Source organism: Pezoporus wallicus, unplaced genomic scaffold (assembly GCF_028554395.1).
Source record: "Pezoporus wallicus isolate ANWC-B61680 ecotype Strahan unplaced genomic scaffold, APGP_CSIRO_Pwel_v1 contig_5485, whole genome shotgun sequence".
NCBI classification, from domain to species: Eukaryota; Metazoa; Chordata; class Aves; order Psittaciformes; family Psittacidae; genus Pezoporus; species Pezoporus wallicus.
The window spans coordinates 1,114,006-1,258,184 of NW_026641550.1; the positions used below are offsets into that span (position 1 = coordinate 1,114,006).

At 39.4% G+C, this 144,179-nt stretch overlaps 1 protein-coding gene across 2 annotated transcripts; it reads right to left on the minus strand.

Moving 5' to 3' along the window:
* Window positions 1-13,553: 13,553 nt before the first annotated feature.
* Window positions 13,554-117,608, minus strand: CTDP1 (CTD phosphatase subunit 1). Of its 2 annotated transcripts, none has more exons than XM_057424224.1 (13): window positions 117,209-117,608; window positions 102,226-102,309; window positions 98,734-98,827; window positions 97,231-97,359; window positions 95,754-95,904; window positions 89,385-89,475; window positions 88,051-88,217; window positions 86,137-87,222; window positions 78,569-78,710; window positions 76,247-76,477; window positions 70,221-70,383; window positions 45,925-46,103; window positions 13,554-14,601 (listed from the first exon to the last, which is right to left on the minus strand). In XM_057424224.1, the coding sequence occupies exons 1-13, from the start codon at window positions 117,532-117,534 to the stop codon at window positions 14,460-14,462; spliced, it is 2,985 nt and encodes a 994-aa protein (XP_057280207.1). In that variant the 5' UTR covers window positions 117,535-117,608; the 3' UTR covers window positions 13,554-14,459. The 2 variants fall into 2 exon arrangements, with proteins under 2 accessions (XP_057280207.1, XP_057280208.1); XM_057424225.1 differs by lacking the exon at window positions 117,209-117,608 and adding an exon at window positions 104,397-104,523.
* Between the last annotated feature and the right edge of the window lie 26,571 nt (window positions 117,609-144,179).

The window sequence follows — 144,179 nt, forward strand, 5'->3', positions numbered from 1 at the left end:
TCCTGTCAGTTTGTACAGGAGGCATAACGAAAGAAACTTCACTTGGCCCATTCCAAACCTGAGAAAAAATGCATAAGAGAAGACATCCAGGAGTGGGCAGATTCAGTTGCACAGCTCAAAGTTACTGATGTTCCCCTGCTCTCCCTAAGCCTCTCAGTTCTTGCCAGAGGGGTGATGCCACAAGTCAGTACCAAGTCAGCTGGATGTGGAAACCCTGGTTGGTGCTGCCCCTATGCCCCTGCCCTGCCCACAGCTGGCTAACCTCTTCTTGATCTGTGAGACTCTTTAAGGCATGAATTAACCTCCATCCCACCACAAGTCAGTCTTTGCCTTCCTCGATTGAAGTGTTTCTTGGTCACACAACGAGCCTATGCTGGATGAATGGCACTGTTTATTATTTGGCAAATCCATCTGTGCCAAAACCAGACTGCCCAGCAGATGCTCACAGGATTTCTCAGCCTGGCAAGTACCACAGCATCAGTGGGAAAGGGTGTCAGTTGGGAATGAGAAGCCCTGACTGGGCAGCTGGGAGGCTGGCCTTCTCTTTGGGAAGAAGGGCAGCACTCTGTCCTGTTTCATAAAGCAGAGGAAAACAGTGGGGAAGATTTGAACGGCAAATTTAGGGACCAAAGAGTGACACTGTGGCTCAGCAACCTGGCAGTGCTGAAACTGGAAAAATGCTTGTTAAATTTCTTGGCATTAATGCCCTGCTGAGCAGTTAAGCTGCATAGCATAGAAAACGAGTTGCTGGGAGGTAATATCTGCTCAGTCCACCTCTGATCCAAGGGGATATTTCCCTCAAACTCAGTTTTCTCTCCAGGCCAGCATTTCAGCACCAGCCTTGTGATAAAGGAGTATTCGCTTATTAGCACAAATAACCCTATTTCATGTACAATGTGCCCCAACACACAGTTCCTGTTTCCCTGAACCAACTTTTCTGTAGCTGTTGGTAAGGATATCATGTTATTCATTAAACCTTTTATTAGCATGCTGCTGGCTTTCATTGTCTAACAGCACCCACTGTGTTAATGATCATAGAGTGCAATGCTGAACATGTACGGTGGGAAATAACGCACATAATACAGGCAGGAGGGCAATTGATTGGACAGTTTAATCTACTGGCATATTCCCCTGCCGCCATTAGAGAGTCAAAATCATTGAGTGAAAATAGCAAGACATCAATTTGCGAGAAAGTTTGCTTTCGGTGGGATTTAAAGAAGTGATGGAAAGTAAAGAGAACATTAAAAGTAAAACAATACTTACACAAAACTCTTTCAGACCCAAATTAGTCACACTGTTTGCAGGTAGATATTGGTTTTAGGCAGTATATTCATATAGTAGCACTGAACGGCTTTCAGCTTCATTTGCTGGATGAAGTAAAATACAGTGACCTTTCAATGTTTTCTGTAGAGAAGCCTGAATCAGAATCCCAAGCCCAAACACCCCCAAATGTTGGGGACATTTGGATCTGATAGACAGATTAGGTAGGTAGTTAGGGATAAGTTTAGATATTTGTGGAGGAGGGAAAAGAAATCTTCCAATGCGTTACATCCTGCATAATTGTAATATCTGCATGGAAAGGGCGTGCATGTGAGAAGGGGAGTATGACTAACTGGGAGAGTGGAGACTGGAGAGGAGTACACTGGAGAAGAATAAAGTTTTCCAGGCACTGGGAAAGGCACTGTGATGGCTACAAGCCACTTGACCTACTGTTAGGTGCCTGTGCCCAGCTGAGGTGATGCCACACACAGTTGAGATGTGGCCCAATGGAATGCAGGGCTTGGATGTCAGCAGGGCCACCTGGAGGGCAGTGCTGCAGCAGGTCTGCTACATAGGGAGATTCTAAAACACAAGAGCTGAGGTTAGGCTGGATGCTTGAAACAACAACTTATTCAGCAAGGGAAAGAGAAGCATCTTCTCAAGTGATTTACATCAACCCCTTTCCAGCTCTGCAGTGGCAAATGGCTGGCACAAATGTGGCTGAGCCACATTGAAGAGGAGTTATGGTAGGGGTGCTGTATGAGCCCAGCAGTATTACTTCTGGAGTCCCCCTTTCTCTTCTTGGCTTTATGTTACCAGGGAGAAGCTGTAAAGCTGGGAGCAAAACCCAAAAGGCAAGTGATTTAAGGCAGCCATAGAGGTGCATCTCCTACCAAAGCCTGAGAGATGAAGAGCCACAAAAGACTGAAGTATTTGTGGCTGTGACATTCTTGAGGAATACAAGCAGCAAGGTTAGCAAAAGCTGGCAAGGCTGACCCCTATAAGCTGTCATTCAGGTATCAGGAAGAAAAGTTTCCTGGACATCAGTTTGCTGGTGCCTACTCCGGCAAAACATTAAGGAAATGGCTAATGTTGTTATTTTGGATTCTTTCCACTAACTCAACAAACCATTAAGGAATTTATTACAAGAGAATACTGAGTAGGAGGAGTGGGTAAAACTATTATGTGCCTTGTAGCAAACATGCTTTTATGGACATGTCTGCAAGGATCCTAGTGTTCATGTGGACGTGAACTCCACCTGCAATTGCAGGTGGTATGGAAAATTGCAGTTTCATATGGAAAAGCAAAAGGGCAAGTGTTTTTCTGTCTTGTGGCATGTGCAGGCAGCAGGGCAGGCAGGGTGCATGCACCCTGAGGCTGGTGACTGCAGCAGGAGCTGACAGCTGAAGAGCAGCTGACTTTTCAAGGGAATGCACTGCATCGCTGGGTGATGGGGATGACTTGTCTCCATCCTTAGTGTCTGTGATGTCTTTAGAAATGGGGCTCCAGGTTGCTGGGAGGCCCAGATTTTATAGCATTATGTTGGGCAACATTATTCTCTTTTGTCAAATAAGTAGGAAGGACAAGGGTGTGAAGCCCTAAGTACCAACAGCTTTTCTAGTGCTGCTATTTCTTGGCACTAGGGTGGGAAGTGGTGACACAGCTGTATCCCATTCCTTTCCTTCTCTGCAATCACAGCAGCACACTGCCATGCGTGAATATGAAAGCCAAGCACATAGAAGGATGTCTGTGAGTGTGCGTAGGTTTGTGAGTACATGTCTGCTGGTGCAGGTAATCCCACAGCAGTGTTATGGCTTTGGTGCAGCTCATGCTTGCCACCACTGCACTTTGTTGTACAAGCAGCACCCAGAGCTGCAATGTGAATGCTGCCAGGACCAGGACCAAGGCTGGGACAGAATCTCTTGCAAGCTGTCAGCTTCTTGTGGTGGGTGCAAAGCTTGTCAGACTGCAAGTGCTGGTGTTTAACTATCCAAAGACATGGCAGGGACATCCTGGCTTTGCTGAAATTAGTGGGATGGCAGCGTTGGGCTTGGTGGGAATTCAAAAGGTCCATTGTGTGAAAGTCATGCCAGCTAATATTTATGAGCCTGAGTGTCTCATGCTAGGACCCTAACTAGCACTGAGCAGGTCTGTGTTTGAGGTAACTAGTGCCCGAATGTCCCAGACAACCCCTTCTCACAGCAGGAAGGGCACATGCTGAGCACCTTTGCAAACCTTTGCAGTCAGCTGAGAGGAGCTGAAATGGCACTAGGAGCTCAGAGCTATGTAGGAGGATGGGCTGCAGCCATGCTGCTCAGCTGGTATTTTCATTATTTTTCGAAAAATCCCAGACTGGTTTGGGTTGGAAGGGACCTTAAAGCTCATCCAGTTCCAGCCCCCTGCCATGGGCAGGAGCACCTTCCACTACATCAGGTTGTTCAAAGGCCTGTCCAACCTGGCCTTGAACACTGCCAGGGATGGGGCAGCCACAGCTTCTCTGGGCAACCTGTGCCAGGGCCTCACCACCCTCACAGGGAAGAACTTCTTCCTAAGATCTCATCTCATCTCAATCTCCCCTCTGTCAGTTTAAAGCCATTCCCCTTGTCCTGTCCCTACCCGCCCTTGTCAAAAGTCCTCTCCAGCTTTCTTGTAACCTCAGCCTGTATTCCACATTATAATTAAAATTCCAAAGCTTTTTGTTCTTTAACAACAGTGAATATGCTAACAAAACTCAAGAGCAGACTATAGTGATAGGGCAAGGGGTAACGGGTTAAAACTTAAACAGGGGAAGTTTAGATTGAGTATAAGCAGGAAATTCTTTACTGTAAGGGTGGTGAGGCACTGGAATGGGTTGCCCAGGGAAGTTGTGAATGCTCCATCCCTGGCAGTGTTCAAGGCCAGGTTGGACAGAGCCTTGGGTGACATGGTTTAGTGTGAGGTGTCCCTGCCCATGGCATGGGGGTTGGAACTAGATGATCTTAAGGTCCTTTCCAACCCTAACTATTCTATGATTCTATGTACGCAGAAAAAGACAGCTTTGGGAGTGAACTAGGAAGCTTGTTTCGGGGATTCCTGGTGAGCATGTGCTTCAGAAACCTAATGGGACGAGGCACCCGCAGGTCCTGCAGCAGTGTCTGAAAGGCATTCCCTGCTCCACACCTGTGTCTTGGAGACAACGGGAATCAAAACCCAGTTAAAAATCATGGCAAAATGCAACATTTCCTGTGCTGGGTACTGGAGTAACACAGCTAAATGTCTGGAAATGCCACTGTGATGTTAGGGCCGAGCCTTTGCAGAGCATCCCTGAAGCAGGCTCCTTGTGGGGACAGAGAGGCAGGCAGGCAGCCTCCTAGGTGTAGCAGTACCCATGCCCAATGTCACAGTGCCAGAGAACAAAACTCTTCAGGCAGCATGATGGATGTCAGAGCTGTGTGGGCTGCTGCCCTGGGTCAGTTGTCACCTTGGTCCCACAGCTTGCAAGTCACACAGACACATGGTGGTATTTATCAGCAGTTAAATACTAGCATGTTTATTTTCAGCTCTCTGGCCTTCCTCCCATCATGAACACTAACAGTTGTAATATCCAACCCCTGCAGTGATGGCTGAGAAGTGAGTCAGTTCATGATTTCTGCGCCACCAGAAGCCCTGCAAAGGGTGGCAAAAGGAAGGGGCATAAAGCTCAGTGGGGATCCCTCCCTGGAAGGATTACCTCCATGTGCATAGTGCATGGTTGAAGGTACACACACAGAAAGGGGAGGGCTCCCATCCACAAGGACTTTGCCTACAGAAGACTTGAGCCCATGCCTGTGCCCACAGATCTTGCCACGTTGTGATTTTTAGTGAGAGAAGTGGCTAGAGAAAACAGAATAAAATTCAAATCAATTATGCTGTTCAAAGTCAGTCTCTAAATTAACCCACTTATGCTGCGGCAATCTTTGCTTAATGCCTAGAAGTCAGGAAATGATTGTTAAAGCAGTGGTTGGGGAAATTAGTTTATAATGACAATAACCAACAATGGAAGATGCTATTCGGAAAGTAAAGTGGTGGTGGGGAGGTGTGGGGAGAGAAAACATTCTATTATTCATCCTTCAAGTGAAATATATTGCTTAGCTATTAGAGGATAATGCACCAGAGCTAACCAAACACAGTGCTGCCTCCAGGTCTCAGTGAGGAAGAAGTCGGAACTTGCTTATCATTCTTTACTAAGGAAACCTCCCAGTACTGTTATTATGGAAGTGCAGCTCTTAATAACCATTGCACAGCCATCTTCTGGAACAGTTTGCCCACACAACATCTCTGCCTCTGTCAGGCAGGCTGCTAAAAGCCTATTTTTATATTTTCAAAATTCAGGCTTCAAATCAACTTGGTGCCGCAGCTCGGCTTCAGGGCCTTGATAGATTTCGCAGAATCATAGAATAGAATTTAGCCCAACCCCCCTGCAATGAGCAAGGACATCTTCAACTAGACCATGTTGCTCAGAGCCCTGTCCGACCTGACCTTGGATGTTTCCCGGGATGGAACATCTGCCACCTCTCTGGCCAACCTGTGCCAGCATCTCACCATCCTCATTATAAAAAGTTTATTTGTTAAATCTAGTCTGACTCTCCCCTCTTTTAGTTTAAAACAATTACCCCTTGTCCTGTTGCAACAGGCCCTGCTAAAAAGTTTGGCCCCATCTTTCTTGTAGGCCCCTTTAGGTACTGGAAGGCTGCTATAAGGACTTCCCAGAGCCCTCCTCCAGGCTGAACAAGCCCAGCTCTTGAAAGCAGCGATGAAGAACTGCATATTGACAATTTCAAGATGGGATATTGAAAATATTTTAAAACATTTGTTCCAAAATACCTGAGTAGTGGATAGTGAACAGCAAGCAAAAATTCAGCTAATAGCCCTAGACAAATTTCACTCGATGCCTGCATGTCAGGTTGTCTTTATGGGGACAAAACCGGTCTGAAACATGAAGGATGCTTGTAAGTTTTGACTCATAGTCATGCTACTACAGTGAAGTCATTAGTATCTGGGGTGGTTTGCATGCGTCTTGTCCCAGATATCTCTGAATCAGTGTCTGGCTTTCTTGCTTTGTAGGATACTCCATAGTGAGGCTTTATTTTTGAGCTCAAACTCCTCTCTTCAAACCATATTGTTCGGATCATCTCTGCTGGAAAACAGATGCATCCTCCAGTGGCCCACCTCACATATCAGAACATAAAGAATATATTTATAAGATACCCTGCTCTGAAAATGCTTGGATATAATTTCTGAGGCAGGATGCTTGCTCGTTAACACTGGAAGAACCCGTTCCCAATATTGCAGCCCACGCGCTGCTCAGAAAACATTTCTTTGAGCTGTGTCAAAATTTTACAAAAGACTTGGAAGAAGTTTGATTTCAACCCAGTGGGAAGATCTCACATTGTTTACACCCGTTGCCTCAATCCCACTGTTATTATTCATAGCCCCTCACATTCAGAATTGTACGTAAACCCTCACAAAGCCCTGAGCTTAGCTTAAAACCCACCAGGAATGCTCACTGGTGCTGTGCTTTCCAATAGTGCAGCCAAGACACACTTTCAAACTTTGCTTCACGACCTGAAGAAGTATGAAAAAAAATCACATTTTCTTAAAGTGCAGATTTCCCCAGCAAACTGAAATCCGTGCAGTTAGCAAAGTCCAGAAACCACAGTTTTAAATGGAAAGAGGGTTGGTAACTGCCAGCTTTGTAGCAAAAGCATATTGTAGGAGTTGTGCAGCTATATTTACACATACAAATGTATTAAATTATACTGATTAGCTAAATATCTTCCAAGAACGCCAAGCAAACGTCGTAACACAAGAGCTACAAGCACTGAGCCTTCAATATCACATCAGGAAACTCTAAGCAATGAAGGCATTTTCTCCTTTGTGCTCTCCAGGTTTCCAAATACCACATGCTTCCACAATGACCCAGAGGAGGATCATGAATTGGTTCTTAATCATATTTGTCATTCAGAAAGTGGTCCTTGACAGCCTTTAGAGATGCCAGAGAGCACCTCTGTGATGCCAGAGAGCACCTCTGTGATGCCAGAGAGCACCACAAGCTCTTGGTGGGCTTCAGGGTTCACATCAAGGGAGTAATGGCAGTTTCCACCAGGCAGGAGCTGCCCCTTTGGGATCCCAGTGGTGTTCTGCAGCCCTTTGCAGCACTAGGGGCATGCACAAAGACAACAAGCAATGGGTGGGATCTAAAAACAGCAACGCATTTTGTGCTCCTAATACCAAGACCTGGATTCCAGATGAGGGTGCAGGGTGATGAAGCATGCAGTTCATACTGACAGCGACAACCTGCCTTCACTCAAACCCTGACAGAGCCCAGAGCACAGGGGCTGTTTGCACATCTCTGCTCCAGGGTTGCTCCAGGGTAGTTGCAGCCCAAGGTAGCTGAGGTATAGTTCAGCTGCAACCCAGCTCTCTCCTGCATAGGCAGCATTTTTGGTGTTTGCTCTTTGAAAGCAGTACTACTGCTTCTGTGTTGTCACTCGTGTCACGGCATGTGCTGCATCCCACCAAAGCACTGTGACCAGGGGTTGCTGCAGCTGCCGTATCCCAGTTACAGAGTGCTCAGGTTGTCTCCGCTCTAACCCACCAGCAGAGGACACGGGGAAGTTATTTTGTGTGCCTACGCAGAGTTAGTTTAGCTGAGAGAGGGACGTGGCACTGAGGCATAAATCTATTAACTCTAAGCAAACAAAGAGCAGCTGAAGGCTGCAGGCAGTACCAAAATGAGGTAAATGATATAAGCTGGGGATAAACCACAAATTACTCAGGGACTTATTCCTTAGCACTTCCACTGTGCCTGTTAGTGCCTTGGCCTCAGGGATGTCAAGTGCAGTCAATTAAAATAAAAGTTACTTAAGGCTGTAGCCAAAATTAACCCCTTTCATGCAACAGTTTGCACCCACTGGCCTGCGGAGGGCACGCAGATGAGCAGAGCTACCTTCCTTGTAATGAAGCAAATGAGGAGCCCCTGCTTCATGGCCTGTGCACTTCAGGACACTTCAGGTTCAAGCTACAAGGACAGTAATAGATGTTGGGTGGCTGTTACAGTCCCACTGAGCTGCAAGGTGCCCTAGGCACATGCTATAGAGGACAATTTAAACCTGATGAACTGCTGTTTTATCACCCTTCTTCCCCTTGTAGACCAATGACCCTCTCATGTAAGGACTCAGTGTCCAATCTTTAATCACCAGATTCAATCTGTTAGTGCCAGATTTCTTCTCCTCTCTTGACCCTAAAAGCACCGCGACAACATGAGTGGCATGACGTGTGTGGGTACCGACGGCATGTTGGAGTGGGTGTGTGTTCCATATTTCACCAATGAAACACCGTTTGCGCAGACAGGCTGTTTCAGGTCACAACCTTACAGGGTAACACCCGCATCATAAAACTGCAGTGCTAAATCCAATGCACATCTCAGGCCCATCAGGAATCGTAGATTGTACTGTGAGCTGGAGAAACGCCTGATCTGTATGTTCATCTTAAACACACACCAAGCAGAGACTCTGTCACGAGAGATGAGTTATTCTGGCAAATCACAACTTTTAGGCTGTTGAGTTTCTTTTCTTTTCTGTCCCACAGCCCACCTGGGGCCTGCTTTCAGCTCCTTAGCTGCTTTCTGCATTTTAAAAAGGAAGAGATTTAAAGCACAGTGCAAATCCAAAAAGTGCTGAAAAGTGGTTTGAATTACTCACAGGAGGAGCCACCTGCGGGGGAAGATGTGTTTCATGCAGGCAAGCTGAAATGCAATTTCCCCCTGTGAGGGAAAGGTGATGGTCAGTGAAGCAGATGGATACCGGAAGACACACGGCTATTGCTCTGAGATGCGCTCAGAGGTGGCACTGCTTCCTTGGGCAGGCCCTGGAGTTAGGACCAAGGAGGATGCCAGCTGATGGCTGGATCCTGTGGAGTTGGCACAAGGCTGCTGTGTGTGTTGGTCCTGCAGTGGGGCTGCCCTGTGGTCTCAGAGGCTGGCTGAAAACTTCGATACAAGGACAGAAAGTAAAAAATAAAGAAATTAAATGGAGCGTTCTTCATTTTGTATTCAGTGTCAACAAAAAGAAAGCTTTCCTGTGGGATGCAGCTATGAGATTAGGAGAAACCAAGTTGAATTATTAAAACATTTATTCACGCAAGTACATGTTGAGCTCTCCAAGGACCAAACACATCCACTTAATTAAAACAGAACTTCTCAAGGACCCTTTATATTGGCAGTAAGTGACACATTTAATACTTGTGTCCTGAAAGGGTCATACATATCCATAGTGGTGGGTCTGAAAAGACAAAAAGCTTTTCTGTCTTCCTGCTGTACTCCCTGCCAAAAAGCACCTCCTCATCACGCTTGGTCTGAAGGCAGCATGATGAGGAGGAGGCTGTTGCCTATGGGCTTTGCTGTTGACAGTTGGTCAATAGCAATGGTAGGTTGTGCTTTGGTGAGAACAGCTTGACTGTTGTAAAAGAGCAACAACAACAGCCAAAATCTGACAGGCAAGGCAGGCAAACATTCTTAGGGATTAAGAGGTGTTGGTCTCCTGTAGAGAAGTGGAAGGGAGGAGGATGCAGCCCTTTTGAGAGTGCTTGACCAGGGTTTCTCTCCCTTATGGTTCCCGTGATTTGCTTTTTCAAGACTTCTTGTGGCAGATGTGGAAGGGGCAGAGAAGAAAATTCTGCATTACTCATGTCCCACAGCAAATCTAGAGAAGGATGGACGTTTTATCATCACCTGTTGAACCTATATGGCTTTGCAATAGTTACTGTCTGCCAACTCTGGCGAGAGTTTGACTTAGGAAAAGAGCAGTGGTGATTCAGGAGGAAGGTCTGGCTCCACTCCCCTTCCCAGTGCCCTGGCAAGACACAGTGACTCACAGATTCACTGTGGTCAGGGGAAGAGAGCAGCACATAGCAAGCTGTTAACATAGCTTTTCATCCCACAGGTATGGCAAAAATATGCACTTCTCAGCTAGATCAGGTTGCTCAGAGACACATCCAACCTGGTCTTGAAGAGCCTTGGGTATGCAGCTGCAGCAAACCAGCTCATGGTAGGTGATGCTGCCTGGAGGGATCAGATCCTGCTGCCTCCTGTTCCTCAGAGAGGGAGGGAAGACGGGGTTGTGCCAGGTGCTGGGCTTCAAACACTTCTGAAGTGACAACAGAAGGCTGCATTAGTTGGATAGGAAAAAAAAAATTACAACCCACTTGTGTGCAGGTAGTGAGAACTGGGACCTACTGAATAAAGACAGTGATGGTGATGGAATTGGGCACGCGATGGCTAGGGTTCACTGAAGAACAGAAGGAGACAAGCCAAGATGAGGTGTGGAGTGACCCACAGAGTGTACATAAACTTGAATTCAACAAGGAAAAGGATACCAGGGAACATTTCTACTTAAAAAAAAAATGGTTTTAAGAACTTAGGATTTATGTGCACTTTCAGTTTTTAATTAAAAATTATTCACAAATGTTTTCCTTTTGGCAAAGCCTGATTTAATAATTTATGGGAAACTTCTCATGCTACATGAAGAAATCCACTTTGTTAAGAGGACCACTATATATCCATTCTCCAACTTGTCATCTACTGCAATCTTTACTGTAGTAAAATTAGTCAGAGCTGAGAAACATTAAGGTACAGCTCCAGGTTTGTGTGCGTGGATTTTCACGCTTGTAAGACAGTAACCTATTCTGCAAGCAGTAGTGCCAAGAAGGAAACTTGAGGCTTTCCATCCTCCGCAATGGATGTTACTATCTAACACTGAGAAGACGCGAGGGCCCACTCCACATATGCACATAACCCAACAGTGAAAGCATTTGCACGCTTGGAGTTTTTCACTCCATCTCAGCACTAAGTGACACAGTTCCCCTGTCTTCAGCCCTCCCCAGCACATACACAAAGAGAAAAGCTTAGTCACTACCTGATGATTTTTGCTTCTGTCATGGGTCCCGCTGCACCCCCTACAAAGAGCTGTGATGTATTCCCATTCTGTTAAGAACTGCTGAGGGCAAGTTGAGATAGAAGACGTAAAGCTGCTGGTCTTCAAATTGAAATGACTGCTCTTAAACCACAGTCAGACCTTAGGAGCTGTCTTTCCTGAACAGCAGTGATAGTACATGCTCAGAAAGCTTAATGAAACATGGTTCACTTTATGCCCCTTCTCTGCTCATTCCCATGCCTAGTACATCTTCAGAAACCGGCACTGCCCAAGTTCAACAGTCTCAGCGGGAATCCGGTCTTTGATTCTGCTTTAAGAGAGCCCTTCCTGGCAGCACACCCTTGCTAGCTATCTAACCTACGGAAGTAGGTCAAGAAGGTAGGATAAAACAACTAGTCAAGAGATGCGGGTTATTTAATAAGGAGTTAAAAGCCATTTCACAAAACACATTTTCTGCCTTTTCTAGGATGTTCCTGCATCTTAAAAAAAGTGGGAGTGAGTGATAACTTCATACATCAAAACACTTCTTGCTGGCAGGTTAGCCAAGGCATTTAACTTACCATCTATCAAATTTTCAGTTTCCATGTCTCCACCTTGCCGGTGCAGAGAGAGGCTGGGGACCAGTTTACTACATTCAGCCACCTGAATGAGTAGGAGCCTACTTCTAGACAGAAAGCAGATTTCTGGATCGCTCTGGCACTGAGCAATGGATTGATGCCTCTGAACCCCCACCCCATACTAGGTCCCCCCACTGTTAGGATTTAAGAGCAGGAGTTGTTAAGAGATATCTGAGTAATCAGTGTCAAAGTTAAGAATTTTCAGTGTCATTCTGGTTGTTAGAGAACTGTTTGGCTTTAACCCTGTCAGCATGCTGCCTGATCCTGGGGCTTCTGTCTGCAGTACCAATTGCAGGTTTTGCAGCTCCCATAGAGGCAGATGAGTCTTCACTGGCAATGGACCCCTAGATAGATGCAGCTTGCAGTCTGGTGGAGAGCTCTTGCTCTGTGTTTACACAGAGTTTAGATGATATTTGGTTTAGTGAAGTACTGATTGCTTTCAGGGCTCTTCCCAGACACACACACACCCCACCAGTTGAATCAAAAGCATCAGCCATAAAAGAAAACTGGGAAGAGGATACAGCCTTTCACACTAAAAAGCTTGTCCGATGTTATGTGTATGAAATCACTCCACGAGCACTGTGAGACAGCTGCCATGCCAGGGACATGGCATCCAACAAGCAGCTTGAACCAAGGCGCCACATTGCTGAGCTAACAGCAACCTCCTCAGGTTTGCTTGCTGGCTGTGTTTACATTCAGAGTTTGATTGCTGCCACAGAGCTGCATGACTGGAAGAGATCATCAATCGGAACAAGCCTCTGCTGAAACCTGTGAAGTCATTTGCAGCATCACAGCAATCCAAAAAGTTGATATTATTTCAAATTATTTCAACTGGGCTTAATTTAAGAAAACACAAAAGGTACCCATAACATATTTAATATTTAATCGCAAGAAGTCATCTCTGATAGCCGGGAAGGCTGCATTTAAGTTGCTGAAAAAAGTATTTTGACTTCCCCTTTTACAAGCATTAGTCTTTTTCTTCAGTTACACAATGCAACTCACTCAGAGACATCCTGATCGTTTTCATGGACAGCTACAGCAGGCAGGTCACTGTAGACTTCAGCTATAGGGTACCTGTGTAAAAGTCCAAGAAGTTTAACATTTTTCCACAGAAAAAACTATTTGTGTCTTGTGGATGCTGACGTTGCATTCTGAAGTGGAAAAGCCATATTAACCTGAAAAGATTCTCCTATTTTCTCAGCCTTCCTTTTATTGCCATTATGAAGCTTTGAAAACTAGGCTCTTTTTTGAAAACTGGCTGAGATTCTATTCAAATATTCTCTCCGTTTTATCACCAAGTGGCAAAATTAAGTACTTCTGCACCAGAAAGTACTTCCTTTTAACCACGATGTCTGAATTTATGAGTCTTCTTTTGCAAATGTGTTTTAAGTTTTAAAAGGATTTATCTCTCCAGTTGCTAGCAGTTGGGAATAAACCATGGCTCTAGACTCAGAAATTCAATATCAGGGCAGTACTTCTTACAATACCTTCAGAGGCCAGTCAAAGAGACCCGAGAATATGTCAGAATGTAAGAGTTCATGTACCAAAAAAAAGGGAATCTTCTGAGCCAGTGTTTCTATTCTCTGTCTCAGTTACTTGCCAGGATCTATGAATTTGCTCTTGCCTTCAATGTTTTTCATTATTTTCATCAGAGTAAAAAAAAGCTACTATGGAAAGATGAGTTGTATTTGATGGAAGAAAATGAACAGGAAAGGGAAACAAAGCATACAAAATGAATTTTTATTAAATGAAAGAAAATCTGTTTTGTGGGTCAAATATGAAATAGAATATACAAAAACTTTACATCAGATCTCTTGTCAAAGAAATTAAATCCTACCTAGACTGAAGTAGCACTCGTTCTTTCCAAGACAACACAAATGGGTGAATGTTTGTTATGGCAATACAGGATCACACAGTATGCTGTGCTAAATTTCTGGTTACAGAGAAGAAAAGTTAAAAATCTAAATGATGTCTCTAAAGAACCCAACTATTCCACAAAGTAACTTGAAAACATGAGTTTTGATCATTATGTATTCTCCTTGAAGCAAATGACAGATGGGGTCAAGTGCAGAGTTCACCAAGCTTGCATATCACATTACCTGTTTCTATACAAATATAAATTGTTCTTTTTTTTTTTTTTTATTTTAAAAATCCTTTACACTTGATAGCATTTATTTGTGGAAAAGGATGACCAGTTCATCAGGTTCCTGCTGAACTACCCAGACAATTTCAACTCCTTTATCTCCTCCTTCCTTTTTATTTTTGAAGACCATTACCCATAAACTGCAGACTGGAATACTCTTGAAAAGCTGTTGTATGTTTAATCATGAATCTTTGTACCACTGTCCTGTATATGAAGGTTTTGCAGAGCTCCTAACATGTCTTTGGCATAGCACACCAAGTCCCATTTAATACTTTTTTTGTTTAAAAAAGTATATTTTCCTTTAATAAAACACCTTAAAAACATCTATTTCTGATTTTGTAAAATAATATGTCACCTCTTGTGCTGCTTTGCAAAATATACATACACATTTTGGAAAAACACTGAGTACTGACGTAAGAGACTCATCTGAAGTCCGATCCATTTATGAGAAGTAAAATATAATTACAGATTCCATCTTCTGCATGAATATCACATGAAGTCATTCAATTCAGCTTCGAGTGCTGCTGCCATTTCATCTGCTTCAGAACTGCTTCCTTCCTCATCTTCATTGCTGGATTCTTTACTGGATTCACTGGCAGCATCATCTTCTTCCAGTTTGCGCTTGTGACCCCTGGAATGGTAGACAGAGATGACATCCATGAATTGAGCTATCTCGTTGTATGACATGAAAAAAAAAATGGTATTAAAGGACTCGACTTTTTTTCAGGTCAAGATAAAAAGTACAGCATTTGCTTTTAAATGAACAAACAGTAGCTAGTTCACACATGATTTTTTACATTGCTTTTATTTACTGTCAGCTGTAGGTGCAAAGAACATAGTACTGTTAATTTTGTTTCTTCCATTCTTCTGAACAAAGACTGAAAACAAAGTTTAAGGCTGAAAATAATGAATTGATTAATTTTCCTCTTGCATCCCAAAAGAACAAAGAAATCCATCGTGTGAACAAGAGATTATCAAAATACAATTCTGAAATAGTCAAGTTCCTGCTCTTTTATAAAAATAAAACCAAAATGATTAACCAAATCTCACTACACCAGATTTATACTTTCATGTTTCCAAACACAGGGGTCTCATTCTTCCCATTTTATGTCTCTTTGGATTACAACACATTTGGATTACAGCCACATGTGTGGTTGCACAACACATTTCTTAGCATCTCCAGAAGCTCATGTGCACCATACCCTGCTGAAAGAATCATGCTCCTGGTTGTGAAAGATCTCCAAGGAAAATCTAATGCTTCAACTGGGACATAGCCATAAGGAAAAGAATCTGGATTTGTGGAATGCTAAAATCTCTTTTCCTTGCCAAAAGGGAATTTTATATCAGACATGTACTTCCGAGACAAAAATAAAGTTGAGACTTTGCATTGCACAGAATTCATAATGAGTTGTAGAAACACCTTCAAAATCTTTCCCTGATCATTTGATCAAATTTCAAGCAGAAAAATACATGCAAAGGGGGTATCTCTTAAGTAACTGTCCTTTTCATTGGTACGTGGGGTTTCATTAAGAAGAGGATGCATCTATTTGCTACTATGAAAAATTAATGAACTGATCTTTTATCTTGTAGCAAAAAGTAGTAACTTAACAATGGTTCCATTTAACTTCTGAGAGTGAAGAGAAGTAGCATATAGTAAGAAAGACCTTTGCTATAAATACTGACTTGAACTAAGTATATCCGAAAGAAATAAGTAAAAAAAAATAGTCAAACTTGAGAGCCTGTAAGCAACATTGAAATACAAAGCTATTTTTATTTATACAGACATTCTTACTGCCATTTTCCCAGAAATATTAATTGACTGCTTGATTTGTTGGTTGCTTCAGTGACACCTGACCCTCTTCTATCTCAGCTTTTCAGGGAGATGGACAAGGTGGGGTGCAAAGTCAGGACTGGAGACCGAATCAAAATGGGAAGCAAGCAGTACTGTATTCCATTGTTTTCCTTTCTGCTGCACCAGTGGGACGAAAAGATATACTGCTGCTGCTGCTTAGTGCTGCCTCACAATACGTTAGGTGGGCTTTTGCGTTCCGTATAGGGTGGTAGATGTAACACTCCAGGAGGTAAGGCTGAAGCCCTGGGATTCAATCTGGGGTCTAAATCCCTAACAAGGAGTAATGGGATGAGATGAACGCATTTCCTGAGTATTTTGCTATTGGAACTCAAATGTGGCCTGCTGAGGGAGTTACATGGCACTAAATGCAGCCTAATAAACAATCAAAAGCAGTTTCTCAGGCATAACGCCGATTTCCTAGCAGCCTACATTAGCATGCAATTCGGGGAAGGAAACACTCAAGACTAAAAATGCCCAGTTGGAAGAAATCCTGGCACACTTCCACTAAAAGCTATACACATGCATGATGTTTCACTTCATGATGATTTCAGCCTTCAGAGATACAGCACTATTTTAGGCATTAATGAGGCTATTAGCTAGAGAAAAGCTAATTGGGAATTAAAGAAAGTTGAAAGACCCTTACTCAGCAAAAGAAAAGTTGTGCATATTTAACAAGTAGTAGCTAAGTAGTATACATGTACTGCTGAGAAATAAGGACAGACAAGGAGGGCATCTATAGCACAATGCTCACGGCTGAAAACATTTGTATTCATCAGTTTGTAACATTGCATCTATTGAAACTGACGTATCTACCAACTGAAAAAATAAAATTGACAGTCTGACAGTTATAATTTACACATACGAATCACATACAACTGCAGATAATGATTAAAGAACATGGCAGGACAAGCAGGTTTTTAGAACCAGCCCAGATACCATGACCTTGCCGGGACCTAAATCAACAGCAAAGATCCCACTGAAAAAAGGTCTGTGGAGAAACAGTACCTCACTGCTAGCTGATAATTTCTTAAAAGTAAGGAACAGTTTCATTTACAAGATAATGAAGGCAAAGACCAGAAAATTCCTAATTTATGCAACAAAGCCACTTTTAAAGTTTAAATCTACTCAATAGCAACTATATTTCAGTGGGAACAATCAACAAAAAAATACAAGGACCTGAAATAGTCAGAATAACTAGTTAATTAAAGAATGGAGCACCAGCCTACAAAAAAACCTTCCAGAAAACTTTAAGGGACAGTCCTGATGTATTTTCATCCCTCATTCAATTGTATTAAACAGTACCTTTGGAAATGCAAAAGACTGAATGTCATCTATTTTGTCAATTCTTGTTCTTTCATCAAGGCTAGAATGACAGCTCTATTCAATCTACCTATGAAAACTTCCTCACTCATGAGGAAGAAAAAACCCATCAAAACCGAAAAGGAAAACACAGCTAACTATTAGTCTTCTGCTAGAAGACACAAAAAGTCTCTTGGGAATGTGAATATTGTTCTTATTAAGATATAAACACCTTTCACTATTTGTGTACTGTAAGCTGCAACTTTGTAGCTATTCCAAAAACATTTCAACGAGTATTATGAAATCTGATGGAAAGCTAACCCTGACAGAAGTATGGAGAAAAACATTAACATAGTGCTGCACTTTTTCTTTGGAAATTCAGAAAAGAGAGATTAACATTTCACTAATAATTTCTGTCTTCAGAGAAAAGCAGTATATACCCATGACAGCATATCTATTAACAGACAACTTGAAATGTGTATTTTCCTCATTATTTTGTGCCCACTCTTTGTCATTTCCAGTTTGAGAGCCATAGTGCATAACACTTTCGAGTGTAAAAGGTAAGCACATACAGGATTCTACCTTAATATTTACAGAAAATGACTCAGCAATATGTTGCAGGCTTCCATTAGCCTGATTTGCGTTTTTTAAAAGGAATTTTGCTTGACTGCTATTAAAACCCAAACATATGGGTAACAACTGAATATCTTTAACCTCACAAATGAACAATTAAACTTGGCAAAAGACTGAGTTTAGAACTTCAAGTATCTGACGACTCTGAGAAAAAACTTTTACAATTCAGGTTTGCCACTGCATTAATATTCTTCCTTTGTAATACCCAATACTAGGAGGCCTACCAGTTCATGTGATGGAGAAATCTTTTAAAAATATAACTACATTTTTAAAAAACATGTATTTACATGAATTATTATGATATTTGACTAAACTACACGTTGAATTCAACGTGATAGTAAAAAAAACCCAATTGCAGTTCTACACGTATAAAAGTTATTTTTAGGAAAATTTAATCTACAGAGTGTTAATGTGAAATATACTTAGAGGTACTCCAAATAAAGAGACAGGAAGAGAAGACATTACAAACTTGCAATAGACCACAGTGTATACATGTGAAAAATAGCACAGGAAAAACTGAGAATAAAATCTGTTTAGCTCTTGATCTGCCACTAAAATATAATTGCAAATATAACTAAAGGTTGAATGAAAACTTCATTCTTATAATTTGAATTCAAATCTAGTTCACTGAAAGAGCCATAGGGAACAAATCAGTTTAAAAAGAAGTCCAGTATTAGTTGCTTCTATTATCTTAAGGCCTTGATTTATAGTTAGCTGAAAATAAATGATGTTGGAAACTCCATTTTTTTCCTATTAATTGAAAAGCAGATTGTCTCTGGTCTGTTTTGCATCCCAATGGCACCCTTCTAAGAAATACAGTGCTACATTAAAATAGAAACATCTAATAAACAAAGGGCAACATAACCCTTGTTTTAAATAAAGCAAACCTAAATCTTTTCCAAACTTTAACTTGAAAAACAAAACTATAGCAATTTTGTAAATAAATGTTCATGCATACTTTAAACTCCACATACCCACAATCGCCATCCCTATTCCGTTAAGGAGTAAACTCCAAAATTATTGCAAACTGACCTGATTTTTTTTCAATAGCTCCTAAAATTGGTACAGTAATGAAGTAGAGTCTGCAGACTAAATGTGTTTAGTCTTTTATAAGAAATCAGCTTACATCATAAATCAGGACTTAAATTTCGTACCAAATACAGTCAAGTTACTCTCTAATGAGAATACTCAAATAGCAGCCGCAAGCACTCTGGAAGGCAATGGTTTGAAAAGGGGATTTTGAAACAGCTTGCTGCCTTCCAACAGCATTACAACCCTATGAGAATCCCTACGCGGCCCCAGGCACACCTCTGAAGTCTGACATGGAAGGTCTGTCCCAATTTCCACACACACCTGGCCCACAGCTTTCTGTAAATTCCTTCCATAATGGAGAAAGGCTGATTCTGAGTTTGGTAATGCAACAAGAATTTGACTTCCTTGCACTGGAATCTGACTGAGAACAATTTATTTAGATGAACTACTTCTGTGGAAATACGCTTCAGTTATTATGAATTAGGGCCAGTAAAGCAGGAAAACTACTCCTCAACCAATTTTAAAGATGCCAGCCCAGTACTTGACTAACAAGGTTAAAGGATGCGAGACCTGCGAACACACAGACTTAAATAAGTGTTGCGAGCATTAATACATTACATAGGGCAGACAAAATGATTCAATTTTCAGGGAGATGTTCCAAGTTATGCAGTTTCTTAGCAAAGGATACATGACAATATCTTTCATGTACGTTTGATACAACAGTGAGCAATTGTCCATTGCAAGCTTGTAAATCTCAGGTGTCTACCCTCTGGCAATTTGTCTCAAACATCTGTGCAGTAACACTGAATTTTCTGTCCTCCCTGGCATAGCACACTGCCAAGCACACAGCCTTAAGAGCAATACACTGTAGCCCCATATTGGCAAGCTGCAGTCTGAGCTTTTACTTTACACTCGTGCTATGACAAACAGGACAATATTTAGTGTAGCAGGAACAAATGCCAGCCACCTCACATACTTCCTCAAGAACTCATCCAAGGTTGTCTGCGGGATTACAGGATGATCCAGAAATCTAACATGCAGAAAAATGCAAAGAGAATGTTTACTGCACAGCCATGGCGTGCAGAAAGAGACCCTGCAGTTGGATGAGCAGCATGCTTTTAATGCTCTTCACCATAACATCTCTGCAGAAATCTACCAACTCCAACTGACAGCTCCAAAATGTATTTTAACTAACACAATGCTAAAGTGAGATCTAATTAAATTCTGTACAGCTTCAGTGCCTTGCTTTAAGAGGTAGCAAACCTGCACACTATTCTGATGGTGAGAAACTATACTGGCAACTTGCAAAACTATTTTGACAACAGCTTTATAGTTCTCTGAAGCAAGCACTCAACATATACCTAAGTTGAAAGAAAGTTTTTAAAGTCAGGAAGGAATATAAATTTTAAAATAAATTCAGAAATCACTCTATTGTGTCAAAAGTGGTATTTTGTAGATTCTGCTAAAATCATCCATTTGGCAAGTCTGTGTTTTCCTGGCATTTAGACCAACAGGGAAGTTTAGCAACAAAAAAAAACAAACCACTCCAACTCATTGAAAATGGTTATGTCATAACAATTAAACATTTGCTTGGAATATTTAAAAAACAGTGTAGCAATAAAGCTTTAAAACAAAAGCCTGCACACTGAACTAATTTTCTCTGCATTGAACTAATTAGGTACAGAGAACAAATAAACCGGATAATGTAAAACTGAAAAGTTGAATCTACAATTTTGCTCATATACTTAAATCAGACAAACAAACTATGCGTCTAAACTATTACTTGTTATTTTATTAACTTTAAGTTGCTTAAAAATAATCCCAGTAGTTGTTATAATAAGACATTTACAACATGCAACATTGACTATTTCTTCAAAAGGCAAATGTGACAGTTGTAGTTTTAGATCATGTAATAAAGGACTTGTAGAAGACAGCAGAAAATTAAACATCCTTTTCACTATGTAGAATGCCAGACTGTTAACCTGGCACTCGCATAATGGAAAACGCACAGAGGCATATCATCTCTTAATCTTATTGTAAACAGAGACACCAGATCTATTTACCTTTCCTGAACAATCTCATCCCCTTTCTAAATGACTGCCTTTGAATAACCTCCCAACACGGGAACAAGCCAATATTCAGACAAAAAATACATGTCCATCAACATACCAGTATTTTTAAAGCTATACCAAGCTTCTTTTGTTTGAACTGAGTTCTCTCTCCAGCTTCTTCTAGTTTACAAATATTACCCATTCTGACAACAGATGTCAGATGGTATAGATTTATAGTTCTGTAGAGATTCTGGGTAGCTCTGCGAGGTCATAATAGGAGATATCAAGGATCAGCAGTGAGCTAAGGAAGCTTCAAGACTTCCTTCACCAGTGCCTAATGGCTACAGTAAAGCAATTCTACCTGGATTTGGTTTGAAAAAAGTCTTTTGAAAATGGTACCAGTCACATTAAATTCTGTTATAGGAAGCACTGCGTATTCTCAGCGATGAAGAATAATGTTCTCACTAGAGATCTAAATACAAGCTATTGCTTTAAAAATGGAGGAACGCAAGAATAAAATTAATGTCCAAAGCTGGCAAAAACGTAAGATAGGCAATTTAGAAAACTATAAATTACATCAAAATAAGGAGTTGGAAAAGAAACAGCATCTGATTTCTCTGAGGAAAGTCAAACTACCTTCATTTTTCTCCCAGGTGGCAGTACCCCAGTGCCACCATAGTAGAGTACAGCTATGGTTTAAAGACCCAGTGCTGCAAAGTAATATTTGAAATTCACCTACTCTGTCATCCTGGTCAGTTTCGCCACCATCACTCAAACGCTGAGAACGTTCAAGATGCGTCATTGGGCATCTTAATGACTAAAGATACAATTTAGCTCATAACATGCTGACTGTGCTAAGCAAGGAGGCTGGAAGTAGGAATTTGTATTCTCTTACTTATGCGGTGACTTTTAAATTAGATACAGATTATCTTAATATGTACGTTAATAAATATGTCACTGAATTACTTTGAAAGCTAAGATGATTTTGTCGAAGCTTTTAACTCTGATTTCACTAACTCTTCTATTAGTCATTGTTTTCAATGAATTTTTGAGATTAAAATTCAAATAGCTAAACCCAACATCCTGCTAGGATGTTCATTCACTGAATAATGGCTTTCCTCACAAGAATGTTAACTAAGAACATCTCTGTTTCATCATAAAATATCAGAAATAACACAAAATACATTACCAACTCTGTATGGATAACACTCCATCTCCACAGGAGCACAAGAAAAGACTTAAAATCCCTTTAAAATGTTGTTCTTCAAGCAGGTAAAATATGAATATTCTTTCCATGCAGGTATATTCTTTCATGAAATATACTATCTCCTGCCACAAAAAAACCATTCCCAAACAAGGCCAGGTTGGATGGGCCTTTGAGCAACCTGGTATACTGGAAAGTGTTCCTCACCACAGCAAGGGGCTGGAACTAGGTCATCTCTAAGGTCCTTTCCAACCCAAATCATTCTAGGATTCTACGATTTAACTTGGATTTAACCAAGTGAGTACTTGGTTTATTGGCTCTGCTGCCTGCCTAACCGTGTGGTAAACCACGTAAATCCTCTAGCAAAGGAAGCTGCCCACTGTCTTTCTAGTCCTCTTTTAATGAGTATTACCTTATTATGCAGGTGTTGGGGCATCATAGCTATTGTGAGGGCGTGGGTGATACTGTGCTACTGCTAGGAACATGTAGTGGTACCAGCCATGGGCTCATATAAAGTATGACTCTCAAGTTACGTAGATATTTGGATTCACACAAGAGATACATGTGAAAATGTGTTTCTCAGGGCCCCAAATGACTACTGAGAGTCCTAGTGCTTCAAACATTTAACAAAAATTAAGACTGCAACAAACTGTTCTCTTTCTAGTTGCTGAGAATGAGATAGCCACACTGGTGCAGGGACAGGAGCAAGGTCCGACATGCTAGGTAGGGGTCTGACTGGAAGAAACACCACACACTTCCTCCTGCATGACCTCTGGAATAAAATCACTTTGCAGGCTTTCTCCACAGCTGAACTGTCTGAAGCAGGGACTTAGATATATTCCCTGCTCTTTTCTAGCTTGCACAACCAGGTTACCCTCGTTGGAAGGGATAGTGCATGTGTGCAGCCATGGCAGAAGGAAGCCTGGCCCCTCCATACCAGGACTTTGCAGGCAGTCTAGTCCCCCAAGCTCAGGTGTGGTTTACCCACCCTCGTTAATACCTTAAATACTGAAAACCTTCTTGTCAGATTTTCAGGTATTACTATTCCAGACACAGCAGTCTGAAGTGAACAGCAACATCAGCTGAGAGATCCGTCTCTTATATTTGTTGATTGTGCCTACAAGCTCTTCAGGTCCTCTGCCAAGTAGGAATATATTTTGTATGAGCATTTAACATGATCTGGTTTGTCTGATGGATTATATCACTGTAACTGGCAAAATAAATACTGTAATATATTCAATTTAGTTTTCCAGTAAGTACTTCCAGGGATAGCTAAAGGCACACTCAAGCCACAGTGGTAGTCTGAGAAACAGCATAATGAGGCTCTGAATCAGAGGTGTTCCCTTTAGAGAACAGGGACCCCTTCTGCACACCAGGGTGACAATATGCTTGAGCCACACCACAAAGAACACTTTTGCTGCTGCAGCATCTACTGTGGAGTGAGGAAATGAAAACATCCATATTCTGGTTTTCCCATGCTTGGCTGATAACAATACAGGGACAATTCTCCACAATCAGGTTGATACAACAGACTTCTGAAGTAAGTTCAAGTTTTCCACAAAACCTCATCTTGTTTTTCCCTAGGGGGAAAGACCCAGTAGGAGCTCTAACGATTTACAAACTACTCACAAATGGGAAGATCTACCCATTTTAACTCCTGTTATACCTCCCCCCACCATTAAGAAGTAGCACTGCTCCTCTTCTACCAGCATCTTGGCATATGCTTCAAGCAGGCCATTTAGTTTTGAAATACGCTGCTGTTTAGCCGCCATTACAGACTTGCAAGGGGTCAAGATTAATGCACATTAGCTGTTATGTGAAATTTAAATACTTTCAGAATTCATTAGGGAAACTAGTTGTTGTAATATATCAGCTATTTTTCCTGATCAGAACAAAACTGCCTTATAGCATTCCTGTTAACATCCTAGGTCTCAGTAGTGGCACAGAATGAAGGATTAAAAACCTTCGCTAACAGTTGCTAATGTAGTTCTTGATTTTCTTACTCTCAAGAGATATTTAGATATCCATATATCTTATTAAGGAAAAGCATGAATTGTTTAGTAGTTATAAATTGCACTGATGCATTCAGCCTGACTAAAGGAAAAAAAGCTGCCTAAATTACCTGAGGGCCAACCCTAGGCTATTCATCAGTCTTTAAGGCAGCTTTCCCACTGGTATGTAAACTGAAGCACCATGTTACTAGTTTTCCTCACCCTGAACTTCTACTTTGTATCTTCCTTCCCTGTCTCTATTCCTTCAAAGACACAGATGGAACCAAACCAACATGGACTACTGAAATGGGGTAGTGGCGGTAATAAGTTCTTAAATATTCATCCAGTGCTGGGGGAACTGTACCACTTACGCGAGTGGGAGCAGGATACTGGAGCCTGATAACGTTAATCGCTCCTTTGGAGAAACAGGAACAACTCCAAAACAATCTGACACTTAAGAGTTTCCTATCTCTAGATCTCATCAGAGGAAGGAACTGTCCTCTGTGTGTGGCACAGGTGCTCTGAACTCAAAGACACAGTGAAATACTTTTCCTACTCCTCCTCTTGTGAGTGAACACTAAAACTTAGGTTTTCAAAATCCACTCAGGTTTCTAAGTCTGGCACTCTGGCAATCACAAAAGCCAAGCTGGAGCTGCTGATTCTACAAGGTGGCCCTTAAGGAGATCAAGTCAAGAACTTCCAACTCGTTTCCTATTACCCTAGTTTCCTTCAGTCTTAATTTCTCAAAACTTAAATTGTACTCTTGGCATTTTTTGGATCTAGGTAATACCTAAATATAATGTTTCATATCTAAATATAATGTTTCACACAAAAACCACCTCTCTCAGCTGGGCTACAGAGCAAGATAAGATAATGTACTCTTGGCATTTTTTGGATCTAGGTAATACCTAAATATAATGTTTCATATCTAAATATAATGTTTCACACAAAAAACACCTCTCTCAGCTGGGCTACAGAGCAAGATAACTGCCCTTTGTGAGCTGTTCTGAAAACACTGCACTCCTATCAGTTGCTTTGAACAGCCCCACAGCCAGCAATCTCAAGGCATTACATATCAAGAGTTCTCCTTGTTTGGCAGCTCCTCAGATGGGAGCAACAGCCAGCTCCCATCTCCCTGGGTTTGGGTTCGGCTGGGATCTTGTTAGCACTGGTTCTCCTCCTTTTTCATCTCGGGTACCTCTGCTTTAGACTCCTAGGACTTGCCCAGGGGTCTTCTGACCCTGTAGCTCATGTATACTCTCATCCAACTCTGACCTCAGCACTACTAATTTTACAGTTCACTTAACAGTGATATACTAATTAAAGCAAACAAAACACTTGTTCTTGATTCCAAGACGAACTCATCTTTATTGCAGAAGCACAAGAAATCAGAGCTAAACAAAAAGACAAACAGGTTCAGGTAATTTCTTCCTCTCACTAATCTAGATCACTCCTTAGGCTTAAAGATGGGGTCCTTGAAGGGTGCCAAGATCCTCCGTGCTGTACAAGGACTCTTTACCAAACTGAAGTGTTGTTTTTTAAGGCTTTGCATTTTCTTCTTCAGCTGGTCTCATAGTTAAACAAGCATTCTCTGCTAGAAAGCACATCTCTTTTCTCTCCCTCTGATTACGTGACTGCTACTCATTACTTTCCAGCCTTATTCTTTCACAAATTATAGTAACAAATACTTGGTTTCTATAGTCTGCTTCTATGAAATCCAGTTGTTGTAGACTGATGCTTCTGCAGATTTATTATAGCAAATTATTTTCCCTCAGGCTCTACTCACTCCATTGTCCTGGGATGGAAGCTATTAGTTAATGGCTCTGCAGTGATAAAAGACAATGACTGCAGACAGACTTCAAATATATTGACACATTACTGAGAAATCTGTTTCATTACTTCACCCAGAACTCTAACTTATACACAGATTCACTAAATCATTACAGAATTAGAAAAGAGGAATGTAAGAATAACAGCAATTCCTGTATATATCTTAGCATTTACACATTTCAGGAGATAAGGAAAACAAGGTAAAAAATGACTGTTGCCCTACATTAAAGTTCCAAACTTTTTCTCCTGTATAATCTAGAAAAAAAAGTAGCATTCAGTTAGTTCATTTTGCAGATACCAGCATGTCCTATGGAAAGTGCAAGTGAAGCCTATTTAGTGTTAAAGTACATAGAGAAAATAAAGATATATTTTACCAGAACTTTCCTAATTCTAGTAACACACAGACATTTAATTGCCTCTCTAACCTTCGCCCAAAGTATGAGAACTGTTAGAACTTAAGCATCATGTAGACTTACATGGTTAAGACACAAAGTACTGATGCAGAAAAACTCATTAAGAAAAAATGGTATTGACAGCTTAATTTTTAATTTTAATTTCAAATCTGTTACTGAAAACAGTGTAAGAGAAGTTCATGTTATTTTTCCCTTTTTCAAAGACATTTCTCTTCCTGATCTCAACTGCATAATTACTATGTTCATTGATAGGTATAATTTCAATATCATGTGCAATTCCAGTTACATCAACTGCACACACAGACACACCTGGGACTGGATAATATTGCGTCTAAATAGCTTCTAGGTATTTTCACATCAAGCAGTGAAAGAAGCTGAAGGCAGATGCTCACCCTAATCAGACTGTATTTCAAAGCATTTTCAAACTTCCCATCTGATGTGGTCTAACACAGACACAGGTATTGTAAACTACCACATTGTGAGAAAAGCAATCTTAGCAGTTTACATGCCTTATAACAATTTGTAATGATTTGAATCCTCCATATTGTGGAGGGATATGCAAAGATACCACAGAATCATGTTAAAATACCTCACACAAGTTCAAAGTACCACTGTTCAGCTATTTAGTGAACAATGAAAAAAAAAAAGTATTTCTAGAACTATAACAACTTGTTATTCTTAATGTAAAGTTTATTAGATTTAGTTGATAGTTAAAGTGCAGATTACCTCACTTATACTACAAAATGCTAAAGAAACTTGGGAAAAAAGCAACATCATTTCCGTATGGAGAGTGACTTTGGAAAGAAAAACCCAAAACAAAAAAAAACAAACCCTCCCCCCAAAAAACCCCCACCCTAATGTTTCGTAGATATGAATGTTGCTGAGAAACGATTTAGTCAAGTTGTTTAGGAACACGTACAAGAGAGCCACCACCCCAGAGGAAACCACCAAATCCCAGTAAGCTTCCTTGAACTTCAACTATGGCACCTGCCATGTAAGATTTACAAAAAAAACCCACCTCACATATTAGTGATAATACTTATAAGGACCTTTTAACAACAGTCAGCAGCACACTCACATGTGCTCCACTTTGCTACTCCAGCGAGCAGACCACAAGCAGCCTCTGGAGAGCAAGTAAGCATTAAGCCTGCATGCTACAGAAGAGCCAGCTCTCTTAGGAAAAGTGCCATTGATCATTTATGACTGTAGGAATGGCTCAGCTCCACTAAAGTGTAGCTTTCTTAAGAGAGAGCTGCCTTCAGGTTAACTTAGGCTCTGGGGCAGTCTGCAGTATAATGAAGCCAGCTGCTTTCTGCATTAATTCTGCACCAAGGTTTGCTTGGTTCGGCCACAGGACATTTAGACTGTACAGCTCATTTCCTAAAAGCCTCTATGAGGATAAGAATCTCTATTTTAGAAGGAAAAAAAAAAAGCACGGTTGGCAAAAAAAGGGCAAAACAAGCTGCAATGGAAACTTAGCATCTTGACACTTCCAGCAAACAGGCACAAGCTGTGCACTTACTCCTTGTAGGAAACAGAGAAACACAAGACCATTTCAGTCTCGTGATCTAAATGTGAACAGGCACCTTGCTTAATTTTAGCTCTAGGTAGTAGTCTAAAAGTGTGAAAGTTTACATTCTTGCTGTGCTCTCCTGTGACATTTTTTTCCTTACACAGTTAATGATCTGAGGCTTTCCAAAACACATGTTCCTCTAATAAACAGATATTGTATTAGGCCTTTGCAATAACTCATCAGTTAGCAGCTCAAAGTATTTCAGAATCTATAAGCAACACCTATGAAGTGAACAGTGTCCTTCTGTGATTTCTTCTGAAGCAGACTTTGCATCTATCGTTTGTGCTACATGTATCAACGACATACATGTGCCCAGATTCTTAGAATAAGGACCTTCCTTTTCAACAATTGAGTAAGCATATGCTTGCTTCCCTACAGGTTTATGCATCTCTGAACATCCAACAGACTTAAGTTAGACCTGTTTTTACTTTACTAATCTTCCAGTAATTTTGAGAGCTTTGATTTTGCTGTAAATGGGGATGAAACCAGTTGAATATTTCATTATCCCTCTGTGCAGTGAAATCTCATTCTCCTTTGCACATTAGTGATTTTGACACAGAAAAGCTATTTCATCAAGGAGAAAGAAAAATTCAGGATACATCTCTGACAAACAGACTGAAAAAAAAAGACACCCATAGAATTTCATGCAAAAATACAGCAAGAAGAGATATAGAGATACAGATACCTATAAAAATAAAAAATGTTTCTCCATTTTGACATGAATTGTAAGCCTACTGTAGTAACTGGAAAATTAGTATTTCAGAGAATTATGTTTGAAAAGTTTAGTAAAGATTTTTCCATGTTTTTCCGATACAAAAGTCCAATTTAAATACATCTTTGTTGAACTTGAGGTTTCAAAATCAGAAGTTTGAGTGTCAGGCGTTAAAGACCAGCTCTGGAGTAATCTATATTCCATGCAATAATTTTCACTATGGAGCAGTAACTTATGCCAGAAGACTATGATGAAGCTTGTTACTTGCCCTAAATTTCTACCTACAACAACCGATTTGTCAGAATCTTTAGTCTCCTCCAAAACTTTGTTACTGCAAAATGTTGATGGCAAAAGCAGCTGCTTTTCATCCTCGTTTATACTGAAGTACTTTCAGAGCTAGCCTAGTACTTTAAATACTGCATGTTTTCCATGCCTTTATTCTTAGGTTACTATTATGCATGTAACATAACAGCAAGGCTAAAAAGATTATTTATTTACTTTTAAAAACAAAAGAGGAGTTGAGAAAATAACTATGCCATTCTAAGGTTTGTATGACTCTAAGAACTAGTTAACTGTGTGCTTACATCCTTCTCCTGCATTGCAGCATAGTGACATGTTAGAGGCTAGTCATGCACATGCACCATTTCCACTATTCCTTGGGTAACATAATTTCTAGGTATACTTAAGACAGTTTCCTGCTTTCCATAGGATTAAAAGTACACTTATGTGAAGGAGAAAATAAATGTACGAATATGAGTAGCATCTAGCTCTGCATGAGTTAGACCTTTACACCTGTGATGTTGTCTTCCTATTTTCATTTATAAACATTGTATTTCTTCCCTGAAAACTGGGGTTGGAAAAACCTGAGATACTTTAAGGGGGAAAAAAAAAAAAAAGTATCTCTTGAATTGATGTGTAGCTCTCCATATAGCTTCCTCTCTAGTAACCAGTGTTCTTTTTGCTACTTTGCTTTTGAAGATGAATTCTACACATTTCTCCCATTTGTCAAACACATGCTAAGTACCTCCATCTGAAACATGATTTATAATACTTCATAGGCACAAATTTGCAATAGGAAAAGGTAATCTTCCCTAACTAGTTCATAAGTGTCCTGGGTTTAGCAGTAGCAGTCATAAATCCAGGACAATAAGGAAACCATGAAGAATTCCTTACAGTTTTTATTTCCCTCACAGAATCTTACTATAAATTTATAATACAAGCTGTAAAGAAACCTAAGGTTAATGGCTGTCAACACTGTTATTTAATTTCTTAATTTACCACATATAAGAAAAATATCACCACCAAGAATCATGCTAGAAGAAAACTAACGTAATGCATGCTTTCCAAATGAAACTGCAATCACAAATCTTGCTTAATCTTGCAACACACCTTTCTTAAATCTATTCATCAATTTCTTCTTAAGCATAGACAAGACACACATAGAATATAGATTACCTTCCAGAAAAGCATATGAAATATATTTTAATAAGAACACACAATTTCCTACAAAATTCACTGACGGGGCTTCAGAGCAAAACTTCAGAGCTGCCTCTGTTGAGCAGCACAGATTCTTCCATTAGACCCAGGTTTATCCCTCAGAACTCATACCTGGGTTTTGGGAAGAGTTTACCAATTTTCCACCCCTTTCAAAAATCTTAAAACTACTTCTCATGTAGTCGAAACAGGTGACAACTTTCTGAAGCCTAAGGAAATACAGAAGATGACAAATCATAGAATCACATAATAGTTTGGGTTGGAACGAACTTTAAAGGTCACCCAGTCCAACGCCCCTGCAATGAGCAGGGACATCTTCAACTAGGTCAGGTTGCCCAGAGCTCCAGCCAGACTGGCCTTAAATGTCTCCAGGGACAGAGGATCTACCACCTCCCTGGGCAACCTGTTCCAGTATTTTACCACCCTCACTGTAAAAAGTTTTTTCCTCACATCCAGCCTGAATCTCCCCTTGTCCTTTCATGGATGACACTGAAGGGATCAAGAATAACTGGGAGTATAAAAGCCTCAGCCAGCCCATGGGAATTAGTCATTCAATTTTTTTTTTTTTTTAGGAAGATGCTATAGCATTTTCATCTAGAACAGTGGCTTCAGATAACAGAAAGTCTGACCAATTACAAGGCTTTAAAATACTACTAACAAGACTGACAAAGAATATCTAAGATGGGCACTACTGCATTTGAACTCTCAAGACATTAAGAGAATCATTCAGAAACTTCTCTTCCTCCAGCTTGGGAGTCACTGAAAGGCATATCTAACAGAAGATGCAGTCATCCCATTATCACCAAAAGGGCCATATCACTCACAGAATGGGCGCACCACAGCAGGAAGAAACTCCAGTGATGACTTTGGCATGCAAGGTATGTGGTGCTTTATACCCAAAGTACACGATTTTGATTTACAAGGGCATATTTTCCTCTCTGTTGTCTGCAAGATTCGATTTTGCTGTGTTTTCCTTGATAAGCAGTATGGATGTCATAGGCATTACGCTCTACTATTCATCTTACAAATAATACTTGTGCCTTCAGCTTCTGGAAATAAAGCATCAGCTTAAAGCTCATATATATATATTCCTTTAAGAACAGTGAAGAAGGTTAAATCATATGAGGAGCTGGAAGGAGAACTTCATAAACACAGGAGTTGGTACAGATTTGAGGTCTTTTTTTTAGCATTAAAATTCTAGCAATGCAAAAAGTCTGCAGAAGGTGACATCAAATATCAAATAAATTTTAATTGGTAAAGGAAAATTTTCAAGGCTTGCAAGTGTTTGTGTCTCTGTTGTTGACCTCTTTTGGAACACAAGCCTTTTTACTGAGGAGAACATGCCATTTCCCCTCCTTTCTTCCATAATTTAATACAGTATGTCAATAGTATCTAGAGAAAAGTATTTTTATTTGGAACAGCTTTTAATAACTGGCTGCTATTGATCAAATATTTTTACAGAAAACTATCCCCCTAAAGAACATATTTGACTGCAATACTCCTTAGATTTACAGCTAAACAAAACAGGGACGGTCATACTCCATGTACTCAGGGCTACTTCCCTCCCCTTCCTTTCAACAATATATACAAAGATCAGAATCAGAGGATAAGCTGGGCTACCTTTGGCAATAGAAAAGTAAAACAGGTATTAAAAGGTGCAGTGGGGGCACAGTACAAGAGACATCAAGCAATATTTAGATCCAGTGACAGAAGCCAGGGCAGTGCAAGACCTAAGATTTCTGTAGTGCAGCTCCAGAGAATGTTCTCTGATGGGTGAAAACAACAGTGGAATAAAGGGAAAAAAATCCAACCTCAAAACCAAACCCTTCACACAGATAGCGCTCTGGAAACGCCTTACTTGTACTGCATGGAGCCACCTCAGTTCTGGGGGGTTTATTAGCTATCCAAAAAATGGCTGCCCAGCTGGAGGAGTTAGACCTGAATTCATAACGTACTACCTCAGCTTCAGCTGAGGTGTGGTATGGCTCTCAATATGTACAAATTCCTGAAGGGATAGAGTAGTGAAGATGGAGCTAGGCTCTTTTCAGTGGTGCCCAGTGACTGGACAAGAGGCAAAAGGCACAAGCTGAAACACAGGATGTGCCATCCTAACATCAGGAAACACTTTCTTGCTGTGATAGTGACTAAGCAGGTTATCCAGAGAGGTTGTTGAGGCTTCATCCTTAGAGATGCAGCACTACTACCTTGCCCCTCTATCCCTTTGGAGAACTCCTGTCTTACACATAAGTATTGGATGCTTCTCAGTCATGAAACATCAGAAACTTTATGATCAAGTGAAGGGCCTGATGCTGAATAAATGCTAGGTTAGACCTGCAGAGATAACAGAATCATTTCAACTCCCCTGTTATGGGAGATGCTTGCAGTGCTGAGGACCTTGACACCCAGCCAGCAGACTTCGAGGAGACAACACTCGCTTCTGGTATTCCCTTGCCCTTGCCTGTTCTCCCTGTCCTCCACCAAAAGGACAAATCTTTTGGAAATATCCCAAGTCTTTTGCAAAAAAGCATGCTGGTCCTGCCTGCACCACAACAGCACAGAGATGAGCAGATAGCTAGGTGACTTACTGTAACAATATCTACTTTCTCCATCATTTTCATCCTCTACTGACTCAAATCCTCTACCCCTCAAAACCATCCATTACATACTTCCCAGATGTGGATATGCCATTTGTAATCAATCATCCCACAGTCTCTAGCGTTTTACAGGCATGCATCAGTTCTCACAGAAAAAAAGGACCACAGCTAAACAGACCTGGGCTATACATTATAAAGACAAGACATTAACAGATCTTTGCAAACCTGCTTAAAATCTTATTCCCTTCTCACCTGACAACTCATGATACCAGAAGACCATGAAAAAAACCCTGGAAAACACAAATGGCTTCCAGTGGCTGGAAAAGGTTACAGAGACTTATCTGTCCTCATTCTGAATTTGGGAGGGGGGTTCCTCGCAAAGTTCTGCAAACAAAAAACTTTTCTCAGGAGCTACTCAAGATTTCCAAAACAAAATCCTGTAGAATCCAAGGAGCTTGCTTTCCAAGTGAAACATTCCCTTTGTTCATTTGGAGTTCTCCAGCAAATATCTAAGTTTTGTGCCTACGTTTCTGTGAATAAAACACAATTTCAAGCGAGAACACCCAACCACTGAAAACACTGAGATTATGGTAATTCATGACTATGACTCTACAAAGTGAATAAATGAATCGGTACACATCGAGCTTTCTGATTTTCTCAATGCAGCAGCAGCTCACATATCTAGAGCTGAAAATAGTACAAACTGCCTGTTAGCTTCTTCCCTGAGTGTGTATGAAAACATGTTTGCACACATTACAGACAACTGTTTTGTCCAAAATTAAACTTCAAAATAAAAGCATAACTATAGGAACATGCCATGTTATAGTAGTCTTTTTTTCTCATCTCAAGACAAAGCTTGGCTGGTTTCTGATACAAATGATGTCTGGTAACAAGTAGAGTGCAAGACATTTATTTGAATAAATGAGCAAAGTACTGATTCTCAATTTCTTTGCCATCTCAGAGTCATGTCCATTTTCATGCTTTACCCAAATTTTAGGATCTTCTGCCAGTTCAAAAGTACAAAAAAAATCACTATAAGTCTACTTTTTGTGACAGATACTCCTTATCTGGAGCAATGCTATCACCTGCTTAGAAGCCCATCTAACAGACAACAGGAATTTGATTTCTATTTTCTGCTGAGTACATCAAAATTCTGGCGCTTGCTTTCCTAGGAAAGCATCTTAAAGAAGAACCTGGTTTATGGGAAAGCTATCTTTTAATTATTGCAGCTTTTTACCTTTAAGTCTTCCTGACAATTGTAAATACAATTCATACACATAGCCAAGAGAAGGCACTCTAATATAAGTATTTTTTCAGCATAATTGGATGATAGTAGATTCTTCCAGAAAACATTATAGGAGTAAAGCCAACTGTAAAACTGCAGAGAAAACGTCTCAGGGGAATACCCCCCCCCCAGCATAAACTGCAACCACTTCTTTCCCCAACTTACTGATATTCAGGTTTATTTTCTCAAGTATTTTTCTCGACATCCACATGCACGCTGTGTACCAACAAGACTAATCAGCAGCTGGAAACACAATCGTAATTTAATCTCCAACTTAACTGAAGTCATAGTAGGTATATTTTTAGTAACAGCTTGAAAATCTAGACCATTAAATTCATTTACAAGCTTGAAGATATGAATGTCTCATCTACTTAATTGAGTGCTTTTATAAAAAACTAAGCCATGCATTCATTTGGTTATGTAGCTGATTTTGCCATGCATCGGTGCCACTCTTGTGGTTTAAGCAATTTACCACTTGAAAGTTTAAAATAAAACAGTGTAATGCAATGTCCCAACATTTAAACAATCGAGAAAAAATAATACAAAATTACAGTCACTGTCTAGATACAAGAGACCATCAATAGTGATAAAGAAAAGGAAAGCAACCCTGGAAGTATACAAAAAATTTAACAATTTTTCAGATGACTTATTTACAGTTGCCCTGTTGACACTGTATGTACCGTGAAAATACATTTGGCATTCATGCACATGATCCATACAGCGTGTTAAAGACAGAAATAGAGTTTTACTTCGGATGAGCTCTAAGCTCATCCTGTAAATTGAAGGTGTATTAGTGGCTGGAGCACAGGAGGCAAGCTTAGATTGACCTCTAGACCCCTCTGGGATGCACACCAAAGCATTACTTCAAAGGCACCCTCCTGAAGTTGGCTAAAACACTAACATAGACACAACCTCTAAGTACTCTCTGCTTGTCTGATGATATCTTGGTACCTACTACATACAGAGACTGCTTCTTATAGAATCACAAAATGACTTATGTTGGAAGGGACCTTAAAGCCCATCCAGTTCCAACTCCCTGCCATGGGCAGGGACACCTTTCACTAGACCAGGTTGCTTCAAGCCCCATCCAACCTGGCCTTGAACACTGCCAGGGATGGGGCAGCCACAGCTTCTCTGGGCAACCTGTGCCAGGGCCTCACCATCCTCACAGGGAAGAACTTCTTCCTCAGATCTCATCTCAATCTCCCCTCTGTCAGTTTAAAGCCGTTCCCCTTGTCCTGTCCCTACCTGCCCTTGTCAAAAGCCCCCCTCCAGCTTTCTTGTCAGCCCTTTTAGGCCCTGAAAGCTGCTTTAAGGTCCCCCCAGAGCCTTCTCCACACTGAACAAGCCCAACTCTCTCAGCCTTTCTTCACAGGAGAGGTGCTGCAGCCCTCAGACCATCTCTGTGGTCCTTCTCTGGACTCACTTAAGCAGGTTTTTCATTTCTCACAACTTCTTTCAAACATTTATGACCTCATGTGCTATAGTTTCTTCTATAACTTATTTTTTGAAGAAATTTGGGAGAAATAATATATGCGTTTATTTCATACCTTGTCTAATTTAATTTCCTGAACAGCTAGAGTAGTTCCAACTATATTTTATGAGTTTTCAGACTTGTCCACATGAATTTTTCTACCTGAAATCATAAAGCTTAATTCCTTCAAATTAGGAATAGAAGAAAATCTTTTTTACACCACAGCAGCAGCAGAAAACTGAACACAAAAGCTAAAAGTGAAGGGCACACAAACCAGCTCTGAAGGTTTAAGATATAATAGAAAGATAACTTCTCCTTAAAACCCAAGTAAATTGGTATGGCGTTATCTCAAATATCACCCTGGGGAGCAGCTCCCTCAATCAGATAGCAGATAATAGCAAATGAAGAGGAAAAATATTTTTCACTGAGATGATAATTTTGAGGTTTTTTTTAGTTGTATTAGATCAGTGCATTAAGTCTTCCTAAAAAGAAATGTTGAGTGCCAACTTTCCTTTCTAATGCTGTTACCCTCTTGTGGCAGATCTCCTAGACACCCTTTCATTAATTATGGAAATTAATTATTTTAAGGTCATTCGCTCCCTCCCTTCTTTTTTAAATAGAAATGTAATATTCCTTAAACAATCAATTGAGTCAGACAAGCCTGATTTTTTTTTTTATACTATCAAATATAGCATGTTGAAAATAGCACCACACAATATTTATGTTCCTTAGATCACATTTTACCTACTAATAACTTTCAGCATCTTTCTGTCCACCTTTGGGTTTACAACGGTGTACAAACCCACTCCTCTGCACCTTCACTTGCTACTGGCACACCAATGACACCAATAAAACTAACACATACCTTTTTCAACCCAAAAAGAAAAAACAAGTTAACAAGTTAGCTACAAGACGTAACTGAATCACAGTAAATGAGTAGAATATTTTTGCTATTTTGCAAATACTATTATTTCAAGTATTGTGTACAAAAAAGCTACATGAGTCAACATTAAAGTGAAAAAATTCTTCCCTGTGAGGGTGGTGAGGCACTGGCACAGGTTGCCCAGAGAAGCTGTGGCTACCCTATCCCTGGCAGTGTTCAAGGCCAGGTTGGACGGGGCTTGGAGCAACTTGGTCTAGTGGAAGGTGTCCCTGCCTATGGCAGGGAGTTGGAACTGGATGGTCTGTAAGGTCCCTTCCAATCCAACCCATCCTGTGACTTCTCTAAATCTTCAGACATTCAGCAAAGTAGCTTTGAAATAGCATGTAGCTTTAACACCTTAAACCTTTATCAAAAAGGTATTTTCAAAGTAATTTGTGTATGCATCTATTTTGGCCGAGTCAGAAAACTTCTGAATTTCTTAGCATGTATATTTTTCAAATAGAAAAATAATGTGAATGTAAAGCCATAAAGTCCTTCAACATTTTCATGGAAGGGGTGTGTGTGTGTCTATAAACCAGGCAGAGAAATACGTGTTTAGTTCCCTAAGTCACCTGAAATGTAGACATAAAGAGAGAATCCCTCGCTGACTTTTATCAGATCTGTATGTTCCTTGTACTCCTTCAAAAGAAAGCAGTACTTCTGCCCAGGTAAGAGAAAGGCTCCAGAACAAAAGCAGACTGTAAGCAGAAGTGAACAATACTCTAAAAATAGCCAGTGGCTGAATACTGTCTGACAAGGAGGGAGGGCACAGAGACCTAAGAAGTTAGTGGGATTTTTTTATACCATTAACCCTCTTCACTGAGTGAGACAAACCTCGTCAAAGCCCAAGAACGAAATTCAATGGAAGAATAACCTACCAGTATATACAGAAGCTTTACAATAGAGATTTCTACAGGGAAGGAATCACTTAAGAGCTTGGAAAGTATTTCACTTCAATCAAATTTACTTTTCATGAAACAAAAGCTACTCAAAAGGAAAAAAAACACAGGCTACAACTACATTTTGCAAGTATAGCTTTCCTTTGCACAGTTTGGTCTCAAACCCAAATTTCTGTGCCTTAAGACAGAGAAAAGTATGACAGGGTGAGATTTATCTTACTAGGCGCAGACACTCAAAATTGGTAAAACTAAATATCTCCCCAGATTATTTTTCTCCGCAGAGAGAGAAGGCATAGAATGACTGGAGTAAGTTTGGAGAGGTCAGATTTACCGGGAAATGTGAGACACACATAAAAGATAAAAAGCTGAGAATCAACTTTAGCAGTACATTTAAAACAAAACTATCAACTATCAAAAGAAATAAAGTTCTTGCTACTTAAAAAATGTGGTTAAATGTTGATTGGATGCATTTAAGTTGCCTAAAGCAACTGTAATAAACCTTTGAAAATGGTCACTAATCAGACCCTAACTGAATTAGACAAAGATTAGAGCTGAAGGACTCCTGTGTTTTAGGATATGTCTTTACCTTTAGAATCATAAGTATTCTCGATTACAGTACTTTAAGCTTTTCCAGCAGGAAATACTTGGTATAAAATACTTTATTAATCACGTAACATGTGAATAAGCATAGGCTAACGTGCCTAACAAACTGCTTGGAGAAACACCCATACCTGGAACTTTGCATATTCGGACAATTTTCAAGAGGGTCTGAAGTTGCATCCTTGAAAATAAAGACCCTGTCACCTGAGATCCAGCACTCCAAAAATCGAGGGCTGCCAAGCCACAGACAGGTTTTCTTTCCAATACTGGAAAGCTAGTGTGTTCTCCCTTATCCCCCCATCTTAAATGGCTGAATTTTTTTTTACTTAGTTTTTCCAAAAGCAATGCAGTGTGAAGCACAGAGCAAGTCTGAGAGTATTTTAGCTCTAGAAATTTGTCTGGCAAAGCTACAAGCCAGTAAAATGGAGTTATGCAAGAGGGAAGTGTCAGGCAAATTAATGCTACCAATCCCACCTATCAAAATGTTTACCTGAAGACCATATGTGCAAAGACAAACGCCTTCTATCATAAATTATCACCTGTCAAAGCCTCTGTTCCGCCAAGTTTCATTTTTAGCCCTTTTAAGCTAAGTAAGTCCAGAAGAACTTTGAATTTAAGAAGCTTGTAAGTGCTACAGCAGTGTGATTTCTAGTTGGTACAACAGCAGAAAGTTTGGGTTGGATAAATAGTTCAGATATTTGCCCCACCTGAAAAATAATCTTTACCAGGCTGCAGTTTAATAAGTATGTAGTAACTCTTTGCTGCTCACCTCTTCTAAAAATATATTCTAGTTGTGTGAAGACAACAGCACAAACATCAGCAGTTAGTTGTATATCCATAACTATTTCATTACAATCCTAAATAAAGGTAATTAGAAATATTCTGAGAATATACTCCGATTCCAACACATTTGTCAAACAGTGTAAGTGGGGAGAAGAGGGAAATAGAGACAGTATAGATACGTCAGTATCAAGCTTTCTTTACGAGAAAATGTATACATAAACTCAAAAGTATTTCTGTGCTACGAAAAAATCCCATCATATCAGTGATCAAACATTTCCTGTGTGTTTTTTTAAATTTTTTTTTATTTCATGTAATCTATAAATAGTTGAACAGTTTAGGTTGGAAAGCACCTTAAGATCATCAAGTTCCAACCCCCATGCCATGAGCAGGGACACCTCACACTAAACATTGTCATCCAAGTCTCTGTCCAACCTGGCCTTGAACACTGCCAGGGATGGAGCATTCACAACTTCCTTGGGCAACCTGTTTCAGGGGCTTCACCACCCTCACAGCAAACAACTTCTTCCTTATATGCAACCTCAATCTCTCCTACTTAAGTTTTAACCCATTAGTCCTTGTGCTATCACCACAGTCCCTGATGAAGAGAAATGTCTTCCGGCATTCTTTGTTTTGTTTCCATTGATTCAACCCTCTGGAACCAGGATTTAAATTTTCTAGCTGTCAAATAGCGAGTTGTTGCTTCAACTGAGGATAGAACACTTGCTACTAGAAACATCTGAAAAACACAACCAACCAAACTCAAGAAAAAGAAAAGTCATTTTTAGAGGGAAAAATTTATTTCATTAAAATGGCTTCAAAAAGCTGTTATTGGCTCGGTATCATCCCCCCCCCCCATGCAGAAATTTTGGATAACAAGAGCTTTCAAGTAAAAACATTCCTAAATGGAAACTTCTCTTTAATGTTTACAGAGGACACTCATTCAATAATTGTATTTAACTACAGAAGCAAACTATGCTTTGCACGCCCAGAGCCCTCTTCCTTCTTAGAGTCTTCATTGAAATCACTTCCAAACAGAAGTAACATTAAAATTCTGCAGAACAGCCGGCTCATATGAAAACAGCAAGATGTGCTGCCAACAGAAGTGTTTGTCTTTGGAAGCTGATCCTGGATTTCAGTCTGGAGTGTTTCACCATTGCTTCTGGAAAAAAACTAACTGAACCTGCAGTAATTTTTTTAATTGCTCATGTGTACTCTAAGAAAAGAGGCTGTTTACTTCCAAACCATTAGAAATGCAAGGGAAGTCAGTCATTTAAATACACTCCTTACCTTGTTGTAACTATGAGAACTATCATTATATCAGGAAAAAATTGTACCACCAGAAAACAGATTAAAAAATTTCCATTTTGAAAGTTGAATTCGGTTGACAGCATGGGGAAAAGGAAGTCGGTGGAAGTTTCAGTTCTTAATGTCTCAAAATACCACTCCTGAATAGCCACTTAAAACTTTCCACAAGAGTACTGTACAGACTTGAAACATGCTAGATAGTTCACATGTTGACCTACCCATATCAGCTAAGTTTTAAGCCCAAGAAACCTTGTGGTGACCTTGAGAAAATCTGAATCAGAATTTTCTCTTCTATAAAACAAGTATTAACCACATTCTCTTATTACCTGAAGCATGCTTTCTTCTCCCAGATGTTGAATTTAGAATGTTGGATTAGACTGAATTTGTAAGAAATCAGATTACCCATAGTAATAAAATTACAGAGCCAAATGTTGGCTGTTCTATGGAACAAACTTTTCCCAACCACTTGAAATTTCCAAAGTGTAACAATCTATAAAATTAGAGCCACTGCATTACCTATACTGAGTTTCCTTTGCTTGCTTCACCATAAGAACAGGAATTTCCAGGGGCTGCATCAAAAGAAGCGTGACCAGCAGGTCAAAGGAGGTGATCCTGCCCCTTTACATGCTGCTCTTGTGAGACCCCAGTTGGAGTACTGTGTACAGTTCTGGTGTCCTCAACATAAAAAGGACATGGAACTGTAGGAACAAGTCCAGAGGAGAGCCACGAGGATGATCAGGGGGCTGGAGCATGAACACAGGCTGAGAAAGTTGGGCTGTTTAGCCTGGCGAACAGAAGGCTGCATGGAGACCTCACAGCAGCTTTTCAGTATCTGAAGGAGGCCTACAAGGATGCTGGAGAGGGACTCTTCATCAGGGACTGTAGTAATAGGACAGGAGGTAATGGGTTTAAACTTAAACAGAGGAAGGTTAGATTAGATGTAAGGAAGAAGTTTTTTACTGTGAGGGTGGTGAGACACTGGAATGAGTCACCCAAAGAAGTGGTAAATGCTTCATCTCTGTCAGTGTCCAAGGCCAGGTTGGACAGAGCCTTGGGTGACAGGGTCTAGGGTGAGGTATCCCTGCCTATGGCAGTGAGGTTGGAACTATATGATCTTCAGATCCTTTCCAACCCAAGCCACATTCTATGCTAAGTAAGCTCTGTAGATGCAGCAAGTGATCCAGCAGGCACGAAAAGATGACTTTAAAACACCAATATTTCCAAGCGTAGATCTTCAGCTTTGTAAAGATCAAAGCAACAGTATACTTGCATCATTTAGAGGGGAATTCTGGAATACTATACAGTGTAATAACACTAAGACTTTACTTGTGAAACAATGCAAAGAGTTGCCTGGATAAGAAAACAGAGGAGCACCATTCTTGGACAAAATACTTGAATTTCTACAATTATTTTAGCAGCCATATTTGAGATGTGCTGTTGGCTGTTAAAGGTACCTTCAACAAGACTTTGAACATATACCAGTATCCTGGTTTCAGCTGGGATAGTTAATTCTTTTCCTAGTAGCTGGCTCAGTGCTGTGTCCTGGCTTTAGGCTGAGAACAATGCTAATAATGCTGATAACACACTGATGTTTTAGTGTTGCTCAGTAGCACCTATCCTGACTGTCTCTCATGCTCTCGCATGCTCTCCCGGTGAGGCCAGGAGGGACCAGAGATAGGACACCTGACCCAAACTAGCCAAAGGGGTATTCAATACCACAACACATCATGCCCAGTATATAAACTTGTGGGGAGTCACCTGGAAGGGACCCACTGCTTGGGTTGGGCTGGGTATTGGTCAGTGGGTGGTGAGCAATTGTACTGTGCATCACTGTTAGGTCCTCTCTCTCCTCACCTCCCCCTTATTTTCCTCTTCATCATTATTATTATTTTATTATTAATCTGTTCTTATCTCAACCCATGGGTTTTACCTTTATTCTCATTCTCCTCCCCATCACACTATGTGTGTTTGCAGGGAGTGGGGGGAAACACAACTACTGGGGGTGGTGAGAGTGAAGTAAGTGGCTGCATGGTACTTACTTGCCAGCTGCTGTTAAACCATGACAGCCAGTTAGTTCCTTAATATGTTTTGAATAGGTTGTCACTGAAATTGTTTTTGAAAAAATTCCAGATCAGTGTGAATAACAAATGCAAGGCTGACAGCATGGGAAGCACTGAGCTGTAAGAACTTAGGTCCCAAGATTCTCAAATCAGAGTGTCTCAATACTGGGAACTGGAAGAAAGCTATAGTGACAGTGAATATACTGTTTCAATTAGGATAAAAGGTGTCAGCAACAAAATTTTGCACACGAGTTTGCAGCAGTCTTTTCTGACAGTGAGAAAGAAAGCAAAACTATAATTTCTGTCTTCTAGCAGAGTGCCTGTTGAAGTGCTATTATATTTTAAAGAAGAGAAAACACTTAAAAGGATTGAAATATTAGTGCTCCTTTTAAAAGTCTATTAAAAATGGCTACAGAAAAGACAATGGAGAGATTTCTGAGATTCTGAGCTCAGTCTTCCTTGATATGAACTAGCAAGCCTTTTCTATATATTGCTGAAGTTTTACCGTATATCATGAATCCTGTAATACAGCTGTACTTTAAATTAAACCACTATTCTTATTTTTAAAACAATACAGAATAGTCAGAAAAAACCTGAAGAACTCAAAGGACAGCTTTACTATGCAGACTCTTTCTGATCAGACAGCCCAAAATAAGTAAATTAATGTGCTTTAGTTCAGAGTTCAAAGATCTATTAATGTAGAGTTTCAAAGACTGGAGGCTCTCTGAAAGACTTCAGATCAACAGTACTCTGTAGCAACGTAACTTGTAGTGCTTCTTTTCCTGAATTTAGTAAGATAGATATATATATATATATAACAGAAACTCACCATGGGAATGTACAAAAGTAGAAGGTATTTCAGATGTTCTGAAATTATGCTGAACTCCAAGCATAAAGATATCTTTTGCAATTTACCCATTTGTTCTTAAAACTGTGATTTCTCCATCAGTCAAAAATATGATCTGCTCAGGACTGATGCAGAAATTATCAGTAAGAAATTTTGCCACACAAAATATTTCACTGAGCTATACTTTTGAGAAGGAAACTTGAATCCTGCAAGCAAAAGCTTTTGCTAATAGGTATCACTTCTAGTTATTAGATTTCTTCTCACTAGTAATTCAGAGGAGAATACTTCCTTCTTACACTGAAAGACATGTTTTAACACAAGTACTGAAATTCCGTTCCAAAGGAAAGAAATTCTCAGCAGAGCAGCCATTAGCCCTTACATCAGATTTACACAAGTTGAAATTATCAAGACCAGAACTAAACACTAAAAGCGCTGGCCTTGGCACTGTGAATTAAGAGCATTCAGAAATAAGCTTATTTAAAAATAGCCCCACAAACAACAAAGTGCACTGGGAACCTGAACAAAACCTATGAAAATCAAATGAAAAACCCATACAGGTCCTCAGTGAATACATGATCACACCTGTCCGATGTATGTGAAGTCTAACCTTAATAATAAATACAGACAGAAGTGTCTGTTTATGAGCATATTTCAAGTAACCACCATTCTTTTTAGCTGTAACTTTTTGGGACTAAAAAGAATCCACTTGAAGACTTCATTAAACACTGCATCAACCTGTTTCATATTTGCCACTTTCCTTCCTAGCACTGCTTAACAGAAACCTAGTCTCTGCAGACCTCATCTCTGCTGAGCCGTAACAACAGAGTACTGGATCATATTTAGACTGCCTTTCTCTTGTTCATTTTTGTTTTCTGGAAAGTTTAATAACTAAAATACGGACATAAAGGTGATCATAACAAGTTACAAAATAACGATTTAAACAGCTAGTCCATGGTGGATTTACATACTGAATAACTGGGACTGACCTTTAGAAGACAAAGCCTCTGCTTTCTTAATGTGGCAAGAGGTGATGGTATTCGTGTTAATTTGTGAGTTCATGTTATACGACAGAGCAGAAATAACTGAAAACTATCAAATATAACTTCATCTGTGTTACACTCCTAGCACTTCAAGAATCCAATTTTCAGAACAGATACTTCAAGGTCTTGTTGGGATGTACATGCTTGTATAGCACTTAGCTTTCAGAAATGTGGCCCGCAGAGACTGTAGTTAGTATTTGTGTTGAAGTAGACCAAATTCCTGGAGATTTTAACCCCGCTATTTAGTGACTGTTTTTACACTGAACCTTTGGTACAATATCTGTTTAGCACATACGACACTGACTGACCAGGAAAACATAAATTTAAAACTTCAAACTTAAAATGGCATTAAGATGACAGGCAGAGGCTCCTTTCTATCAAGGAGAATTTCCTGCCTAGCAGACACTGGGTCAGCACCTTTACCAGCACTTTTTGAGTATTTTTCAGCACTCCATTCAGGTTCAAGCCTGGATGCAATTTAACAGACTGACAGGGAAACTTTTACGAAGCAGAAAGGCCAAAAATAGAAAAGTTAGTTCAGCTGCTGCTCAAAGCCTTTATTCTAGCAGTAACACTATTACTTCTACATAGCTTCTGAGTGTGTAAGTACTCCCAAACTTATTTATGAATTTTCCTATACAGAGCAAAATATTAATTACAAATGTACGTTCTCTTTGTAAACCATACACAGGAAATAGTATGGAGCAATAGCCCTAAGCAACATTCCTTACAATTATTCCTTTTGTCTTTTCTTTGTCAGAATTTGGTGCATTTTCTATACACACACAAAAATATCACAGTATTAGAATGAATTATCAGTGACATGCCACCACTATGCCTTGCTACTTCAAATGGTATTCTAAAAATATTCATTACTGGCTTGTCTTTCCTCTTCCAAACTTCATTTAGGAGGGAATTTCTCTTCTACTATTTGAGACAAAGTCTCATACCTTTTAGACTGGCATTTTTCTGAAGATAAATACCCATGATAAACTAAAAGGCCTGTGCAAGCTTTCCATGTAGTTCTTCCTCCAGTAAACTCCTGACACACAGCAACATTACTACCCCAATCAGAATCTCCTTGTGAATATTTATATATCATATTCTGTGGTGGTTTTTGCATTTTTTCTCATACATTCTTTGTGCACTAAACCAAAGCTCATAAAAATTAAAATAATGTAAATGTAAATAAGCCACTTAAGTCCTACTACTTATATTATTCTCCATTGAAAGAAAAATATTAGAGCTTAAATTCTTATGACTGAAAACAGAATCCTTTATGAGAGCAGAAAGAAACTACAATTCACATTTGAGTCATGTTTGCAATTTTTAGCACTTTGTGGTACAGGATGATGATATTACAACAGTTCTAAATTAAAAGTGCTATAATCTTCATCTTATGTTGTTCTCTAAACATTGTTGGACTTAAACATTAAGCGGCTGCAGACTGAGAACCATTCCTTAACATATTTAAAATAAGTACTTATTTTATCAAGTCCTAGTTTACTAGCAAATTACTTGATAGTCATCATTCAACAGTAAATGCTGGAATACTAAAATAATTTATGCAGAAGAGACCAGCAAATTTAAATTACTTTCTAAGCAGACAATGATCTCAACAACCTGATTTTGATGAATGGCACATATAAAAGTATCTCAAAAAAAAAAAAAACCCAAGATGAAAAAAAGCATAGCTTTCCAAAACATGCTTTGTTTTACTTAAAGTAACACTGCAGAGGACATTGTCCTCTATCTAACTCAGGATCAATGCTTCTTTAAAATAAACACAGATCAGTGATCTACAGTTCTTTCAAAACAGGCAATATCCTAGTTGTCAACACACCTTTACTGTGATCATTTCTTTAAATCAATCCCAAACCACTACAGGGGCAAGTAAGCATGACAATTTCAGAGTTACAAACCACCCCAAAATAAACCAGTTACCAACATGCAGAGGTTAAGAAGGACACAAATATTTCATTGTCAAACCCATGCTGAAGAGTGCACACACACACACTGAAACATCGTTAACGCTTCTTTTTCCGTTTGAAAAACTCATACCTGGGTACACTGCATGTTAAGCTTCTTTCACTTGATGACGATGACGATGATCCAGGTCTCTGATCCGTTTTCATTCCTAGAGTTTCTGTTGAACTAATCTGAGGCTTTTCACCTTTCTTTTCTGGCTTTTTTTTTTCACTATCACTTTCATCGCTGCCTTCTCCTAAGATGTCATCCACCTGCCAAAGAGCAGAGAGTCAGTGTACCCTCTAACAGATTATTCTGTATCAAAATGCTCTGAAATAATCACTAATAATATATTTTAATTTCCCTTAACCACCTCTTTGAAAATTCAAATTAAACCCTTTGTCTTCAATGTAGTTTCTGTAACATCTCTAAAACATTCCATTCAAATTAAATACATTTAGCCTATGTTTAGGTTAAGAAAGATATAAATGCTCTCACATACATGATACAGTCACATTTGAAGGTGTTTGCACTTTATTATACAAGCAGAAACAGCTGTAAGCAAGAAACTGTGTATGATAAAAGTGCTGTCTTATGAAATTAAAGGAATCGCAGAATCACAGAACCAACGAGGTAGGAAAAAACCTTTAAGATCATCAAGTCTAACCATTCCCCAGCATGGGAAATAGCAATAGATTGTTTATACTATTGTAATGCATAACATACACTATACATATTTTATACTACTATAACATACAGATTCAGTTGGACAAGGCATCTTAAAATATCTTGCTAGTAAGTATTCTTATATTTAAAGTGTTATGTATCAAGAAATACCTGTAAAGAAATGTATTCCTAAATAATACACTATGAAAAGGAATGGAACGTACAGAACCCTATTCTCACCAGATTTTCTGCTTATGCTAACTTTAATATAGGCAAATCTATCAAAATGTTTACACATTTAATTAAATAATTGTTTGACCTTTGTTCATGAAAGTTAGCATGGGATTTGATACTCCTCTAAGAACATCTTAATTTGCTCTGACAGGTCTGGAACCACCATTAAAAGCAAATCATACTCATGAGTTACCCTGCTGAGCTTCAAAAGGTTATATTCTCTTTGAGTCAGCATTCAACCTTCAGAAAAAGATGAGAACATGAGAACACACAGGTGAAGATCCCACAGTCTCTCCATTTTTGTGAATGGCAGAGGACATAAAAAGAAGCTGCATATGTATTCTCTCCCGATATTTAAGATTTTTTTTTCCTAAAGGAGCTTATTTCACCATAAGTTAAAACATGCTTTCCAAATACTCTGTTCTCACTAATGCCACACCTGCTTTATTAAGAAGTAAAGCTCTGTATACAAACATGGATCAAAAGATTTTATACTGCTTATCCACGGATTTAAATTGACAATCCCAAAAGCTAGAAGAAAGCTGTAAGAAAATCACTGATACCTGATCCTTCATAAATACACTTCTAATTTCTCTGTGTACCTTTATGTGCACTGAAGGAAAGTCAAAGATGCCATCTGTTTATCAACCAAATGCATCTATAGAAAAGATCTATATCCCGCTAGGACTCTACTGGAAATATGATAAACACAATAGCTTTTTCAGAGAAAGGGAACTCAAGAGAGAGTTTGCAAGCAAGGAGGGAGAAGAAATAGAAAATACAGAAGTTTGGTAACAGATAAAGACCTATTTAATTTCTTTTTCTAATGTCCTACACCCAGCAGGTAGGATAAAAGGTGAGAAAAGCAGAGAAAAGACGTATGACCCAAGATGATGAAGGTGCTCCATAGGGCGATGTCACCAAGCACACTGATGACTCCTACCACTCTCTGTTGACTTCAGAAGGATGAAGTATCTGGCATTTGTCTTCAGTCTTCTGCTAAACAGATGCATTTGGAGTATTTATTACCTTACTATAAGCCTCACTCAGCTATTCCTGTTTGAGGGTAGTAGCAAATAATTTTTCTTATCTTGTGCTGCTTTGCACTGAGGATTCTGCCAATCTGTATTATTGCAAAAGAGAAATGATGCAGAAGGAATAATAATGGGAAAAGAAAAAAAGGTAAGTAGTACTTCAAAACAACCTAAAATAATAGTTTTGAGGAGACTTTTCAGTGTAAGGGAAAGCAAGGACATTTTGTTACAAAGTAGACTTGTGGAAAGCAATTTCTTTAAATATGTAATTGTTTCAGAGTTCCACAACTCAAGCTTTAAAACTGAAAAAAATTTAAAAATCCAGTTTTATCCTTGAATGGAATGACTTCTGTACAAAGTGATAAATAACTTGCAGGCTTCTTAGATGTACAATTTAAGTTGTCTTTCCATTGGCCCTTGTCTTGGTACATTTTTACTACCTGAAATAGTGATAATATTTCAGCTCTTTCACTATGAAAGCTGTAAAGAAACCATAACAAAAAAGGAACCACATACCAGCTTGGTCCGTCTAAACACAGATGATAGTTTCAAGTAGAAACTGCAGGAACTGCTGTCAAGTCAAACTATATTAGTCCAAAAATACTTTTTCCATGATGAGAAGTTGTCATATGCATGGAAAATAAGAATCACGGCATACAATCCAGGGTTGGAAAAGACTGATAAGACTGATAGAAATAAGCCAATAGTGAACCTGGTGAAAGTGCAGAAAGTACACAGGGTAGGGATTTTTTTGGTGTGTATAGAATACATATAAAGTCTCAAGTGTTTGATAGTCTGGGATGGGATGGCAGGAAACCTTAAGCCTGTATAGCTTTATTAGAAGATACTTACTGTAGCCAACATAGCCACCAATTGACAGTCAAATGGAAGCACAAATCTACAACTCTAACAACACCTTTCCAGCAAGTCTTATATTTAAAATTACATTCCTTCACTCCAAAAGCAACACTTTTCCAGATAGTCATATGTTTAAAACTATGCTTTCATTACAAAATATGTTAGCATTTTTAAAGGACAAAGTTAGGTTGATAGACATTCAGTATTACAGACGCCTCAAAAACTGAACTTTTAGTGTTTTAAAATCTACTTTGTGTGAACAGTTTTGACAGACTAGCAGCCTAGTTATTGCCATGGCTTTTTCTTTCATTCTGCATAAAGATGACATTACTCTTTTGAGGTCTGGAATGCCATTTAACATCAGAATTACTCAATTAGCTGCACACATACATGCCCCAATTCTGTGGAAGGGTATTTAAAGTATACCTACAAGTCATACAAATATGCAGCAAATTTTAAAAACCATTACATATAAAGCAAATTAATGCGGGATGGTCCTTACAAATCACTTTAACTAGACAGGCACCAAAATACAGATTTTTACCTAACTTGACTAAAACTATTGCAAATTGTGCTGAAAAATATAAAGATTACCCACTTTCATCTGTCAGATTTCTCAAATGAAATGGAAAACCGAACAACATTTTTATTGAGGCATTGAGATTTAAGCCCTTCTCTTCAACAAATAAGTAAAAAAAAAAAGTGCATTAATATTTAAGCAGCAACTACCTATCTAGTCAAATCACTAACTTTAAAGAAATAAAAAAATTTAAAGAACAGAGGAAACTTTCAATCTGATTCAGACCAAGGCCACTGCTGTACCAACTACAGCTTCTGCTTGTAACATTAGATTTTATATGATTAATACAAATGGAACACATAACATTTCAGAAGAAAATGCCAAAATCTTAGTGATAAGATACAGTGAGGGGATGTTTACTCCTTGAACACTACCATAGCAGCTATCTTTAAAATACTTGAAAGAGTTTTATAACACATCAAGAATGATTAACATTGAAAAAGAATGATTCATCCTTTGCAGATGCCAAGTTGTTCCATTTAGCAAGAGAACGAAAAGTCTGACAATTCTTTTAAACACCTGATTATAAAAGCCAGAAAACATCCTCAGCTGACAATGCTATTTTATTTCTTATTTAGAAGGAACACAGCATACACTCATGCAGACAAAGACCAAAGAGCAATGAGATTTTCAGTCTAGTGTTCCCAGGTATTGGGAACTATTCATTAGGGTCTGTAGTAATAGGACAAGGGGTAACGGGTTAAGAAAAACGGGAAGTTTAGACTGGATATAAAGGAAGAAGTTCTCTACTGTTAGGGTGGTGAGGCACTGGAATGGGTTGCCAAGGGAAGTTGTGAATGCTCCATCCCTGGTCGTGTTCAAGGCCAGGTTGGACAGAGCTTTGTGTGACATGGTTTATTGTGAGGTGTCCCTGCCCATGTCAGGGGGGTTGGAACTAGATGATCTTAAGGTCCTTTCCAACCCTAACTATTCTATGATTCTAAGATGTCCAAGTACACCAGTAATTGGAGGTATCTCTCTCTGAAACATGATATTATCTCAGCATACTTTTTAGAAATACTTTAAAATGCTGCCATGTTTGGCACCATGATGCCCTCTAAGTAGTTATTAAACATAAAAGCTAGCACACCATCAACTCCATCTAGTTAGTGGGTAAACTAATTGCATGCTCTGAAAATAAATACCAGACTAAAAAAGGTCAATAAATATTTCACCTGTCAAATCAAATTTCCCTAGCTTTATCTGCACTGTATTTATTTTAGTGTTCTTCCAGTTAGGTAAGTCTGACTCCCTGTGCTTCTGGTCAGGATGATATTCCGAAACTGTAAACAATCAGTGCAGAAATCTTTCAACACTTATATCAAACTGTATGTGTACAACTACTTGAAACGTAATAGGCTGCTCATCTTGAAAAATTAATTGTGAAAAGCACCCCACACCTTTTTTGAATATACTTAAATACATCTCAAAATCCCAGTGTGCTCCCAACTGTTCCTAAGAACCAGAACAGTTCAGTGTTTGGGGCTGGTTTTGCTTGACATTTTCTCTTTTTACCAAAGCATATTTTGGGACTGATCTCCTACACACTTGCATGACTTACATGAAGATTCATTACTGGTATTGAAAAAGAAGTTTTTTAGCTTTTTGATAGTGTTTTGGTTACTTCAGGTTACTTCAAAACTATATAATGTAAACTGATGAAGGCTGTAAATATACTGCATGTATTTTAAATATTATCAAGTGTATAAACAAGCAGAAAACATACGACAGTCTTCAATGACTTAAGTATCTTAAGCCCTATCTGCATTAGAAAGCTGTCCCTGAAATGCAGGCACCTTCCAAATGCTGCTAACATCCTAATTGTTTTGCACTGCATTAGGAACACTGCCAAAAGTTGCTTTGCCATGTAAATCATGGTTTCTCCAGCAGAACCAGTGTCATGCTGTTTGTAGAATATGAGAAGTTTCCATAGAGGACAGAGAGCTTGCTTTTACAATCTCCCATAATTGTCCATTTGATCCTATAATCTTTATCCCTGCTTCCACTTCCAACATTCCCTTCTGCTTTTCAGTAGATCAGCAGAGCTTATTTTACATGAAATGTTAACAGAAATCAGCAGGCTATTTCAGGAACTTTAACACTTCAGAAAAAAGAGAAGCCAAAGAAAGAGTAGATGGGAAAAGCAACATTGAAAATTACAAATTAGAAAGCACTTCTGAGTCTGTGAAATTAGCAGTGAATGGTAATATTAGATTGAAAATCTAGTAAGTGAGAATGGTGCCTCCATCTTCCTGGGATTGTGCACTGAACTTTCCAAACTTCCAACACAGATGTATGAAAACAAAACTGTTCTGTCAGTAGCAAAGGAAATGGAAATATTACTGTAAAAAGTTTACTAACTCCACATTATTAAGTAGTTAGAAGCAATTAATGTAGTACTAATAACTGTAAAAGAAGGTGCAGTTAGTTATATTCCATTAACTCAGCTTATAAGAGGTCACACAATAGACCACAGTGATGCAGCCCTGGAAGATTCAATGCCAGCTGAAAGGTTAATGCAGTTTGGAAGCAATGCTTCTGAACACTCAAGCAAGATACACATTCACATGGCAATATGGATCACTGAGAATATTTCACTGGCAAAGTACCACACTCAAAGAAAATAAGAATGAGAACTCTTTTAAAATAGGGAGCTCTTCAAGAGGTTCAAGCAAGGCTGTCTAGTTGCTGACACTGACATGCCATACAATTGCCTGACAAATTGTTATTACAGCACATTCACAAATGCATGTCCCCTCTTTCCTAAAGCTCCTCAAATCATATCACAGTATCACAGTATCACAGTATGTTAGAGATTGGAAGGGACCTCGAAAGATCATCTAGTCCAATCCCCCTGCCGGAGCAGGAACACCTAGATAATGTTACACAGGAATGCATCCAGGCGGGTTTTGAATGTCTCCAGGGAAGGAGACTCCACAACCTCCCTGGGCAGCCTGTTCCAGTGTTCCGTCACCCTCACTGAGAAGAAGTTTCTTCTCAAGTTTAAGTGGAACCTCTTGTGTTCCAGTTTGTACCCATTACCCCTTGTCCTATCATTGTTTGCCACCGAGTAGAGCCTGGCTCCGTCCTCGTGACACTCCCCCTTTATATATTTATAGACACTGATAAGGTCACCCCTCAGTCTCCTCTTCTCCAAACTATAGAGACCCAGCTCCCTCAGTCTTTCCCCATAAGGGAGATGTTCCACTCCCCTAATCATCCTTGTTGCCCTGCGCTGGACTCTCTCCAGCAGCTCCCTATCCTTCTTGAACTGAGGGGCCCAGAACTGGACACAATACTCCAGATGCGGTCTCACCAGGGCAGAGTAGAGGGGAAGGAGGACCTCTCTCGACCTACTAACCACCGCCCTTCTAATACACCCCAGGATGCCATTGGCCTTCTTAGCCACAAGGGCACAGTGTTGGCTCATGGTCATCCTGTTGTCCACTAGGACCCCCAGGTCCCTCTCCCCTACACTGCTCTCTAACAGGTCGTTCCCCAACCTATACTGGAACCTGGGGTTGTTCCTGCCCAGATGCAGGACTCTACACTTTCCCTTGTTATATTTCATCAAGTTACTCCCTGCCCAACTCTCCAGCCTATCCAGGTCTCGCTGGATGGCAGCACAGCCTTCTGGCGTATCAGCCACTCCTCCCAGCTTAGTGTCATCAGCAAACTTGCTGATAGTACACTCAATTCCCTCATCTAAATCATTGATGAATATATTAAATAATACCGGTCCCAGTACTGACCCTTGAGGCACTCCACTAGTTACAGGCCTCCAACTAGACTCAGCCCCATAGACTACAACTCTCTGGCTTCTCTCCTTCAGCCAGTTCACAGTCCACCTCACTACCTGATCATCCAGTCCACACTTCCTCATTTTAGCTGTGAGGATGCTGTGGGAGACTGTGTCAAATGCTTTGCTGAAGTCAAGGTAGACCACATCCACCGCTCTGCCATCATCCATCCACCGTGTTATTTCCTCATAAACGGCTAAGAGATTGGTCAAACATGATTTCCCCCTGGTGAAGCCATGTTGACTGCCCCTCATAACCTTCTTATCCTTGATATGCCTTAAGATGGTACCAAGGATAAGGTGTTCCATCACTTTCCCAGGGATGGAGGTGAGGCTGACCGGTCTGTAGTTACCCGGGTCCTCCTTCTTGCCCTTTTTGAAGACTGGAGTGACATTTGCTTTCCTCCAGTCCTCAGGCACCTCTCCCGTTTCCCAAGACTTGGTAAAGATGATGGAGAGTGGTCTAGCAATGACTTCCGCCAGTTCCCTCAGCACCCGCGGGTGCATCCCATCTGGACCCATGGATTTATGGATGTCCAGATTGCTCAACTGGTCTCTAACCCATTCCTCATCGACTAAGGCAAACCGCTCCGTCGACCTGACTTCATCTAAGGTCTCAGGGGTACAGGGCTCTTCAGGACTGCCCGCAGCAGAGTAGACAGAGACAAAGAAGGCATTCAGTAACTCTGCCATCTCTGTATCTTCTGTCACCAGGGCACCCATCCCGTTCATCAGTGGGCCTACATTGCCTCTGGTGTTAGTTTTGTCTGCCATGTATTTAAAAAAGCTCTTTTTGCTGTCCTTGACCCTTCTTGCCAGGTTTAATTCTAAGGATGCCTTAGTCCTCCTAGCTGCCTTCCTACATCCTCTAGCAGCAGCCTTATATTCCTCCCAAGTGGCCAGCCCCTCCTTCCATGACCTGTAAACTCTCCTCTTCCACTTGAGCATACCCAGCAATTCCCTATTTAGCCACGCAGGTCTCTTGGCCCTCTTCCTTGACTTCCTACGTGTCGGGATGCTCCGATCTTGAGCACGGAAAAAGCAGTCCTTGAATGTCAACCAACTATCTTGGGCCCCTTTACCTTCAAGCAGCCCTGCCCATGGGATTTCCCCTAGCAATTGCTTGAAAAGGCCAAAGTTTGCCCTGCTAAAGTCCAGGGTTGCAATTCTACTTGGTATTCTACTAGTCCTGCCACACAAGATCCTGAACTCCACCATCTCGTGGTCGCTGCAACCAAGGCAGCCCTCAACCCTTACTGCTTCGACCAGATCCTCCTTGTTAGTGAGGATGAGATCCAGCAGCGCTCCTCTCCTGGTCGGCTCATCCACCATTTGCAGGAGGAAGCTATCATTCATACACTGGAGGAACCTCCTGGACTGCGGCTGGGTTGCCGAGTGGTCCTTCCAGCAAACATCAGGGAAGTTAAAATCCCCCACGACGACCACGGCCTGTGACTGTGAGGCCGCTCTCAGCTGCCTGTAGAAGGCCTCGTCAACTTCCTCACCCTGATCCGGTGGTCTGTAACAGACACCTACAACAGTATCCCCCCTGCCAGCCTGCCCCTTAATTCTCACCCACAGACTCTCAACTCGCTCATCATCTGTCCCTGGACAGAACTCGGCGCACTGTAGTTCCTCCCGCACATAAAGAGCAACCCCACCACCCCGCCTGGCTGGCCTGTCTTTCCTGAAAAGGACATAGCCTTCCATGACTATATTCCAGTCATGTGAGCTGTCCCACCACGTCTCTGTAATTGCCACCAGATCATAATCTCCTGACTTAACACATGTTTCCAACTCCTCCTGCTTATTTCCCATGCTATATCCAGTCATTAACAGCTAAATACCATTAAACAAATGCAGATGTGGCAAGACAGAGTTGAGTAAGGCGCTTTCCTCCTCTTCAAGCTTAGCTGGGTGACAGCAGAAGGCATGTTAGGAGTGATCAGTTGAAACCTCACTGACAATACTATTTGGATGTACTCTGCAGCACTTTAATAGCTCAACTGAAAGACCTTAAATAGAAGATAAGCCCCATATTGAGCCAGTTTCCACACTTCTTCTGTCTCTGAGTCCATTATTAAGTCTGGCTGAAATGAACTAACAATATCAATTTCTTTTAACTTTCATATTGATAAGCAGCTATGGGCTGCAGCATAAGGCCATTTTTTTTTACTGGACAGAAAAGAATCCACTTAGTTTGACCTCAGGAAAACTTTTTCTAATACGGAAAATCTAATAATTTTAACTTTTATTTTTTTCCTCTCTGCATGAAAATTTTCATTTAGTTTTTTTTGCCTCAATGACATGAATAGCTTTTTATGTATATTTTTACCACTTAAATGTTTAGGAACAATCATCTGAAGAGCAAGACCTTACCACTCATGACTTGCTTTAGGGGTGACATTATGATATAATGCTTGTGAACAACTGAACTTTCCCACAACACACAAAGTCTGTATTAAGAGATTTGGGCTAAATTTAAGTCATTTTGAAACAAAACATTTTCTCCTACAAAGATGCCACTGGAAGGTTAAACTGTCTGAAGTCAACCCTTAGTACATGAAATATAAGGGAGAACGTGTGATATAACTCAGTCCCAATTCTTTCGAGTAACCTCAGAAGAACTTGCCTTTCACATTCTGTTTAATCTATTTTCTTTCCTTGTCATTAGAGCATTTTCTCCTTTCAAATTCCTAACTTGATTTTTAGAGTCACATAATGCATTCAGGCACATGCTTCAACACCCCTTCATCGCAAAGCACTTCAAATGCAGATTTTCCTGTTCTCTTTCACAATTACCATTGGCTCTTTGGAACAGGTGGTGAATCTAAAATCAGAATTATAGAATCACAGAATGGTTAGGGTTGGAAAGGACCTTTAGATCATCTAGTTCCAACCCCCCTGACATGGGCAGGGACACCTCACACTAAACCATGTCACCCAAGGATCTGTCCAACCTGGCCTTGAACACTGCTAGGGATGGAGCATCCACAACTTCCTTGGACAACCCATTCCAGTGCCTCACCACCCTAACAGGAAAGAATTTCTTCCTTACATCCAATCTAAACTACCCCTGTTTAAGTTTTAACCCATTACCCCTTGTCCTATCACTACAGGCCCTAATGAAGAGTCCCTCCCCAGCGTACTTACAGGCCCCCTTCAGATACTGGAAGGCTGCTATGAGGTCTCCACGCAGCCTTCTCCAGGCTGAACAGCCCCAACTTCCTCAGCCTGTCTTCATACGGGAGGTGCTCCAGTCCCCTGATCATCCTCTTGGCCCTTCTCTGGACTTGTTCCAACAGTTCCATGTCCTTTTTATGCTGAGGACAACAGAACTGTACACAATACTCCAGGTGAGGTAAGTTTTGTCCACTATTAAAAAAATAAAATGTATTTTTTTCCTCTGTTTAAATCTCCATACACTGAAAGCTCTTTGTACCATCTTGTTTTGGATAAAGACATGCTTCACATTAGAATATCAAGTCTGGCAGTGCTATTATATCTACTTTGATAGATTAAAAAAAATATTGCTGTAAACTGTTGAAGGAATAGAACCAAACCTTAGAAGCTTTTATGAGATTTATTTCATGTATCATTCATTTGGAGATTGACTTTCATGTTTTGGATCACTACATTTAAATTAAAAGGAGTTCTGCTGAAACAGTTGGTGAAACCAAAGCTGGTCAGAAAAAAACGGTACACATTTATATAGTCAGTCTTGAACTGGCTATTCTTCAGTACTGGTTTCCCTCTGAAAAATCACAGGATTTGACTAGTAAACATGCTCAATACGTGCAAGCTTGCAGGAAACAGAAACCATCTGACTGTTCAGCATTTTCATTAAGCAGAATGTTACTCTTGCTTTTCCTACTTCACCTGGTTAAAAACAAAACAAAACACATTCCATGACCTGACTGAACATCCAAGAGTTTGTTAGTCTGTAAATACAGAATAATTTAAATTGGAAGGGACTTCTGAAGGTCTCCTGGTCCAGCTCCCTGGTTGTAGCCACTCCAGCTGTACCAAGTTACTCAGACCTTTGTCCAGAAGCTCTCAGTATCTCCAAATAGGGAAATCCATGACCACTCTGGGAAATCTGTTCTGAAATTTAATTAGCCAGAAGATGAAAAGGTTTTTCCCCACATGCAGCCAAAATAACCTATGTTGCAATTTGTGCCTTGCTTCCTGACCTGTCCCTGCCCACCTTTGGGAAGGGTCTGCCTCTCTTTAAAGGAAAAACACTAGTCTGGATCTTGGGGGGTTTCTAAGCAGGACCGTGTTTCAGTACTGCACAAATTTTTTTTGATTAGGACAGACAATCAACCATTAAACTTAACAAAACATTCATTTCTGATCTCCGAGAGCTGATACTTTAATGACAATGGAAATAAAAAGATCAAGACTATGAACTAAAAGGAATAAAAAAAAAAAAAATGGGTGAAAGCTGGAGTTTGTCTTTATTTTCACAAATTCAAAACTTCTAATTTACTGCTTCTCAGAAAACCACAATAAGAACACTGAAGTTACAGGACAAAAAACAAGCACCAAAAGGGAAAAGGAATTTAGTTAGATTTAGCCTAAGCTTTTTTCCCTTCACTGCATAACAGTACCAAGCATCAAGCAGAAATAGGAGCGACTATACCTTCAGCAAATAAGTGATAGGCTTAAATTTAACTACAAGGTTTGATCGATCTACATGCAACAAAGGTGTCACTGCTCGAAATGCAACATCTCTGTAACAGCAACAGACTAAATGCTTTTAACTAACTTTTTAACCTGGGTTCCCCATCCCACTTCATTTTATGCCTACACAAGCACCCATCCCACAACAGCATATGACAGCAGGAACAAACTGCTGGGAATACACTTAAGCATCTCTATGGTATGTGCAGCCACAATCTGAATAATGGATGCCTGCAACATGAAACAGACCAATGACTTAGGAAAGTTACGTTAAAAGTATTGCCAAAGGTATTATCATCTGCTCTTTCATGGCCAGTACAGAATTTCATAAACTAATGAACTAAACCTACTATTACTGCTTACTGGCACTAGCATCAGATTCTCTTACAGATAGTAAAATTTGTGTCACTGGGGTATCTTTCAGGTTTTTTCATGCTTGCAAGTCTTACAAAAGAAATCCCCAAATCCTGCAACAGAACAGAAACTCAAGATGTAAGTTTAAGTGCCACATTTTACTAAGTGTCCTGATTTCACCTTAGGCAAACCGCCATCTTAAATGAATAAGCTAACGCGCGAATCCACATATAATAAATAGTCTGCTGTACTCAAATTCTGTTACATTCTTTCTGTAGAAATAAGCATTATCTAAATATCTGGAGATTGGAAAACCTAGAGAATCTGTTGATGCTGTACAGATAGAATACTAATGTACACAAACTCATAAAGGGAAGGGAAAGGAGCAAGTTCTTATACAAACAGACCTTCTTTAATAAATTAATCCATAGAAAATCTTTCAGGTGTGCAAAATGAACAAAGACTACCATCAATCCCTAGCTAACAAAAAGGCACAGGAAAGACTAGAAATATCTATACTTGTTAAACAAAAAAAGTAACACAGCTGGTCACTTCAGTCAGGATTTCAGCCTGCTGCAAACATCTATCAGTACAGGTTCCACCTTGTAAGCCTTTATAGCAATAGGTTAAAAAGTTCTAAGAGTTACCATAGTGCTGATTACCCTTGTTTTAAAACAAAACTTCATCATGATACTTCTTGTTCTCAAAGCCGTGCTTTCCATTTTAAACAAAGTATATATTGCTGATACGCAGCAAGAAGTAGCTTTACTTTACAATTATGCAAGTGTCCTAAGAACTGTCAGTCTGGCTACTAATTTGCTAAAAAAAAAAACCAACCAAAACCAACAAACCAACAACACCCCCCCAAAAAAACCAAACAAACAACAAAAAAAAAACACCAAAAAAACCCACTTGCAAAAGGTGTTTAAATACTATCACAAAATACCACTGACATATTAAGTTAGAAATCCCAACATACTAGTAAAAATGACACATGGCAGTTTGAGAGGGCACAGTGCCTAGGCTCTGAGTGATCTTTTCTGACACATTTCACTGCTACGGGGAGACATCTGTAACAAGATGCTAATGAAGTGCTGAGGGTAGCAGAATATCAGTGCATTAGTATTATGGGATTATGTAATTTCTGAGTTCCTAATCTGGTTTTCTATCATGTTATAAAAACAGAATAGAAATTTGGGTACAAATAACTTTGCATAAAATAAAACACTTCATATACTTTTATTGCTTCCAATCATCCCCTCAGAGCGCGTTTTCTTTGGACGTCAGCTTCATTTTGCAACAACTTTTGATAATCAAAATATGTTTGAATGCCTTCTTGAAAGCATCTCCTCTTGCGAGACACAAACCAAAAATGAACAGGCATTGAACACATCAATTATGGTATTTACTTTCATGAGCCTTTTGTAGAGGGTAAGATACTGATTGCCCAGACCTAAAAAGCAATCAGATTTATAGATAACAAAGACTAGGATGAAGTATAATCTACTGCTAGAACTCACTCTGGCTCTTGCCCAGTTGATACAACGTTTCTTGACACACAGCTTTGAACAGGTAAAAGCAGGTTTCCCCCACCAATCCAACTTGCTGTCTGTCCAACTGGTTTTAAAATGAGGATGTTTCTCTCCATATGCTCACTATTTTATCGGTTAACACCTGCTGAACTGCTGGAAGAGATTTATAATAATCCTTTTCACATATGTATGTGTGTATATATATAGTTACAGGTTTTTACAGCAAGCATTTCTAAACAGAAAACCTCAGCTTTTATGAAAAATGTACCAAGCCATAACCTACATATTCTCTTTCAAGTCATCCTCAAAGGCAACTACAGGCTTTACTCCAATAGAGAAGAGAACCCAAATAATCCTTAGAAGATACATACAAGCATAGAAGTTCCTTGTACACACAATATGCACACAACAGACCATATTTTTTACCTCTCAATTGTTTCAAAGCTTTATCACAATGAATCCTTGTTGCCAGTTAACAACTCTATTTGCACAGCACTAACTTTTACCATCCCCAGGTTAACTGAAAGCATACCTTTCACTTAGAGAGACTAAACAAACATTCACCACTACAGACCTGTATTTCAGAGAAAGAAGTTTTTTCCCATTTCAACAGCTGGTTGCTGAACTTCTTGTTCAGCATCATATGAAGCTCTTCGTAAGTCACAGTCTACCAAATGAAACTGAAAATCCTAAGGTGAAAACAAGACAGGCAAAAACCTGCTTGCATTTATCTGCAAGTGCAGGTTTTCTGCAGGTATCACAGCTGCAAAGGAACAATTGCATACTGCGATACAGTACAACTTACTAGATCAAAACCACCGCTATGTAAAACACAAATACACTGCATCCAGTACAGACTTCTTCACACATCTGTGAACAAGCTAGTAAACCCACCCTGATCCAGACTAGCTATAAGCACAGCCAGCTTAGATCTGCCACAACTTACTAATTTTAACCTTAGTTTAGCATTAGCATTGCCAGACATCAACCGGCTTTGTGAAGCATTGCCTGGTGACCAATGAACTTCAGTAAGCCTGATTAGCTTGGTCTCATTATCACAAGGGCCAAGAGACATTTATCAGTGTGCTCAAGCTAACAAAGCCACCTCACATAATGAATATTTGGAAAAACTTTCTGAATTGGCTTTACTAGAAACTTAAAGATGACAGTGAAAACAGGTCAGTCTTGAACTGAGCAATGGGACTGCAAACAGACTCTGTACGATCAAACATGCAGCTTTTAAATGAAGTGGTAAAGAAATATGAGTACTGTGTATGTGGAAGTGTCCTGCACAGCTATCCCCACTCAATAGCCAAAATTAGGCACAGAGTAATCAAGGCAGAAAAGAAAAAACAAACAAAAAACCAAACAAAAAACCCAAAGAAAAACAAAAAAAAAAACCCCAAAACTACACCCCCCCCCCCCCCCCAAACAAAAAACCACCAAACAACCAAAAAAACAAAACCCCCAAACCACAATCCAAACCAGTGAAAAGTAACCCCTGCATCTAGAGTGGTCAAGCTCAACATTAAGGTTCTGATATGACCTCGGTGTCATGATATGCCAGCTATATCCAGTTCTCAATACCTCTTTGGTGAAGCAAGTTTGACGTTGGAGCACTAAAATATGTGAGATAGGCAGCTGTCTGTGTTCATCTCCAAGAAAGCAGCATCATCATGTTTGTTATACGCAAAGAGGAGGTGCAAACTCGTATACAAAACCTGTAACAGTACAGAGTAACACTGGCGTTCTTTTAAAATCCCAAATTAATAGCATTAGTGTAGACATGAAAAAGTGGTAGCAACATGACCATTTGGTTAATTATTAATTTTCTGACTGCACTGCAGCAGGGAATTTTTTACATCAGTAAGGGGCTCTTGTTCTGCAGCTTTTCATTATCTCTGTTGAAGTTGCCCATGGAATGGAAATATTCTGATAAGGCTGACAGGGGAGCTCAACACTTGCAGCTGCAAGACTATTGCAGAAAGGCAGAGCTGAGTGGCCATACGCAGTGCCACTATCTCCGAAGCTGGCACCTCACAACAATGAAGACTACCAAAGCAGAGATATTTTATCTCAAAGACGTCTTAGAAGTGACCCACTGAAATTACACAAAACTTAAATTTAAAAATAAGTCACCTTATGATAGCTGATCAAGGATAGCTAGAGAGTAATGGCACAAAACGTCATTCAGTGCTGATTTAGAAATAACCTGGCCTTTATGTCACTAAAATAGACTTGCATTTTTGTACCACCTGAATTCCAAACACAAGACTTCTAGCAGACTAGTGTTATGGGTTAGTAAAGATTCTCCATTGCACTTAACATATATTATGCTATATTGCATAGCTATATTTATTTTTGTGTTGAAATACAAGTATCAGGACACCTTGATAAGAACAACAGCAACAACAAAAGTTATGAAGAAACAGCTCAGACAGACCAGGACTTGAGCAGATACTTTTAAATACCACTCATGGAGAATATCAGCTTGAATTTAAATGTAAGAATATGTTAAGACTTGTGATGAAGCTCAAGCAGGCCCTATATGCAGCTGCTCAGAATTAGGTCAGGGATCAGCTTGCAAATTTGTTTAACATGGCTCAGACAACTCATTTTTAACAGTGGCTGACTGGTGTTGACAGCTTTTGATTTAGCATATGGAGGTAGACATGTATGTTAATATAAGGTTATTGAACTCTATTTAAAAAAGTTTTGCCCTGTTTTCAGTGAGCAAGCAAACAGGTGAAAAAGGCTTACAGCTTCTCTTTTCTAAGGCCAAGCAAAGAAGGCTGCAGATACATATTATCATTGTTACTACAAAAACTGAACAATGTATGGAAAAGCCTTCTTTCATACAGAGTAACTTTTCTTATATCTTGTACATACATTCTAGAAGGGGAAGCTTCATAGACCTACTTTACATTTCATATGGAATAACATTAGAATAACGCATTTTCTACATTACCAGGCATAAAATCCAAAGATTTCTTTATCTGCAACAACAAACACAGAGCTTAGATTTAATCTTATTTGCATAATTTTTTACTCATTCTGCTTAGCAGAATGATAGCAATGTGTAAAAAGAAGCTTCTTTTCTAAATACCAAGATTACTTACAATGAAACAATTTTGAGAACACCTTCAGAAGAACGGCAGAGAAACTGAATCAACTGTTGATCACAACAGGAAAGTACAAAGAACATGCAAGACAGCAAAAGCATCTTTGTTGACAAGTAAATCAAAACATTCTTTGAAGGATTATCAACAGAATAAACAGAGAAATTTGGACAAAAGTCAGTCAAGGCAATCTCATTACTGTAAGTTTTGTCAGATTCCTCAAAGAAGCCAGCTCTCAAGTAAGCAAGGCTACTTGTAGTTGATGACCGTTCAGTCAGCCCATTAATAATATCTATTGCAGCACAACCATTTGTACTTATCTCAGGATTAAATTATCTGTTAAAATGCCTGTGCATAATAAAAGTGAGTCAGTCTTTCTCATATGTTTCCTTTTCTTCTAATAGCCTGACCAGCCAAGAATCTGAAAGATCACATTAATTTTTGCACAAGATTCTATATAGTAATATCACCTTTTAATTAACAACCTGTCATGAGTGCCATCAAACTAATCCTTACATATATAGGTAGTTTCCATTTTTATCTGCAAGATGTACCATCTCTGAATGCCAAAAGGTTTCAATACATTTCCCATGTTTCCTCATGGCATTTAAATTGATAAAAATAGATCTAAAATAAAAGTAAGATGACCAGGTACACTGGAAATTGCACTTCAATAATGCTTTCTAAATAACCTGCATAGAAAACCAGAAGCGGTCCAAAAGCTGATTGTTTACTTGAGATAATATCAAACTAGATGAAAAACCTTTTCCTATTTTAGTAATCAGTTGTTTCCTTGCAAAACATGGTATTACATAAAAAAAATCCTCTTTCCAAACACTTAAAATAGCTGCATGGGCAAGCTTGGACCATGATGCCCTCTTAACAAAAAATAGCAGGAAAAAAAAAAGGGGGGGGGGGGGAGAGAAGGAAAATACACAGTTTAAACATAACCAATACTGATTTTTTTTTAATATATATTTTCTGTAATTAAAATAAATAGGAATGCATTGATACTTTTTAGAGCTGTTCCCATTTTTTAGTGGAAAATGAATTCTTGAAAGCAAAGCAAAGAAAGGCAGAAACAAACAACTGATACCCAGCTTCATTTAAGTGCTCATCTTTCCTCTCCCCATCCCACTGTACTGAGAGGCTAATTCTACACTGGACAACTTTATTCAGTTTTCTTCAATACTCTTATTAAATATGGGTGAAATATTTCCCTTAATATTAGAGTAGTTTAATGTTTAATTAATTCAACTTTAAGCTATGCTTATTACAAAACAAAGTAACATTTTGTTACTTTGCTGCACTGGCCAGGCACCACACCACAGCAAGTGCTCCATGAAGAAGCACCCTGATTCTTAGCACCACAGGCATTTCTTTCCAGAAAACTGTTCTCCAAGTGAAAGAAAGCAAGCAACACCTGGATTAAGCCATTTGGTAGTAAGTGCTCCATGGTGAAAATGTAAAGCTGACAGGGATAACAAATTGGAGTTTTTCCAGCTTTAATGCTACCTACTCTTTTGTGCAGGAGAGCACAGGGCCAGAGGGGATGTGGAAACCAGTACGCGTAGGAAGCTGACAAGAGGGCTGTAGGTAAGGAAATAGAGACAGCACAGTACGTATGCTTTCGCTAACAGGTACCTCAAAAAGTTTTCTTTTCAAAGTTCAGCTTGACTGCAAACAGTCTAATAACTGTAAAGCAAACCTCATAACTTCGAAGGGCAAAGGTGCCTGGATGACTATTGCTGACAACAGTAAGTGCACGCACAGGCCATTAACTTCAAAAAAGGCTACAATTTATAAGACTGTTGACCAAATTCAGCATTTGTACAATTTACGGCAGGCTACATGGTAAGTTGTCACACAAGAAATTCTGCACAAGAAACCCAGTTGTGGAAATTCAAAGAACTGTTAATGTGCCATGCAGTGCCCAAGTGTGCCCCAGGGAGCTATTATTTTGTGCTAGATACCACATCTTATGCATTAAATTAGTATTTTTAAACTAACCAAGAGCCTAACCACTTGCTGAGATAATAGCTTTCACTAAATCGAAGGAGAAAACCACTGCCTCTTAATTCACTGCATGGTATAGCCACTAACTTAAAATACAAAATAAAGTAAGGCATAAATCTGCTAGATGAAAGCAAAATGCAGAGTGACAAAATGGCCTTATGTAAGAGCAGAATATGTTGTCATTTCAGTCTTTATATAAAGCATATAAATTCCAAGTTGAAAGAAAAACAATGTACAGAATATGTACCAAACGAACAGAATCATTTTGATGCAAAAGTAGTTCATTAGGCCATTCCCACTCAAGAAAAAATCTGTATACTCAAAAGCACTGATGCACAGAACATACCTTTGCAATGTGGTCATTCTGCAGCTGCTAAGTACATATCCAACCAGATGGTAGGAATCTTTGCAGCTCCACTAACTGAAGTGAGAGATGAGAAAGCTGGAGGTCTGACTGCTATCAGATTCACTCCCTCCCTCTCTTCCCCCCTCTTAAGTCCCAAACTGAGAGGAATTTAAACCAGCAAAACATTTTACCTTAGATGGCACAGATGATGACAACACTTGACAAGATACAGATACTGCACTGACAAGAACATGGTAATAAACACAAAAGCATAACAAACATTTAACCAGTAGACTACATGTGCACAGCTGTTCCAGAACATTAGTAATCCCAGGCCATCTTGGATGAGAAGGCACTTCAAGATGCAATTAGAAGTCTTTCTGCTTTGCTGAACTTACTCAAGCCTTTCTGAAATCTTACTGCGTTACTGGAAGCTCCTTTTGGAACTTCCCATAAGTGAAGTCCATATCAGGTACCTGCTTAAGACCAGTCCTTCAAGTGCTGACAGCAACAGATATGAGTACCTATTGGCTGCCTTCTAATTCCAGTTTACCACAGATATGGCAGCAGTCTAGGTATGAGCAAGAGAGAACAGGATCTTCAGCTCAGCACAAGCTCACAGTTCACAGAAGGGTCACATGTTTTTCCTGTGTCACTTGCATTCAATAAGGGAGTATCTTGGAATCTTTCTACGGATTTCTGGAATTTACAGACTGGCAAGCTAGACAGCACCTAAAGAATAAAATAAAGGAACTGTACTGCCAGCCACAGCTCTTAAAGGGACAAGAGAATAATTTGTAGCCAAAAAGAATAGAAGATGAAAGTCTTGACCTTGCTTACTTATCTCAGGCACAAGTTATCATACACAAGGATGTCAACTTAATTATGAAAGGGCACTAATTACAAAGGGAAAAATCTTTAAGACTATATAAAGATGATTCAGTTAAACATTTTAAAAAGAAGTTAGCACAATGTATGGGGCTAAAAATTGCCTTCTAGGCCTATAAAAGATCTACAAAGAAAGAATAAGTTTGACAGAAAAGCAAAGTCAAGTCTATCAGGAAGCAATTAGTACATAAAAACAAACACAGCTTCCTAATAGCACATAGGACATGACAGTCTAAAGGTTAGATAAATCTGACTAGGTGCAGTACGTGATACTAGCCCAGTTACATAAGCTTCTCTCCAAATATTATTTAGGAATACACATTCAGAAGGAAGCCATCCTTAATAAAAAGGAATTAACAATAAGTTCAATAAAGCAGATACATTTCTAAATCAGCAAGGCTAACATAATTTATTAAATACTGGTCACAGGTCATTTTTGCTGGCCTTCTTTAAACATATAATTGTTTCAGTGAAAACAGGAATCAATATGCTACAAGTTTACAGGAACAGTTCTCAATGAATTCTGAAAAAAGATCCTTGCAAGATGATCCATGAGTAACCCCTGGGAAGGAGAACTACACATCATCCTGTGTTGAGATCATCAATTATGAATAGGAAGGCAGGTGTATGCCTACATGATTTGTATGACATTACCTTCCTTTGCACAACTTGTTTTAGCTAACAAATCTTTTTTCTGGAAATGAATAGTCACCTGAAGCCTGGATTTCACCTTCTGGTTTTCTGTCAGTAAACTACAGCAACCAGTTGCAAAGCATCTGTGTTTAGCTGGCACAAAAGAAAGGGGAAAATGTTCTCTCAGCTATTGCCCAGCCAGAGATCTGTTTCTTATGCACTTACCCAATTTGACAATTGCCCAATGAATGGCAATCTTATCACATTGAATACTCTGGTATTGAATACTCTTCTTCCTAAAGTTTAAGGGAGTCTCTCATGTCAGAGGGAAGAGTAACTACCATTGAACCTGGTCTCCCAAATCTTTGGCACTGAAAAAATACAAAAGGCTAAGTGACCTTAAACTTCAGTAAACTTGGATGCTATTCATTTCCTTTGACTTACTTGGTATCCATAGCACAACTGTGGCTAAAATAACGAAAGATAAACATACATGTAATACCAAATTTTAGCAACACACCTATCCATGGCAGTTCTGCCCCATGGAATACTGGAACAGGTTCTGCTTTTTTTACTAGAAAAAGCAGCAAAGAGAAGTTTAAATAGGTTAAGGATGGAAAGAGATTTATTTGGGAATAAATAATAAAGTCGCTTTACTAGCTTCCATCTTGATTCTTATAACACAACTCTCCCATGTATAAACTACATTAAAATTCAGTATTGCCTGGGGCTGTGTGGCCTCTTCACAGATTTTTGAAAAGAAAAAGCAAGATTTCCTTTAGATGCTAAGCACAAAGGAATTACTTACTGCTTATGTCCACAGAAACAGTATATACAAGTGCATGCATTTCCTATTTCATTAAATAAAAAAAAAGAGAAAAAGAAAACCCCACAAAAAATAACCCAAACACCCAGTGCCTAAAGCTATTAAGACTTCTTTTGATCTAGCAAAAATCCTTATCTGAATTTGCCAGGGAATTCAGAAAAAAATACTGATGTTGCAGTTTTAAAGCTAGAAGGCTGCATTTCTGCCTTCACTGCTCATTGCACCTCTCCCAGTCTTTTGCCTTTTCCCAACATTAGCACTCATGCAGCAGCAACGGCGAGTTATTCCAGAAAGCTGGTAATGATGAAGATTAACATGGAAAGTGATCTTTTCTGACCAAGCCAGCTCCCTGAAGTGGCTTGCTGTATGGTCGCATGATTATCAACAGTGGCTCAGTGGCAGGAATACAGCAGTTGGCTTACACTGCAGTGAAGTCACGCTGTAACTTGCTTTTACCCTCTAGGGTGAGGTGTCCCTACCCTAGGGGAGGGGTTGGAACTAGATGATCTTAAGGGCCTTTCCAACTCTAACTATTCTATGATTTTGTGATTCTTGGACTGTGTTCTCCTGACCCCAACAATCTTGGCACTAGCGTTCATAGGAGCAGGACATCACTACATGTTGCCCCCCCCCCCCCCTATTTTGTAAGTGTACTCTCTTACAACACCATCAAATCCCATTTTACTACTTACCTTTCTTGTACATGAGTACACTACCTTTACCTTTACCAAGGTTATGCTAGCAGTCCAAACTAGACAAAAACAGTCTTTCTTGGCTGTCTCTATAGTCAATTCCCAGAAGATAACCTACTGGCACTACCATGTTCAGTTCAGCCTCCACAATACATGCCCTTTGTGCTTCCTCTGTGTCTCAGTGCTAATGTTTGATGCTTGATCAAACCATGTTGGTGAGCTGAAGTACCAGAAACTTCCACCCCACCTCCCCACCAAACAAATCCAAAATATACCTCCCACACCCCCCAAAAAAAACCCAAGTGAAGAGTTCCTACTAGTTCAGCTGCCCAAGGACCAGAGAAATGTAAATTTAATAAAGAGAGGTGGGAATAGAGACTGGTGGAAGGGAAACCTCTTGGCAGCAAGTATAACCTCAAATCATACTCCTGGAACCAACGCTAAGTCAACTATGCAAAAAAATATCCACTGGAATTTGGGCTTCATTTGTTCTGAAGTTCACATAGTCTAGCTTCCAAAAATAATATGCACCTTAAGTAAAAGCATAATTTAAAAACAAACCATTGCAATTTAAGATGCTTATATTTGTAAGTTGGGTGGTTGTTTTTTTTTTGTCTAACTGTAGCAGCACAGAGATCACAAAATTAAGAGTGCCAGATTGTTAACAAGGTCCGTAAATACTATCTTTAAAAACAGAACAATGAATATTTTATGCAGTAATTCTGGAAGACATGCACATATTCTTTTCGCACAGTGCACACACTGCAACAGCAATTCATTAATGTTTTCGTAAAGCATGCCATTAGAAAAATGTTAGTACACAAAAACATAAAAACAACCCACAATGACAAAGTTGCTTTAAGTACCGCTGATAACAGGAGGAACAGACAGATGGATTTAGGGACTGACATCATGACAAGAACAAACAGTACTTCTCGTGAAAGTCTGAGATCAAGTGAGTAAACTACTTTTTACTTCTTTTGCTTTTTCTTCCAAATCTGTAGACTCTGACAGTTACCAGGTAAATTTAAAAGCTTGCAACTCATATGATATTCAGAGTAGCTCATCGTAGTTATTGAAAGTTACTGGATTTTTCCCTGGAATAACAGCTCAAAGTCTTTCCAGGATCTCTCCAGCAAGTGCACATCTCAAAATTACACTATGCTGTATACATAAACTCTTTCTTTGGTGAAATGTGCAGTTTCCTTCTCACACTTTCAATGTATTTTCTGAAGATAACAAGATAACTCTTGAGGCCTGTTATGACTAGAACCAGCTTACTGCCAGAAGCTGACAAGTTACACACCCCTGTCTCCAACCCAGTGAATGATCTAAGCTCAAAGATGAATTCAAACTCCAGAGTCACTAGATTTCATAATAAAGTCAAACACAATGAAATGAATTCATGAAACATGGTGTACAAAGACAGGTATTTTTCCCTGTGTATCATTTAATATTATGTAATATAGGTGCTCATTTGAAAAAAGAGCACACAAGGATAAGTGAATAAATAAGCAGCTGCTAGTGGTTCACAATGAATTTCAAATAATGTTTTGTGTGAAAAAGTAGAATTTGCTCTGTAACAGAAAGCTCCTTTCACCTGCAGAACTATGACAGCTGATTTAACAGCACTGCAATTAACATGTCCATGGATAATGAGGCCCATGCTCCCCTTCGGCTCTCTGATCTTCTCTACATCCTGTGCCTATTAAATCCACAGACCTCTCTTCTCCCATGCCAACACTGATTTTGTCCAGATTTGAAGCTTTACTTAAAGAAAAAAAAAAGTTTAAAGTGACATTTGACAAAGCAAAGCAGACAGCAAACGTGATAACATGCTTTGCATGACAAAGCTACGCCTCAATGAAGTTCTACTTTAAAGGCCTTCTTACATACAAGAGTACTCCCATTCCTGATTCAAGTTTGTTTGCAGGACGTAACTGCATTTTAGCCTGAACTGTACCTCTTATTCTCCTGTGGCTTTTATTTGAAGCTACTGTAGTAGCATGCAAGGTCAGTTCACATACATGCATAATTTAAATGTAAGTTCAACTGTAATGCATAACTAGCAACCATGTTATAACTAGCAATTATGTTAGAAACCTGTCAGAATTAGTTAAGCTCACCTCTTTATCCATACTCTCTAAATCCTCTTTACATAAGGTGTAGAGGGGCATTGTCTCAGACATACTTGGCTGGCGTTTTCGCTTAGATGGACCAGGCTGTTCTTCATTTTCACTTGTTGGTAGGTCTTCTTCAAACATCTGCTGCTGATGTGGCTGAACAACTCTGAAAAATTTCAGGGGTCCCACATGAGAAAGATTCACTTGATTGACAGCTTGTCTAGAAATAAAATCCTACAAACAACTTATGACTGCTGAATATCCATGTCTTTGCTTAATAGGGTTCCGTGTTCACCAACAGAAGATGAAGTCTCCCAATGATTGCTCTTAGTTTCAGTCTGATGGCTCAGGTTCTTATTCTAACCTTTGACAAGATACTATCCTGCCTTCCGACTGTTCTTGTAAGTAACCATCAAACCTTTCTTGAAGCAAGAGCTTCAGTAGCTGCAAATGCATTGCCCTTAAAGTATTTCAAGGTTTGTACTCAAGTGGAGTTCATCTGTCATTTGACACATATTCAGGAAACAATTCTTACATTCTAACGTATCTATGTTATGCTTGTGTTCTTGAGCAGCAAAGTATACCTTTCTGCTTCTCAACCTTACAGACAAAGTTTGCAATTGAAAAGCCCCTTTCTGCAGCCTCAATCTTCAGACATTTCCTAGATGCTAAGCCTGGATGAGATGCAAAGCAGACCATATTTCTTTTTGGCCAGAGTATCCAAATATGGTAGTATTTTCTTTTAGTCTGCCTTTTATTACCTTGTTAGTTATTGTATTGAAACACAACACAGATACAAAAAGGAATATCAGAATGTTCATAACAATTGATAAAATAATTATAATTTCATGGGTACTTCTTTACAATAGTAATAAAAAGGTAGACTACATCTAGAACAACATAAGAAGACTTCTATGGTTTTTTGGGGTAAATTTTTTTCTGTGAATATTGCTCGACTACAAAAGACTGGGAGAAACTAAAACTGCTACACAATACAAGTTTAACTATGAATATTGGGCTGTCACATTAACCTTCATGAACATATTACAGCAGCTCAACACCACCCAGGATTCAAATATCTCAGGTTATAAAGCTAACAGGTCACAAATTACTTACACTAGCCATATGATTATGTGTGTAACGGTTACCACAAGGAAGTATAAAAGTGATTGTGATTTAAATCACAAACTGTTTCAAGTTTTAACTACCAGGTGAGATGCCATCAAGCTATCTCAGTGGTGGCAACAGCACAGGACAGCTGCTTCTTGTCAAGCCTGAATTTTCAAGAAATAGGTTTAGATCAGCATCCCCACCCAAGAAAGCCATCAAGTTACATAAATACAGTAATAGCTAAGGTTTTACAAAATCGTTTCTCCTCTCATGAACTTGACAGCTTCTTAAAAAAGGTTATTTAAATATCAAGACTTTTTTCTACATCAGTACTTCAATCCCAGAATGGATAAAAACTGAAAGCCACAGAAAGCTGTCAAGTTAATTTTGAGGGTTCATATTTCCTAAATACACATCTCATCTCAGATCCCATGGATAGATGCAGGAGATGTGAATTCATTTTTCTGAATCGGGGGTGTAGGGGAAAGAGAACCAAGTCATTGCTGTGCTATCCAGCACTGCATTATCTGCTGCAGAAGACCCATATCAGCTCAGCGCCACAGCAGACATGTGCCCCTTTCACAGTCTCATTTATTTCTGAACAGTGAAATTTCCTGTGAAGCCAAAACAATGATTTGGTTGTTATGGAAATGAACTAACCAAACTGTAGTTTTACTTCACAGTAAAGGTTTCGTTGGTTGTTTTTCCCTCCCTCCCTTCTCCACCCCCCCCCCCCCCCCCCCCCCATGTCTTCTACTCTACAAGACCACAATGTTTTCTTTTGTTATTAAACTGCTCTCAGACAATAATTTTCATAGGTGAAAGAGGAAAAAAAACACCATATTTTTCAAAAGGCTCTTTTAAAATATGATTTCTATACCTTTTTAAAAGGTGCCCTTTAACCAAGAGAAAGGTGGTGATGCTATTCACATCCTTAGTAAAACACAGAACTACAAAATGGTCCCAGCACCTCACACAACTGCATTAAAAACACAACAAGCTTGACCATGCCAAGAATTATACATAAGTTACACATAGCAGGCAGCCAAGCAGATTTTCTTAGGCTAGAAATAAATCTAGCTATTTTTTTAAGAACACATCACCATAAGACACATCAAAGAACTCCTTTTGCAGAATAAAATCTGAGATCCATTATACACAAGTATTAACTGTAAAATAACTGCATGACTAGTTTCTAAAGGCTTGTGTCAGATATTTTCCAGTATTTTTCCAACTGCTGTAAGATATGACACATGGGGAACTTCTCACCAAATCATTCCAAAAAGCAATATAAAACAAGGACTTCTTGAAGTTTTGCAAGAAACACTTTTATTTTATCAGAGACATTTTTCTGGCTTTACATTTTCAGCTGCTTGTTAAGTTGATTAAACTTTAAAGACTTAAAGACATACAAATGCAGGAATTTACATTTATTTCTAATCAGGTGAGACTCGTAAGTACTTTTTCAAAAAACCCACCATATTCATCCCTGCACAGGTTAGTTGGCACTTACTGGTCTTACACGCACAAGGACATGCATGTACAGGGTGGGTTCAACATTTGTGCAAGCAAGAAGCATCTTAACACTTTCATTGAGACAACATCAGGGCAAAAGCTAAACCAGTATTATAATGAAAATGATAGTGAAAAATATTTAAATTCCATTCATTATTTCAATTTGGTATTTCGTAGTTTTGTTCTCACAAAGACTATGAACATTAAATAGGAAAAGTTGTAACAATGAGCATGTAAATTAAGAAACAAATTTTATATGTGAGATTAATTTATATGAATCTTAAAGAATTGCTTCAGCCACCAAACTCTGCTTTACACATCTTTTCAAACCAAACATTTAATGCATCTTAGCATTATTTAAAACCAGAGTACCACTCTTAACTTTTTTTTTTTTGGACAACACTACGTTACACATCTCACACCTTGTTACAACTTCAGCACTTACTGTAATGCCTGTAGAATACTGTTCTCATATGAAAATACAAACTGTTGAGATACATACAGTGTGTCAAAGCTCTGACACACGGGTTACATTTAAAGTGGAATCCTTCCTGTTCTCAGATAGGGAACAGCTCTTGCTGGTTGCTAGCAGCCACAGAGCAGCACGGCATTCCCTTCCCTTCCTGTACAACCCAAACTCTTTGGTACCTTTACATGCAAGCTGCAGCAGCCATGCATGGAACAAAGAACAAGTGTTCAAGCCTCACAGAGCTGAGGCACAATAGCAAGATCTATGCCTGTCACACAGAACGCCAACAAAATTAACTGAACCATCTGTAATTCGCTAGTGACAAATTGCATGTAGATATTTAAACTAATCATATCCTATTTTAAATTATGTTTCAAGTTGAACTCCAGAAAGGAGCTTAAAATGTTGAACCTGAAACAAAGTGAAAACTGAAGTAGTTCTTAGGAAATGGTACTCAGACATCTTGAAGCCTTTTTCGATAACCTGTCTTGAAAGAGGTTATCTTCTAAGCACAACAAGCTGTCTGTTCTTACTGTACAAGACCAAGTATCATTGCTATGCCACATGCAGCTACCATCTCCCCAAGGGTTTCCTCTTGCAGCAGTGCAATTTTTTTGCCTGCTGTCTGTAATTCAGCAGCAGATGAAGTTTTTAGAAACTATCAAAGGAGATTATTGGAGGCTTTGATTACATCCACCCACAACAGGAACAGCTGTGCGTGTTAACAGCTTTATCTAGCTTTGCTTAAATTCAATGCTTAGTTACAGATACTCTCATCTTTTGTAAGAGGGTGAACATATAAGCACATGAAGTCTCTCAGGACACAAAATATATTGTATCTATTCTCTATCAAGAAACTGCTGCACTAAGGTAATTTTCTCTAAAGTCAAGTATCACATCAGTTTTTAAATTGGATGTGAAGGTTCTTCTTTTCTAAAAGTTTGTTGTGTGTGGTTTTTTGAATTAATATAATTGATCTATGCATTAAGACAAAGCAAGGCAACATTACAGTACTTCTGCCTCAGTTCTTGCTCAAAGCACAGCAAAGCTGTTGCTATTCAGCTTTGTTACTTACTACAGCCCTCATGCTCTGCCTGCACTATACTTCCTATCCATTAAAACTACTGAAAGTGGGATTTGATCGCTGCTTCTTTCCTCCTAGACTTTGACAAGACACTCCTCACCAACTTAACTGGAGACAGAAGAACTACTTCGATGAATACAGACATGCTCCAATTAAGAGATCAGTGTTTACAGGTCACTAATGTTACCACTAGAACCGAATCAACACGAAATGATGATAAAAATACTATTTCCCAGCATATATCTTATATTAATATCTTATTACAGCTGCTCAGTTATGGGGTGAAGTTGCAGCACTAAGTAATTGGATTCACTTAGATTAAGGCATTTCAACCCTGAGCATTTACAGTAAAGAAAAGCAGCTTAAGTGATAAAAAAGAAAAAAAAGAAAAAGAAAGGCTTTAGTGTGGATAAAACTCTACATAAGTTGTTAACAAAGGCAGAACACATATCAAAACCTATTCTTTTTAAAGCGTTGAGTAACACATTAATATTAACATAAACCATTGTATTGAAGCATCATAGAAGTGTCATATATACACATACAACCTTCCCAGCTCTATTTCTAGACAAATGCCCTTCCACCATAACTAACAAAATCAAAAGCTGTTCAGCTCCTCTCTGGATACATGCTGCATCTTGATTATTTAAGGTCTTCCTGTCTATTTAACGTGTTGTAAAGCAAAATACAGACTTTAAGAGACACAGTTAAAAAGGAACTGAAAACAACATGTCTTCATAAACAAGAGAGACAAAAACCAAATCTGTGTTGACAGAAGCAAAGAAGCTGAAATGCAAAAAAAAAAAAAAAGCCTACAAAAAGATGTCAACTGAAAAAAAAATAGCTTGAAATAATTTAGCAACAGTAAGAGTGGAAACATAAGATACACTAATATACAAAGCCTTTACAAGTGATACACTACAAAAGTGGTGGGAGAGGGAGAAGAAAGGTAGAAAACAGTACATTTGTAATTGTGCTTTGTATTTTTGTAGTTGTTATATACTGCTTTGTAACAACTGCTACACTCTGATCACACTGTACAAAGGAATTTTGATCACATTTAGACATATAAAAGCTTTGCCTTCAACTAGATACTTCTTTACCATTGGAGTCAACAAGACTTGCTAAACTTGTTTGCATTCCAGAAAGTTAGATCTTTTATGTGGATACCTAGGGATGAATTTAAATTATTTTACGCAGCCTTAAGAGACAAGTGTTGTCACTGTTGCTTTACCAAACCCACAAATTTTGACAAAGTCCAGATGCTCTGTACTACTTCAGAAAGGAGGCCACCTCCTCCTGCTTTTGTGTCTTGATTTAGTGATCTTAGATCAAGTTTGATCTAGTGTAGAGTCTTTTGGCCTTACTTAGTAACACTCAGCTACATCGCTCTCTGATAATTCTCGAAACAAAACACAAAGCTGATGCCCCACCTGAAGGAATTAGGTGAAGAGGAAGATTTTATAAACAAAAGCCAAATGCTATCAGATATAGACACAAAAAAAGAATCCCAATCCAGTATTCTAAGACTCATTAAAAAACATTAGGCTGCCTTGCCTCAGAAATGAGTTATTCTAACATTCTTCAGAGTGCACAAATTACATGCTGCATTTATTTGTTTTGAGGTTTCTAGACGCTCTTCGGTGAGGCACAAAAGGCATCTGGAATTCTAGTATCCTGATTTCACTTCAGCTGACCCTTCACTTTCTCTCATTTCCTTGGCTTTTGAGGAAACAAATAAAGTAACTAAAGGAAAGTTGACAATTCAATTGAAGGCAAAGACAACACAAGTTATATTTACTACACATCTGAAAATATAGTTGAAGTGACTTTTAGCTATGCTTTAGGTACCTGAAGGATGAGCATTCGCCATGGACTGGTAAGGTGATGGGAGGAGCTGGAGACTGGATGTACATTGGCTGGCCACAGGTCTGAGCACCTTTCCTGATTAACTTTCCAGTGTTGGGATCATAAAGCCGCACTTCAGGACCAGGTTGAGACTTTGGATGGATGGGTGTTGGGTGAAACAAAGCAGTCTGAAATGTGCTGTGTGTATCAGGAAATGTAGCAGGGCTATTCTCTCTGTTGGAAGAAGTTCAGAAAAAAATTGTTTTAGAAATTTAAATGAGCTATCTAACAAGAATGTGAAAAAATAAGCATTTCTTTTTCCCTAAAGGAGAAAGCGAGGGGGGAGGGGGATGAAAGGAAAGGTTTGGGAGATTCCTGAAGAAACATTTCTTCTCCTCCACCCCATTAAAGTCTCACTGAATTTACAAAGAGAAAAATGCAAAGACAGACAATGTCATAATCACATGATTAAAAGATTATTAATTGTGTCTTAAAAGTTGTCTTAACATATAAAGTTACTGACAGTGCTTCCCGATAGTAACAACTGCACAACTAGAGTATCATGATAATCTGCACACAGAGAAAAACCTGCTATTGTATCAGACCTTTGTATTTGCTCTCCAAATTTGCTCCAAGAGAAAACAAACACACAGTATGAATTTGCAAGTCACCCAAACTCATTTATTAAAATACTAAGCCGCCTATGATCACCCTGCTGCATTTTAAAACATAATTTTAGAAGTGTCAGCAAGAACATTTAGAGATCAGTCTGCAGGAATCACAATTAGGGCATACTATCCAATTACAATGATGAAGTGCCGCAAACCAAAAATGATGTAAATTGAAAAATTAAAATAATAATAAAAATATCAAACAAACCAGCATATTATGCACCATGAAACTGATTCTATATTAAAAAATACAATTACATTTTGACAAATACTGGAAGTGCTACAGAACTGGAGATTTTACCATACGCTCTCTCAGACATTTCTGAAGTTGTCTTGTAGAGTCAATACTTACGGTCAACTAATTCCAAGTTTACTTGATTTTTTTTTAATATTCTTAAGCTCATTTTATATGCAAATATTTTCCTAGAGTTCATCCCTTCCCTAGTTCAGAAGTGCTTTGGACCCATAATTACTATTTTAAGCAGCCCCACTAGGGAGAAAAAAAATCTTTTCCAGATAAGTTGCACAGTGTTGGGTTAATAAAGTCACTACCTAGATTTGTATTAAGAACTTTAAGTGCCTGGCCTCTGAGACAAACATACCACACAAATATTTCAAAGTTTGATTTAAAAAAAAGATCTGATAACACTTTTAAAAAACAAAATAACCTCATCGAGCCACAAGTAGGCTACCTCGCACTCCTAAGTTTTTTGAATCCTGGCTCTCCATCTAGTGTCCTATTTCATAAGTGACCTCACTTTCAGATGTTTTTACTTTTGGTGTCTTCAGTATGTATGAGGACTTACATGCACATTCTGCCTCAAATGCCTAGTGTCTTCAAAGCAGAACACAAATCTCTAGCCTACTCAGTTAACCACACCAGTATTGATTTGATACAGAAAGTCCAATATGCTATTCCCCTTCCTGCCTGAACATAGAAGGGAAGGTCCTCTGTTAGGCTTGCGAGACACTATTAATATTAATGTCAGTCTATCTAACCAGGCAACAAGTCAAGAAGCAGAAGCTGGCTCTACAGTATCTTGTCATGAGTTACTGTAGCCATGGAACTTTCCTGAAGGGGACTGTTCTTACTAGCCTTCTGACTTTCTCTGCGTTAACAGACAAGTTCTTGGCTGTCCCTTCTATTTGCCATCATCCTAATGCACTGATTATTATTTTCTTTCTTCTAGTTTCTGCTTCTATCTTCATGTCTTCCAGCCCCTCTTGGGTTTTTCTGTTGTATTTTTCTGTTACTGCCTTCCACGTCACCGCTCAGAAAAAAAATTGCCATACTTTACAAAATTACCATGCTGTGAAAATGTGTACATTTCCCCTATGTTAGTTTGTGGATAAACTGACAAGGTCAACTGCTCCAGCCGAAAATAGCTAACAAGGACAACTGTTAAAAAAACTATTGGCATCACAGGTTTCTCCTGATTCTTCTAGCTGCTGAACTGCCTCCTGATCCTTTAATGGTCTTCCGTTTTAGCAGCACAGAAGTGGATAAAAATGGAGGGTTCTTTCATTAAATCTCTAGGCACGGCACACCACTGTGAATTTATCAGAAACCAATTTTAAAGCTACATTAACAAATGAGCATCACTGTATAAATAAACTATTTTCAGGGGCCCTACTCCCCAAAGTTCCCACTTACCTGTGTGTTTTCATGTAATCATCCTTCAAGGGAAAGAGCTGTTCCTCAACCTTGTCCCAGCGCTCCAAGCAGCTCCACAGCCAATCGGGGTTTACAACGTGTAGGTCCTTGCAGTCCTGAGCTTGCCGTACTTTTTCTGTGCCTATTACGAAACATAACATTACAGTGTTCCCAGAAACACAGAAGATAGTTTTAAGTACCCACTGGTTTAAGAATATTTTGTGATCAAACAACTGCTCCTCCTCAGTCCAACAAAACAATCACAAGTGATAAAAGTGAGACTCTAAATAAGATGCAAGAACCTCAGTCTCAAGCTGGATGAAGCTATTTGCAACTTCCCAAAGCACTGGCACCAAAGTACACTAGAATTAACAGCCAACCCCTTTTGCCAGTATTGGGCAGAAAGTAGAACAACAGAAGTGAAGTAAAACATGGCAGCTAGCACAAAATCCACATGAAACTATCAACAATGTAGTGTGCAAGTAACAAGTGTCCTCAAATTCCCTCTGGAGAAGCCAGAACAAGAGAGAAACTCTTCAGTTACTCTTTTTGATGCTTCGTGGCAAAGATTTATAGCAACTAGAAAGAAGCAAATAAAGGCAAAAATTAACCTTGAAGTGTAGTCAGTTCCCAGAAACAGCTGACTGTCCAAATGTTTCAAGAATGTATTTATTTGATTGGAAAAAGTAATTTCATCAATTGTGGTACTTGTTTCAGCATTTATCAAAGAGATCTATGGAGGGACTGGACACCTTTGAGACTACAAAGAATTGTATAATCTGCCAATAAATCACTAAATATATATGCAATAGAGAAAAACTCCAAGGATTCTGACCTGATATATCTAGGTTTGACACACACATCAGATTTTTACACACATACTGGCAAGGCTAGAAATGAAAGTCATTACTCTTCCCTTTTGTCACATCTCTATAGCATTTCATCTTATTTACAGTTTAAACCCAATTACTTGTTCATATCCTGTCTTGGTGCAAAGACATTTAAATACACTTTAAATGTACTACATTTTTTGTTTAAAAACGTGAAAAGGCAGAAGTTCAATTAAAACTTAGCCCTTTTCCCTAGATTAAGAGCAGAACTGAAGGTGAAGCAAGTATATGTAACTTCAAACACTATTCACTCCTACTGAAGCCCATAAATTCTGCACAAAGTGCTGAAAGCTTCTGTTTTCCTGCTCTTTTCTTTCCCCAAATCTAACAAAATAGAGAAAAGGTAGTCCTACTCCTGTAACTTTAGATACAAATATATGTTTCTTACATTTAGATTCATAAAAATAGTGTTCTGTGCACAAATATATTTCTTCTATTTTCAGCATCAAATGCAAGCAATTCCACAGTTCAGGATATAAGAGCTGTACAGTAAATGCAAAGCTTTTCTCCACACTAGTAAAAAAGGCATTTATTTTAGAATCCAGGATAAACACAGAGTGTTTAAAGATAAAGCCTTTTTCCAGACCACAAATTGTTTAGAAATGCCATATTTCAAAATCTGCCACAAAGAAAGAACAAAACCAAAAAAGAACAAAACTCAACAAAAACAATTTAACAGCCCCATCTGTGATCATCCTAGCACACCTTTGCAGTACAAGAGGTTTTAACGGGCTAAAAAGCAAAACACTAAGGGAAGTCAGTGCACCTAGATCATTCATCCTTTGACAAGAAATGTGTTTTACAATTAATCTGTTACAAACATAATCAGCAACCCAGAGTACTTTTACACAACAGCTGCTGGAAATGGGCCAGCTTACAGTGCCAGAGGGAGTTTCCATGGGAGGCATTATTAGTACTTATATTACCTCAGTAGGAAATGTGGAAATACCTGCAGTTAGAAACAGTATAAAACTGTTTAATTTATAAACAGGATATGTTGCAGAGGGAAGAAAGCAAAGGTTCTGAACAACGATCAGATTCAGAGATCTTGGGGGGGGGAAGGACTAAAAAAAGTGAAAGACTTAACTTGCAAAATGGTTTCTTTTGAGAATAAAGGAGAAAAGCAAAGATGACATAAGAACAAAGAGGTAGGAAGAAAGCTGTCATAAAAAGGATGCTGAAGTCAGGTTCATAAGCATAGGAGTTTCGGGGGGGTGGGGGAAGACATGAAGAGCAAGAACTCCAGTAGAAGTTTAGGCACCTGTACCCTGTGTTAGATAGTGAATCAAATATCAGATATGGCTAGCAATACTGTCCAGCACATAACTCTTGAGCTGACTGAGTACAACATATAACAGGGTGTGATTTCACTAGTAAGCATACAGAACAGTTAACCAGAGATAGTGGTGCTACTGGACTGACTGACTGTGCTTATAATACCCTGAGGAAAAGCTCATCTGACACTGCAGTACATCCATTCACACAACTAAAGAAATTGTTGCTCCTTCTGGACTTTATCAGGAAACCTGAACAAAACCATAAAACTGCACCTTCACCTCATATTAAATTTGGGAAGCTATGTGAGGAGATGGCTTCCTTCAACTATTTTTTAAAAATTATGTTTCTGCATTGATGATTTATCAGGTGCTTCACCTTGCTGCCCATTCCACGCATATACACATTCTGCATTCATGCACATCTGTTTCATACCAGATATACACTAGAACGGTTACAGTTGGAAGGGACCTTAAAGATAATCCATGCGAAGCTTCTCAGCAATCAATAACTCTGAGTCCTTTTCCTCAGGCCTGCTCTCCATCCACATCCACTCATTGCTCATGGTATTTGTGCTTGGGATTGCCCTGACCCAGCTGCAGGAGCTTCCACTTGTCCTTGTAAAGTGCAAACTTGATGAGGTTTGCGCTGGCCCACCTCTAGAGACTGTCAGGATTCCTCTGAGTGGCATCCCTTCCCTCCAGCCATTAAGCCATTGACTGGAACTCTCAGTTGCAGCCAATTCCTTATCCACTGAGCCTCTCCATCTTAGAGACAAGGATGTCATGTGGGACAGTGTCAAATGCTTTGTCCACATAGACGATGTCTGTCACACTTCCCTTATGCAGCAACTCCATAGCCCCATCATAAGAAGGCCACACATCAAGATCTCACACATATGATGTTCTTAGATTTGGTGAAACGCCAAATTTAACTGGGTAGGAGAAACAGTACTGCAATACTTAATATCCTTACCTTCTAGTCCCCCTTTCCTCAGTGTAAATTTTTGGAAGAATGCTTATGAAGAAGAAACTGCAGAAAGGATTTTAATCCATCCAAGCAATAAATACTTTGGTACAGTTAGGAACATCTGAATCATCCAATTAGGCTGAAAATCCCTTTGAAACAAACAATTTTTCTGCACTGCTTCCCCCCCCCCCCCATTATTCCTTTCTAATCACCTTTCTCTACATCAAATTTTAGTCTAAAATTGTTATAAAAAGTTAAAAAGGCACACAAGCCTTTTCACATGAAGCAGCTAGAGTCCAAATTAATCACCTCTACCCTCTGATGGATACAGCCTGAAATATGTAATTTTGGGAAAGGTTATTTTTAAACCTGGGGAAGGCACTCATCAGTTCTACTTTTGAACTTGCAAGAAAAAGGTTGAAAACAACAAAAAAGCTTCCTATTAATCTTGGCAATTTGCTACTACAAAAAGTGACTGAAATCAATCACGTAACAATAAACACCAGGAGCTGTTCCCCAAGACACTTAGTTTCATTACAACAGTTAATTTTGTCTTATCCAAAGTTTGGAGCACACTAGGCATTTCAGCAACATAGATAAATGAGACAAACTGTATACTTACAAAGACTAAAAAGAAATGTTATATGCATATTTGGGTACGTTCATTATATCAAGTAGCGCAGCCCAATGTGGAGATCTGCAGGGCAAAAGGGTGCTGGAGGAGAATACCCACCCCATGTGCATTTCAGGGAGTTTTGCTCTGGATTAGCTTTGTCCAGACCTATGGGCCAAATGCCTGTGAGGGCTCAGCTGACTCTGCCTTCTAATTCAGTATCACCCATGAGGAGCCCACCGTGTGTACTCCAGGCTGCACCAGGATGAACTAAAGTAGGCAATATGAGTGACCACCAGAATCACTCTCAAAACTGTCTCCCGATTCCAACAGACTAAAGTCAACATATCCTTACAGCAGTTTGTAATCAGGTTGCCAAACACTGCTTGGAAATATCTGTTCATTAAAAAGTTTCTATACGGACCATCTTTACGTATAAAATCTTGATTTGTGATGATATCCTGAAGCTCTTCTCCAGCATTAACCTAAGAGAAGTTATACAGACTTCAGTATTTTGTCCTACAAGAATTAAATGATAACAAAACTGTGCCAGATGTGCTGTATGGAGGCTATGTCTAGAGCTCAGCTTTAACATCGCATTGTGCTTTACCAGCAAAAGCAACAGGCTTATACTGTCAGTGCCCAAGTTGTTTTTTTTTTTTAAAAACAAACAAAAAACCAAACAAACAAAAGCAGCTATGCACTGCTCCAAAGACATGTCCCGTGAAAATATTCTTCGGAGCAAGACTGTGGACACATCATAGCTCTTTGATGTGAAGATGGCACACCAAGTCATAGGACAGGCTAACAAGACTTCAGCTGGTGGCTTTCTGCTCTCTCTGTGCCTCAGAGACTAAAGAGTAAGCATTTTTAAGTTGGTAGATGAGAATGAATAAAAGAAGCCATAGTTCATAGTACAACTGGTATTTTAAGCAACCTGATATTTAAAGATATTAAGCCTATGTCAAGTTTTGTTAAGTTGACAAAAGTAAGGAAGTTATTTCCATATAGTTTTCAAAGTATAGGAAAAGACACAGAAGTAAATATATTTTTGAAAAAGAAAAGAAAAATTCAGGGCTTAAACTAACAAATTTCCATTCCTACTAGAATAATTTTTATGTGACTTGGTCACCTTTAGCTGCCCCACTAGCAAAAATTCGATACAAAAATCAACTACAGTATCTTTCATCTGTTCAGGAAGGTACATAACAAGGTTTAAAGTGTAGTAACTGGTTAAGTGTGTACACAGCTATAGTAAATCATCCAGAGCAGTTTACTGTTCCTTAAAGCAAACCACAGATGTTTCAAAAACTGAAGAGTTATGCAGCCCATAGGTAAGCTGAAAGGACAACAGAGCAGCCTTTTCTCAGTCACTCAGATTTATGAAAATCTGATTAAACAAAACAAAGATCCAACTGCTTTACAGTAATTCAGGTAGATAGTATTTTCCTCCCTAAATAATGTAAAAAAAATCCTACTAATCCAAGAGAAAGGATTTATTTATTTTCAGAATTCAGAGTACCTGTGTCTGCAAAGAAACAAGCTGCCTACCTGCAGAGAAACAGACAAGAATAAAAGAAATCTAACTATTTACTGCAATAGGCTAGCAAGAATGCTGCAAATACAACCTAAAATGGTATTTGTTAGCTGTTCATTCCATACATCAAGCTACCACATGGTCACTTTGCAGAGGGAAAACCCATCCCTCCAAGACCTATGGGATACTCCATTTCACAATGACTTCTTCCCTTCTTATTTCTTGACAAATCCTTCCCGTCTTAAAAATTCAAAAGCTAACAGTACCTACTGCTGCAGATTAAGTATATGTCACTTACTACTGCCCAGCTAATGCAAAGTAAACATGTAAGTTGCTTGTTGTCTGAGTGAAGAGTCTGCAGTTAGTGGGATCACCCACAAACACTGAACTGACAGGTACATTTTAAAATGACCTTTTCAAAAACACATTAAGAGGAGAAAAAAGAAAAAGCTGAACAACTTTGGTCTAAGGATTTGATTCTGGATAAAAATCAAAGTGGGAAACAAAAGTGTGACAACAACTAGTCATCAAGCAGTGCTTCAGATGTTTGCCACAGAGCAACAGATGCAGTATTTATAGTTTATCAGCAGTAATACAGATTTACAGAATTTGCTGCCTACCCACACCCTAATCAGTATAAAAAAAAATAAATATCACATTGACAGCTAAATTATCATGAAACCGGTTGTGACCAGACACAATCTGCAACCTTAAAAATCTGATTAAACTTCAGTTTCCCTCATGAAATTAGGATGATGCAGCATGACTACCCCCATTTAACCAGACATGAGAAAAATAGTCTTCAGTTGAAAAAGACAAAAAGCCATCACAAATCCACAAGCAATCCACAAGAATCTTACAAAAAAAAAAAAAAAAAAAAGGCTTATTGGAGAATTTTTTTTTTCCCCACTCTAATTTCCCTTATTTCACTGCCAGTGTTACAGAAATAATTATTAAGTGATGGTGAAAAGATGACAGCAGTCTTGCTCCATCAGCAGAAAAGACTGCCACGTTCCTCTTTCCGAATTAGTGCAATTCTTTTCTTACTAAAAGAAGGGGGCAGCTTCTGCATACTGACAACAAAGGTTTTTCACCCCGGCAATTCAGGAATAGTACTCTTCTTGTGATTTCTTGTCTTAGTTAGCAGGCAATATTTGAATATATTTTAAGTATGAAGTGCAACACCAACTTTACATTACTATTTCGAAGAAGAGTCTAAATTGACAAAAAGTCTGGAAAATATGACCCATCCGGACATCAATATATTTTTCTAAATAACACAAAGTTAACTTAAAATATATTAATAAACTCAATTCAAATACCTTAAAAGCACATTAATATAATGCAATCTAAATCTAAAGTACTTTTCCATATTAAGATTTACATTAGTGGATGATTCACTAAGAATGTGCAGGTAGTGAAGAATTTGCTTATAAAAGTAGAACACAAGAATGTGCATATGTATATAAGTATATACCACCCCCCCCAAACTGTACATTCTAAAAACAAGCAAAAAAAAAACCCAAAGAAGTGTCAACTGCTTCTCATTATCACATGCCATGTACCTTAGCATAACATTATTCAACATTTTTCATCCAGAGAAATGTTTATGTTTGGAAGGGTCTCATTTACATTTATTCTATCAATTTTACAACATCACATAACAGCTGCATCTTCTGTACAACCGCATTCAGAAGCCACCTAGTGCAAGTTAGACAAAGGAGCTTTGAAGTTAAGTGTTTTAAGATTTGAAATTGGAAAAACATTATATTGTCTCTCCATGACAAGCACATATAGGCTACATGCGGAGCAGTGACAGGCTATCACCAGATTCCAGTCACAAGACAATTTGTTTGTATTTCTTACAGAGTGAAACTAAACCATGACAGCTGAAATCTGAGAAACCAAGAAAGCAAGTATTGCTGTAACTTCATAGCAAGACCACAATAAACTTTTCTCTGAAATGAATGTTAAAGTTTATATTCAACATCTTTAACAGTCAAAAGATTCAGTACCACCAACTCTTAATTGAGAAATAAGACATGTTACATCAGAGGTTATTTAGCAGGTCCTCTTTTTAACAATTAAAAGCCACACTTGATCAAAAAGCAGCAAAATGCCTTTTAAAAAAAGGCTCCTAACCTTTTTTAAGAAGAGCCTTTCCTTTAATTTAAATTCTAATCGCAGTTATATTTAAGCCTGTAGGCTACAGAAAAACAACTCGAGGCATAAATGAGCTGAAACAGGAAAAAAAGCTGATAGAAAACTTGTCTCATGTGCTTACCTGTCCTTGCTGCAATGAGATGTGTTGCTTTGTCAGGATCATCAGCACTCAGTACTAGATTCTTCACAATTTTAGCTCCAAGTGCTGTGGCATGATAGTGTTCCCGTGTTTTCTCAATGGGAAAGTTTGTTGGGTAGAGTCCGCTAAATATTATGGTTACATCTGCCAGCACTTTACTTTTCAGTTCTGGTACTATTTTTCTGATATCTGGAATTTCCTCAATCTCTTTTTTCAGGTATTTATCATACTTTGTGTAATAATCAGTGTGAACCCGCACAAGGATCTCTTCAAGGTATATTAAATGGTCATCATCATCTGTATCATCCTCCTCGTCTTCTTCCTCCATACTCTGATCTAAGGACTCACCCATTGTAATTCCAGATTGTTCACTATTCTGAGACTCTGTTTCAGCTTCTTTCTTGTCTGCACACCCATTTCCTAAATCACAAAGACTTTCCTGTTCACTTTCTTCTTGCGCTTCAAGATCAGTTTTGTCATGAATATTTTCACTTGGCAGAGATTGTGCATCCCCAGAATGGTTCACCAGACCATCTTTTTTTTCACTCACATCAATGCAACTCCCTTTCTGCAAATTTTCATCCTGCAAAGGTTGTTTGGATTTCTTCCAGCTTCTCTTTTCCTCATTCTCACTATCTGATACAGAAGTGGATGACTTTTTGGTATCCAATCCACCATCACTTTCACTGTCACTAGACAGTTCAAAGTCCAAGTCATTTGTTGTGTTGTCTTGGGTTTGCTGCTTCTCTGTCACTGTTCTGTCACCTTGTTCTGAAGAAATCTGAGATTCTATTGTATTTGTCAAATCATGAGTGATCTCACTGTCCACTTTCTGATCAGTGCTATCATTTAAGGTATCCTGGGCAATGACTTTATCACGAGGGTTCATATCCCAGTCCAATGTTTCACTGCTTACAGAAGTACCTCCATTTGCAGTGCAAGCATCCTTTGTAGTTTTCTTGAGACCATTGCTTTGCTCTTCTACACATATAACACTCTTTGTTTCTTCAGCATCTTTTCCTGATGTCACTCCTGAATCCAATGCCTCTGGTTTTGTAGAGTAGTTTACTAAAACATAAGAAAGAAAGAAATAAAATCTGTATATATTTTCTTTTTTTATTTTTTTTTAGTTTAATCAGAAGTGAATTTTTTTTTCCTTAAACACACAATTTACATATGCAATCACTATGTTAGCAAGTGACAGGCTTTTCAGAAGTTAAGATACTTTACGTGTCAATGATTACTAGAGAGAACTAGAACTGGCAAACCTAACAAACTTTACTTTTCTAAAGACGCTGTGTAAGCAGCTCTTTTTTCTTCTTTAAAAATCACACAGGCCATCAGTGACTATTTGTTAACTATGCAAACATGAAAGGATTTATTTTTTAGCGCGAGTTTCACGATTACACCTCAGGACAATGAAACTACTGCAGCATGATTTAGGCAGGGAGGTTAAGTAGGAACAAAATATTCATTCTCAGCAGTATGTTGAGACCAGAGTTTATTAACTATTCCTCCAAAGTGGGGCAGGAAAGGGGACTGAAGAGAAGAAACCTACAGAGAGGAGTAAAGATTTATTTTTCTCTGTGCCTTATTTTACACAGAGGAGAGAAATTGCTTTCCTCTCTGTTTTTTTGAATGATTCGTTGTATCGCCATACCAGCACTCCAGCCATAACAGCCAAAACGTTATCTACCAGTACTCCACTTTTGCTGTGGTTACCCATCAAAAGGAAAGCTATGAACAAGAACAGTCCAGTTTTACTAAGTTACTTGCACTTGTGCTGCAGGAGTAACTACAATAGTCAACTACAATAATATAGGGTTGCAACAGCTATCAAACACATCTGAAAATTGGAAAAACTTGTGAAAGTAGTTTAAAAATTATATAAATTACCTTTCTTCTTCATTTGAATTTCTCTTGGTCCAGGAGGCGCATTAATATCTCCTATACCCTGAAAGTATACGTATTTCTTCACAGTTATCAAATTGGGTGCAAACTTCCAAACATCCTCTCTATCATCAATGATGCAAACCATTGAATCGCCACATGGGAAGAGATCTCTAAAAGATGAAACAGTTTATAAAATTAATTTAATTTTAGAAATTAATACTATCAATGAAAGCAGTTTCTGTTGACATTCTGGTTTGCTACAAGCAAGTTTGCAGGACATGATATATGTATCAACCTGCTAATTTAAAGTCAATAAAAAAAAATAAAAGAAACAGCTGTTTTTATATCTCTATTCCAGAGGTTAGAAGCAGGAGGAAACAAACCTCTGCATTACAACGTTTCAGCCAGTCTTACAGTTTAGGTCAACAAAGAGCCCCAAAGCCAATGACATACATAGTCAATACACTATATATAAATAGGAAAGACACATGAACAGCTTTTCAAAGAGCTGACTCACTCAATCCAGAACAATGGAAGCAAAAAGTACTAATACTTACATCACTGAGGAGGAAGAGGTACAGCACTTGATACACACATGCATATGAAAACAGCGGGGCGGGGGGGAGGATGACCCAACTCAAAAAAAACCAAAACAAAAAGCCTACAACCAAAAAAAACCCAAACTTCTCATTTGCTATGGTCAGGTGGGAATAATTTTTGATCTAGGTTTACAAAATCCTAAATATATTTGCCTTACATGAAAAAAAAAAACCACACCCTTGATTTTATACCCTGAAAAACATCAGAACCTGAATTTAGACTACAATATTAATTTAAGGCTCTAGATGGCCTAATTTCAAGAAACGCTGGACCACAGAAGCTGCTAGATATACAGCAGATTTGAAAGCCAGAATATTAGATACCGAAATAAGTATTAATCTCAAACTGAGAACTTTAGTTTAACTGAAAAAAAAAAAAAAAAAAATACCCCCAAAAACCAACCCAAAACCCCATGCAACATACAAGTCATCATACAAGACCACAAGCCTGAAGCCTGGAATAATAAAATGGAAACAAGGTTAAGTTATTACAAGAAAAGTGTAAGTGAAAACATGATTCCATTGCTTCACATTCTTACTGTTATACTACCACAAAACACAATAACTAGATTAAATGCTGCAATACCCAACATCTCGGTTTTATGGAGACCATGTTGATATTTAAGAAGCAGATAAAGGAGGACTATAAACATGTTAAGTGCAGAGGGAGTAATTTTTATTATATTTAGCATATTCTGTTGTCTTATTTTGTTTAATGTGTAAGACCCATATACATACCTAAGATTCCCAGTTTTTGAAAATGGATCAATACATTCATCCCTTGATAATATTCGATGGGAAAACAGCTTCTTTTCGGGGTCCAAAAATCCTTTTGAAAGAAGAAATTAAGAAGTTAATGTTCAAGATGTTTGTTCCTTGCTTACATTCTATATAATTCAGTTATTTTTAATCTATGCACCAGCAGTTTAACTAACAGACAGTTTTAAGGTATGAGGTATTATATGGGGGAAAAGGTAAGCACAGTGGATCAAGTATTTGTAACTAATGCAATGGCATTAATTTTACAAGTCCCATCTCATTTTCCTTCAACATAGCACCAAAATTGAAATGAAAAGAACTAAATTTGTGACAGCCACATAAATCAGGCTGGAAGAGATACAGCAGATGATAGATACACATGACTCTTGCAACTTACATTTATCTCTCTACAGGTGATTCGTTAAAGCTAAATGCTCGCCTTAGCTCATTATGCCTAGGGACTGCGGAGAAGTCTCACAAGAGTCGGCAATGTGCTGCAATACTTAAGCACAATGGGCAAGTTAAGGGACAGTTTCAGCCGGAGCTCTTGCATTTGTAGGTTTTAAGTTGTACCTCTAAAAACTACTTAAATATATTTACACATAATGAATATATCCTGGGATTCCTCGAAATATTTAGACCTAGTTGCAGTCACTGTTCTGACTATGCTCAGGAAAAAAGAAATCAAAAACAAACCAAAAGAAGCTGTGCTATCTGATCTTAAAATAAAATGCCATTATTTAGGAAAATGGTGACTTGGGTGTACAAACACACATGCACATGCTTCTGAACCTAGCATCCAATAATGAAGTTCAACCTCATGAGCAGATCACAGTCACATAATGGCTCAGAAAGAAACTGACATCTTACATGCTAACCTGAATTTCTCAGTTTACTGAATTTGTGTTAAATTTAGCATTAACTTCTCATTTTCTGAGTAATACAGGGCAGTCAATACTTATCTGGGGCAACTTTTTAAAGGTTTTTTATTTTACCTTAAATGGTGGCCATCTTAACAGCCAGAACCAAAGTTCAAAGTGACTATAGATTTTAAGGACCAACTTCAATTTTCTTTCAAGGAGGAGCTTTGAGATTTGCACAGAACACATGGTCAACTCCTTTTAGAAGTCCAGCTCTCATGAGTATGTTTAAGCTGGGTCTTCAAAAAGAGAGTATAAAAAAGTCAAATAAAAATCAGCAACTGAAAAGTTGATCCTCTATGTAGTTAATGTGTAATTGGAGTAACTTAAAACCCATAAAAGCAAGAAAATTTCGAGTTAAGGACAGAGGTTCAACCTTAACTCACCCGGCTATGCTTAAGAATTGCTGCAAACTCGTAGAATCATCCCCTGTAGTGAGACCCTTGCAGTACCTAGGCATAATGAATTGAGAGAATTAGCTACAAAGATTTATTGCCATACATACAGATATTTTGACAAACTACATAAGCTGTCATATAAGTTGCTGCTCTCCCCAACCAAATTCTCTTCTTCTGTATTCTATTATCTGAATACACAGGAACACTCTACATCAAATTGGACAGATGTGCACTATTAGATGGTAAAACCACAATGAGGCTTTCATTTGCAGTCTTGTCTAGCTAAAACTGCAAGAAAGTGAAGCTGAACTAAGAAAGCCCAAGCACAGAAACCCTGACTGCCAAGTATTAGAGACGAGATAATGTTCTGGAACTTTTCAATAATTCTTGGTAAAGATCTAATTTAAACACTTTTTTCCTCCTTGATAATTCACTAAAATTGCACTTATGATACAGCTCACAACAGATGTACCCACACAGATAAAAGCTCATCTTAAGAGAGAAGGGTCTTTCAAAGCTAAGCTACTTGAATAACAATATGGAAAACAGCACTGGTCATTTAAAGACCATGTCTTAAACTCTTTGATTTCTCTTGGATGTTGCCTGGCCAACTGAATCAATACAACAGACATAACCCTGATGTATTCACATGGCAGGGTAATGACAGATAACATTGCATTTAGTATACATAATTTATTTTCTTCAATAGTATGTTAATATCATCTTTAAATTTTGAAGAGGCTATATTGGCTATTCACTAACCTATTTAGCGATTCAGTGACACCAGAAGACATAACTGGAATATCATTGGAAACAGAGGATCTGATCTAGTTGAAGATGTCCCTGCTCATTGCAGGGGGATTGGCCTAGATGGCCTCTGAAGGTCCCTTACAGCCCAAACTATTCTATGATTTTGCTCTATACAAGAGCAAGCAAGACAACTAGTGGCTACATAACATACTGTTACTTAAAACATTAAGTTTTAATTTGTTTATGACTGCAAATAGAACATACACCTGAAGAAATAAAAACTTTACATTAAAAATAAGTAGATGCAGATATAACCTCCAAGATAAAACTAAGTAAGGCCTAAGATTAAACTTTTATTAAAAAATTAAAATCATTATTATGCTGCTTTCAGTAACAAGAACTGGGAAACATAATGAAAAAATCTACTACCTTCAAAATAAAAATATTTTCACAACCTACATATTAAAACACTTAGAATTTACCATAGCACACTGTTCGGATATTAACCTTTAATAATGAAGCCACAGGTTTCAAATCGATGATACCTTCCAAAGCACTGGTGGCTTTTTCTTTAATAAAATTCCATACAGATACACCAAAAAAGGCACCTGTTTTGATGATGCTGTTTTTTTGTGGGGGCATTTTGTTGTCATTTTCTATGACTTTGGAGGGATAAGAACATCTGTGTTTTTTAATATGCTCATTAAGTATACAGCAACAGTGAAAGTGTTCCCAACATGTACTCTTGTTTCATTTATTTATTTCTACCCATTTCCACCACCATGCCTTGAAATCTGATCAGTCACTTTTCACTGTTTGTTGATTGTTAGTAATAAATTTTCTTAACAGATTTTTTTTTAATGGAGAAGTATCAGTTTGCAGGTAACATACCAGCAAAAGGATAAACGTTGATGAATTTCTCATTTTGTAAGCATGTTTAAAAAAAAACCTTTATAAGAAGTCAAAATGATTGAAGACAGACTTGTGGTTTCAAATCAAAACTGAGTCTCCATTTAGTTCCATGAATTAGACAATGTGCTAAGTACACCTCTAAGCAGTTTTTTGAACAAACTGAAGTCACTATCATTATCCTTTGACAGCCATATTATGAGGGACTATTCAGTTGACTCACCTACCAGAGACTATTCCTCTCCAGTTTGTTTTCCAGTATCTCAGACTGGGTCTTTGCACATACAAGCGTACCTAACTGTGTTACCTGACCTTATGTAGGCTGTTACAAAAGCAAACCTTTGTAAGACTTCTAAGGTTAAGTAAAAAAGACCAACAACATCACAAGATGCAATGTTCAAAAGTAAATAAATTATACTGGGGAAGTCTCAGATCTTACAGAGTTAAACAGCAATTCCCAGTGGGGTGATGTAACAGTAGGATCCAACATGAATTTGAAGAAGTCCTTTTAAAAATAAATTTAAAACTGAAAGTCATCTCCAATTCTACTTCAGGTCCTACTTTAGAACCTGGAAAGAGCTGTTCAGTCAATCTTTCAGTTGCATTAGAGACCTTCAGACACTGGTGATTACACACACACACACTCTCGTCAGTTATTTCTTGATACACTTGCTGTAATAAACCATATGTATGAATGTCCTCAAATCAGTTCTACTTCCTAAAATCCACTAGGAATCTTAGGAGTGATTTCATACTGCATTATCCTTGCCTAGTGGCCTTTGAACTCAAAATTCACAGCTGCATTGACTTTTACAACACCATTTAAGCCAAATTCAGTATTAAATACACTGGACTTCTCTGATGCAGAGTAGGGAAAAAAAAAATATCAATTGGTCAAAGTAATTATTTATAAGATAAATACTACACGAGGCTCTAGATAAAAATGTAAAATTCATCTTCATAACCGTACTACAAGATACCACTTTGCAAATATGTCAAATTAAGAAAGGGTTTAGGATAAACTGCTTCAGGCAGATATAAATGGTGTTTACAAATAGCAGGTAATGCCACTTAGCAGCTGAGTCTGCTGGGATGAGAGAAAAGGACCTCTGTCATCTATTCGCAAATGAGGAAAAAGCCTTCCAGAACATGCAAGTAGCAGCTCAGTGTCTAGATTTCACTAAGAAATGGAGAACTACAGAGTCCTATAGGTCCTATATGGAGAACCTGATTTCACAAAGAAATCTAGGATGCATATAGAGGACCTAACAACAAAACCCTTTTTCCTTATGAGAAAAGATTCATTACAAGTCCTTCCTTTACATAACAGAGGGATAACAGTAAAATATCAAACTGACAGCTGTGAGAGATAATTTAACCAATACTGCCATCAAGTGTTCTCTGTATGTATTAGCTATACATTTCTCCGTGCATCTAGGTTACACAGGCAAGTACATGGACCAAAGGCTGTATCGACCATTTCTCCATAGCAACATATTTCAGCTGAAACTATCCACTTGGAGTTTGAACACTTTTAATGAAGTCAGACAGTTTCAGGCAAAAATCTGAAAGTCTGGGGATGTCAGGAAGCAGTAATACCCTAGTTTGCTCATTTGGCGGCTATTTCCTCTGTGGAACAGATGGAACAGCGCAAGTATGATGCTGACAAATAGGCTTATCACATTATAAGTACCAGCCTGTGCCAGCACAGGGACTACAGGGTAATAAAAATTTTAGCTCAAAGTAAGCACATGACCAAGTCATACATTGAGAGATGACCAATCAGTCGGGAAGCACATACATATCATGAGTTAACTACATCTGTGACTCACTCTTCTCCCTGGCTCTGAAGCTTATTTGCTATATGTCTTCCTTACATCACTGGGTATACACCTTCTAACCTTAAGCCACATGCAGATTTTTGGCACACAGATCCAAGTAAGGAATCTTGCCCACCTACTTTCCTTTACCAGTTACTTAGACCTAGCATATAAAAAAAACATTCCCCTTTTGCTACACAAGAAATAACCACACCAAGGAGGAAGCAAGGTACAAAAGTGTTAACGCATTAGCTGTATACAACATATAATCCAACAGTGAGACTGACAAAGCTTTAAGAAGATTCTTCTTCTTGGTCAAAAAATAGTAAGTAATGTAGAAATGTTCACTTGGATTGGCAGGACAGGATATGCCTTCCTGAACTTTCAAGGAAAATCAGCTGGAGACCACAAGCAGGTATCACTTCCTGATTTGAGATTTCTGTAATTATAAGCATCTTCTGTGGCTTGTTTAACAAGCATGAAGAATTCTCTACTTACACAATTCTTTTCTAAACTGCTCTAGTGCTAACTAGGATAGTTAGCTAACTACTCTGGAATGTTCCTTTCTTGCCAAGAAGTGGGATCACTGGGATAGCATTGCTCAACACACTTGGGGCAACCTGACAAAAAAAGCAGGTATGAAAGACAAAAAAGCTAGGAGACACAGAATAGCAGCCAGGACAGTCTGACATACAAAGTCACAAGCTAAAACAATGTGAGTTATACTGTCTTAGTCTGACAGACTTCATACAGGAAAGTCTACACAAAAAATGCTATTCTGTCAAGGCACTGAAAGCCAATTTTACAGTTTAAACCCAGGGTAACCCTCCTAACATGAATTTGACTCATGTTTTCACAAGAGGGTAGGTTTCTTTTACAGTTGCTGGAAGGAGGTAAGCATTTCACTCAGTGACCCACACCACAGACTACTAATGCTATAATTTAAATGTAAGTTTTCAGTTACTAGGAGAAAACAATTCTACGTTCTTGAGGAAAAATATGTGAAAATATTGCTAGATCTGTGTTTTTCCTCAAATAAGCACATCTCAGCTCCAGAACACAAACAGAACTTCTGTAAATTGATTTTTAGCAGCCAAACTTCCTTTGGTGAATGGGAACAGCAGGGTGTATGTGGGTGAATGTACGTGCGGGTATGATCCCCACAGGAAGAGAGAATTTCATGTTGTTGATTTTTATGGAATTACTTTAGATCTTAAGACAAGTGATTTGCAGATCATTTTTAGAGTCCATCAACGTGATTTCTTAATTAAATAGGAAGGCACTAGTTGTCATGCCACAGTCTAATTCTCTAACCATCAGGGAAGCAAAAAAAGCATGTCTGAAAGGAAGAAAAGGATTATTTCTAAAATTACAGGCCATACAGCCACTGCCTTGTAAGTGAACCCAGAAACCTGTTTACTGAAATATCTAGGAAGTGTTTTTTGCACAAAACAAAGAACAAATACCTGAAAACAACCACAGAAAGAAAACTAGCTATATAAATATAAAGCCTGATAGCGTAAATATTGTTAAGTGTAACATGCTACTCACCTGCAATTGTATGTGCATACAGTCTGCTGCCAAAAGTAAAAACATGTAATTCATACAGCTTGGCAATTTTTTCCAGGAATTCCTTACAATGAGGACGCAAACGAGTATGCAACATAGGCTCACCTCGACCTAACTGGAAATGAAATATTCCCTAGAAGAAAAAGCATGTTTCATATTATCACGATAACAAACAAAAACGTCAGCATTCCAGAAGTGCTATTCCCTCTTCCATCACTTTCACTACTTTTATTTGGTCTGACTAGGCTAAAGCAAGTTTTAGCCACAAAGACTATGTGGATGAATAAAATCCAAAGCATGTTTTTGCTCTGTACCAGCCAGTCCAACACAAAAGTTTCCAGTGTACCTTCCTGCATTTGAAAAAGTTTATGATCAAGGTAGCTTCCATTCAAATCTTATGGCAAACCAATCTGAACAAAGCAACCTGAGAAATTTCTCAGAAAGTTCAGGATCCCAATCCAATCAATATCATTCAGTGAACTTCACTCAGATTAGTTTTAGTACATACTGGGCTCAGAGAAAGACTTTGTTGGATGAAAAAGCATTATGTCTACGGAAATACACCATCAGATAGCAAACCAGGAAGGAATTTTGCTGATAAAGATCCCAGATAAAAATCTCACAATCTTTTAAAAATGTTTTTGTTTAAACCATTTATTTATATAGATGAAGGCAAAGCCTTTCAAATAGACAAGTTCTTTCGATCTTTAAGCTGAACATTCACTCTCCCTTTTCCTCTCAATTACAAAGTACATTTACAGCTTGCTTTTTCCTAGCAGGAGTTAATGCATGTTGAACTTACTGGACATGCGCAAATGCCAAGAGTTAAAAAAAGAGCAATCATGCAGCTGTAGTTTGCATGACAAGTTTGAATTTGCATCCTCCTTTACAAGACACTGTAGATACATTCTAACATGCTTTTTTAAAATTATTTTAGTTTTTTTTAAGTTTCCAAGCTGGAAATGTTACAAGCCAATAGTCCCCATCAGTGCAATGACGAATGTTTCAGGAAGAATTAAATATAAATAGCAACACCTGAATTCGTCTCTCACCCCAGAAAAACAAAATTAAAGAAAAAAATCTCTAGACATAGTCAAGGAATGACAGATGTAGTAACACACAGGCTTATCCAAAGAGGGACTTCAAACAGTAATTCACTATATCCACCTCAGACATGGAGGGGAAAAAAAAAAGGTCTCATTACTGAGTACTCAGCTTGTGAACTGCAGAGGAGGGAAAGCAGACATTAAAAATAGCTACCTGAAACTTCTCAAAGTTTGGAAGAAAACATACCGTCAGTTTAAATGCACAGAAAAAAGGAATACATTTCAGAGGACTTATTTCTCATTTTCTGTTAGTCTTCAACTACAATTTTACCTAATCATGAAACCATCATTTAAATACTGTTAGAAATATTCCTGTTGTTACTTTGGTTTGAAAGTTAACACCAAATACTTACCTTATTAGACATTTGCTGGCAGTGCTGCTCTGTAGTATGGATCAATGTCTGATCCAAATCTACCATGAGCACCAGTTTTCGATTTCGATGTAGTCGCTGTTGATCTTCTCTTCCTAGCTGCTCAGCTTGCTGTAACAAAACATTCATAACTAAGCTTAGAAGAAATAAATTAGATTTATTGCCTTTTGTGCACTGTAAAATTAAGAAGGTCTCATACAAACTAACTGCATTAGAAACAATGCTTCAACATAACTGTAGTGATGGCAGCCTTGCCAGCATTTATTCCACAGAAAAAAAAAAAATAAATTCCCATAGTCTACTGTCAGATCTTTGTGACACTAGTAACTCTTAAAATTGATAAACTCAAGGACTTTCAAGGTTAATAAATAACCACTGAATTACTTCAAGGCCAGGAGCCTTGAGAGGAAACAGTAATAGCTTTGGGGTACACAAAGGACAAGTTTATCAGCTGGTCTGAAAACTTGCAATTTTGTATCAACTGGGTACACTACAGCTGACAACGCTAGGCTAAGTATAAAACTAAACTGCTAATGACAAAAATTAAAATAAATGACAATTCAAGATTAAAGAATAAATACTTTCAGACATACATAATTAGATTACATAGTTCCGTGTGGGCACTGCTGTCAAAGACTTTATACTCTGTTAAATCTGAGTTGAAGTTTACTCCGCTTCTGCATGTTTCCAAACCTTAGAAGTACCACATGAAGCTCTGTTTGCCTTAACCACGTCTGATAGTAAGCTGCTTTTAAGTTTAGCTGTCTGTGGATAAAGTTAAGTGGAGTGTTATGAAGAAGCAGGGGTCAAATGCAAACTGCCCTTTGAAACACTCCTCTGGATGGGGACACTTCTAATGCTTCTATCTTCGCATTTCTTCTTATTGGTGCTCTTCAAAGAGTTTAGAAAAAAAAATAATCAAGCTGGTAAAGAAGATAAATAGAATGTTTATCTTCAAAATAAACATGTCTTTGCCTCTAAAGAAACTGAGGGTTGAACAAGCATATTTTGATGACTCAGCTGAATTGAACAGTTAAAAAAAATATTTAACATGCAGGTACATTGGTAACAAACTAGCTTTTCTGTATCTAGTGGGACCAATTTCAAGGTGAAGGGTAAAGCTGTTTTAAACACACTGCCAGCTCCCAACACCTTTCAGCTAGTGGAAACAAAACTTGCCACAAACTGCTCATTCTTAGAGACAAAAACATCAAAGTAGTAATTCTCAGGCTGCTGTCACAAAAGTGTCATCTTTTCAGTGCAAAGCTCTAAAAGAACACTATAAACCTGATAATAACCGATCTGAATTACGGTAAACACACAAAACCCCTGAGCTACTGATGCTTAACACCAAATTCCTCTTCAGAAGGAAGCCAAACTTTCTGTATGAAGTATACAGAACATTGAAGACATTCCGATAATGAAGCTTCTCAACTGGAGAGCTATAGTGAAAGGTATGAATCAAGAAAGCATGATGATACTTACCTCAGAGCTAACTTTCAGCTCTGGAACACTGTGAACCATAGACACAGTTGCTGTTGATAATGGCACATTCTGTTTTCCATTCTTGTTTTGTATCCTAATCATGCAGGGAAAAGAAGCACCAAAAGAGAGAGTAATAGCTTAGTGAAAAATGAACACTAAAATCTGGAGTATCAAACTAGTCTCCACCAAAAAACTACTTTGACTAATATACTCTTCTTTCAAATTCTTGCTAATGTAAGTCACTAAACCAAATGGATAAATGGATAGAGATCAAAGCAGTTCACCATAAAAACCTTTCAAAAATCATCATGATTAGTTATGTTTCCATATAATTATTTCATTAAAAATGACACTAGGATGAAACAGACATCTATGTACTGATTAGCATTAGAAAATAGTTACAAAGTATAACAACCACTCAAATTTAAATGTTTTTTCTTTTTCTGCAATCTCTCAGCATGCAATTATCCACTTTTCTCCAAGTCAGACTATAAAATAAATGTAAGCAAAGGACAGGCAAAATTACTCTTTATGCTACTTACACGTGAATGCTGCCTCAAGAAAAACATCCAAAAAATACCCATACATGCTTTTTCCTTTAGCACAGAGTGAAGTACTACATGTGTGTGCCTGTACTTTATGTGAATTTTATCCACACACAGTCTTAGTATTCATATAATCACATACAGATGCATGTATATACAGATAAATATCATTAATATTAATATATAGACTGAATAGTAATTTCTAATTTTAATGATAAATATTATTACATACAGTATATATATTCTCATTTTTTTGTGTGCATATATATTTATGATAAAGTGTGTGTGTACACACAGAAGTATGAAATTCCTTGAAAACTTATCGAGTAACACCACTGCTATCATCAGTATCACTAGTTTACAGCTTACAAAGATCAATTTCTTGGGAACTGTGGTACCTAATTTTAAAGACATTTATGGTTAACCAACATTAAAAATACTATCACACAAGTTTTGTCCTGTGTGTCACATGCACATCTCTTAATTCTCACAAGTACCTGTCCTACAAAAGGCAAAATTTGATATCAGATCTACAACCAGAATTAAATTTCACCCAGTTTTCACTTCATGACAAGCAAGCACCTGAGGAAAAAAATATTACTTAGCTGTGTTGAAGCAGACACAATCACAGTCAGATATGCTTCTGCTGTACCTTAGGGCTTGGAAGCACAAGAAACAAAAGACAGGTACTTCCTTTGGTCCTAAGATTACATGCACATTCTACCATGTTACATCCTTTACTTCAGAGTTCAGAACATCTCTTATATGCAACAATGAATGGTATTTTAAATGAGCCTTTAAAAGAGATGAACTGTTTCCAGACCATTTGTTGAATAAGCATAAGAATTAGTTAACAGAAAGGATGTACCACTAAACAACACCCAACAAGCTGGCAGTGAAATGGCTTTACTCACTTCAGGCAAGGAAGGCAATTAATACATATGCTTTTGAACTGCCATCTGACATAGGCTCAGCAGACCTAACACATTCCTCCATAGGTATAAGCTACTTTGTATAAAATGAAGATAGCTGAGGTAGACAAATATTAATTGAGAAAACAGATTTCACTGCATATCCTGAATTTACCTAGATTTTTAATGAAAGAGCAGCATAGCAGTATTTACATGTGATAGTATTCAAACCTCAAAACAAGCATTCATTCAGGGCAGGCAAAAACCTATTTGCTATTATCCTAACTTTCAGTTAGGTTTCTTATTTTACCAAATACTACTTAACAGTCTTAACAGTCAACTTTTTATGAAAAGTCATATCCAAACCACTAACAGGGTTACATATTGCACAACATTTAGTCCACTTGTGCTGGTTTATCGGATAATGTTCACAAAATAGTTCTTAATAATGACTATGAATTAAAATGAAACCAAAGTATTTCCTTCAAATAAGCATACAACATTCATTTCTAAAATCCAGTCTATTATACAGCCCACTCTGGAAAGAAGCTGTTGAATTAGTAATTTGATATGTGTAAGCAGAATTCTCTTTACCGACTGTATTAGCAATAAGACAGAGTTTATACAACCACCTTTTGAATTTGCTTTCTTTTTGGCCTAAGGCTTAAATTCCTTTAGTTTCATGTGAACATTTGAAAAAAAAAAAGAAAAAAAAATCTAAACCAGCTTTGAAGCCTTACATTGGAAGCACTGCAGACAAGCTGGCTCTCATTACGATACAGTACAAATGAAGTAAGATCACATGGATGAAACTACTATTACTTCACAACTATTTATACCTCTACAGGTAGAATACCCAGGTTTAAGTCACTGCTGACATGCCTTATAACTCTTAACCTCAGTTATGAGCACATAAAAAGCAAAGTAGAATACACTGTGATGGGAATGAGTCTGTATGCATGCTCTTCGCATTTTCTACCTAAGTTAGCAAGTTACACCACAACATCTACAGAAAGAGAGCATGCAGTTATTAAGTCATAAATTTGTAACATGAATTGTAACTCAAGCATCCACATGGCATCTTATTCACCCATACTTCTAGTTATGAATCCCTGTAATGACTAAAAAGTATAGTTCTAAATAATGCCTCTGTGACTACAGCAACATATATGGGGGGAAAAAGGGTACACATTTGTAACAGTGGCACAGAACTTGCCTATTCTGTCTTCATGTCTTGGTTTTATCCAAAACGAACACAGATTCTTGCCTACAAGCAGCAATTTTTCAGTAAAGATATACACTTTATTAAATGATCACACTATTAATAATGTGATCAAGAATTAATATATTCAGACCACTCAATTTTAATCAACAATTTTATAAGCCAATCTCAATAGATTTTTTAATCAAATGTGAGAAGTGCTTTGTGCTGAAATTTAACTTTTAGAGGAAACTCCCTCTCAACTTTGCTTATAAGAGCACTCTGTATGTTAAGCACCTACTTACGTTAGGCAGTTTGAATACCCTTTTTCCTCCCTACTAGCATCTACATCTTCAGCTACCCTCAAGATTCACAACTACTAAGACTCAGAATACAGAAGCAAAGACCACAGCAGCCTTGTAGCAGCTTTCCAGTAACTAAAGGGGGCCTAGAAGAAATCTGGAGAGGGACCTTTCTACAAGGGCATGTAGGGAAAGGACAAGAGGGAACGGCTTTAAACCAAAAGAGGGGATATTTAGGTTAGATCTGAGGAAGAAGCTCTTCCCTGTGAGGGTGGTGAGGCCCTGGCACAGGTTGCCCAGAGAAGCTGTGGATGTGCCATCCCTGGCAGTGTTTAAGGCCAAGTTGGATGGGGCTTTGAGCAACCTGCTCTAGTGGAATGTGCTCCTGCCCATGGCAGGGGGGTGGAACTGGAGGGGCTTTATGGTCCCTTCTAACTCAAACATTCTACAATTCTATGAAATTAGAAAACAAAGAGCTTGGATTTCTAATCAAAAGCTAGGAGAGGCTGAAAAAAAGAGCTGAAAATACTTACTGAGTCAAGTCCTGGCCACATTCTGCACACAAGCCTTTCATAACAACAGGATGGCTGCATCCTTCCAGTCTCACCAAGACACCTCTGGAAAAGATGTAGGCATTACACTTATTGCAGGCTGATTTCACACACTCAGATTAATGATTTCATGTTGAAAGAGTTCAAAGAATAATTTCTGGTTATTATTTGAGTGCCAGTCCCATCAGATACATACTTTTGCCCTGGTTTTCGGAAAAAGACACTAAGTATTCAAATTATTTAATTTCACACCTTTAAAAGTCACTGAAACATTTATCAATGTCAGTTTCTAACCTTAGTTTAGCAAAGAAATTAAATATATTAACAAAACAAGCACTGTCTTTCAAGAAACAGCTTACATTCAATTAGATAAAACTCCCCATTAATATGCTACTGAGCTACACAGTAATGTAAATCAAATATGGAATCTTTAGATTCATAGAATCATTTAGGTTGGAAAAGGCATCAAGATCACCAAGTCCAACTGCAAACTTAACGCTACCAAGCCCACCACTAAACAATGTCCCTAAGCACCACATCTACATGTCTTTTAAATACCTCTAGGGATGGTGACTCCACCACTTCCCTGAGCCACCTGTTCCAGTGCTTGACAACCCTTTCAATGAAGAAATTTTTCCTAATATCTAATCTAAACCTCCCCTAGAGCAGCTTGAAGCCACTACCTCTTGTCCTATTGCTTGTTAGTTGGGAGACTGACCCCACCTCACTATAACCTCCTTTCAGTAGCTGTAAACAGCAGTATGGTCCCCACTGAGTCTTCTCCAGACTTAACAACCCCAGTTCCCTCATAAGACTTATTCTCTGGACCCTACACTAGCTTTGTGGCCCTTTGGACACACTCCAGCACCTCAATGTCTTTCTTGTAATGAGGGACCCACGCAGTATCCAAGGTGTGACCTCACCAGTGCCAAGCACAGGGGGACAAGATCTATAGTGATTTCATCTTTGTTTATTACTTTTTTGTGTCATGGCAGAAACATATATCGATTCAGTTGTTTCACAAAAGTATCTTAATTTCCAATCCTTACGGCTTGGATTGTCAGTTACTTTAAAATAAAGACAGACAAAAGGATACTTTAATTCTTTCTTACACACAATGGCTAAAACAAACCAGAAATTAGACCTTGATGTGCAGCAGGTAGGTGTGACGTTTACTTCTGAAAACTGCTCAGAAAACAAAGTTTGCTTTTCAGTTGAATGATCCAACTGAAGCATTCCATTGTTCAACTTCCATTCTTGAAATTCTGAGTCTTGAAAATACCATCATTTATTTCCTCTAAATTACTCGAACAGTCATTATGAGAGACTATAGCTTGGCTATAATTTCCACATATATTCCTAAATTCTGAAATACTGCAAAATTTCTCAAACTCTGTGACTATGAGCTGCATCAGCTCTCTAATATTTTAGAAAAATAAAAAGCCAAGCAGCTAAATAAAAACAAATAAAATAATCCAGGCTCTTCACAACATGGTTGCAATGTTTGCTCTTTGGCTTCAAATCTGTATTGCAATAAGCAGACAGCACCAGGGAGTAAACTGATTTGCATGCTCAAATCTTCCATTTGTATATTTGGCTATTAAGCGTTTGGGAATTCCAAAAGAAAATCCACTTTCCAAATGTCACTGCATCTGCTTACTTCCAGTGTGTCTCCCGTTTCTCAATGACCAGAAGACTGATAACCCTACTAACAAAACTGCAGTTAGATAGATACCCATGCTGAGGATTTTTCCCTTTTTGAAAATAAAAACTAGATTCAGGTCAGGTTTATTTAAAGAAAAGTCTTCACAAGCCATCATACTACCAGTATTGCAACTTGCAAAAGTACAGATCTATTCCCTTCACACTAGCAGTCATCATCTGCTTGGAAATGATACCTCTTCTTTCTGTGTAAGCATTTTGGATCTCCTTCTTTTAAGCACAGTATGTATTTCACAGAAAACAAATAATAAATCACCAGTCCTGGTTTTGTACAGGAACTGCATGAGAGACAAGCTGGTTCTGTGGCCCATCGCTATTGGAACTTCATTGTTTGATTATTTAGTTCTCCTCTCACCCCCCATGTTTGTATTATTTCACTTGACTTTTCTTCTCTCCCCTCCCTTTAGGCAATATGTCTGCCTTGCTTTTACCTTGATTCATCACTAAGCTCCTTTTTAGGCTACCAACTCATGCTAAGGACCATGTCAAAACTGCTCATCTTCAACCTGTGTTCAGTGTATGAAACTAAAATTACAGATACCTAAAAGGCCAAAAAAAAAAAAAATAAACTCACATTATTAGTTACAGAAATGTGTGTAAGAGTTTACAGCGACCAAATTTTTTCCTGAACTATCAAAAACTAATTAAATTGGCACAAAAGTCTTTTGATGCCAGCTTAGAAGCCAAAATACCTTCAGGTATTCTCTACGTTGCATTCGAGGTTAACCTCACATTCCACGAATGCAGTAGGAGGAGCTGGTATACTCCTGGGCTCGCTCAGGTATGATTCAAATTAGGACATGCAAGAATTTCCATTCATGTGTAGGTACACATCATCTCATCCTTCTGATTTCAATAGAGATTCCTACAAGAGAACTAGAGTTCTGAAGTTGCTTCTGAACAGCACCTCTTTACCTTATCACATGCCAAACAGCACTGCTAAATATCAGTTCTGTCCCTGCACGTTTAAATAGGACCATAACACCCATTTTATGATGCTTGCTGGTGGTAAATAATACAGCATATCAAGTGCTCTGTCATACCATTCTCTATACTGATGTTTAGATGCCCTTAACCCAAAGGGCAGAGGAAGACCTCTAGAGCACTGTCAAACTTCTGATCACTGTACAACCAAGCTGGTCACATTCCAAGTTCAACTCTCAGGATCTTAAGCAGACTTCTCAGAAGGAAAAGCCAAGACAACCCACATACTAAATGCTTCAGAAAGAAGGCCTGAACTCTACTAAGGCTTAAGCATGCTTTAATGTTTTACTCAGTTAAGTTATGGCATATATGCTTCAATTACTATAAAAGAAATATACCTTGGAAGAACAGGCATGGAAATGAAGTAAAACTACTTTCATGAATTTCAGACCTGGAAACACTCCTTTTGCTGTTGAAGTAAGGGATTTTCAAAATACACTGGCCAAGACCCAAGACAATTACCAGACAAGAGCAAGCCGAATCAAAGTGTGTATGTCTATCTTTAAATGGCTGCATATACAAATAGGGGTTCAGGTTTCTGCTTGTTCTCTGGGTCATAAGTGAAACCCGCTTAAAGAACGGAGCCACTCCCTACTTCCATTTCTGGAGAGAAGAAACAGATATCCCCAAATCTGAAGAATTACAGTACTTTCTACTGATGGCAGCATTAACAATATTACTTTTTCTCCCCAGCACCCACAAGAGATGCAAATTCTTTTCCCAGTTTTACAAACTGTCACAACAGGCCAAGTAAGCCAGGCACTGGGGAAGAGTCACACAGCTGTGAAAGGCACATTTTTTTTCGGGGGGGGGGGGGTGTGTATCTGTAAAAAGAGTTGATCATACCAGGATCCACCCTCATAGCCAAAGGACTGCAAGAGGACAGCAAACTGCTCACACAGTTTAAGTTAAGAAAATATATTGGGGTTTAAATGAAACTTGAACACATAAATAAAGAAACCCACTCTAGGATCTTATACACATTCTTTCCAGATGTGCTTATAAATAAGAAACAGAGACACTAGGTCCAATGATTTTGTTGCAATGATCATGGATAGGGACAGACATTTAATAATGGCCTCAGGATGCAGACAACCATAAGCCCTTTGCTGTTCTCCCAGCACTTCCACAGTTTGACTGTTTCTAAAACAAGTCTTTTAACAATATCTGCTTTCAATCAGCAGCATGGGAAAGAAAATAAAATGGGAAAGCTTTCATGAAATTCAATACAGACATTTTGCTTTCATTAACAGAGGAAGTCAATGCCTGTGCTAATTCGAAGGCCTGGTCATTAGTGCTGACTCCAAATGCAGGAACTGTATCAAGCACTGCCGTGGTGTGGTTCCTGGTAGGTTAATTGCAGTGGGAAAGCCAGCACAAAGCTCTCGTATCTATGCTACTCTTCAGTTGTAGCAACCAGTTAATTGAATCACTGAAATGACTTTGCTACAAACAAAAAGCAATCCCCTACAGGTTTCATGTTGTTTTGGTTGTTTGGGTTTTGGTCCCCTGTTGTCTCCCCTCTCCTCCCCTCAGCATGACCCAACACTTCCTGCAACAAAGAATGACAGCAACAAGTGCAGGAGTTACAGAAACAATAACTTCTTAAAAACTAGCTTATCATGGTTGGGGTGAGGAGGGGTGAGGGATTGGCCAGCCGAAGCACACAGATACAATGGCCATGAGACAGCTCTACTGAAGAAAACCATGGAAGACCTGTACCTTAAAGGTACCCAGCATAACATGTTAACATGTTATCTCTGTTATTCAGAACTAGTCTAACTTCAGTTAACCACAGCCTTCTGTTACAGCTTGGTTCCACTTCCAGAGGCAACTGCTCCAATGGCTTGCACTCAAAGAATGGCAATGGACTGCTCCCCATCCCCTCCAGAGCTCCCTCTGAAAGCCCAACCTGCTCCTTTTGCATTTCCAAAAAGGACTACTGCAGTACCTTGGGAGGCAGAATAATTGACCATCCCTTTCCAGGTTTGCTGTCAGGTTTAGAATCAAAGCAGCCGATAGAAGAGTCCAGCAAGGGTGACTGATGGGAAAAGATCAATAGTGTAAATGTTTTTACATACAGGGCTAAAACTAGCTTGCCTATCTGTTCAAGGCTAGCTTGAACATCTCCCTGCCATGAAGACCTAAGTTTTATTTATTAAAGTCTTTTTCAAGGAACCATGCACTGGCATAGAAAATACAGTGCAATTTTCCAAATGTGTGAATGAGAAAATAGACAAAAGTTACAAGACAAAGCTACTGCCCTGCACTCACTTGCATCCCATAGGTATCTGTCAAAAGCCAAGAGATTGCTGGGTTTCCTCAAATCAGTTAGGGGTAAAGACAGATGACACATACCCCAAGTTGTTACAGTGATCACTTAAAGCCACTGTCCTCAATCTGATGCTATCCGACCTTGCAATTAGCATTAGAAGATATGAAACTGTTTCAGTGCAGCAAAATGAGATTCTGGCATACAGGTAAATCTGATGCTATCCGACCTTGCAATTAGCATTAGAAGATATGAAACTGTTTCAGTGCAGCAAAATGAGATTCTGGCATACAGGTAAACAAACACTCTCCCTGGTCCTGCAGCATGCTGAAGGGAATGTTACTGGCAAATTATCAAGGGGTGAAATTACCAAATGAACACATCTCACATCAATGGTTATTAACATCAACTATTACTGAATCAAGGAACTGAACGAGAACAAAGTACATTTTAGCTGTCATGAGACTACAATGGCAGACAGATAAAGTTTGATTCAACTTAGAGCCTGCTTCTACAATTTCATTTACTCGAATTTGTGAAACACCAACATTTTTGCTAGCTTATACTAGAACAACATTTTGTGGTATGTGGCTGCAGCATTTACAACCATTTACAACCACTAGAAAGAGCATTCAAGCCCAATCTACATCAAGCCACAGCCCCTGTTAAGTATGACTCCAGTCTGTAACAAGAATTTTTCAAAGCTTTAATCACCTTGAAATCACCATGTAAGTAATTCCTTAGATATTTAACTGTTGTATTTATTTAACCCTCATCACTATCTTTGAAGAAGCAGAGAGAGTCCTTGAATAATGGATTAAAAATACCAAGGATGACAAGCACACATGGCTCTTGCTCCTACTGGCAACACACGGCCCATAGCCTCTTCCAGATGCTGCAAGAAACTTGTCTCATCAGTTCTTTAAAGAAGCCACTTGATTTATCCTCAAGGACAAGCAAGCAGAAGTCTGTATTTCAAATACGTGGGAGTCCCAGAGGCCTATAAGAAAATCATGGGCCTTGAGATTGCTATTTTTTTCCCCTCCCTGTTAAGAACAAACCGTTCATAATTATGAGTTAAAAAGTGAACTTCAAAACACTTTAGAAGAGAAAAATGACTTTTCAGGTTTTCTATTCTACTTTCCAGGCAAGATATCCATTCAGGTTTAGACATAGGTTATGAGCACCAAGAAAAACTTAGGCCCAGAGTTTCTGGATTTTATTTATAATCCAAAAGATATCTTAAGCATGAAGTAAGTCTACTTCCATGATTGGCAAGTCTTTAAGAAGCATTTCCTTTTTTTTCTGGAAGAGTTTGGCATTAGAAGGAAGGAGGTAACCCTTTCTAACCCTCCATGCACACATCTATGGATAACTTCTTACATATTAGAAATTAATACTGCAAAATAAAAAGGTACAAAAAAAACCAACAAACCCCAAACAAACCAACCAACCAAAACCAACAAACTCCAAGAGATTTCACAGCCTTCTTCGCATAAAATCCAGTAAGTCTTTCAAGTACTATTTGGAATAGCTTAGAACATTTTTTAGCTAAAATCTATTCAGGAGAACTCAAAAGTACCTTAAAAAAAAAAAAAAAAAGAAGCACTTCTCCATACTTTTGCATAAAATACTCTCAAAGTTCACACAGAATTAATTTAGAAGTACAGAGTTAAGAGCTCACATCTTTCTAACTTGTTTCTTTACTATTAAGTGCAACTTCTAACAGTAACAGAATAGGCTGTCACATCTCAGTAACTCACTGAAGCAGCAGTTCTGCAGACAGATCCCCCCCATCATTACTGTCAATTATTAACTTTACTGTTTCATGTAATTGCGTTTCTACTGCCAGCTGTCTCACACCGCAGCATTAGCGGTCACACACCACTTCCCAAATACTTGCATCACAACTCTGAGAGCTGAGACACTGTATATAACAGCTTAATGCTAGAAAGACTGGAAAATACCTTGTGTTCATACATGGGTTACATATTCTTAACTGAAGAGATGTCTCTCACATGAAGCAGTAACAGTAAAATCAAAGTGAATGCATGTCCCTTGACTACACTTAACATCAGAACCTTACACCAAGTACAGAAACTTGACTGGAAAAGTCCCATGGGCTGTCAAACTTCTGACAGCATCTCTAAGGGCTATTTGCAAATTCTACACACAAGCATCAAAGCAACCATGATGACCGAGTGTAGATTAATGCCAATTACAGCTAGAAACATAACACATCATCATCAGCTTCCTTCTACCACATATCTTAGAAAAGTAAGAATTATGCAGGGTATAAAAGATGTTCTGAAATAGCTAAAACACAGTAGCTTTAAGAACATGTCCAAATTTAAAAACCATAGCTGTGGTTTTAATATAAATACCCAGGATTTTCATTGTTACACTAAAGAAGGTGTTTCATTTTTTTATGATTTCCCTCTCTTAGTATCTCATGAATCCACTGCCATCAGCACCTGCTTGGATAAGAATCACAGGGTAAAAGCAATAAATAATATGGGTTTAAAAAAAGGAGACCAGTCAAAACAGAAAAGCTGGCAAGGGAAAAATGAGGCATGGTACAGCTCCTAAGAAAAATCTACTTGCTGCTTTCAAATGAAATATTTTTACAAAGCTTATGTTATCCCAGGATCCATTTTCTAAACCACTAAGTATAACTTTTAGCACACGTACTTCAAGATGAGTTCATTAGTTCAGCAAGTCATCTGACAGCAAAATCAAACATCCAAGTCATCCAAATCTATCCATGGAATAAATATACATATGTATGATGAATACTGCCAACCTAACTGGCATTTATGCAAAAGATGAAGTGGCAGAGAGGTGATAATAGATCCTTCTAATCTACAGAAGGCCAATTAACATAAACCCGCAATTTTCTAAAACCACACTTCAACTTTCACATCAGCTACTAAAGAGCAGTAGTCACAGCGGAAGTGCTGCAAAGCCAGATGACAACAGTCTTGAAGTAATCCCGTTTCTGACTCCTTTTTGTTCTTTTCAGGTGTATACCTTCTCAAATGCCCCACTTCTCCAGGAAAAGGCACATAATTTCCCCTTATCTCAGACCAATTTACCATTGCATTCCTCCTACCCCCAGGCAAGATTACCTGAATAGATTTGATCTGCCTTCTGCACCTGCAAGCCTACAGCTAGAGAAACGTCTACAGATGAACACCAAACAACCAGAACACCAAAGGAATGATTACTGAGAGAGTCTGACATACACAGAGGTAGCAGCAAAGCGGTATAGGCGTTTTTTGCTTCTTACTGTGAATATGAAATCTGGGAGGATCTTGTGACCCTTCCTCCTCTGCCTTAGAAAGATCCATCTATTAAGAGAGAACATTACACCTTCTCCAAACATTTCATTATGTTCTCCATTAGAACTTGAGCAATCATGGTCCCTTTGTTATTTCTGAGAATCCTCAAGTCTCACAGCTTCTTCCCCTCCTTTTCCTTTTGGATATTGCGGTAAACTTATCTTGACACTTCCTTATGTATACATTTTCCTCTGGAGTTGTTGCTAAGCCAACGAATACACTTACGAAGGAAAACGTAGTAACTCTTAACACCCTTGAAAGCACTTAGGAACATGACTGTCATACATTATGCAGCAGCATTCAAACCAGGAAACAGCAGCTTCACATTTGTCAACAGCCACATGACAATATACACTCTCAGGACACCTAACAGCATCACGAGAGCCCAGAAACACATTCCAAAACCAAAGCACAACAGATTAGAATGCTTTATATGCTCAGCATATAAAGAGGTAGTATTATAAATAGCTGTGAAGTTACCTGGAAAGTTAATTAAGTTCTCGTTTACTGATGCCTGCCTTGGCTAGAAATGCTCAACCATCTCTCCTGTGAATGGGGATTTATGCAGTTCACATGTAATTTTTAAACTACAAATCACAACACAAACATACAGGCACTATTCATTTTAAATGTCTAAATCACTGCCTTATTCTACAGTTTTTCTAAAAATAATAAAAAAATAGTAGAAAGGCAATTTATTATTAGTGTATCCCATGCTTCCCTTAAAAAAGGGATACTATAAAAAAACCTGATGTATAAACTGTAATCTACGTGGTTTACTGTGATCTTTTCCACAGTAACACACAAAATAAAAGGGTCCTGGATCAAGGTGGTTCTGATTAATGCTATCTCATATAAATTACCCAGCATCAGCCCAGTTACCCCAAATCAAAATAATTTCAGTCCCATCAGATGACTAAAGAAAAATTTCCATCCCATTGCACTGGAATGAATACAAAACTTTTGACTTTTGTTTTGAAAATGGGTATTGATACAGGCTCCTCTTCATGTGCCCCCCCCCCCCCCCAGTGTTTTGGAAAATGTCAGAAAAGTGTGCTCTGACAAATGGCGTATGTATTTCACTCTGGCTAATTCCTTTTCAACAGGCTCATCTGAGGGCAACAGAAGTAGTTTCTACTGACTGGAAACAATAGTTCATTCTTTTAGATAAGCAGCACTTCATCATTAGGGGTCAGGATATAGATTCTGAGGGAAAACACACATTTGTTGAGCACTGGTGACATGGTCTAGTGTGATGTGTCCCTGCCCATGGCAGGGGGGTTGGAACTAGATGACCTTAAGGTCCTTCTCAATCCAAACCAATTCCATGATTCTATAAAACACAATGAGAAATTCTCACCCAAGTTTCACAGCATACATTATTTGTGGAAGCCCCTTCCTGTCCACACACAAAAAAAAGGGGAGAACTTTTTCTGTCTTCCAAAGTCTTTCAAAGACAGACAAGTCCCTCCTGTTAGTGACAGGATCTATCCCGCCTCTTACGGTCTAAGGGTAAGATTTCCAATTCCGTAGGTCTAGGTTCAGCAAAACAAAACCTAGACAAAATGTTTAATCAAGATCCTTGAACCGTAACCTGTAAAACAATACTACCTTTCTTTCCAGGAAGTCACATATACTCCCTATATATTTAAAAAGGAAGCTGCTGCAAATTCAACTATCCACATGTGCTAGAAGACCTTAGATTAACCTTTAATTACACAAAACAGATATTCATAAAAATATTTTATAAAGTGACAACTTGCAATGCATTATCTATTAACATTCCCAAAAAGAGATCCCGAAATGAGAGGCTGGTAACTTTACTAAGCCTTCAGGCTAGAAAGTCCCAACTGAAAATATTTTAATATACTTCTAGTAATATTTAAGAATTTGCAATATCATCACCCTAAGTTCATTTTTATTTAGTGATGTTGGGTTACCAAATTACCTAAGGGGAGTCTTCCACTGGGTAAGACTGACTTAGACTATCTGAATGGCTGGCATCCCTGCTAGGGTCAGCCCATGAGTTAACACTAAACATGCAGTCATCAAATCAGAAAGGTCCAGGCAGGCATAGAATCATAGAACAGTTAGGGCTGGAAAGGACCTTGAGATCATCTAGTTCCAACCCCCCCCTGCCATGGCGGGGGGGACACCTCACACTAAGCCATGTCACCCAAGACTCTATCCAACCCGGCCTTCAACGCTGCCAGGAATGGAGCATTTACAACTTCCTCGGGCAACGTATTCCAGTACCTCACCAGCCTTACAGTACAGTCTTCGTTATATCTAACCTAAACTTCCCCTGTTTAAGTTTAAACCCATTACTCCTTGTCCTATCACTACAGCTCCAGGCCCCCTTCACATATTGGAAGGCTGCTATGAGGTCTCCATGCGGGCTTCTCTTTTCCAGGCTGAACAGCCCCAACTTTCTCAGCTTGTCTTCATATGGGAGGCACTCCAGCCCCCTGATCATCCTCATGGCCCTCCTCTGGACTTGCTCCAACATGTAAGCTGTACTACCAAGACTTCTCAAAGGAAAAAAAATAAACCTCTTAAGATAAAATTTCTAAGACAATTCAAAGCAAAAGTCTTTTCTCTCTCTTCCCTCAAACTTTTCCTAGGGGAAGGAGGAAGAAGACAAGAGACCAAGGCATCTTTAGCTAAATGATTTCCAGCACCCACCTTAATGTAAACTAGAGGCACACAGAAGCTTGAGCATCTCTTCCAGCAAACTCTCATATTAGCCTGAAGCAATCAAAAAGCCATGGCCTAAGGAAGCCACACCAAAAATAACTACAGACACAAGCTGCTACAACCACACAACTGGCAGCTTCCAAGAATGATGCCTGTTTCCAATCAAACCTAACAGAGTTAATTGATTCTCTTAGGTAAGGGAGTTCCTACAAGTTTTGCAAAAACAGATGGTCATGTAAAGAAAAGAGACTTTGTATTCTGCCGTTCAGTGCTATTAGCTATAGTGTAAGCTCCCAACTTGTTAGATGCCAGAGAAATAAAGGAGAAAAAGAAGGCAATGAAGGAGGGAAAACCCTCTCTTATAACTTGGCTCTTTTTCAATATCAAATTTGACTGAACACAAGACAGACCCATTAAAATCACGCTTCTGTAGTATGACAGGGGAGGGTACACAGGAAAAGGGTTGGAAAGATGCATACCAAACTTACAATAAGATAAAAAAAAGAACTGATCTAAAGGTTAAAAGGAGAGAGATGTATTAAGCTGTGATTGTTATTTGTTATTCAACAACCCTGTTCGCCAATGAGGGTTTGGGGTTTTTCTTAGACTCTAGTAAAGCTCATTAAATATTTGACAGGATATTATGAAAACATTTGTGTCTAAATGAAACAGAAAGTTGATTTTCCTGTAGTTTATTACAAATGTCATCACTTCAAAACAAACAGTAATTAATCAGCATTTTATTCCTCTTGAAGACTGGAAGACAAAAAGTATTGAGGTCCAGGGTTAAGTGTCTTCATCTTGGGGGGTAAACTAGACCCTGAGGCTCTGTGACATTATATATCTTAAAATATGTATCTTCCTTTGGTTATCCAATCAAGTTTATGATAAAAAAAAGTAATGACACAAAAGTCTAGTTTTAGAAAACACATTCCCACCCTTTTCCTGCTATATTCCACAAAATACAAGGAATAAATACAAGTTTTGCTTCATTAGAAATCAGATAAGTTTAAACAAGATTTTTTATTACAACTTTCATATACTTCATGTTCTGTTGAAGAATGCAAGTTTTAACTGCCGAAGCTACATAATAAGATACAAAGTTACGCGGTTTAAATGTACAGGTAATACGTATTTTGGAAGACTTTACTAATGTGAACAACAACAACGAAAAGATTCTCAGTAGCATATTCCATCAAGGGATGACTGTTTCACATTAGAAATGCTTATGTAAATATTCCCCTAAAATAAAACATTGACTCAACCCAGAATCCTGACATACCTGTCGCAGCTTCAGAATGATTAACCTTGATGGTTAACAGGCATTAAGAATACACAGAGCAGTGCAGCAGTTTTTGATGCTTGTTCCTTCTGCCACCCATAGAAATTATGCTTAATTAACAACAAAGACCTTTAATTAACTGCTTACTGTCATCCCTGATGTTTACAGTGTTAAACACCTTCCTCTCTTCAATCCTAGTTTGACATTTGATGCAAGCCTACCTCTGCTAATCCAAGCAAAAGCCACCTCCTGCCTGCCTTGGGCTGTCACCCCCACCCCTACCACCCTCTCCCCTGTGGACCATTTACACTACTGTCAGTGCCAAAAACTGCATAATCAAACGACAAGAAAATTAAGTGCTACATATGTGGAAAATTACTTTCACATAATGTAGGTTTCATTTCATGCCTGATATAAAAGAAAAATGTCCAAAAGCTCAAAATTCTTAAAAGGGGAAAACTTGTGCTAAAAGACGTCATTATTTTCAGAAATAATGACTAAATTGGCATAGGAAAAAACCTTAGCCAGTCACATTATGTATTCTCAAATAAAAAGGTTTAATCAGCTTGTGTTCTCAAGTTCTAGTGGAAAGGAAATACATTTGGAATGGAAACAGTATTTCTCCTGTTTAAGTGCCTGAGAAATATTTGCATGTATCTTTGGTTTATAGAGAATTTGGGGCTAAACTGACCAAACCTACTTTTTTTTTTGAAGGAAGCATGGATAGTTTGAATAAAAAAAAAATAAAAATCTGGAATTTATTCAGCATCTCCAGATATGTTACCTATCTTAATCACACCTGTGTACTTTAATACTGCACAACCTTAAGATATATTTAGATATTGCTGATCAGTTATGGAATGCTATTATTTCCATTCTACAAAATGGGAAGCCACAGGGAAGAGATTACATGCTCATACAAACAAAACAAACCCTTAAGTGACTGGCTCTGCTACCCTTAGATCATGCTTCTACCTCTTTGCTTGAACTTTTACATTCACCCAGTAAACACCATTACAGGATGCAACAGAAAATATACACTGGAAAGTCTGAATTCCAGAAACATAATATCCAGCAGTAGTCAATAACTTAAGAACTAACTTTTAGTGGTCTAAGATACAAATGGGTTAGAAGCCAAGAACAACAGCAAAAAAACAGTATTTATTCTCTAATTGTCTCAAAGCCAGGATGTGCCAATTATAATCAAGTGAATTAAGACTAGTCAAATCCAATAAAAGCATTGTATAAAAATTGCACATTCGAGTCCTAAATTTACACTGAGCAAGGCTAAGCCTAAAACACTGCTATATCATACCCAGCATATTTTAAATTGTTTGCATTTACCATTTAAGATATTGTTTTGGTTTTCCTCCTAAGTGCTTAGCTGACATAATGAGACAACAACACCAGAACTTTATCTCCTCTTCTGCTCAGCACTATCAAGGTTAATTTCACCATGCATATAGTATTCTAAAATTTTAGTCTGACCTAGCATTTCTTGTGCCTTTGTTCTAAATCTGATATTAAAAGATTGGCCATGTTGCACCAGATGCAACAGCAGCATGCTGATGTAGCACAAAAGGAAAGCCACAGTCTTACTCAGAAAGAATAATGCTCTGGGTAGCAAAACACAGCTTTTACCTGTTCTGTAGCACCTTATATTACTAATTTTCTCCTAAACCTTTGAGAGCACCCCCATACACAGATGTTTTGTATATACTGATGATTTTCAATCAAGAAAGTTTAGGTCTGGCAGCACCCACCCAAAAATCAAGAACTGCAATAAAAGAAAATAACTTGCTGTCATAAAACAGAGGAAGTCGAGAGTTTCAATGGTTTCCTGTTGAGAAACAATCTGCTTGAAGTACAGGGTAGCAAGCTATTACTCCAATTTAACCTAGAAATCTGAGAGGCCCTATCTATTAGCCATGTAAGACTTTAAAAGTCGGCAAACACCCAGTCTTACCAAGTCAAAACCACTTTTAAACTATGGAAAATCTCACCCATTTAATCCCTCGCTCTCCTGAAAGTTCAAATTACACCTTTTTGTTTACATTTGTGAAGCCTTACGCATTAGAACATCTACAGTATTAAAAGCATTTAGGCTTCCAACAGTATATGTACGATTTCTAGTAATTTTAAAAAATTAGCTGCAGCGCTAATTTCCATTAAAGTTCCTCCTATGGGACAAGAAATGATCCCTTTGCTACCTGAGTTCTGCATCAAGCTAACAGCGAAGTGCCCAACCCAAAAAAGCATTTCCCCTTAGTTCTGCCCCATAAGGGCAGTGCCCCGAAGCACGCGAGGGCATGCTCAGCTCTCATAGCGAATGACTCGGCTCTGAAACAAGGGACTACAGCACGATCTCCTGCACCTCTCCGGCATCCTCCTCCTCGCAAGCCTGCTTCCCGCACGTTACCCTATGCAGAGCTTCCTAGGAAGAGCCTTTCCCTGCCAGCAATTATATGGCCGAAACATAGAGCAGTGCGGGCACGGGTTTACAATCCACACTAGCGCCGTGAAGTGGAAGCGGACCTGAAGGACCGGCCCGTCCCCTAGAGCAGCAGCGCGAAACCCGCGTCCTGGGCCAGGCTCCCCGTGCTGCTAGCCGCCACCGCCGCCAGGGCCAGCCGCCTTTCCCCTCTGCCGCCGTCGCCCCGCACTCACCCGGGCGCGATGACCTGTCCGGGCCGCACACACAGCTCCCTCACCACGCCGGGCCGCTCCGCCTTCAGCTTGCGCTCGGGGCCGGCCCGCTGCGGCCGGGTGCTGGCGCCGCTGGCGGCAGGCGGCGGGGCGGCGGTGGCGGGACGCGGGGCGGGCGGCAGCGGGGCGCATAGCGCCAGTACCGACCCGATCTGCACTGCCGCCCCCACCGACACCTTCCACTCCAGCAGCCGCAGTGGCCGCGGGCCCGGCGCCCGGATCTCCGCGATCATCCCGGCCGAGCCCTCCACAGAGGGCCCATCGCCCCTGTCCGCCGTCACCTCCATCGTTCCGGCCGAAGGGAGGGGGGGGGTGGTGTCGCTATGGCGACGCCCGCTGCCGCTGGCCCGGCTGCGGGGCCGGAGTCTGGCGCCGTCGCAGGGGGGACTGGGGGGGGGGGGGGGGGGGGGGGGGACGGGACACAGGAGCGCCCCAATAGCCACCAGCAGCGCCGACAGGCGGCGAGGTCACGGCCTCTCTGCGCAGGCGCCGGGCACCGGCTGTCCGGCCGGTCTTAAAGGTACAGCGCAGGCAGCTAGCCCGGCGGGGATGGGGACGGGAGGAGTGAGCTTCCCATATTGGAAACTCGTTTCCGGATCCGCTCACTGAAACACCGTGGCGCACGGGAGAGGCCGGCCGGAAGGGCGGGCCGCGCGGGGTACGCTGGGAGCTGTAGTTCTCCCTCGTAACCCTGGGAGCGGGAAAGGTGCGGCGCGGCTCGGGCGGCGGCTGCGCTCTGAGGTCCGGCCCCTGCGGAGCCTTGTGGTAGCTGTGTGTTGCTGTTCGCTGCTCTCGGCTCTAACCTCCGGCCTAACTTCCGCTCTTGCCCCGGAGAGGAACGGGAGGCGGAGAATGGGAGCGCCCCTGTGTGGCCTAGGGACAGCCTCCCCCACCCGGGGCCGCGGCCTCAGGCCTGTGCCTGGGTTCCGCACCACGATGCGTTGGGCGGGCAGGGAGAAGGAGCAGAGGGTGGCCGGCAGACCTGAGCTCAGAGGCGGGCAGCTCCCAGCACACCAACTCCTACGCGTGCAAAGCCTAACCGGGTTGTCCTTGCTTATCTCCATATACGAAAATGGGCTAAGAGAATTGGGACTGTTCAACCTGGAGAAGAGAAGGCTGCATGGAGACCTCATAGCAGCCTTCCAGTATCTGAAGGGGGCCTACAGGGATGCTGGGGAGGGACTCATCATTGGGGACTGTAGTGATAGGACAAGGGGTAATGGGTTCAAACTTAAACAGAGGAAGTTCAGGTTAGATACGAGGAAGAAGTTCTCTGCTGTGAGGGCGGTGAGGCACTGATTCTATGATCTCCGCAGGGCTGACCAGAGCTGAGGTCTGAGGTGTTCGTAAGGGTGTGTGCACATCTCCCATCATGTTTCATTACTGTGAACTTCATGACAATATTTGACTGTGAGGCAGCCACTGTTGCTAATAGAGATAGAGAAACTCTTGAATGAAAGCTGCCATGCATCTTTTATCATCTCCATGTACACAGGCATAGAGACACATTGCATGATCATGTATGTTTTCTAGATCCTTTTCTTGTACAATGAACTGAAGTGACCTAGTTTCTGAGAAGCCTCATGGTTATGTAATAAAGGAGGCTGTTGACTATTTAGTCCTCCACTCATTTGCTACAGAAGTTGGAAGTTATGAATGAGACTAGGAAACTATGAGGGGGGTACTTCAGTTTCATAGTGAAGGCATTTAGGTACTACATAGGAGAATGGAGAATTTACTCATTCTCTTTCTGCTCCAGAGTCCTTGTCCAAGGCAAGTGTTGTCACGGGATGTTGTGGCCTTCTTTGCTACAGGGATTACGTTTGCTGGTTCATGGTGAGCTTGGTGTCCATCAGGGTCTCCAGCGCCTTTACTGCAGAGCTCCTTTCCAGACACTTGCCTCCCCAGCCTGACCTGGTGCCTGGGGTAGTTCCTCCCCAGGGCAGAACTTAGCATTTCCTGTGCTTGGACTTCATGAGGTTCCTCTCTGCCCATTTCTCCAGGCTGTCAAAGACCCTCTGGGTGGCAGCACAACCATTTAGCCTGTCACCCACTCCTCCCAGCTTTGTATCACCTGCAGACTTGCTGGATGTGCACTCTGCCCCATCATCGAGGTCATTAATGACAATATTAAACAGTATTGGCCCTAGTATTGATCCCTGGGCGAATGACTACTGAGTGGATAACTAGTGAGAAGACATTCCAACCCTAACATGAAGCACCAGCTTCATATCTGTGCAATATATAGGTGATTCCCCCCCCCCCCCCCCCCCCCCCATTTCTGCCATAGGGAATAACCTCTTTAAGGGAACTGGAAAAGACTACAAATTTTCTTCAGATTCCCTGAGTATAGTATCGCCCTGTGTTTGAAGATCAGCTCAGTTAAGCAAACTGTATTTGTTGGTACTGCATGTCCCCTTTATTGTATATAGAGATGATAGTCTTGGCAGCGGAGCAGAACCATGTCATGAGAATGATGTGGCTTTGCCCTACAAATATCTTGGACTGATGGGTTACCTTGCTTTCCTTTTGCCTGCTAATCCCCCTCACCTAAAGATGTACATTTAAGGTTGTGCAGCTTTCTGAACACCTGCCATTTTCTTGAAAGCTGCCTAACACACAGCTTTTATGTATTTCAGCATCGTATCTGTCCTACCAGACTCCTTGGATGGATAAGGATATACAATACTTGATCCCTCACTGTCAGGTTTGATGCATGTAGGAATTGAGTGACTGAAGTCTTGACACTGTGTGGCCACACGGGGCTAGAATTGGTGATGTTACAAGTAGGGGATGAAGTAAGAAGAGATCACACCTCCTTACCAACCCTGATAAGTTAACGTTTACCTCTGGAACAAACCAAGGGTGTGCTGCAGCTTCTACAGTACTGCTGATCTCAGCCTCTGCAGCCCCTTCTTCCACAGAAACTATATTGTGATTTTGTCTGCACCTGTAATTGTGCAGATGAAAAGCTCAGCCAGGATAATAACAACAGAAATCTACATAATGGTTATTATTGTTTCTGGTTACTTTGATTGCACTGAGACAAAGCTTTACAAGATAATTGCACCGATCAATCCTAGGTGGGTGCAAGAGAAAATCCCTGGGATGGTGTGTGATGAGAACATTAGGGGAAGGATCTGTAATTCTCTTAAGTAAGTGTAATTTTAAGGAACACACTGTGTTAAAATGCTTAACTTCATGTCTGGTTATACCAGATGGCTTCCATCAAGAGGCAGATGTTTTCCCCAGTCTTCCCCTGAAAAAGGACATCAGAATTTAACCACGCCTCTGTATTTGAATACGTAGCATGAACAAAAGCATATGCTGTAGATATCAGCTTCATCTAACTGTTGAGTGAAAGCACTGGGGTGGTAGATACAGCCTTGTGGGGAAGCGTGTCTTGAAAGTGATAGATTTTCCAAAAATACATGCATTCAGTTGAGATGACTTCCAAGAAGATAAAGGAGATAATCTGCATTTTATTTACTTAAGGTTGAAACATGCTTAGCTAAACTTCTTCAAAAAGCATTATATATATTGTATTGTATAAGTCATCTAATGTCTCTGAAAGATGACTTGGCTGAGTATTTTCCTATTCAAGACTGACAACTTTGATGCTGTAAGCCTGTCACAGCATACTTAATCCATGCTAAAACCTGTTCCACAGCAATTTTCAGGAGGCTGTAGAGCACGAGGTGGCCAGCCTCCCAAAATCTGCAAGCAGCTCACAGAAATCTGCAAATGGGCAAGAGCCACAGAGCACGTGCTATATACCTCACCACTCCCAGGAGAGCTGTGGGGTGGTTTGTAGACAGGGCGTGACAGCAGCTCACCAGCAATCCACAGACCCTGTTCTTGCCTGAAGCCCGAGCATGCAGCTGCGGTGCAGGGTGGCTGGGTAGAGTCACTCTCTGCTTTCCCCTGTGGCTAGGGATTTGAATGAACCAGCCATCCTGGTGCTAGAGAGGCTTGTTGCCAATTACATGATGTAATGTTATTATGAGAGCCGTATCTGAACTACTCAGAAGTGATGCAAAAGTTGTTCAGCAGTCACAGACTGGCCAGCCCCTATGGCAGAGAGTTTATAGCTGTTTATATATAATTCCTCAATGCAAGAACTCCTGAAGGCGGTATCACATTTAAATATTAAAACAAAATATGGAGACATTCAAAAGCTCTCACAGCTCTTCCATGCCCAGGCACCTCATTGGATCCACTGTGATAACCAGGGGCAGATTTCACTTGGGAAGGGAAATAACCTCATCCTGTTTTTTGAGTGTTTTCAGTAGGAAGGGAAGCTTTACCCTTCTCAAAAGCTGGCAGGACTTACCATCAAAAACTAGAACAGCTTTTGCTGTATGTGAGTGCCCCATGTGAAAGAGGTTTGGGTAGTTTCCATTGTGGCAATCCTTTAATGTTTCTAAATTGTTGACTCCTCAGCCAAGGACCTTCTGCCAGGATTTCTGCTGGCTTTTACAGAAGCAACTCAGGGAATGACTTTAACACATGGAATACAATAAAATGCGCATTTGGGGTTTGATCCCGCTCGCACTGGGCTATTGGAAATGTTCTCAGTTGCCTTCAAAAGGAGACGATGCAAATTCTTAGCATCACAGTAATCAATTATCAGTCTGCTTAAATTGCACTGTCACCAACTTTTACATCACCTGGCTCTTTGTGTTTGAAAATCAGGTTTTCATGCTCTGTTAGCAGAGGATTTGTTTTTTTTTTTCCCCAGCAAATATCTTTGGCAAAGCTCTGTGCTTCTCAATGGAAATACAGCAGAGGCTAATTTAGCTTCTTGTTTTTTGTTTTTCTTGGGCAACCTGAAAGAAAAGGATATAAACTAGCTCATTTGTGAAAGCTAGTTCCATTTTCCCCACAGCTCCTTCTCTAAGAGTGGAGTTAGTTTTGCAGTGACTGATCTACACAGGTGTATTTTCAACAGTGCACATACTTTTGCACCGACATTTTTCTGTATAGCAGTACACAGACTGTCTCATGGCAGATCAGCTGCACAAGAGGTTACCACACACACCCCTTTATGTGTGTAGCTGGCTACCCATACATAGCCCAGGATAGACACATCCTTTTGGTCCTGCCCTTGAAAACCCTATAGGTAGTTGTCTTTACTCATAAAGTAAACCATTATTTACTTTGTTGGGGCTACTCCCATGATGCTTTCACAGTCACACTTCACATCTTGAAATGCATGACTCGGAAGCATGAATCAACACTTCTCCCTTTCCTTAGCAGGGATGCGTACAACTTAACATCTTCCCTCCTCTGCACAAGGAGAACATGTCTAAACATTTTCATTTCAGAAGGGAAGCTGATGACAGAGATTCCTGTGCCATCGCAACAGAAGTTCATTTAAGCTTTCCTGTCTAGCAATCTACAGATAGGAAACATTCTCCCCTCACCTTCACTGGAAAATGTGTAGAGATGAAACCAACAAACAGCCAAAAGACCCTGTCATAATGAAACGCACACTCATCTTACGAGACCTGTGTGAAAAATTTATTTGGACAGAACATTTTACCCTGCCTTTCTCTTTATGATAGACCAAAACTTTTTTTTTAAAAGAAGTTTTTAACAGACCAAAACTTTTTTGCATTTCCCTTTCACCCTTTCCCTTCCCACTGCAATGAGTCTGCAGTCCAAGGAAAAAAATGGGGGTGCTTGACCCCCCTTTGGTGATAGGCTGAGCAGAGCTGTGGGCTGTCCTGCCGTGTGGCACAGCTGGTCCATTCCCCAGCTGGGGAGGACTTGTGTTTCTCTACAGTCTCCTTCAAGTGCAGTGCCACAGAATGGTCCATAAGGAGAAATTATGTTGAAAATACTGAGTATGACAACTCTTCTTTAAGCAGGAAAGAAATACCTATTTAGAGCAATGGGGAAAACCCCATGCAGCAGGGATATGAAAAGTGTGTTGTTTCATCTGCACAGGTAAAATGTAATAAGTAAGATTCAAAGTTCAGAAGAGAATTTAAGGTAATAATTCCCTGTTTGTAGTAGATCAGGAAAAGTCTAGAAAACCGAGGAGGAATGCAGGGAGGAGAGGAAGAACCTGTCAGCAGTGATTTTTAATCAAAGAGAAAAATCATTGCACTGTGGAGAAGATAACCAGAATCAAAAGTGATCAAGAACACAGCTGTCGATAGAAGTGACAACAAAAAAGTCATTTGGTGTAGTGCCTTGCTGAGGAAAGATGTGCCTGGAGACAGAAGTCATTAGCAGGTGAGAAGAGGGTGAGGCAAGCACCATTTTTTTTTCAAAGCAGTGATGAAAACAAGTACATCTGAAGCAGAAGGGAGAAGATGGTACAACCACATAAATGATCAAAGAAGACATACCATATACTGTGTTAGCATAAGAGACAAGCATGGTAGCTTCACAAGCTGATCTTACAAACCATAAATTACGGCAGTGGCGTTAGTCGTGAGCGTCTGAACTGGTGAAAGTGGAGTTCCATACGCATTACTAAGAAACCCATAATCATACGTTGAGACATGCAGAAACGGTGTGGGTGTCTGCACGAACTGGGGGCTAAATCCTTTTTACCCTTTTACTTTATCTGAAAACTTCCTGTATGGATGATGCTGAGATTTTTCTTTTTCATTATTTCAGGATTATTTTGGGGGAGAGCCATTTTAATATTCTGTTCTCATAAGGGCAAAATTTGGACTCACCCTGATACTGCTGTTGGGCAGTTTTAAAGCAAAGGGGGGAAGCTTTTAATAATGATCCGTGAAGAAGCCTCAAGCAGCATTCTTTCTGCTCTAGATTCCAGCTTCTCTCAATTAACATAGTCCTATCATGTAGAATCAGGTACAAGAATAGGCCCCTGAAGGAGACATAGTGAGAGCTAAGACGCCACAGTATACTGGGGTACTCCGTCACTGCTTTTTGGACAAACGTACGTGTTGTATGCATCTCAGTCTGACAAACTTGCTTCTGTCTTAGAAATGCAAGTGTATAGAATGTGTATCCAGTGATCAATTTTCAGTGTTGTAAATGCACATTTTTATAGCAGCAAAATCATAGTCTAGTAGAAAACCAAGCTTCAGGTGTAATAGCACAAATCAGAACCATCCTTGCATAGAATTCAATTACAATCAAGACTTTCTGGTAAACATACTATTTTTCCACTGTGTATTTTGCATGCTGTTTGCATGACATCTCGTTTTCTGTCTTTCCCTTGTTGGCTGACTTTGTGCCCTTTTGGCTTGTCTTTTTTTTTTTTTTCTTTTTAAGCCTAGTGGTGATTCACTGGAAAAAAATCCATTTAGCCAGTGAGCAGGAATTTATGACCTATTTACAAGTGAACTTCTCTATACTTTTCGTAGGCCAAAGTCAACCCCCACAGTACCTCACAGACTGCATTTTAGAACATGTGTCATGTTCCCAGTGATTCCCGAGGACCCCCGTCCAGCCTGTCTGTGTGTGCCTCACCTGGCCTGCCTGTGCTGTAGATGCTATTCACTATTTGCTCACCGAGAATATTTTCTCTTAAAAGAGCCTACATTCTTGGGATGGACTATGTGTCTTCCAGAAAGGACTCTAGAAGATACTGCGTTGCAGGAGGAATAATGATATATAATAGCATTTGAGGTTCTGCTCTCTGCTTCCTGGGGAAACACCTGGTGTAACTCTTGGTCCTTGAGCCGTTGCTAACTGCTGCAAAGCCTCCACATTTCTGAAAGGGTAACCCTGTACCTATGCGCCGGGCAACCTAATGCTTTCCTAATATTGACCACAGGATGGCAGTACAAGATTTTCGTTTTCACCCTGTGTTTCAATTGTATGTGTACGTGCCTTGTGCGTGTGACAGTGTAGTTAGACAGAAAATTAAAACCAGTAGTGCTTTTTTCCATTTTAGAAACAAAGATATACGAGTTTCCTTTCAAATAGGGCTGGATTATGAAAACACAGAACCAATAAGAAAACAATGCTGTTGCTGCATGTGAAGTGTTGCCATAAATACCAGATTTCAGATGTGCACCTCAGCTTTGTTCCTATGCTGACTGCGCATTTAATTAATTTAGACTTCTTTTTTCTCCCCCCAGTATACAACTTATATTGCGAAGATTATTTAGACAATGTATTATAATGGGTTTTGAACTCAGGGAGCTGGTGTCCTAAAACTAAAACATCTTTGGGCTGCGTGCTAAGGCACACTCCCTGCCGGTGTGGTCCCGTTCTGCCGACAGAGCTGCGAGCAGTTGCCAGAAGGTTAGTTCAGCCTTCCTCCCCTGTCTCCAGCTTCATGATCCCATTTTCTTTTCACAAGGCAAATCAGGGAATTTGGTTTGTCTGAAAATGTACCTCACAAAACCAAACAGCTTTTAATCTGGTTAGTTCCCCTTCAGGCTTGCAGCTTGGGCACCAGCACCAGCAAGAGGAGGCAGCAGGGAGCCTGGGATCATCTTTCCAGCTGCACCTCATTCCCAAGCTGGTTAATGTGATGGCAGAGCTGAGGAAAGCTTTCAGGCCTGGGCTCCATTGGTTGTTTATTCAAATGGCTTGCCATCGCAGGTGCTATTTTCTGGTTTGGCATTCACAGTGAAATGCTGATGGCATGGCTTGCTCCGTGACATTTTTGTCAGGATGCAATATAGTAAAGTATCATCAGGGCTATATTAGTGCCAAGGGCAATTCAGGATTTAAACAATGCGTCCTGCTTTGAACTGCTGCTGAAACACACCCATACACTCAACTTCTTACTGATACGTGTCCATGCTAGTGAATTGCACTGACTACACAGCTTAATATCTACAAAAAGACTATGCGGGTGAGCTCAGGAGACTGAATACCCTATTGACAACTGTCATAATTTCACAGCTACTGTATGACTGAATGAGGACTTTGTCAATAAAAAAACTTCGCAATTCAACAGAAGAGTTGAAAGTATGAGCTCTGCGGCTAAAAAACATGAGGGCACTTTTAATTTGTAAATCCATATCTTTAAGGTAACTCTTTGAATCCTGGGAACGTGCTTTATGATTTTTAATCCTTGGGTTTCTCAGCCCTATTGTTTCTTCTCTTCCAAGTCACCCCAGTGGCTGAGCAAGGAAGGGTGTTAAGGTCTCTGAATAAAGCGAGGTAAACGCCAAGCACTGCCGTGTCGGATACTCTGCTGCTCATGTTCTTATCAAGCAAAAACTCTCAGAGGCATAGCCAGGGCTTGGGCAATACTCACCTATTTGCTCAGACTGCTTCCGAAGGCAGATAGTTTGATAAACAAAAGCTAAAGGGTTTTTCAGATGGCAACTGTCTGTCAGTGTTGCTACTTTTTTAAAGCTTATATACATGTGCTTAGTAGTCCCGGTAGTTCACTGCCAGATAAACAAAACACACAGTTCAGCAGTCCTGCTCGAGGTATAATAAAGGCTCCATATAAATGCAGCAGAGCAGCACTTACTTCTGCTTTCCCCCTTCCCAATAAAGGGTAGTTTTATGTTTCAGAAGGTTTCTGGAATGACTGATACGATCTGATACAGAACCAGCCTTTATGGAGCGGGAGCCTACACTGGAAGACTTGGTTGAGGAAAAATGCATTTTCCGTAGCTAGGAGCACTCAGCAGCCTGAGAGAAGAGCTACTCTTACACTGTCAGTCTCCAACTTCAGCCCATATCAGTAACATTTCTGAAATCTTATATTTTTCTTTGTAAGGCAGCTTCAGGTAAATCTCCTTTCTGTCTAAAAAAAAGAATATTTTTCTTTTTTATTTTCCAGGACATAGCTTTCTCTCCATCTCTTCTAATGGTGTGCTGATAACTGAAAAATGGACAGAAATGCCTGTTTAGTATGAGGTATGGCTACCATTTACATTGCCTAAATAGAACTGAAAGCATTGACCTGTTCACTCTAAACTATAGAAAAGCTTTTCCCTTCTTTTCAAGACATGATGTAAGTTGGGTTTTCTTCTTTCATACGTGGAAAACAGTAGCACATAGTCATAAAGTGTGTTTGCAATTGTGGTAACCCTTTGAAAAAAATCCTTTAGTGCTACACCTAATATTTCCATGTTTTAAGATGCAGTATCTCAAAACAGAGACACAGCAAGTTCACAACTGCACCAACGCAGAGCATGTCACACAGCCTGTAAAGAATTAAGCTTCACAAAAGCCTCATGGCACAAGGAAGTTTTTTATTCCCGATGGTGACGATACGTATTTCCATAGCAGCTAGTGGCAGGGATGGCTGCAGCTCCAGTACAAGTGGAGAAGCCAGGAGTCATTCTGCACTGTGTGACCCACAGCGTGAACACCCACCACTGTGTGGGGTGCTGCACAGGGGAGTAGAGGCTGAAGGCGAATGGGACAACCTCCTTGTAAACCACTGTTTGGATGGAGATCCTACAAGGCTTGTTGTCCTACAAGACCATGAAGAATTAGTTATTCTATTTCTGTGGGGAGTGTATCTAATATGAAAGAGACCAGACCAGTAGAGGGAATGGATGGGGCTGTATTTTAGTTATCAGGAGTACAGATGAGCCAATGACACCACGTCACCAAGTCAGAATTGTGCAGACACTGAGCAGTAGCGATGGAGACAGACCAAACACTACCTCTTGCCTTTAATGCCTTTAATTACTCAAGCTGGGTCCCAGCGATCCCCCTCTGGAAGGTGCCTTTTTGCATGTGTGTTCATCCACGTGCACACACATCCACTTCACAGTGCCTCTCTCCAAACGGTTTCCTTTGGCAGGGGCAGTTTGGAGCTGAAGAGGGGAGAGGAAGAGGTAGTAAAAAACAGAACCGAAAATGTGTAAAGAGAAGAGGGATACGGGAAGGAGGAAAAAAGAGAAGGGAGGAGGGCAGGAAACACAGAGGGCATGGGGACTTAAGGTACCAGCTGAGGACCTACAGTGGTGGGACACTGTGCTCTTGAAGAGCAACAGAAACCAAAGAGCAAGAAAACAAGTGGTATTGCCTGTATATAAATATATGCTCACACACACTCCAGAATTGACAGAAAATGTGTATTAGGAGGAGGGGGGGTGAAGCCATCTATAGCTGTCCTGGTTCCAAGAGGGCCCCAAATGGTTTCTACTCTGCACCCAGTAGAGCTGCTGTGGGAACCCTGAGGCTCTGGAAGTGTCCATGGCCACTCTCCCAAAGCATCCTTCAGTGGCAGCAGCAATGCTGAGCAGCAGGGCAAGCAGCCATTGGCGAGGCTCTCCATGGGCACTGGTGAGCAGGCAGGTCGAGCCATACATCTGTGGCAGTCAGGCAGAACTGAGAATAAAACCCAGATTTCCTGCGCCTCAGCTCTATCCACGAGGCCATCGCTTCCCCACGCACTGATCTGACATTACAGAACGTATGGCAGTGCAAAGCCACAAAGAAACTAAATTAAGAGGGTAGTGGGCGTATGACTTGCATGTAATGTTTCCCTTTCACTGCAAATTTCTCATTTACTGTTATTTTTGCATAGGCCTGTGTGACTGAATTCCCATAAAGTGGTCTCCCACACCTCAGGCAGTTATTAGAGCAAGAGGCAGTCACTGGCCTGATCTGTGCCTGGAAATTAGAGAGAGACAGACACAGAGCAGGCATCTGCGAAAGAGACTGCAGCAGGGGAAGGGATATATGAACCACTCTGGCACAATTCAGTTGTTAGGCAAATGATTAAAGCCAAAAAGGAGGAAAAATGAACTGCTTCCCTGGTTGTATATATAAGCTGGACATTTGTGGAGAGTGAGCAAGTGGAGTGGTTATCAACAATAAAGGAGTAATAAAAAGATAAGATCTTTGCATTCCAATTAAAAGAAAAATCATTGCAATAGGATCAGATGTTTTCCCTGGCAAAGAGGCAAAGAATTTCTCTCCAGGCAAGAGACAAATACCTACCTCTTCCCCTTTATCAAGTATTAACCCATAGACCTCTGATAGCAAAAGGCAGAGAACAAGCACAGGGATTTCTGTTGCAGATGGGAAAACATCACCCCCACCTCCTTGGTTCAAATCTGAAGAAAGATTGGACCAATGAATCAGTGAGGTGGAGGGAAACCAAGCTATTAGGAGATTAGCATCAGGGGAAACTTTAGAGCAAGATGTCTTTTCTGATGGAACCATGTGAGAAATTAAAGAAACAAATATCAGCTTTGCTTCCCCTTCCTGCCACCCCCACATTAGCCACATCTTTGCAAAACATACCATGCAGCATGTACTGATTCAATGGCAAGACTTACTTCTGTGACCAAGATTTTTCTCACTGAGACCTTCAAAGCTCCAAACAATGAAAAACAAGTATCAGATGAAATGATCCAATGACAAATTTGCAATATTCAGCATTAAGGTGACATGTACAAATACCTGAGTCAATGGAACAAAAGCAGGTTTGCCTTTTCTGTACTGTTATTTTTTCCAGATTGTTCCAAAGTAACTAGAGTGATACCTAAGGGTTAATCACACGATTTATTGAAGACCTTCAGAGGCCCTGTTCTGGTTTGTCTTCTCTCTGTCAGTGCCAGGCAGGTAGAAAGATAATCAGAGAGAAAGTTGATTTCACTAACCTTAAGGATCCATCGTGGAGATTGCTGCTTTTTACAAAGTCAAGAAATGTCATTGATCCCACTCCTCAGGAAGCCTGCTAGCTCCTTAACCAGAATTTCAGAAGTTATTTGAAAAATAGAAGTACTTCAAAATTTGCTATGAAGTATAGCTTTTAAATGTGATTGTTGCTTAGAAATTATCAAATCTCTTTTCAGTGGAAGATTTAGGTTTTTATTTTGTGTATGTGCAGTGTAGACCTGAGAAGAGTATCTGCTTACCATAGAAAATGTTGGCTCTAACTGAAAAAGAGAATGTCTGAATGTATATGGAAATATGCCTGAACATATGAGAAAATGCAACATTTCAGCCAGCATATTCAAACCAAAGTATTTCATTTGAAAGTGACATAGTGTTATCTCTTAGGAAATGCAATACATTGGCTTGGTTTCCCCACGTTATGTTCTATGAATAGGTTTCCCATGCTGGTTTCAGCTCCCATCATGCTGGGGATAGCAGTACTGTGCAATGGGAGGCATGGGCTAATGGGGAGACTTGCTTAGGCAGGTGGGACTTCTGGCCTATAATGGGATACAGCAGTTGCATTTATAGACCACAGTTTTGAAGTTATCACTCCTTTGCAGGAAGATGTCAATTTTCCATTGGGAAATCCATTCTCCACATTTTCTGGCCAGAATTTATGTTTATCAGTATCCTAATTCCAAAACCTCTTCTCTAGCACTTCCTTTCCTTTGACAATCCACTAATAGCTTCATTCTCTTCGCTATCATTGGCTCATCTTTCTTCTTATGTGTAAGCATAGATCAGCTGAAACATGTATATCTGTTGTCTCCTTCCAATAGCCATCTGATTCTTTACATTAGCCTTAAATTTCAAACATATTGATGAGAAAGGTAAGAGGCTTTTGTACCTCTCATTTGTTTCAGTACTGGGATCTAAACAGAAATTCATTACAGTCCCCACTTTTACATCTTACATACATTATAAAAAATGTTTTAACAGCATTTGGCAGAGCACAGTTAACCAGTGAGCAGACTTTCCTGATAAATATTCACAGTTTCAAATCTGCAAGCAGTATGCTGAATTATTATTTACACCTATTTTATATGCTAAGTATGATATCTTGGTAGTACTTCAGCAAGCTTCTAATACTAGTGGATGACTACTCTGTTATCATTGGGAAAAAAATATACACACATGTAAATATATATATTTATATATTTATATATTTAGAAATCCAGCTGTTGTTCCAGACAAAGATTCCTTGTATAGGTACCCAAGTGGTGGTGTACACTCATTCCTTGTGGCCAGTGAGTATGATGAATACATCCTTAGTAGCAAGATGACAGTTACTTCCTCATGCCAGGGGAATACCCAGAACAGCATTAATAGATGTCAGTGGCAGGAAAATTGTCTGACCCGTTGAACCTTTATTTTTTGCAGAGCAGATAGTAGCGATTTATTTAAACATCTTTAATGGTGCATGTATTTCATGAGGTTCTATGATGGGGCTACAGAACTGATGGACAGGGGTAGAGCAGTTGATGTCATCTACCTGGACTTGTGCAAAGCGTTCGACACTGTCCCACACGACATCCTTGTCTCTAAATTGGAGCGACATCAATCTGATGGATGGACCACTTGGTGGATAAAGAACTGGCTGGATGGCCGCACACAAAGAGTTGTGGTCAATGGCTCAATGTCCGGCTGGAGACCAGTAACGAGTGGTGTCCCTCAGGGATTGGTGTTGGGACCGGTCTTGTTCAACGTCTTCATCGCTGACATGGACAGGGGGATTGAGTGTGCCCTCAGCAAGTTTGCTGGTGACACCAAGCTGTGTGGTTCGGTTGATACACTGAAGGGAAGGAATGCCATCCAGAGGGACCTTGACACACTTGTGAGGTGGGCTGATGCCAACCTCATGAAGTTTAACCATGACACATGCAAGGTCCTACACCTGGGTGGGAGCAATTCCAGGCACAGCTACAGGTTGGGCAGAGAAGAGATTCAGAGCAGCCGTGCAGAAAAGGACTTGGGGGTGTTGGTTGATGAGAAAATGAACATGAGCCAGCAGTGTGCGCTTGCAGACCAGAAAGCCAACCGTATCCTGGGCTGCATCAAAAGGAGCGTGACCAGCAGGTCAAAGGAGGTGATCCTGCCCCTCTGCTCTGCTCTTGTGAGCCCTCGCCTGGAGTATTGTGTGCAGTTCTGGTGTCCTCAACATAAAAAGGACATGGGACTCTTGGAACAAGTCCAGAGAAGGCCCACGAGGATGATCAGAGGACTGGAGCACCTCCCGTATGAAGACAGGCTGAGAAAGTTGGGGCTGTTCAGCCTGGAGAAGAGAAGGCTGCATGGAGACCTCATAGCAGCCTTCCAGTATCTGAAGGGGGGCTATAGGGATGCTGGGGAGGGACTCTTCATTAGAGACTGCAGTGATAGGACAAGGGGTAACGGGTTAAAACTTAAACAGGGGAAGTTTAGATTGGATATAAGGAGGAAATTCTTTCCTGTTAGGGTGGTGAGGCACTGGAATGGGTTGCCCAGGGAGGCTGTGAAGGCTTCATCCCTGGCAGTGTTCAAGGGCAGGTTCGACAAGGCCTTGGGTGATATGATTTAGCGTAAGGAGTCCCTGCCCACGGCAGGGGGGTTGGAACTAGATGATCTTAAGGTCCTTTCCAACCCTAACAATTCTATGATTCTATAGGTATGTGTTTTAAAAAGTGGGTTTTTAGTACTGAGCAAAATCTTTGTCTAAGTAACCTTTTCTTAGTTATTAAGAGTTCAGGAAAACACCAAGACCCATCTTAAAATAAGCCAACAGCTGAGCTTCTCAAGGGTATCTGCTAACTTGGTACTTCTAATTTAGCTGTGACTTAGAGTTCTTTGAGCCTAACTTAGCCTCCTAACTGAGGTACCTGAATGTGAACCTTCCCTCTCACAGTTTCATATCTTTGCTTTCAAACAGAGAGTTGAACTAGGTCTTTTGTGTTCTAGGTGACTTCCTGAATGACCAGGCTACTGGGTAGTATGAGATAAATCTCTCTCTTCATCTCCCATCACTTAATATCAATAATTAAGTATTTATTTGAGGAGATATTTAAACTATGAACTCTGCTCTATTTCCCAAGTAGTGGGCTAGAGAGTTAGGGTGTCTTCTCTCTCTCTGCTTTCTTTCCTCTACTTCAATTTCTAGACCAACGGTGGTTTATAATTTGCATTAAATGGAACATTTCCAACAGTAAAGGTGAAAAGAAACCAGCCCCTTGGTACCTGTATCATGCCCAAGTTATGCCACTAAAGAGAGAGATTTGGGAGAAAGTGTTTGGATGCAAGAACTATCTTTAGACAGACAAGAGTTTGGATCCAACAAAAAATTTGTTTGAGGTGAATTTAATAGTTTATGGGTCTAATCTTTATCTGTCAGTGCCCTGACTCTTCCCCATATGGTGAATTTTGGGGAAAATGAGAGTCTGAGCCATAAGAAAACCTATTAAAAATATTACCACAAAAAGTCAATACTGAGATACATACTGCAACTCTGTTGACTTTACACTGTCTTTGAAAGATATAACTAAATCTGCTTCCTTTAGTTCATTTTAAATGTTATATTCCCCTGGTTATTTCTGTTAACTGTGTTTCCCTAATTTTGCTTTTAAAATACTGCTTTTAAATACTAAAAGGTTAAGGTTTCTTTTTTCTGCTTCCCTCCCCCCCCTTTTCTGGTCTAGCATAAATGCCAGCAGGAGAAAATGCACTCTCAGACTTAACTCATCCACTAGCTTTAAATATTCAGTACTAAATTAAGAACAGAAACAGATACATGATACTCTGGAAATATGGCTTTAACCAGCAGAATTGTGATAGCTCAGGAAACTGCACTGACAATCAGCAAGAGCTCTATACTGATGAGTAGTGGGGAAGATTTGTCATTGTCTTCTCCCCCTAAAGTGTTTGCAGATAAACTCTACTTTCAGAACCAATTGGCATAATATACTTTTGCACACAGGTACATTTTCATGAACAATATGGGAAGGACAAACTTTTGACTTTAAAAAAAAAGAGAAGTTCAGATCAATCACACTTATTTTCCTCTTGCTTTAAACGTGCTGTTTCCTTTTTTTTCTTTAAATAGTCTTCAATGTGGTTGCTGAACTGTCTTTGTAAGAGGAGCTACAGTACTCAGAGAAGGAAAGTCCCTGGTGGTTTTTAAACACCATTTTTATTGAGATGTTTTTAATTAAAAAAAGAAAGATCTAACAAGCAGATCAGTCACAGATACCCCTTATCATCATGAATACTTTTTAACTTTTATGAAGAGTAACCAAATGACCTGTATGTCATAGGTTAGTCTATGGAGGTGCCCAAGTGGTTTGGGAAGGTACATTCTAAGGGAAACATTTTTATATGCAGAAGAGGTAGGTCTGAAACTGTATTCATCAGACAAGATTAGCCATGAAGATGATTATTTGGGTGTGCAATTTTACATCATTTAATGTGCACAGTGGTCACAGGAGATGAAGATAAACATATGCAACCATGCCAGCAAATTTGCTGATTATCCTTAAGAAACATAAGCCTTTCTTCCAAACTTTTTCACACAGTATGTTAGTTTTCTCTGAATAATGTTCTGATGAGTCACTCTGACAGCTCTGAAGATTGACTTTTTGTCTATGCCCAGTACAGGTAGGTACAACATACACAATGCTATTTGACAATCTCTCAATATCACCATCTAATTTTCTGAAGAATTTCTGACAGTTCTTGAAAAGAACTTTGGAAGAACCAGAAAATAGATTTTTCCTAGGAAATGTATTCACAGTATTGCACCAAACCCTCAGCCACACATTGGAAAGAACCTCAATATGTTACTTACGGTAGGCAAATGCTCTGATAGTGCTGGTGCACACACTGGAGATCACAGTTATGCATCTTTACAAAGTCTCTAGTGTTCAGAGAGCATTTTTGAAATTTAAATACAGATTTCAGTGGGTGGTTGAATTCTGTCCAACCATGTTTCCTTCAGATAAGACAGAAAGTCAGATTATCTAAACTATGCCAGTTTTCAATTTTTGCTGTACAAATCATGACCAGATTCACAGGAGGTAACTGTGGATTACTTACACAATCAGGAAGCAGAATGTAAATAATTTCAGAAGTATCTGGACAAAAGACAGTGTGTCTTGTGGGCTTCTTTGTTTCAGACCAAAGCCCAGCAAAGAAAAGCTAATGACTGGGATAACTTCGAGACCCAACTTTCAATAAAGGTAATACCATATCTGTTAGGTAGCTTTTGATGACTATGAGATATTGATGACCTGACTGCATCAATTAGCTGGGCTGGATAGGATTGATTTCTCTCTGGAGTGTTCTGCCACCTGCTTGAGACCCAGCAGTGGGGGTTAAGCAGTTGAAGTCAATTAGATGAATCTGAGGAATGGCTTAAGGAGGAACGTATCTAAAGGTTGGCACCTGTGTGATGGCATCCCTCCTGTTGCAACTGGTTTGATGAAAGGGGGATTCTGGCATTCAAAACAGTTTTCTTTGTCTTGTTTCCCCTATCTACCAGTTGAATATGGGAATAAATTTCAAGTATGGTCAGAAACTACTTCTTTCAATTTGAAATTGTTAAAAAACACGGCCTTCACATCTCATCACAGGACTTCTAGCATAATTCTAAAGTAGACTGCTGCAATGCACTGTGCATGGGTCTGCCATTGCAGACCTCAGGTGGTACAGAGTGTGCCTGTATGATGGCATGCAGCACCCTGTCCATGAATCAGCAATGCCAGCACTGCTTAGAAAGCTTCACTAAGTAGCTGCTGCTAATGGTGTTGCCAGCAAACACAGTTCAGAACCATAGCATGCAAACCTGAAAATAATATTGGACAAATGAGTGGTGTTGCCTGTTGACCTACCTCTTACTGTGGTGATTAAGATCAGATGAGTTGAATGACAAACCAGCTCTGGCATGGTGTCACCATGAGAAGGTGTGATTCTGAAGTTGACTTCCAGTGATTTTTAAATGTGGTTTTACCACATACACCTACAAGCAGCCCAGATTCCTTTATTCTTCCCTATGAACTGTGTGGAGCTAGAGATAAAGGGTACTTAGGGGTGTTGTAGGTTACTAGGGATTTACTTTAAGCATATTCAGGTACTCTGAAAAGGTTTTATCTACCTAGATGGACAGGATAAATTTATGTTTATTCTGCTTACTGGAGAAAATCTTTTCCTTTAAACTCTTGTTTTTAATTATATTTGAGCTAAGTGCTCAGAGGCCTTAAGGCATGAATCCCTTCTTTACTAGCAGTCATAATTAGCCCTGATTGTTCCTTTTTGTGTCTGTTAGAAGCAGGAAGCAGAGAAGCTCAGAGCATGTATTCCTACGTGATGATTATGCAGCGTCTTTCCAATGCCAGGGAAAAAGCATAAGCTCCTTTTAGGACAGCTGATTCAAATATGCAGTGTTATGCTACCAGAAGAAGTACTCCTATTTATTATTAAAAGGCAGCAAGGAGGCTGTCTAGGTATTAATTTCATATTTGCCATAATTAGCGAGTGCTCACCTCTGCTCCCAAACAAGGTAGTGAGTCACCTTTTAAACCTTCCTCTTCCTGTCACTCAGGCCCTGAGCTACATCACCCTTAGTTCAACAAGAAAAAACTCACCAGGCAAAGCTGACTTTCAGCAGTGACTCCTTAAGCTGCTTTTACAGTGAGGCTGTGAAACGAAATCATAGCATTTTCTTTTCTTGAGTTTCCCTCAGTCCATTCTCAGTGGCCTCCTTCGGTGTGCAAATTAAGCCTGGCTCTTGTGGTTCAGCCTCTTTTCAGCATGGCTGTAGCTAGCAGTTGGCTGAACACCCAGCACTGTCACTTTGTTTCATAGCTTTGCCATCAGCAAATGACAATTATAAACCAGTTTCTTTAGCTTGTTCCCCAGGTGCCTGCCTGGGACTGGAAACTAAGTGTTTGAATCAGTAAAATTTTTATTTTTTTTTTTCCTAAATTAGCACTCCTAAAAAAAAACCAAACAAGAAAAGCACTGTCACAAAACACACAATGATTTCTGAACCTGGCTGTCCCAGCTTTCATGCTCTGGTAAAGCAGGGTGCTCCGTTAGGACACAGGCAATTCAATAGATTGAGGTAATCAATCAACAGTAGCAACAGGAGGTACATGTTACTTTATGTGCATTAGGCAGAGTCTTCATGACGAATCAGTTTCCTAAAGCATTTCTATGGAATGAAAAATTTTATAGTTAATAGATTTTTGAAGGGTGACACAAGTACCATGATCTCATGTGGCCTCTAAGCCACAGATTTTGCCTGCGCTCTGTGTTAGACCCTATCACTGAAGCTGAACTTGAGTATTTGTTTAGACTGCTAGGACTTCATCTGTAGTGCACAGAGACCTCCAAGCATCATCAGAGGAACAGGTTTGCACTTTCCAGCTACCTCTGGCAGCTGTCTGCACCCTCAGCATTAAAGCACAGTTCCAGACCTGAACTTCTCCCATGTATAAGTAGCCCTTGGACTGGGACAGTGATTTTAATTGGATATATGTTAACCATATCTAACCTAGTGTCACGTGCCAGAGACCCCTTTTTTTCATGCAGTGTAAGTGTATGTGCATCACCAGCTAAGCTGGTGCAGTTTAAGCTAATCTCTTCTCCCTGCTTCAGTGGTTCGATGCTGCTCCTTATCTGAGTATCATCATTTGCAATATAAGAACTCTGTGTCCACTTCAGTGCAAAAGTAAAAAAACACCAAAGCTGAACAAGATCATACCATTAATAATTTTCAGGCTGTGCTTTCCAGTGGTGGAATACACAGAAGTAATCTGCTGGACCATCAAAGTTACCTGAAAAGGTTAGATTAAAAGGACAAGTTTAAAAAATAAGCAAGACAGCATCCACATTAGGGGATTTGTGAAGTTATGATTACTGAATTAAGGAAAGCGTTAGTTCCCTGAGCTGGTGAAAGAAGGGACACAGGACAAACTGCCTGTCTTTTCTACTCTACATAATCTCTTCTGCACTAGGGACTCTTCTTGTCACTATCTGTGATATCTGCGGGCATTGGGAAGGGGAAATATTCAGCTTGCTCTTCCTTTAAGCAGTAGTAGAGGTAGATACAAGATGTTGAAAAGGAAAGAAATAAAAAAAGCAGAGCCCACAGCACATTTAAGCCCTCCAACAATGCCAGGAAATTGAGACGCTTTTTCTGAAGTGTTAACATCTCATATTTTCTCCCCCCAGCTTCCACACAAAGCATGGGCACACACCATGCTCCTGTTGGAGCTCCTCCTGCCTTCTTTTTCTTGAGAAGCCCTGTCCTCCTCACTCAGATATAAGGCAACACCAGAGCTTTTCTCTTGAGTCTGTCTATGCAGACTGACCTGCTGCCTTGCTCCTCTTCGATTTCTCTCATCTTCATCAGACAAATTGCCCTCTCTTCTTCTTCTTCCTGGTGTTTTTCTTCCTGGTGTTTTTCCAATATTCTTGGTTTCACTGTTCCAGACAATATTTAATACTGTGAAATCTCAGAGTGGATGAGGATAGCAGTTTTTAATATGTCTTTCTGAGCGTCTTTGCATTGAAAAAGTGAATCTCATTTGTGAGTGTTGGTGTAAGAAACATGAATGCAATTTCCTGAAGTTTTGCATGAGACGTGTGGGAGCAACAATGTACCTTTCATACCCTGCCAACTTGATTTCATAAGGTCTTGGAAAATGTTGACCCTAGGGACAGTTGATAGCCAACTTGTTATTTTGTATAGCTAATATTTGTTGTATGACCTTCACATGAGCAGGTCTTACTGTATATTGGAATATGCATATGCCTATCCCTCTGCCCATGGCCTATGTGTTAGACCCTTCATAAAGTGAAACTTACTATACCATATCCTTTGGAGAGAGTTAGTTGTGTAGCAGTTGTGCAGCAGAGTAAAAAGGCTAATTCTTAAATTCGTTACTTCTCATTTAGAGGGCCTAATGAGTTTAACCAGGGCTCTTCCCTTTCACCCAGTATCAGAAAACAAAAAGTACTGTGTTCTAGACAGAAAGTGCTGCTGTTAGCATACTTATAAGCAATTCCAAAGGTAGATGAAAAGTAGTAAGTTCTATTTAATGTGTGTCCCATCTTCCTGTCTTCAAATCATCAATGCTTTACCATTAATGGAGTATAAATTCTTACAGCATCCTTGTTAAGCAGGTGGGTAGACAAACATTATTATCCTTATACTACGGAATGAATGAAGTGAGGCAAACTGGTCTCTAAGGCTATCACCTAATTAGTATAGACATAGAATAACAAGTATAGAGTAATTCTATGTTATTTAAAAATTATAATAAAATGGGCCATTGCCAATTTCCTGACACCAAAACGACTGGCATTTTGTGTCCATACAGATAGTGAAATACTTCAGCCAAAACAGGGTGGCCATTTTCAAATTACCTACTGGAAATTATTCCTAGTCTGTGTTTGTACCCCAAAACTTGCCTATGAATTGTCTAGGAGAGTGCTGTGTCACAATGTGCCGCAGATAATTTCACAGTGCGCCTTGGCCCATGCTTCATGAGTGTAGACATAACCAAAGGATCTTACCTAATGCCATGCAACAGCTATATTGCTGCACTTAATTTTGGCACCATCTTTTGCTTTTGTGAAAACTGACTTTTTCTTCCACTGCCTCTGTTCCTCTCCTTCTCTTTTGCTAGGGTGTGTTGCCACTGGGGGGCAGGATCTCTAGAGCAAACAAGCATGTTTCTTTCCTATCGCCTCTCTTCTGAAAAGGCAAAGAACCTTGGCAACAATTTGGCATTTTGCAGATTTTTCTGCAAACATTTAAGTTATGATTAACTAGAGTTCCTGCTTGAGGACTGGATGCTGTCAGCTATACAGCCTTGAAGTGATATCTGTGTGCGATGCTCTGTTGAAAGCAATAAGACAAGATACTGCTCATCATTAGAAAGGGTACAAGATTATGGCTGTAAAGTGTATGTTATAGAGAAAAATAAAACCATAGACAAAATTCAATACAAAGCCAAAGTGACACACCATACTTCAGCCACCATCCCTGCCAAAGGCTCAATTTTGAGCAACTGGAAACTGGTGAAGCTCTGTTTTGTATGTGTAAGAATCCTACAACACACTGTATTATAAGGGATTTTATATACTTTGTTACACAAAGGATGTGTAATGTGGGCCAAATTAATCTCTGGCTCAGCTCTAACCAAAGCATTAAACCCCCTTGGTTTATTAATTAGTCCCAGAGCTAAATATTTTTTCCACCATTCTGTCTACCACTGTTGAAGCAGCAAGATTTTCATTAATTTTCATGCAACGAGCAAATTGCTTCCTAGAATTTAAATCCCCATTTATCTTGTAAAAGTCAGGGATCTTTGATGAGTACGGGAGTCTAGCCAACATTAGTGGGACATTATATTCCAAAAAATCTGCATGTAACATAAGATGCACATTTCTATACACAACTCATCTACTGCTGTGGGCAGCATATAAGTCTATTTGAGTGGACTTAATGTATTATTTTCTGAGTGTCTATACTAACTGTCTGGAACAACAGCAGCAGTCTGCTATCAAGACCCAAACACAATCTCCGTCTTGCAGACAGGAAAGATGAAACAGAACATTTCACTAGTTGTCCAGGGTGAGAATCAGAATCCTTTTGACAGTGGGTTGAAAAGGAAGGGGAAGAAACTGTAGGTACATCAAAGCAAACTTGTAGCAGTTGCAGAAAAATGAAATGCTATTTGCTTCATCCCCAGAATGTCTAACAGCAAATCACTTCAACGCACTCAACAGCTGTCACTCACACATGATGCAGTTCAAATGGTGCATACACATTTTAATTTCCATCACACAATTTGTGATCCACCTGTAATAAAAAAAAATAAATCCTTTTAAATGGAACTTGCTATGCTTCTTCACAGTCTTGTCACCTCAAGATTAGCCTCCTGTAATATGCTTTTCTTCAGGTTATCACTTGAGATCATTCAGAGTCTGAAGCAAGTCTGGAATGCAGCAGTCACATACTAATCAGATCTTCAGTGAGCAGCACATAACACCAGCGCTTTCTGAGCTGTGTTGGCTGGCAGCAGGATTCAAGGTATTGGTGCTGACCTTTAAAACTCTGGATGCAGGCTCTCTCCTCAAGGCATGCTACCAGATGGCCATCAGCGGAGGCATTTGAGTGACAGCTCAGCTGATAGCTAAAATGGCCAATGGGGCACGGTTTGCCAAAGCCACCTTGGCTCAGCAATTCACTGCACTAAACTGCCAGATGTGCTGCTTGAGCTCCTATCTTTTTTCTTAAGAATCTGATAAAGATAAGCTGAGGGAATATCTGGCTTTTCTCTTTTATTAGCTCAGTATAGATGTACCTGGCTTCACCACACTTATAAATAAATCCACAATATTTGAACTAGATTAAAATATGCTGGCAGTTAGCACCTGAGATGCAGGCTTTACTGTACTTGCAGGCTTGACATACCCATCTAAGCAGAACCTCTGTTTTACCTTACAAAGTACTAAAGAGCAAATCTAATTACTCTGCCTCAATGAGAAATGTCTGTATCAAGTCAACGGGACACAAGAGACAAGTGCTGAGTGCTTGTTCCAAACCTGGCCTGTGGAAAAACAGGACCTAAGCTAGTTAATGTAGAGTCCAGTTATAACACAGTGTTTTCTCTTGGGTGTTAGAAATGGCTGAACATTCAAGCATCTGTACGTTTGACAGTAAATGAATTGTGTAAATGACCCTGGCTATAATACTAGATTTTACCATCCACAGTGCTAATAGAAAATGCACTGATGCATATTACTGAAGGAGGGTTCTGAATATGAAGTAGCAATAAAGTTAGAAACAATTCTGAGGCTATTGTACAAGGCAGAAGCTGATAATAATGGAGATTTGTACTCTGTAAAAGGGCTTCCCTTTAGCAACAAGTGAAGTGACAGTTGCATGCTGGAGCATGTACAGGAACCTAGTTATGATGAAGCAGCTCTAACAAAACCCCATTTATAATTAAGCAGAATTGAAGAGTGAAATTATTTCATAAGATCTTTGGATGGTTTGGAAGAAACGGTTCCAATCATCCCAGGCTGTATGTTCTTTCAAAAGAAGTATGCAGCCATTGTTCTACTCTAAGCAACCATTATGTCTGTGAAAAAAATAATCATGGACTGTCCCTGAAGGGTAGCCAGTGCTGTTCTTTGCAGTGCTCTCAGGCTTCATTAAGGTGCTATCATTTTATAAGTTCTATGCTTCTTAAGCACTCACAGAAGCTCACATCACTATGTTAAAGACATGCTTTAAAACACCAGAATAAATTCCTGCTTAACAAACAGTTATGTATTCACATGTGCATTCATAAAGCTACATTTTCTAGAGAGAGTAGGTAAGTAGGATATTTGAAAATAAAGCCTTACATAGTTAGTTTTACCAATGACTACCTACTATTAGAAGTGATGCCATTCAAAACAAATTGATGGCTGGTGCTCAGCAGATCCCCTTCTGCTTTACTATATTGATATCCTTAATATTTTTAGACATTATACATACCGAGCTTTAAAGGCTGCTTAGCTTGTAAATCGTCTCTCCATTAAAGAAAATAATAAGCAAGTATCACTGACTGCATCCCCTAGTCCTTAGTGTTTGTCCGAATGGCTCTCCTATTCAGTTATTGCTATGTCAAAAGTAAAAGATCCATTACCACAGCTCTTACTCTGTTATCTGGTTGCCCTATGTGGTTATTCAGGCAGGTAAGGAATGCAGAAGCAAGTCCAAAATCTAGCTCTTTCTGATACAAAAAAAAAAATAGGTTTTGTGTGACCTCCCCTCTTTCTAATATGACAGGGAACTGAGAGCACTCTACAGGTTGCAGGATTAGGTCCTGTGACAGAGCGTGATTCTGTAGTAACTTGTGTGAAAACTGCCCATATACACATTTCAAATCTGACCAAGAGGAAAACATGTCTTTCAAACAGTTCACTGTTTTACTGCAAACATAACAAAGCTCTCTTTGCAGATCAAATCACTGCTTAACTATGGGCAAATTGTGAAATTTCTCAGTTTTAGACTGCAGCCTAAATTTTTTACAGATATGTTTCCCTATTTTTGTAGCTATGGAAACAGCCTTTTGTTTCTTTAGGAATAAGCCAAGAATTAGGGGCCAGGCCACAAAATATTTTGTTTTATTACAAAACCACCAAAACGTGATTTCTCACCAGTTTAACTGGCAGTGAGAATATTTCACACAGCAGTACCATGTACTGATGCTCTCCTGGGGAAGCTCAGCAACAGTAACTTTGGCTGAGAGTTAGGACTATTTTTGGAAACTTCAGAAGTATCTAGGGAAAGTGCTTTTCACTTTTATTCATATAAACAGTATCTCTATTTATTAAAAAAGTGAGAAATGGCTTCTCTTCGACTTCAAATGGCTTTGACAATAAAATTCTGCTTATATCAAGGTCTTGGGAGACACATGAAGCCTTCTGATAAATGGGGTGTTTGGATGATGAAGAGATGACTTGAAGACTCAGGAAGAGATGCTTCAGACTTCTGCCTCTGGAGTGAAATGAAGGTGAGTTCACTTAGATCCTAGCTCTGTGTCACTTACCTGTGTAATCTCTCTCATGCTTCGGGATGGACTACGATGTCTTTTCCATCTTAAGTTGCTAAAAGGCTAAGTAAGTAATTCCTGCTGTGAAAGAAAGAAAAAACCTATTTAAATGTTTAGGTTCCTAAATACAGGCTTAAATATTGTTGAAGTCCATAGAATTTAAAGTACATGCTTAAATATTTTGCTGAATAGGGATATGTTGCTGAATCATGGCCAAGATTTCTTAAGTTGATGTACTGTTACCCATGAAATTACTAATACACTCAATATCAATCCTGTACTTAAATGCATTGTAAAAGGAGAATAGACTTTTTCAGGGCTTCTGGTTCATTCTCTACAAGAGCATCTGGCTGGATCAGCGATTCATAATAAAGTTAGTTAGTAAAAGTGTTAGCCTAACAAGAGCAGGAAATTGTGGCATAAGCCAGGGCAGGACTTTTCTAGACAATAAGCTGCTATTGATAACCTTAAGGTTCAGTACACTCTGCTGTGGGGTTACTTCTTATTCTGAAATTTGCCTTCCAATGAACAGAAAGCAAAACCAGGAATTTTACTGGAAATGTATCATCTTCACTGGTATAAACTGTCTGATTTCCATTTCTGTTTGTGTCCTAAGGATATGCCCAAATGTTTACATCAGCAGCAGGCTAGAACTCATGGTATGAACAGTGTTAAACAAAGTAGCTCAACACTGTCTGTCACTGCACAATAATTTCCAGTACCGTTTTCTTTCTTTTTCTGTCTTCCACCACTTCTGCAAA

Coding starts and splice junctions, on each gene's coding strand:
- CTDP1 (XM_057424224.1), bottom strand. CDS start 117,534: ATGGAGGTGACGGCGGACAGGGGCGATGGGCCCTCTGTGGAGGGCTCG. Junction 97,360..98,733: donor AGCTGAAAGTTAGCTCTGAG/GTAAGTATCATC, acceptor GTTTTGTTACAG/CAAGCTGAGCAGCTAGGAAG. Junction 87,223..88,050: donor AATTCAAATGAAGAAGAAAG/GTAATTTATATA, acceptor CTTATGTTTTAG/TAAACTACTCTACAAAACCA.